The following is a 144,179-nucleotide window of genomic DNA, read 5'->3' as shown; positions in this document are numbered from 1 at the left end:
CGCACGCCTTTAATCCCAGCACTCGGGAGGCAGAGGCAGGCGGATTTCTGAGTTCGAGGCCAGCCTGGTCTACAAAGTGAGTTCCAGGACAGCCAAGGCTACACAGAGAAACCCTGTCTCGAAAAACCAAAAAAAAAAAAAAAAAAAAAAAAAAGAAAGATAACTAATACAATGTTACTCTATGAAAAATAAAACAAGGTAGGCATTGTTAGGGTTCTTGACTCTATTACCAAATACTTCCCAATGAGTTGGATGGGGTGGGGTAGAGCCCTGAGCACCGTCAGTGTGTCGCTGTCTCCATCACAACCAGTGAGATGTCTTACTGGGTTTGCTGGCATGTTTCTGTAAAAGGGACTGTCAGGGATCTTGGCTAGGAGATCTGATGATTGCTTTTCTTCTCTCTCCTCTCCCTCTCCCTCTCCCTCTCCCTCTCCCTCTCCCTCTCCCTCTCCCTCTCCCTCTCCCTCTCCCTCTCCCTCTCCCTCTCCCTCTCCCTCTCCCTCTCCCTCTCCCTCTCCCTCTCCCTCTCCCTCTCCCTCTCCCTCTCCCTCTCCCTCTCCCTCTCCCTCTCCACCTTTCTATTTTTTTTTTAAAAACAGGTCCTGTTTTTTTTGTTTGTTTGTTTTTTGTTTTTAAATATTGTGTAAGCCCTGGCTGGTTTGAAAATCACTATACAGATCAAGCTAACCTTGAACTCAGATATCTACCTATTTCTGTCTCCCTCTTAAATTTTTGGATTAAAGATATGCACCACCATATCTGCCTGGCTGGCTTGTTTTCTTGAAAAAACAAAAGAGGAGGCAGGATAGGTAGCTTAGCCATTAAGACTACGTGTCGCTCTTCCAGAGGATCCAAGTTTGGTTCCTGGTACACATGTCAGGCTGCTCATAAGTGTCTGTTGCCCCAGGAGTGGGCTTACTTTCAAAATGCCTGGCCAGAGGGTGCTTGGGAGGGGCCTAGACAACTGGGGACTTCCATCAGCATGACAGGGCACTTATCAAGTCTCTGAGCATGTCATGGGGTTCAGACTAGAGGTTTATTTACTGTAATCTATAGTATCTTCTGGGACCACTGCACACAGATACTAGCAATTAACTCAATCTAAGACTCACCATTTTTTTGCAATTAATAGAAAAACAGTCCAACACTCTAATTATAAACACAGCCCAAAAGGTCAGTCCAACAGGGAGCAGGGAGCCTCCTAATTAGGGAGGACTCTCAACACAGACTCAGAATTGAGATGTGTAGGGTCAGATAGGAAAATGCACTCATCTGTACCGCATCACCCAGGCCTGGAGCTTGACCCAGACAAAGGGCACTCACTTGTGCCCGGCAGCCAGCCTCATTTGCTCTGTTCACAAGAGCTGTGGGAAATCTCAAGTGGGGAAGGGGGACAGTAGAATATGTGGTATGAAAAGCAGAGGAGAAGGCTGGAGATGGCTCAGTGATTAGCAGCATTTCCTGCTCTGGCAGAAAACCCAAGATATTGGTCCTCAGCTAGGAGTGGGTCCATATGAGACCCTTCCAATCCACGCTGGACTCTGGGTGGCTTCATCTTGCACAGGTCTTGTGCAGGTAGCTGGAGCTGCTGTGAGTTCCGGTGCAATAGCCATGTCCTGGCCAGAAAGCATCCATTCATAGTATCCTCTGGCTTTAAGCATCCATTCATAGCATCCTCTGGCTTATCAGGGTGTCAGATCCCCTGGAACTGGAGTTACAGACAGTTGTGAGCTGCCATGTGGATGCTGAGGACTGAACCCAGGTCCTCTGGAAGAGCAGTCAGTGCTCTTAACCACTGAGCCACCTCGTCCTCCAGCCCCGTCTTCCAGCTCTTAGATTCTTTCTGTCCCTCCAGGTGCTAGTATTACTAGTGTTTGTCTCCATGCCTGGCTTGACTGAACTCAACTGCTCATGCTGGCAAGGCAAAGTTTTCATGCACAGAACTCCCCGGGCTTTCTTAAGTGGCTGGCCTTGTTTTGCAATTGAACCCCTCCTTGAAACTCATTAAAACGTCTCAAAGTTCTGAAGCTTCCAAAGAGAAACCCAGCTGGTGCTTTGCCCCGAAGTGACTTCCCCTGACTTCCCAGGGGCTTCTAGATGCTCAGGACCGCACACCCACACCAGAAGACAATGGGGTGACATTCTGAGGAACTGCCAAGAAGAAAACCAATAAAGGAATGCAGACTTCTAACGCGAGACCCAGGGCACATGTTTATGGCCCCAAGGGTGTCTGTCTGTCTTCCAGAAACAACAGGACAAAAAAAGCAGGATCATGCGTCTAGCTGGGTGAAATGGCACTTGTCTGTCGCTTCTTTGGGCAGAGAAAATGCCATTCTGGGCTGACCACATTTTCATCTGTATTTGCTGGCACCAAATATTGATTGGCCTTGGGGTAGATAGTGAAGGAATCTGCCTGAGGTGAGGACAGGGCAGTCATGTAGTAACCAAGGGCTCCAAGATGCCCTCTCTGGGGCTGGTTCCTAGTGGTATAATGCATTTTCCTGGCAGAAAATACCCAAGCTATGGTATTAGAGTGAATTTTGGAAGGGTTGATAGGGTTGCAGAGCATAATAAGAGCACACCTAGAATGCCAAGTACTTACTGGTCCCTAGTAGACACAGTCCAAGTTCTTTGATAGTGTTGAAGGCCTTCCTAGCCTGTGTTCCTCTCTGTTGGAATCTTCAGGGCCTTCCCAGTTCAGTTTTACCAGGCTGTGATAAAATCTCTCTCACACGTAGTAGAGGTCACACACAATATAATGACCTCCCCGAATCTGTTGCCATCTTTTGCTTTCTCCAGCTCCATACTAAAGACATTTTTTATTTTTATTTTTTTGGTTTTTCGAGACAGGGTTTCTCTGTGTAGCCCTGGCTGTCCTGGAACTCACTTTGTAGACCAGGCTGGCCTCGAACTCAGAAATCCGCCTGCCTCTGCCTCCCGAGTGCTGGGATTAAAGGCGTGCGCCACCACCACCCGGCTATTTTTATTTTTTATATATGTGGTGGTTTTGGCTGTATATATGTCTGTGTACTATATGCATGCCTGATGCCTTCAGAGGTCTGGAGAAGGTATCAGATCCCCTGGAACTGGAGTTGTAGATGGTTATGAGCTGTTATGTAGTGCTGGGAATCAAATCCAGGTCCTCTGGAAAAATATCCAGTGCTCATAACCACTGTCTCTTCATCTTCCAGCCCTGCCCTTTCTGTCTTCTGTCTTGGATGCTCACCTCCTGAATCGCATCCAGCGTTGGAGAGTGATGGCTGTGTCCTTCCTGTTGCCCTTGAAGACTCTTGGCACACAGCAAAGGATGCTGTTCCTGAAAGTTTGAGTTGTTCAGAGAAACTCCTCCAGCCTCAGAGCTGAAGGCAGGGGCTTCTCTCTTCTGAGAACCATGATCAGATCTCCTTCTAACTGGGAGGAGTGAACTAGTGTCTCCTTTGCTTTGTGCCTTCAGGAGGGCAGCTCCAGCAGGTGACTCCTGCCTTAGTGTTCCCTGCAATATGTTCTAGTGCAGGGGTTCTCAACCTTCCTAATGATGTGACCCTTTAACACAGTTCCTCATGCTGTAGTGACTCCCAACCATAAAATTATTTCCATTGCTACTTCACAACTGTAACTTTGCTACTGTTTCAAATTGTACTGTAATATCTATTTTCCAATGGTCTTAGGTGACCCCTGGGAAGGGTTGTTTGACCCCACAAAGGGGTTGAGACTCACAGGGTGAGAACTGCTGTTCTGGAGTTATTCTGCATGGGTTCTTCACAGGCACACAGATGCACAGTCCTTCCTTGTTCTCTTGTCATTTATGTCCCTAAACACATAAGGGACATTTGCTGTGTGCTGGGCACTGTGATGCTTCTTGGATACAAAGGAATGGTCTCAGACCCTGTCCTGAAGGGCTCCTAAACAGGAGGGGAGTCAGTCGGTCACAGGAAGACAGAGTCTGAGAGTGGCCCAGAGGAGAAAAAGAGTCTTAGCTGTGGGGAGAAGGAAACTAGGAAAAGCCTGCAGCCTTGGAAATATCGGTGTACCAACTGAGAAAAGAGGAAGTCACACATGTGACCAATGTGTGTATATTTGTGTGACTTCTATACTCAAGTGACCCTGTTGTTTTTACTTGTGTGCAAATGTCAGTATGGATGGCTAATACATATTTATGTATCTGTACATATGGGCATCAGGGCATGTATATATACACATATACATACACACACACATATATGTGTGTGTGTGTGTGTGTATATATGAATGGCTGAATACATACTTATGTATCTGCATATATGGGTACCAGAGTATCTGTGTGTGTATATGTTGTGTTTATACAGATATGCATTGTGAATGTATGTATGTGGGGGTTTGCACATATGATTATGAGCACATGTGTTTATAAATGTATATGATCATGCAGATGCATGTCTTATACATATGTGTGCACTGGCTTATACATATCTATTCATATGCATTTACATATGTTCTATGTTCAGTATATATGTGTGTACTATGAGAATATATATATGTGATGTTTTTTCATGTATATATATGAGCATACACTGTGTGATCATGCATGTATGCATATGCATATTATCTCAATCATATGCATCAGACATGTTTGTGCATATGAATTTATTTTTATTTATGTGTTCAATATATACATGTATGGCACTGTGAATGTGTACCCATGGTTGCTTATATGATTATGACATGTATGTTTATAAGTATGTATGAGCATGTACCTATATAAACATGTACTGTCTTAAATCAGTCTGTTCACATACCTCTGTGTGTGTGAGTTCAGTGTATACATGCATGCACTGAGTATGTGGAAGGGCATTGCTGGGCAGAGGAAACAGCAGGTGGTGGAGACATAAGGCTGGGAGTGGACATAGTGGGTACTGAACGAGAGGTGCTAAGTAACAGATGGTGAGAGGAGTCGAATGGCTTTTGCTCCTCGGAGACCACCTGAGGACTCAAGACCGTGTCTGTGAGTCCCAAGCATCACTGATAATCAAGAGAGTGGTGTGCCAAGGGCAGGTGAGGTGTCACTCCCACACCTTTTGTGTCAGGATGCTTGGAAGCAGTCACAGACAAGGGGTATTTCAGGTGAACAAGAAGCTGGTAACCAGTCTCCTGACTTGGGAGGGATTTGACTTTGGCTAAGAAGTCTGAAAGAACAAAGGAGAGGTTTGCCCTTAAATCTTGCTTTATCCTGCTCTGGTCTTTCCATAAGGTCTCATTAATTCCTTATGGATTTGTACAACGCTCTGCACTGCTGTGTGGCAGCCTGGGTTTCAGCCTCCTGGAGCCTTCTGCCCTCAGGTGACCCTGGCGCAGGGGAGGACGGCCCCCCACATAGGCCCTTAGCATCTTTCTGGATTTAGAGAACCAGCCACGGGGCCTCTTTTAAAAACCAAGGGCTGGATTTTGAACAAACTCTTTTTGTGGGAATAATTTTTATACTCCCAAGTATTTGTGGGTTCAATTTTGCACACAATTAGCTGTGCTTACAAGTGCTTCCTTGCGGGCACCATTAGTCACTGGCAACTCATTCTAAAGGCGCCAGAGGCTAATTGTACCCCCAAGTGAGAAGTTTCAGGTGTAATTAATTATTCTTTAATTATTAAATTTATTATTCATTGGTTGGATGCGCAGAGTTGTGCTCGGATGAACTCGACAGCAGGAGGCTGGCTGGGATGCGGAGGCCTGCACCGCCTTCAGAGCTAACCTCTGCCAAGGAGACGTGTGCAGAGCTATCTGGGGCTTGCCGGCTGCCTGGCTCAGCATGAGAAATCTCACAAGGGTCAGTAATGAGACAGCTCAGAAATCTTGTCGCCTTAAAGACCTCCTGGCTGAGGGAAAGAGCTAGGGTCAGGCGTCAGGCATGCCTGCATACTCAGCAGTGTGATACCTGCTTCTGAACCTCCCCTATATAACCGGATGGCAGTGCTGAGTGAGAATCTTTACTGCACGGATGGAGAAAGCCATGTCTGAGAGTACACAGCACACAGTCCTGCCACACACATTGGGTTTTCAACAGATTGCAGCCTCCTTGAGAAGCAGAATAGATGGGACCAGGATGGTCCAGTGTAGAAACCTGGACATCCATGTCAGCTGTGTGATCTCAGGCAGACTCTTAGATCCATGGGCCTCAGTTTCCACCTCTGGAAAGTGGGAATTTTAACAGCCAACTGCTTTACCGGGTGGGGTTGAAGGAGTTTATGCGCAGAAAGCATTTGTCGCAAGTACCTGCCGGTGGTGAAGTGGTGTTTCCTGTAGTCCCTTGTCTTCTCCTTGGCAGCCACCCTGAGAAACTAACCATCAAACTGTGCCCAGGGTGGTGGTGGCGCACACCTTTAATTGCAGCACTCAGAAGGCAGAGGCAGGCAGATCTCTGTGAGTTGGAGGCCAGCCTGGTCTACAGAGGGAGTTCTAGGACAGCCAGGGCTACACAGAGAAACCCTGTCTCTCCCCAAATTCAAAACCAAACCAGAGCACAACAATAACAACAACAACAACCCAGTGTGTCTGGTGTTAGGTCCAGACAAGCAGCTCAAGCGGGGAGGGTTTACGTTGGCTTCCTGTTTAAGGGTACCATCTATCATGGTGGAGAAGTCGAGGCAGCGGGAGTGTGAGATAGGTCACCCTGTGTCTGTGGTCAGGAAGCGGAGAGACAAATGTCTGTGCTCAGCTCACTTTCTCTCAAACCGTCTCTGATACAGTCTCGTCCCAAAGGATGATGCCACATCGATGAGCCTAATCTAGAACAGTCCTTCGTAGGTGTATGCAGAGTGATGCTTCCTTGCTGTCTACATCTAGTCAAGTTGACAATCAAGACTAACTATTAACCCTTCCCCGACCCCGTAGTAATTCCAGTTTATGCTAAGGCCTGGAAGAGAATTTGTTCTGTAGCCATTGTACAAAGAGTCAGATTAACTGTCCAGAGTGGGTATGCTCAGCTGGAGAGAGAGATCACAGGTAGTCATGTTTTCCTTAGACTTTGGCATCTGCTTCAGTTTAAGGTATTTTCTTATTTAAAATTTTAAATAAAAATTTCTTTAGACAGCTTCTCTTTATATAGCCCAGGCTGGTGGAACTAGGTAGACTAGGTTGGCCTCAAACTCATAGAGACCCACTCACCTCAGCCTCCCACGTGCTAGGACTAAATGTGTTTTGCCCCTTCACCTGGCTTGTATTTTTAAAAAACATTTATTTACTCTGGGTGTGGAAGGTACACTCCAAAGCATTCATATCACAGCCCAAGGACAACTTGTGGGAATCTGTTCTTTTTTTCCACCTTGAGGATGCTGGGGATTAAACTCAAGTCTGATAGGCTTGGTAGCAAGTGCCTTTACCCACTGAGACATTTCACCAGTCCATTGTTTAGTTGTTTCCCCCACGCCCGCACAAGACAGGGTTTCTCTGTGTAGCTCTGGCTGTCCTGGAACTCACTTTGTAGACCAGGCTGGCCTCGAACTCAGAAATCTGCCTGCCTCTGTCTCCCAAGTGCTGGGATTAAAGGTGTGTGCCACCACCTGTGCACAAGACAGGGTTTCTCTGTGTAGCTCTGGCTGTCCTGGAACTCACTTTGTAGACCAGGCTGGCCTCGAACTCAGAAATCTGCCTGCCTCTGTCTCCCAAGTGCTGGGATTAAAGGTGTGTGCCACCACTGCCCCTGCATTGTTTAGGTTTTGATTTATTTATGTGTGTGCATGGTCTTGTGTGTGCACACCTGTGCGGGTCCTAGTGGAGGTGACAGGATTCTGAAGTTTTGTGTTGGTGACTGAGTTATTTTTCTCTATGTGTTGGTCTGTGCAGGTGTGAGTGTTTGTCTGTGTGGGTGTGTGTATGCAAAGGCAGAGGACCTCAGCTGCTATGCCCTCCATTTTTCATCTCACCCAGTTCCTCATGAGTAGCCCCTCGATGCCCCTCCTGCTGCTTTGTTCTCTGGATGGCACATGTGTGAACTCTCTGCTTCTGTATTTACCCTGGCCTGACTGTCATTCCAAGTTGACTTCCCCTCCTCCCCTCCTCCTCCTTTTCAATTTATTTTTTATTTTGTTTTTGTTTTCAACTGTCATGTCTCTGCCTCCTGAGTGCTGGGATTAAAGCTTGCACTACCATGCCTGGAACTTATTCTATAGATCAAGCTAGCATTGAAGTCACAGATATCTATGCATCTCTGCCTGCAGAGTGTTGGGATTAAATGCATGAGCCACCACTGCCTGGCTCCAAATTGACCTCTAAAGACCAGGGTCAAAGCCATGATCAGGGTCTCCCTTTGCAGTACCCTCCACTCCCAGGGTCCAACCAACGTCTTAGCTGGTATCTCTGCACTTGAGAACTGGTTGTAGGGACTACGCTTGAGTTTTACAAGAAAACCTCACAGCCCATAAACTTTTTCTTCAGTTGTCTGTGTGTCAGTTCTGTCCTTGGTGATGTGTGTAGAGTTAGAACTACAGATAGAAGAGGTGACTGGGGTCTGTGTTGCCATGGTGACAGAGCCTAGAAACCCACCGATCACCCTGCACTATGTCAGCAAGCCTGAGCTGCGGGCACGGGAAGCTGTTATCCCAGTAACTCTAGTTGAAAATGCATCCTTTGATAGGCTACCGATGGCTCACATGATTATTAATTTTTTTAAAGATTTATTTATTTTAGGTGTTTTGAGTGTTTTGCCTGCAGGCATGTATGGGTGCCATATGTGTGTCTAGTACATGCCAAAGTCAGAAGAGGGTGTGAGTTCCCTGGAGCTGGTCTTATGGATGACTGTGAGACACCATATGGGTGCTAGGAACTAAACTATGGTCCTTTGTAAGAACAAGTTTTCTTTCTTTCTTCCTTTCTTTTTTCCTTCCTTCCTTCCTTCCTTCCTTCCTTCCTTCCTTCCTTCCTTCCTTCCTTCCTTCCTCTCTCTCTCTCTCTCTCTCTCTTTCTTTCTTTCCTTTTTAGCTTTTTTAGACAGAATTTCTTCATGTAGCCTTGGCTGTTCTGGAACTAGCTCTGTGGACCAGGCTGGTCTTGAACTCACAGCGATTGCCTGCCTTTGACTCCTGAGTGCTGGGATTAAAAGCATAAACTACCACCATCAGGCTAGAACAAGTGGTTCTTTTTTTTTTTAATTTATTATTATTTTTTATTAGATATTTTCTTTATATACATTTCAAATGCTATCCTGAAAGTTCCTATACCCTTCCCCCGCACTGCTCCCGAACAAGTGGGTCTTAACCAAGATAACTCTCCAGTGTTCAAATGATTTTTAAAAATCTTTAAAATTGCATTTATTTATTGACTGGGACACAGGTCGTATGTGTGCCATGGTGGATATGTGGAGGTCAGAGAACAACTTGGGAGAGTCAGCTCTCTCCTTCCCATGTGGGACCCGGGGCCTGAACTCAGGTCGTCAGGTTTGGCAGCAAGCATCTTTACACATTAAGCCATTTCATTGACCCTAAATGGCTTCTAGCTTAAAGACACACATTAAAAGACCATCTCATGAGTCACAAGGGCAGGGGTCAGCCCACAGCCTTGTCACGATGTCACTAGCAAAGGTTTCGTTATTTCACTCAAGATCTTGAAGAAAAACACTTCACTCAAAGTGACTTCAAAGTACAAACATGACTCATATGATGAAAAGTGTTCAGTGCTCAGAGTTAAAGCCAGCTTCAGGTATGACTAGACCAATGACCTAATTGGCATCACCCTTATCCCACTGTGTTGGCATGGTGGCTCATGAAGTTCCAGTTCCCCTGTCTATTAGCTGTGTCAGTGGAGGGCTTGTGGTCTTACGTTGGGTCTGATTACATCACGTGTCCATTTATTTTTTATTTTTATTTATGTGTACACTTATGTGTCTATATGTGTATGCACACATATGTACAGTTACTTGCTGAGGCCAGAAAAGGCTATTGGACCCTTGGGAGCTGGACTTACAGGTGGTTGTGAGCTGTCTGATAGGGGAACTTTACTCAGGTCCTCTGGAAGAGCAGCAAGTGCTTTTAACTGCTGAGCCGTCTCTCCAGATCCTGTGTATTTATTTCTGAGCTAAGCATGCAGTCATCTTAATGATTAATTCCTGGCTCCATGCTCTTTCTGAAAGAGTCCTATCTGAACTATAGAGCCAAACAGCTGGGAAAGATAGTCTCAAAGAGAGATCAGAAGAAGCGGATGCACTGTTGGCCTGAAAGCGTTGAATTTCCACACTGAGAAGCAAATGAGTGAAAAAGCAAAAGAAAAGATGAATAAACCAACCAACCAATCAACCAACCAAAACAAACAAACAAAAAAGCCAGAACAGCAACAGGCTAGCCACCTGTGGACCTGCAAAGTGGGGGATGGGGAAAAGAAGCCCTGAAAGTAAGCGTTTCTACATCTTCAGTGGGCCAGCAAGCGCCTGTTCCAACACCACATTCATCCTTCAGCCCCTACCGAAGCCTTCATTGTAGGTAGCCCGGCCGAGAGATGTACCCGTACCTGTCCCTCTGGCTGGATTGCCATCGATTATTGTCAAGTGACTAACTCCAGCCACGCACTACATTTTCCTGGGATTATCCCTTCAAATGAATTATATGAATAATAAAGTTTCAATATTTCTCATCCAGCTATTAATCTTAGTGAGCACTAAAGTTCATTGAAAGTGCCGGTACAGTGGTTGGCATCCATTAATCAGGCGTGGAGGAGCCAGCCTGGTGAGGGATCAGCCCTGCCAGTGAAATATGGGCACTTCTTAGAAACTTGGGCTTTTACCTAGCATTAAGAGCTCACATTAGGGGTACTAAAGTCCTGAGGCCTCAAGGCTGCCAGGCTGCCAGGCTGTAGACCTCTTACTGGGATTCTGCGTTGAAAAACAAAAAACAAAAAACCAAACCAAAACAAAAAACCCAATCCCCAGATCACACTTAACCTACCAGGAGCTTTGATTTTTCCTCAAAGAGTCAATCAGGAAAGAAAAAAAAAAAAAACAAAAAACAAAAAACAAAAAAACCCAAAAAACCCAAAACCAAAAAGCAAAGCCCCCAAAAATGAACTTCATAAACCCAAACCAGTCATTATTAGTGTGGCAAAAACACACTGCTTATGCACAGAATAGTTTACGTTAAATTAAAAACCATAACTTATCTCTGAGACACTCCATTTAGTACATGTGAGGTTAAATATGGTTCAGGGCGGCTCTTTCAATTAAATTGTTCTTCCTTAGCTCTAGTAAATGATATTAAACATAATTTCCTGAAAAGTAGCAGAGATCATTACTCTGTTTGCAAATTGATACTATGTTATTAAAAATAGGAAACATTTGCAGGGATATTGCAGATCTGGGTGCTTTTCACAGAGAACCTCCTATGGGCTTCAGGTTCTATCTGGCCTATGGATGTAAGGTATCAGGATGGGCTGAGGCTCTGTCTCCAACTTAGCCCTGGTTCCTGAAAGACCAGGAAGGAGTTCCCTAGGGCCCCTTTTGTCCTCCAAACATGACTTAAATGCTCCCTGAGTTAGAGAAGCTCCAGGCTGCTAGCTTCCCAATGGTTTTGAGTTGTTTATTTATGTTTGATTTTATAGGCTTGTCATTCCTTCTACATAAACTGGCTTTATGACTCCCATGGATTTTTTTTTTTAATCTTTGCCCGCCCTTTCGAAAAAGGTCTATCGCAGTTACGGGAAGCAAGGGCAGCCGTCATCTCTGCTTCCCAATCTTGGTCCCAGAATGCCTGCAAGTTCATAAACCAGCTTTTAAACAGCTGCTGCTGCTCCAGGGTGAAGTACGTGCCTGGTGAAACTGTCATGTGGTCTGGCCCGTGGTCCTGCTGTGATTCTCCCAGTGGTGATATAGGATACAGGGCATAGGACTGAGTACTGTGACTGCAGTCCTCTGCAAGGGCAGAATCTTAGAGCCAGTGTGGTGTTAAGTCAGAGACCCTGTGCAGAGTTTGGCCAGCTGGGGATGCTGCCACCAGCTTGAGCCCAGGGACCAGAAGGCATTCCTTGGGTAGAGCAGGATGGAGGATCCCCCCCTTTGAGGGAATTAGACAGGATATGTGCCTGCATGTCCTGACCTTAGTGAGTCACCTGAATGTTGTGACACAGAACAGAGACTCAAGTTGCATGGAGAACTCCCTAAATGAGCTTCATGTGTGGTCTCTTCAGAACCATCTGATATTCCCACAAAAGATCCTACCGTTCCAGAGGGATCAGTGTCCCCTGGGAACAAGGCCAGCTGATGGAAGGTCTAGGGCCAGGAGCTTATATAGACATTGGTGCTTGGCTGACTGGAGGGAATCCAGGTCACCCCAAGTCTGTGATTAAGTGCATGGTTCCTACTCTCTCCATACTACCCTCCCGAGCCTGACCACATCCTGGATGCCAGTCTCACTGCTAATGAACAATGTAAGCACAGAACACTGGTCTTTAAGGGAAGTGCCAAACAGAAACAGTGCTCAAAGTCACACCCCATTTGTACTCCAACAGTGTACCCACCTCCCCAGACTCTTGTCAATATCCCACATTGGTTTGAAATAGTTTGTAAAGCAAGTTATAAAATGTATGTGGAATCTGAAACCAGGGATGTGAAGCAGAAGCCAACAGAGCCCATGGTGCTTGTCTCTATCTGTGCCTTTATCTGCTTGTATCTATAAGTGTATAGAAATATTTGAAAATATGTACAAAAGACAAATGTCAATAATTCCCGGAGAAGATGGGGTGGCAGGTCAGGTCCTCATGGGACTTCACTGAAAGTTGTTGTTGTTGTTTATTACTATTTATTATTATTGTTAAGGCAAGGTCTGGGATATCTAATGAGATACAAATGGCTTTGACCTTACTGTGTAGATCAGGCAGACCTCAAACTTGCAATCCCTCTGCCTCAGCCTCTTGGGTAGCAGGGATTACAGGTGTGCACCATCCTGGCGCCTCAGTTGTACCATCACACTTGGTCTTAGCCAAAAGATCCAGAAGCGCTGCTGCAATCGGCAGTGTTTCAGGGTGAAGCTGTCTTCCTATTTCACATGTGTGGGTGGCACAGATGATGGACACAGAAAACTGACATTTAACTGGGGCCGCGACAAATCCTGTGACATCAGCTAGGAGGATTGGCCTTTGGACCTCTTGTTTCATCTTTGCTGAATCATGAGACAACCAGAAAGGAAGGGAATAAGGGGGAGAGAGCGAGGGGAGGGAGGAGCAGGAGGGACTTGGCGCTTACAGAGGAGTTGGAGCATGGAATCCAGTGATCCAGTCAGTCCCCGTGGGGATGTTCAGTTCAGAATCATCTGTGCTAAGTTCAAGTGTTGGTCCCGTTGACTCATCTCGATGACCTTGTATGGGACCTCTACCCACTCAGCACCTTTGGGTCTTCTTTTTTTTTTTTTATTTAAAAAAATTTTTTTTGGGTCATCTGTAAAATGAGGATGCAGTGCTCTGGAAAAATGTGTGGTGCTACTTGAACATCACAGCCTGTGGGGTTCCACAGATCTCTGTTACAAACTTCAAAGGGACACACAAATCCTGGATTGGGAGGGATGGCTTGTCTTGGTAGCACAGGCTTCTGGTTCCAGAAGTTTACTCAGAAAGATGAGGCAGAAAGATCGTAATTTCAAAGCCAGCTTGGACTCCATAGTGAGTTCAAAGCCAGACTGGGTAATGTAGGGGGCCCCTGTCTTAAGATAGCAGTAAAAGATGCTGGAAAGATAACTCAAAGGTAGAGTACTCATGTACTATTGTGAGGCCCTGGGTTTACTCTCCAGCACCCCACCCCCCCCCCCCCCACACACACACTCAAGTGGAGGCTGGGCTGGTATTGTTTCACGAGTACCTGGATACAGGTGAGAAGATGACAATATTTTCCTGGGAGACAGCTGATGAAAGTTTCTCTAGAAGAACAGAGCCAAAAGGATGAATATACATGTATGTGTATATGTATACGTATATGTATATCTCTCTCTATATATAATTTACTAGATCAGTTTTCATTGAAGTAATAACAGTAGCTGTTGTACACTGGGGCTGAGAACCTAATCACTGCTCAACCCTTGAGGGTGGGTGCCTCAGGACTCCCCATCTGGGAGGGATCCCCTGGAGGATTTCTGGAGAGCTGCTTGTCCTCCATCAACAACGAACATATGGAAACGCTGGTTCTGTGATCAGTGATCACAGGGAACCAGCAGCAGCAGCAGCAGCAGCAGCAGCAGCAGCAGCAGCAGCAGCAGCAGCAACAACAGCAGCAGCAGCAGCAGCAGCAGCAGCAGCAGCAGCAGCAGCAGCAGCAGCAGCAGCGTGAATCAACTCAGAGGCAAGGGGGAAAGCCAAGAGAACAAAAAGAGAATCTTTCTGCTGTGCCTCATTCCTCCTTTAAAATCTGGGGAGTTACCAGAAGCTGCCACCCACATTTGGGGTGGGTCTTTCCAAGTCAGCTAAGGCAATTTAGGATTATTCCCCAGTTGAGGATCCTTAATGAACTAATCCGAATTTGTGGCACATGGGTGTTCAAAGCGATCATCATGAAAAGCATGAAACCCTCAGTGGAGGGCCGAGGCTTGGCAAAGGCCTGGAAGTTCTTGGACCTTCACTGTTTTCCCAGTTCGTGTCTTGGGACCTTTGATCAGGTCTTTCGATGACAGAGGTAAAGGGAGTTTGGTCTTCAGAATGGCACTTACAGAGTTAAATCCACAAAGGAAACAAGGAAGTTCCAGATGGAGAAGACCCTCCTGGAGGGGAAATGGAAGTGGGAGGAGAGCCATCCATTAGGGGCTGCATCTGCCCTCTCTGAGAACATCTCCCTGGAGATCCGTCAGTGTGGAGGCCATGGAGAAAGACCCTCAGAGATCAATGCTCCTGTGTAAGACACATTGTTAAAAATAGCTGTGTGTATTTAAAGGGTTTGCTTTTTCCTAGTTGAAGAAAACACAGTCCTGAGTATTTCCAGGCAAGTGTTTTCTACCCCAAGCCAGAGAATTGGTGCGATCCTACAGATGGGTGAGGAGCTGGCACAGAGCCAAAAAGCTTAATCAAGCTACAAAGTTAATTATGAACAACCTCAAAGTGAGTGGCTTATTCTTTGTATGAACATTGTCCTGGCTTGTTTCTCTCTCTCTCACTCTCTCTCTCTCTCTCTCTCTCTCTCTCTCTCTCTCTCTCTCTCCATATCACTACATAGTGCCAGCAAGCCTAGAACTTACTCACTATATAGACCAGGCTGACCTCAAATTCACAGAGATCTGCCTGCCCTTGTCTTGTCTCCAGAACATTGGAATTAAAGGACTGTGCTATCATGCCGTCCCACTCTTTTTTATAAATTGACCTCTGACTCTCAATTTGTGTCCAAGAGACATTAAACATCAGTGTATTGTGGGGCTGGGGCTGGGGTTGGGGCTCAGTTGGTAGGGAGCTTATCCAGCATGCACGAAGCTCTGGGTTCTGTACACAGCACCCCATACTGCATGTAGTGGCTTATACATATAATCCTAGCACTTAGGAAGCAAAAGTGGGTGAACTTGAAGTTCAAAGCCATCCTTTACTATATATTGAGTTTGAGGCTATCCTGGGCTACATGAGACCCTAACTCAAAACAAAACATCCCAGCCAGCACACATAGCAGAATCTTTTATTTCCAAAGCAATCAAATGAAATTACTCTTGTTGACACTGGGTCAAGATCCTGTTTCCTGTTTTTAGCAGTGGCCCCAACAATAGTCCCTAAGGTATGTCCTTAAAACCCAAGGGACCAGGAGAATAGTTTGAAGGCCCAAATTTTACCAAGTTCTCTCATTTTGCAGGTTAGGAAGTGGAGGAACAGAAGGGGGTGACTTAACCAAGGTCACATGCAAGGCCAACGAGGCAGTCATGATTGGCTCCTGTTTTGGTACCTTTAGTGACCATGAGGGTCAGTTTGTTAGTGACTCAGGGATTCTGCCTATATTTTAGGGAGCTATATGGTAGGGACTTCTGAGTACTTCATCTCATATAAGAGTTGCTAAAAATCCTGGTCATTCCCTTCTGGATAGACCATGAACATTGACCTAGTTATGGGAAGGGTTTATCTCCCTGGTAAAAGAAGCAAGCAGGAAGAAATTATCTTTATTCTTGACTTTGAAATGTGGTTGTGATAAACATGTGATGACTGGATCTGTTGCAGCTATTCTGCCCTGTAGCTTCAGGAATAAAGCTTGAGCGGTTAGAGGGTTGGCTCAGTGGTCAAGAGCTATGGCTGCTCTTGCAGAGAGCCTGGGTTCGATTCCCAGCATTCATACAATGACACGTAGCTGCCTGTAACTCCTGTTCTGGGAGATCTGATGCCTTCTTCTGACCTCCACAGGGACCAAGCACACACATGGTGAACAGACAAAACATTCACATAATAAAATAAATAAAGATATTTTTTAAAAAGCGAACAAAGCACTCAGAATACATATTATATCTGGTAGGGTGCGGTTTCTCTATTCTAGAGAAAATGAGGGATTTGCTTGCATAGCTGATGAAGAGCTGACAGGCTGAGGTTCCCATTCCCCAGGAGTTTAGCCACTACAGAACACTGTTAACTGTTCAAGGGCTGGAGGGACAGAGGAGAAAGGGGGAGAGATCCCAGAAGCTGTCCCTGGGATAGAAACTCACACTCAAACGCCCCTCAGAAGGATCTGGAAGGGCAAGGGTGGGAGTGGGGAGGTTGTTTGGTGAGAAAAGGAACCACAGTATGTGTATGCTCAGGCACCATTGGGAACAGCACAGGAAGCCTGGAGTGAGGACAATGAGCTAGCTTTACCCCGTGTCTGCCCTCCTATTGGCCAACCTTTCCCCATCCCCAACTATGGTTGGTGGAACTTGCTGAAGTGTGGGCAGAGAAGGGAAGGTGCTAAGTCACCAGCAGCTTAGGTGCCAAGGCAGGAGGAGAGGAAGACCCTAAGCCTTTGATGATGAGTGCGGATTTGTGCACTTGTCCTGCTACCAGGGCACTTCCCTCTGTAGCAAAGAAGTTCTGGAATCCTAGGCCTCTTGGACTTGTGGTAGAGAAAGCCATTAGCTGGGAAGACCCTGGCCTTCCAGCTTCTATCTAGGCCTGGGCACTCGACCTGTGGGGAGCAGAAACCCAAGCTTTCTCTACTTTGAGCATGGAGAAAGATTGGGTTGCAGGGAAGACCACACCCTTCCCGGAGGTAGGGCAGTGAGTTGGTGGTCCCCAAGGAAAGAAGTTGCCCACAGGCTAAGCCCAAGGTGGTCACTGAGGCCTCTGTGTGAAAGCCAGGGTGTCAGCTGCTACCGCATTCTGAGTCTATGCCCATTGTTGAGATTAACGAAAGGTTTACCTAGAAGCCAAAGCAAGGACAGGAGGCCTGAGTGCTTCTCCCTCTGTACCAGGGCCCGTGAGGAGAGGATGAAACTAGAAGATACAGTTCCTAAGTCAGCTTACAAATAAGGAAACCGAGGCGTAGACTGCCATTACCTAGAATAGTGATGGAAAGCCTGGTGATCAGGGAAGGGATGGAGCTGGTCTCAGGTACACTGAGCTCTGAGAGCATCAGTAGGTTGGCTGCCCTGCCTTGCCCTGCCCTGCTCTGTTCTGCCCTCTCCTCCTTCTCGTCTCTCCCCTTCCACTTTTCCTCCACTTCATATATTCTTTCTCTTCCCCTGCCTTCACCCATTCCTTTTCCTTTCTTTCCATCTCTTCTTCCCGCTCTTTTCCCCAGGCTAGCCTGGAGCTCAGGATTCCCCACCACCACCACTTACTTTCCTAGTGTTAGAAGCCACACATGACTCTCTGTCACCATAGTTCATGATGCCCATCACTTGGTCTCTAGATACTGACTTTGTCGACTCTGCTGTCCTAGTTTTCATGGCCAAGATTATGGCTATCTGTATCTCTAGAAAAACCTTTTTTGCTCAGCTCAGGGATGGGATTTCTGGATGCCCCACTCTCAATTCTGGGATGGAGACTTCTGGGATCATATGTGGGTCCAAGCCATGGTTTGGTCCATACCCAGTGTCAGAAGTATGTGACAGCTGAGGGCCATCTTCTGTAATAAGCTCAGTTGGGGACTAAGCAGGCAACATAATCAGGGGCTCTGGGAAAGGATCGAGTGGGACAGTCCCAGGCTGTCTCTCTTCCAAGTCCCACAATGCATGAGTGGAGCCAGCTGTACACAGAGTGCCTGAGCTCCAGCAAGGCTGTGGCCTGAACTTCACTTTGGGCAGTCCTATAACCTCTGCTGCTGAGACCAGAATCACTTCCTGTGTCACAGGCCTTTTTCTTTCCTTTTCTTTCACTTTCTTTTCTTTCCTTTTTTTCTTTTCTTTTCTTTTCCTTTCCTTTCTTTTCTTTTTCTTTCTTTCTTTTCTTTTCTTCTTTTTTTTTAAGACAGGGTTTGTAGGTAACCCTGGTTGTCCTGGAACTTACTATGGAGACCAAGCTGGCCTTGAACTCATAGACATCTGTCTACCTCTGCCTCTCAAGCACTGGAATTAAAGATGCGTGCCACCATGCCTAGTGATCAAGCATGATAAGAACGGAATAACATTTAACAGCTAAAGCAAAGCAAAACACCCACAGCTATTTGTTGGATTTCAGAATGGATCTACTGACTCCCAGTCACCTTCCCCACCTTGGCACCAGACCCTGGTTCCTTTGGAGTTCCCTTTGAGAAGGGGAAGGAAGCGTCCAGGTGAGGACGCTCAAAGCCCGGGCTACCAGGCCTCATGGAAGCCCCTTTCGAGATTCATGCCTGCTTTCTAGGCTCTTCGTTTCTGGGGGCTGTGAGTCTGACTTGGTTAAATAACACATTTTTAAAAATTGTTGTGATTCCATACTGAAGCTTCCCATATGGTTAATTGGAAGTGTTCTCACCAATATTGCAGGCTGTAAAAACTAATGAGGTAAATGGAAAATTTATCAAGTGCCACAGTTAGACACTAACGTATTGCTTAATGCTACACTCTGGCAGACACTAATGTATTGCTTGATGCAACACTCAGGCTGAACCAAGTCAGAAGGGCTCTTTGTCCCCAGAGTGAGAATATAAGGGTCAGTCGGCAGGGCTAGGGGCTGTGGTGTTGAGCCAGAGTGTTCTTGACCCAGCTCCCACCTCCCCCTTGCAACATGGCAAATGAGAACAGCCAATGGTGTCCTGGCCATGGTTTTGGTTGCTGTTGTCATAGTACAACATTGCTGGGTAAGTAAAAAAAGAATGGGGTTGACTCTGTCTGTTCTTCTGAAGGTCAAGATTGGGACAGCTGGTGGCCTTCTTGCTGGCAGAGTTCCAAGGTGGCACAAGGTGTCATATGGTGAGAGACAAAGATTACACACTGGCACATCTCTCTTCTAGTCTTCCTTGTAGAAAGCCATCAGGAGCCAATCGTGGACACCCGGAGGACCTGAACCAAGTCTGATCATCCTCCCAAAGCCATTCCTTTAAACCCTGTAGCAAAGATTTCCAATCTTTTGGCTTCTCTGGGCCACACTGGATGAAGAAGAATTGTCTTGGGCAACCCACTAACTCTAGGTGTGTCCAACTCTAGAAGTGTCTGAAGGTTGCAAGAACACACATACATTTATTTTTGTGTGGCACCATGAGAGTAGGGCAATGGAAATTGTCCCTACCCATCATATTTCTCAATGGAGATTACATCTCAACACATAAAACACTGTGACCTCACTTCCAGCTGTGTGCGACCCTAGCAAATGCCAAGTCTACATCACCAGACATATTGCCAGCAGCACTCAGGAGTGACATCACCCGTGGAACACTGGACCATACTTAATGGTACTTTGCACATAGTTTCCTACTATCATCTCAGGGGAGGAAACTGAGGCTCAGGGATGGGGAAATCCGTTGTCCAAGGCCACACACTCTGCAGTGGGAAGGCTAGCATTTGAACTCAGGGTGGATTTCAGCATCTGAACCCATCTCACCGAGCCTATTTGTTAGTCAAGCACCTGTAGGCGTCAGAGCCATGAAGCTCTGGGTACCACGGTGCCATGAAGCCAAGGGGGGGGGATGCAGGACAGAGGTGAAGGTGTGGGCTGCCAACCCAGCTTCCTCTGACACTAATTAGGCGCAGGATGCTTCTGGGCCTCTGGTCAGTCTAGGTTTGTTCTTCCTCTCTGGACTCCACTTTGTGCTCTGGGAGGTAGGCTTGTGTCTGCACATCACTGATTTCCTTGCCCTGAAGCTTCTGTTTGGGTCAGCGGTAGGTGGAGTGTGTTTCCCTGGGCTCTGTTCTTATTGTTCCCATGGGATAACTTTACTTCCCCCTGAAATGCTGTTCTCATGTTTCATTCCTAAGTCCCAGAAATGGCCAGGGCTCCCTGCCATCATGGTCTTCAGAAACCTGTGTTCCCTCCTTGATTTTTAAAAATCTTGCTTCTACTTCTGTAAATTCTTTTTTTTTTTTTTTCTTTTTCCAAGACAGGGTTTCTCTGTGTAGCACTGGCTGTCCTGGAACTCACTCTGCCACTCACTAGGCTGGTCTTGAACTCAGAAATCTGCCTGCCTCTGCCTCCCAAGTGCTGGGATTAAAGGCGTGCACCACCACGCCCAGCTAAATTCCTTTTTTAAAAGAGACCCCTCTCAGGCCTGGGGATGTAGCTCAGTTGGCAGAGTGCTTGTCTAGCATGCACAGGACCCCGGACTTCGTCAGAAGCATCATCAACCGAGCATGATGGGACATGGCTGGAATTGTAGCATTTGTGATATGGAGGCTGGTGTGGAAGACAAGGGAGGTCTTGACTTTGCATTTCTGTGTGTTAAGCGCTGCAGAGAGCTTTGGAGAGATGTGGGGTGGGGGTGAGGGTGGGGGAGGTCTGTGTATTGAGTCACTGTTCCAGGATATGTGTGGTGACAGTGTGACCAGTTGTGGAAGTTCCTCTGTAGCCAGAGTTCAGCCAGCATCTTGGGGTAAGGGGCAGTGAGTATCTTAAGTAATTCACGGAGTCTGCCTTGGGTCCCTACGGCCTCTCTAGGGACTTCAATCTCATCCCAGACTGGGTTTAGCACGTTCAGGCTTTCTGTCTGTGGCTCCCTCCATCCTGTGCTGACCTGTCGTCTTCCAGAATATCATCTCCACCCCTCACCAAAGGTGGACTGAGTGTCCCTCATTCACCTCCTTTGATTTTTAGCCCATCCTGACTTGTCACCTTCACTTACTCCACACAGGAGGCTCCTAGGTCCGCTCACCGCTACCACTCCAGTTTAGTCAGGTTCGTCTCGAGACCTCTAATTTCAAGGACAATTTTTAGTCTCCCTAGGACAATGAACACTAATCTAGACCTCTCTGCTCTTAGACTCTTTGAGTTGAAGCTTCCATCAGACCATGTCCCTCTCCCCCAAGAGAAAGGAAATGTCAATGGCCAATGGCTTTGGTCACCCTGACAAGGCTCAGCCAGCTCTTTGCAGAGAGGCTGAGTCCAGGCCTTGGGCAGCTGTCTCTCCTGTGGGCTGCTCAGGCAAAGCCTGCAACTGTGTCTTTAGGACGCTAGCAGCTAAATCAGTTTCATGTGTGTTTTTCACACATTTCTTGAATGAGTGAAATCAGATGGAGTCTTCAGGACTGGCTAAGCGCAACCCTCATGTACTATGCTGACAGCTCTGGATAGAAGAGAGGAAGCCTCTGCCTGTCCTGATGTGTCAAGGACTTCATGGCGAGGATATGCCACATGCTTCTCTATGGCTTTTTTTTCTGTGCACATGAGCACTTGAGGCCCGGGCTTCTTCCCATCACTGAGGGCTGCTGACATCTCCTCCCCCTGGACCACAGTGGCAGCCTCCCAACTGGACTCTGTGCAGTTGACTCCTCCCTGTTCCATCTTCTCTTTGTATTCAGGCAGTGAATGTTCTAGAAGGCCATAGCATGACCCTCCTAAGTTTCAGTGTTCCCCCCGCCCCCCTGTGTGTTGTGTGTGTGTTGGCCCACTCTACTGGCATCTGGGTCCATTTTGCTCCTGCCTTTCCTCTCAGTCCCTCACACCACTGCTTTCCTTACACAACGTGTTCTTTGCTTTTGGGTTGCTGTAATAATACCTGACAGAAGCAGGTTAATGGAAGAAGAGGTGATCACTCATGTCTTTATCTGTCTCTCTGTCCATCTGTCTGTCTGTCTACCTATCTATTATTTTGAGACATGGTCTTACTATGTAGCCATGGCTAGACTGGACCCACTCTATAGATCAGGCTTGCCTCAAACTTGAACTCACAGAGATCTGCCTACCCTCTGTCTCCTGAGTTCCTAGGATTAAAGGTGATACCACCAGTCTTGACTTTTCATTATTTTTTGCACAGAGAATATCCTTATGTAGTCCTGGTTGGCCTGTACTCACTGTGTAAACTGGGCCCTGTAACTTCCAATGAACCTCTTGCTTCAGCTTTCTGAAAATAGAGTTTATGGGTGTGTGCTACCATGTCTGGCTTGGTTCATGGTTTTAGGGAGTTTTCTTCCTTCAATGGTGGGAGGTATGGCCAGGGGAGCTTTGTCCATGGTATTGAGAGTGTGTGTGGAAAACAGGTATTCATATCACAGCAGACAGGAAGCAGTGGGACAGGAAATGGGCAGGGGTAACAGAACCATGGGGACCTGACCCCAGTGATGTTCTTCCTCCAGCCAGGCCTTGCCTTCCAAGGTGGCACTACCCAACAGGTGAACCAGGGTTTAAACATTAGCCTGTGGGGAGCACTGAAATTCTAACCATAGCACAAAGTCAAGTGAGACACTGACTGTCCCTGTGGTATGTGTAACTGTTTCTGGTCCCTCACTTAGAGAATTCTCCCACCATTTTGAGCTCCACCCACTCTATGATAGAACCCCACTCTTTAGGTGTTATAGCAAATCCAACTTCTTTCAGGGAAAGTCCCGATTAAATGTTGGGAAGACTTAGTGTGATGGTTTGTATATCCTTGGACCAGGGAGTGGCACCATCTGAAGGTGTGGCCTTGTTGGAATAGGTGTGTCCTGGTTGGAATGGGTGTGTCACTGTGGGTGTGGGTATAAGATCCTCACCCTAGTTGCCTGGAAGTCAGTCTTCCACTAGCAGCCTTTGGATGAAGACATAGACCTCTCAGCTCCTTCTGGCCATGTCTGCCTGGGCTCCCACCTTGATGATAATGGACTGAACCTCTGAACCTGTAAGCCAGCCCCAATTAAATGTTGTTTTTTTATAAAGACTTGCCTTGGTCATGGTGTCTGTTCACAGCAGTAAAACCCTAACTAAGACACCTAGTCTACTTTTTGTTTGTTTGTTTGTTTGTTTGTTTGTTTTGGTTTTTTGAGACAGAGTTTCTCTGTAGAGCCCCGGCTGTCTTGGAACTCACTCTGTTGACCAGACTGGCCTTGAACTCAGAAATCTGTCTGTCTCTTGCCTCCCGAGTGCTGGGATTAAAGGCGTGCGCCACCACGCCCGGTTTACTATAGGATTTTTGAAGTAGGGCTACACAGCCAGGGCTACACAGAGAAACTGTCTTGAAAAACCAAACCCAACCCAAACAAAAACAAAAACAAAAACAAAAAACAAACATATAAACAAACAAACAAAAAAACCCAAACCCCAAAACCAAAACAAAAAACCACCCCCACTAAAAAAAATCCTATAGTACAAGCAACATTATATATATAGCACTCAATGTGAATCAGCAGACAGGAAGCATATACCCTCTCCTATCACTTGATTCAATCACTCCTCAGTCCACTGTGACATATGTATCTGGGCATCTTAGCATCCGCTTCTTAAGCTTGTAAGTCCACTTCCATGACTTCTAGTATGAAAATGACTTCACCTGCTCTCAGATGTTTCTCCATGAGAGGATTTGCTATCGTAGTATCTTGTGTCTCCTCACTGGAGACAGTCTGGAATCTAGACTCAAGATGTCCATCAATAGGGCCACGAAAGCTGCAATACAGACATTAGAGAGATATCTCACGGCTTGGGCATTGTACTTTCAGAGTGTTTGCTGATGTAACACACTCCTTGTGGTATTGTCTTAGTTAGGGCTCCTGTTGCTGTGACAGAACACTGACCAAAAGCAACTCAGGAAGGAAAGGATTATTTCAGTTTACAGTTGCACATTACAATCCATCATTGAAAAGTCAGGATGGGAATTCGAGGCAAGAACATACAGTCAGGAACTGAACCAGAAGCCACAGAGGAGTGCTGCTTACTCGCTCTCTCCTCCTAGCTTGCTCGGTTTGCTTTCCTATACTGCTCAGGACCCATGGTTGTCAGTCACCAATCAAGAGAATGCCTCATAGGCTTGTCCAGAGGCAAATCTCTCTCTCTCTCTCTCTCTCTCTCTCTCTCTCTCTCTCTCTCTCTCTCTCTCTCTGTGTGTGTGTAACACTTTTCTCAGTTGAGGTTCCCTCTTTCCAAATGACTCTAGCCTTTGTGATGTTGTCATAACACTAGCCAGCACAGATACAATATGTGAATATCTCAGGCTACTTGTAGCATATATATGTTTACTAGACAATGATAATCTCTAACTGGTAGTTTATGGAATATTTAAATTTTATATTTTTAATTTTATCTTAAGTAATTTTAATATGATGTGCATGCATGTGTGTCTGGATGGAGGAAGTGCATATGAATGCAGGTACTTGTGGAGGCCAAGGCATCATTTCCCATGGTCCTGGAGTTATATGTGGTTGTGAGCCAACTAATATGGTTGCTGGGAGCATAGCTTGGGTCATCTGAAAGAACAGTAGATACAGGTCTCAGGGCTTACAGGCACTGTTCTGGGAGATGGATGAGGCTGGAAGGGTGGAAGGGACTGGTTTGGTTGGAGTTATATTCTGACTGCCTTACTGACTTGTCTGCAACTAGCTCTATAAATTGAGTTGTTGATTACTGTAGAGAATCCTTTTGTTCTTTAAGAGCCTACTCTTGCTTTTGCGTAACCATTGATTCTCACTAAGTTAGGAGGTTTATTTATAGACTCCATTCTAGAGATTAAGTTTCTGGGTTTTTTTGTGGGTGGGTAGCTGATGCAAACTGCCTGCCTTTTCATTCTCTTTTCAGGGCTGGAACACTTGCTATGTTCAGGCTGGCCTTGAACTCCCAATCTTGCAGCCTCAGTCTTCTGAGTGCTGAGTTAAGGGTGTGTGCCACCATGCCTAGCTCATTTTTCTTTTCTTACTAACCTGATGGAGTGGGTTTCGATATGTCAAAATCAGCTGAAATCTGAAACTGTCATTGTACCAGTAATCCCTACTTGATATCCTTCTGCATATGCTTCTGAATCCTGAAGCAAGGAAGGAATCCTGAAGGAAGTTACCCTTCCATGCCTCTCCTTTCCAGCTCCCATCAGCAAAAGAACTAGCTAGATTCACATTGCCTCTGGAAGCAGAGATACACACTGGTTTCTGGGTATCATGCCATCTTAAGCAGGAAAAGACTTACCATGTTTCTTGGGAAGGTTTGCTACTTAGTGGGCCTCAGTCCCACACACAAATGAGATGCTCAGGCAATAGCAAGTGTGTTAAGATAGTTGCTCAGCAGTCAAGAATGTATACTGCTCTTGCAGAAGATGTTGGTTTAGTTCCCACAGCACCCGTATCAAGAGTCTCACAACCAGCTGTAACTCCAGTTCCAGGGAAACTGCTACTCTCTGGCCTCAGTGGGAACTGCATGCATGTGGTGCACATAAACTCACACAGACGCAAACACCTAAATAAGAATTATGCTTAAACCCCAAACAATAAAAGCCAGGAGTGGTGACACATGCTCTGGAGAGGCAGACAGGAGGATTTGTGAGGCTCTCTGGCCAGCCAGTCTCGCTTAATCAGTAAATTCCAGACCCATGAGAAACTCGGTCTCACAAAGATAAAGTGGAGCAGACAGAGAGATGGTTCAGTGGTCGGAAGTTTGTGCCAAACAGCTTGATGGCTTGCGTTTGATCCTGGAACCCATGTCAAGGTGGAAAAAAAGAGCCAATGCCACAGAGGTGTCCTCTGACTTGCACACATGTGCAGCGGCATGCACACACGCATATACACACACACCAAACAAAAACCCTGCTGTGGACAGTGCCTGTTGATGTTGTCCTCTGGCTTCCACATTTGCAGGTGTGCCACACAGACCCATGTACCCACAGACACATATTTATTGGGCAATTAAAAAATGTCACGGCAGCTTTACACTCCAAGAAAAGATGTGAACAAAGCTAGACTGACTCTTGCCCTGTGGGGTGCATAGTCCTTCAGGGGAGGTGGACATTCATTAAAGTCACAGGTCTACAACACTTTGTGAATCCAGGGTCAAGGGGTCTGAATTCAGCTCATGAGAGGGGCCTTCACCACTGGGAGTCTGCTTTCTGATGCCTGTGGGACTCTCTAAAGCTAGGAAAGGGGCATGCTTTCATGGTCTATTTTAGAGTATTCTAACAAAATACCACAGACTGGTAATTTATAATGAAAAAAATAATTTGGTGCCTAACTCCAAACACATAGTTCTGGCATCTGACAGAGCTTTTATGTTGTATTATCCTATAGTAGGAAGAAGGCTGTGTGTGTGTGTGTGTGTGTTGCCTGTGCACCACATGTGAACCGTGTGCCTGCGGAAGTCAGAAAAGGACATCAGATCTCCTGGAACTGGAGTTGTAGACAGTGGTTGTGAGCTACCATATGAGTACTGGGAATTCTGGGAATGGAATCTGGGTTCTTTGGAAGAACAGCTAGTGCTCTTAAGCACAAAGCCATCTCTTCAGCCCCACCCCATCCCCTGCCATTACATGCTTTTATAACAAGTCCATTTCTGAGATACAGAGACATTACCAAGGCCATGTCATGAATTCATTTTCAAGGACAGAGCCTCATTGGCTCCACCCCAATGCTGTTGCACTACCGAGGGGATTTCTAGCACGGGACACTTTCAACCATGACACTTACATGAACAGCAGCAGTCTGCTGCCTTCTCTTCTGTACTCTGGGGGCATCTGTGTCCCTGGATGGCATTTGTTGCATGGGCTGCCAGGCAAGCTGCAATGGACCTGGGCTCTGAGCCCCAGCTCTGTGGGAGTGTGGCAGGGAAAGTGTCTGGTTCCAGTTAGATCAGCCTCCCTTGATGAAGCCTAGGAGCTGGGAGGAACCGCTGCAGATGAAGGAGGCTGCTTCTCACAACAGCCTTGGGAGTCCTCAGTACCCTGGGGGGTGGGGGAGAAGTCATCTGCTTAGGGCTCTTTCATCAGCAGGCATCCAGAAGGGGGCCTGGGGAGGTATAGAGGCTGGGGAGTGGTACCCACCAGAGGCCAGAGAGGGAGAAAGGAGGGGACACAGAGAGTCCCCGTCCAGTCCAGGCACATGGCCAATAGGAAACTGGAGCCAGATCTAAGATTAGAACGGGTAGGTTTGTGGCTCTCGAGCCCCTACCCGTGCTGTTTCTTGGCAAGGTTCTCCTTGTCCTGCTCTGACTCAGACCCTCCCTGGTTTGTCTCTGGAGTTATTGTTGCCGTCATTATGGTTGTTCTAATAAAATACTCATCTGACGACCTATTAGTAAGGCACATTGTTGACAGGAAATGTGTATTCTCCGCATTTCCTATTACACTGTCTATTTCCTGCCTCATTTTTCTTGGGAGGACAGGAGCCACTGGAGATAATAGCATATTGACAGGAAAGAGAAAGTGGGAGAGTGTTGTTAGAGGTGGGGGATTTAGATCTACTTCACGGCAGGGTTTCCTGACGGTCTGCTTCACAGTGTATGTATACCTCTCCCCTCAAACAGATTGTCCCCACCACCTTCAGGGTTCATGTCTGGATCCTGTATGGATGCCAGGCCCACCATGTCTGGGAGCTGCAGTTGGAAAGAGTCCCTGAGAGTCTGGAAAGTGTGTGGAACTAACCTTCCTCATCAGCCACCAGGACTTGAGGATGGCGGGAGAAGAGAAGAACCATCTCACCTTCTGGGACTGGAAAGATGGCCCAGTGGGTAGCAGTGTTTGCTCCACAAGTGTGAAGACTTGAGTTCGGATCTCCAGTACACACATTAAAAAAAAAATGTATACAAACCTGAAAACAGCCATGTTAGGGTGGCAGGCAAGAGGATCCCTGGGGATTGCTGGCTGCCAGCCTAGCCCCAAGCTCCCAGTGAAAGGCTAACAGAGTGATGAAGCAGGATGTCCTAATTTTACGTCTACACCACATACACACACACACACACACAGAGACACACACAGACACACGCACACAGACACACACCCCTTACTTTATAGAAACGTCTTCCCTGTCTGCACTGTTTTTCTTTCTTTTACTTTTTGATACTGACTTACACATAGTTCAGTGCCAGAGGGAGAAACCACGGGATGCTTTTGTGGAAGGCATGCTTCAGCTCAGAGCACTCGAAGAGAGATCGTTTTGGAGGCCAGCAGCTGTGGAGTAGCGTTTAGGCTTGGCATTCTCTTTGATGACCCTGCCCAGTATGGACTGTGAAGCACTGGCTAGGCAGAGTTCTGCACATGGCCAATTGTGATGGGGCTAGCCCTTTCCTGGAGGCCTTCCAGTCTCCCACTGCTCTCTCCCAGGAAGTACAGATATGTTTACAGCTAAGTGAGGGAATGACAGAGGAAGATAAGAAACAAACATAGCAGGGTCAACTGTCCCTGTGTGCCTGATTACCCCTTTCTGCACTTAAACATCTGTCCCCAGAAGACTGCGTGATTGGTCACCCACAAAATGAACATCTTTTTTTTGGTTGTTGATTTTTTGGCTTTTTCCAGACAGGGTTTTTTCTGTGTAGTCCTGGCTGTCCTGGAACTCACTCTGTAGACTAGACTGACTTTGAATTCAGAAATCTGCCTGCCTTTGCCTCCCAAGTGCTGGGATCAAAGGTGTGTGCCACCACTGCCCGGGTGCAAGTCGAACATCTTTTGTTTAGCAGTTATGCCCAGATTTGGAGCTGGTGACTGAGAGCTGAACAAGACACCTTCAGGATAAGAGAGAGATTGATGCCAGTTTAGGGAATTATTCAAATTGCCTTAGGCCAGAGGTTACTGAGTCAGGGTAGCCCAAAGCAGAGAGACCTCTCTTTTTTTCCCATTAACTTCCTTATTTATTCACTTTATATTCCGATCTCAGCCCCACTCCCTGTTCTCCTCCCCGCTCCACCCTCTTACTCCCTTCTCCTTTTCCTTTCCCTTTCCCACAGAGAAGGGTAGTCCCTGCCCCCAATCTGGGTACCAACCAGGCCTGGCACATCAAGTCTCAGCAGGACTAAGTACACCAGGACTAAGCACATCCTCTCCCACTGAGGCCTGACAAGGGAGCCTAGCTAGAGGAAACAGATCCAAAGGGAGGCAGCAGAGTCCCAGTCAGAGATGGCACCCCTTCTAATTGTTGGGGGGGGGCACACAAGAACCAAGCTGCACATCTGCTACATATATGTAGGGGGCCTAGGTCCAGTCCAAGGATGCTCTTTGGTTGGTGGTTTAGTCTCTGTTAGCCCCCATGGGCCCAGGTTAGTTGTCTCTGTAGGTCATCTTGTGGTGTCTTTGACATTTCTGGCTCCCCTGAACCCTTCCCTAGACTCTTCCACAAGATTTCCAGAGCTCTGCCTACTGTTTGGCTGTGGGTCTCTGCATCTGTTTTCTTTAGCCACTAGATGAAGCCTCTCAGAAGACAGTTATGCTAGGCTCCGGTCTGCAAGCAGAGCAGAGCACCATTAATAGTGTCACTCCCATTGGGTGGGTCTCAAATTGGATTAGTCATTGGTGCTCCGCTCCATCTTTATCCTTGGACATCTTATAAGCAGGACAAGTTTTGGGTCAAAGATTTTGTGGGTGGGTTGGTGTCACCTTCCTTTCACTGAAAGTCCTGCCAGCTGCAGAATGTGGCCATATCCTCCATGGTTAGGAGTTGCAGCCCTAGGGTTGTTGTGGATAGCCCTGGGGCTAATTATATTTGACATTAATTTCGTTCTCTTGTGAGTGGTTGTGAAGGAGGAATGAGTCAGTACTCAGGTGGTTTCCTGTAAACCTGCTTCCCACCTTAATTTGTAAAATAAAGGAGTGCTGATGATTGGGCAGATAAAAGGGAAGGTGGAGCAGAAGGAGGGGGAGAAGAAGGAGAAAATGATAGAGGGAGAGGATGCAGAGGAGGAGGAAGAAGAAGAAAAGCTGAGCAGAAGCACATGGCCCGGAGAAACTGCAAGTTCTAAGGGGTCTCCTAGATGTGGAGGATTGTAGTGTAGCGGTAGATCTGCCCAGTCTAGGAGCACAACATGTCATCATATTAGCTGTGTTGTGTTTTCATTGCCGGGAATAATTGGAAGGAGATTTACTGCAACATAGGGTCACTTCCATATCTCCCCTGGAGCCCCCTAAATCCCAGGTCTTCAGCTTGACCCAGAAAGGCCCAGCCCCCATGGATTTCCCTTCTCTCTTCCAGCTCTCTTGCTCTTACTCCCAACCCTGCTCTCCCCTTACCTGATTCCCTTTTCCAACTCCTCTCTCACCCAGTTCCCTCTCTTCATTCACCTCCAATGACTGTTTCCCCCTCTGAGTGGATTCAAGCATCCTCCCTTGGGTCCTCCTTATTACTTAGCTTCTTTGAGTCTGTGGATTGTAGCACGGTTCTCTACCCAGGATAAAAAAAACAATCCTGTACAATAAAAGAACTTCTAAGGCATTACCACTCTCCTGATTTCAAGTCATACTACAGAGCAATAGTAATAAAAAATGCATAGTATTGACATAAAAACAGATAGGTGGGTCAATGGTATTGAATTGAAGACCCAGAAATAAACCCACATACCTATATGGACACCTGATTTTTGACAAAGAAACCAAAACCATACAATGGAAAACAGAAAGCATCTTTAACAAACGATGCTGGTCTAACTGAATGTCTGCATGCAGAGAATGAGAATAGATCATACTTATCACCCTGCACACAACTCAAATCCATGTGGATTAAAGACTTCAACTTAAAACCGGATAACTAAATCTAATAGAAGAGAAGGTGGGGGAATAGAACACATTGGTCCAGGAGACAACTTCATGAACAGAACATCAACAGCACAGTCACTAAGATCAACCATTAATGAATGGGACCTCATGAAACTGAAAATTTCTGTAAGGCAAAGGACACCATCAATAGGACAAAAACAGCACCCTACAGAATGGGAAAAGATCTTTCCCAACCCTACATCTGACAATCTGACAGAGGGATAATATCCAAAATATATAAAGAACTTAAGATTTTAAACACTAACAATCCAAATAACCCAATTAAAAATGGGGTACAAAACTAAACAGAGAATTCTCGACAGAGGAATCTTGAATGACCAAGAAACACCAAAGGAAATGTTCAACGTCCTTAGTCACCAGGGAACTGCAAATCAAAATGACTCTGAGATTCCTCTGAGATTGCATCAGAATGGCTAAGATCAAAAACTCAAGTGATAGCACATGCTGGCGAGGATGTGGAGCAAGGGGAAAACCCCTCTATTGCTGGTGGGAGTGCAAACTCATACAACCGCTTTGGAAATCAATCTGGCAGTTTCTCGGAAAAATTGGAAACAATTCTACCTCAAGACCCAGCTATTCTACTCCTGGGCATATACCCAAAAGATGCACTACCATACAAGGACACTTGCTCAGCTATTCATAGAAACAATATTTGTGATAGCCAGAAACTGAAAAAAAAAAAAACAAAACCCAAATGTCCTTCCACTGAAGAATGGATAAAAAAAATGTGGTACATCTATACAGTGGAATATTACTCAGCTATTAAAACCAAAGATATCATGAAATTTTGCAGAGAGGCTTCTTGATTCTTGCTGCCTGACAAGGGGATTGTTATATTTCTGTGGGGACAGTGCCTCCTGTGAAATGGTGTGGAATGACACCTAAGTTGCTTGGGGTCCAGGGAGCTCAGGTAGACTGAGGCTGGGCAGGGGAGCACCAATATTCTCAGAGGTGCTGAATAAGAATAGAGAGCAGAGGGTCTGTTTCATCCATTTGTCAGAACTCTGCCTTTCCCTACCCTTCCTTGGCCATCCAGGATGGGCTGGACTCTTCTGGAGCCCTTACAGTTTGTTTTTCCATTGAGGCATTCCCACAGAATTGGAACTGTATCTTCCTGCTGCTTGCGGGTCCTGGACAGCCATGTCTGGTTTCTTCATCAGGCTTCCAATATCTGTCTAGGTCTCTATACTTCTGCCAGAGGGGCTCTGAGTTGTGAATCAGGACATGGTTTGCTGTGGACGGCCCATGTCTTTGGACATCTTGATATTTGTCTAGTTTTTCCTTCCAAACCTGGGTCTTGAAAATAAAAGTTTTGCCTTTAAGAAACCCTAAGATATCAAAGGAGAAAATGAGACTTAAGCTTATGGGTGTGGTCTTGGGCCAATGCTTGGGGACATCTAAGCCTGGGGACATAAGAAGCCTTTGCTGCCTCCTAATGTTGCTGGTGAATTCCTGTGAGCATCTCAGCCCTTGGCTCTTGATTGCTTCTGTTAGAGTGAGCCTTGCTCACTGACCTACCTGGCTTCCTTTTTCTCTTTTCACTGTGGAGTCCCAGAACCAGCATGGCACATAGTTTGCGCTTAACACATAGTAGGCACTTACCCAGTGTGGGGATTTTGCTGTCATACTTTGTGCTGGGCACTTTATGTACATCATTTGCTTTACTCTTCCAGTGGCCTGCTAGGGTCCAGCTTTTCTTTTATTTAAAATTTTGATTGGTAAAACATGCATTGTGCAAAGCTTACCATGCTAACTCTTTTTAAAAAAAATCACATTTTAATCTAATTGTTTGACAATGTTATATATGTATGTAATGTTTCCTGATCATAGTCATTCTCTCAACTCCCCTTTCCAACTCCACCTGGACTCCCCCTTCCAAAATATTCCCCTCACATTTCATATTTCCTTCTTGTCTTGGTTAGTTTCCATTGCTGTGTCACTTGGTTCATGACCAAGGCAATTCTTATAAGGGCAAACATTTAATTGGACTGGCTTACAGTTTCAGAGGCCATTATCATCATGCTGGGAATCATGGCAGAATGCAGACAGACATGGTGTTGGAGGATCCCAGAGTTTTACATCTTTATCCACAGGCAGTAGAAGGGGACTGTCATCAGCAGGCAGTCAGGAGGTGGCCCACCCCCACAGTGAGATGCCTACAAAGTCACACCTCTTCCCATGGGCCAAGCATATTCAAATCACCACACTTCTTCACCATTTTTAATAACCCACTCAATCTGATTCGTCCTGCTTGAATATGTGTGGGACCATTAACTCAAGCACAGACAACCTATCAGCAGCCTTGACCTGAAGAAAAAGGTCTTGGTCTTCCTCATCAGCCATCAGTGTCACTACTTCCTCATGAGGTGTGGAGCTACATGAACCTCTCAATTTACGCTAGACTCTTTTTTTTTCTTCTTAATGATTTATTTATTTGATGTACACTGTCACTGTCTTCAGACACACCAGAGGAGGCCATCAGATTCCCCATTACAGATGGTTGTGAGCCACCATGTGGCTGCTGGGACTTGAACTCAGGACCTCTGGAAGAGCAGTTAGTGTTCTTAACTGCTGAGCCATCTCTCTAGCCCTATGCTGGACTCTTGACTGGCTTGATGTTGTACACATCTTGTGCAGCTTGCCACAGCTGTGGTGAGCCCGTGAGTGCAATACTGTCCTGTCCAGAAGACAGTGTCTCACAGCCCTCCTTCCCTCCTGGTGTCTCCTTTCTGCTTTCTCTTTTGCAATGGAGTAGCGGTCAGCTTGATAGAAATGCCCCATCTAGGGATGAGTGCTCACCTATTCTCAGTGCCTTGACCAGCAGAGAGTCTCTGCATTAACCTCTGCTCAATGCAAAATGAAGCTCTTCTGAGACAGTCGAGAGCTGCATTAATCCATGGCTGTGAACATAAATATTTAGAAGGCAGTTGGACAACATGGCCACAGGTCCCACCCATCCCTCAGGGCCTGTGACCTTCCAAGCTGAGAGCTTTACTAGGGCTAGGTTAACAGTACTAGGCATAAGTGGACTCCCTCTTGTGGGAAGGGCCTCAAATTGGAGCAGAGAGCAGTTGGTTACCCCCACAACAACCAAGCTACTGTTGCACTACTGGGTGGGTGCATCTCTTCATCTCTGAAACCCCGTCCTCATTAAACGGTACAGCCAGCTTCCTCTACCTCCTGTCTGTCCCAGAAACTTAATCATTTTACATTTTGTCTCTATGATTTGTGAACCTTGGGAATCCTTTAAATGTGGAATCCTAACAATATCTGTCCTCCATGACTGGCTTATCCCAGCCCACATCACATGTTCTTTCCCTTTTAATGAGGAATAATATGTCACTACATGAATATCCCACAGTCAGGTTTTTAAATTTTTGTTTATTTGTTTGTTTGTTTTTGAGGCGGGGTTTCTCTCTGTAGCCCTGGCTGTCATGGAACTTCCTTTGTAGACCAGGCTGGCCTCAAACTCATAGAGATCCACCCGTCTCTGTCTTCCAGGTGTTGGGGTTAAAGGTGTGTGCCTCCAGCCGGGCGTGGTGGTGCACGCCTTTAATCCCAGCACTTGGGAGGCAGAGGCAGGCGGATTTCTGAGTTCGAGGCCAGCCTGGTCTACAAAGTGAGTTCTAGGACAGCCAGGACTATACAGAGAAACCCTGTCTCGAAAAAACCAAAAAAAAAAAAAAAAAAAAAAAAGAAAAAAGGTGTATGCCTCCACCGCCTGACTTTTAACTTTTGTAAAAGTTATTTTAATTTTTAGAGATGGTCTTACTCTGGTTGACTTGGAACTCATTGTACAGATCAGGCTGGCTTCAAACTCACATAGCTCTGCCTGTGTCAGCCTCCTGAGTGCTGGGCTTAAAGGTATGTGCCTCCATTCCTGGCCTTATCTCACACATAAAAAAAAATCTATCTTATATTTTAAGTGTGTGTGTGTATGTGTGTGTGTGTGTGTGCGAATGAACTTGTGAGTTTGATGCCCTTGAAGGCCAGAGGCATCAGATCCTCTGGAGCTGGAGTTAATGTCAGTGATGGCCTGACTGGTGTGGGTATTGAGAACTGAACTTGGGTCCTTTGCAAGAGCAGAAAATGATATTAACCATTCTCCCTGCCGCCCCCTCCCCCCACCCCACCCCTGTTTATTTGTTGACTGGTTGCTCCCACCTTCTGGCTGTTGTGACTATGGTTCAGGAGTTTTAAAATCTTCAAGTTACCGGAATGAAGATGAAAGCTGAAAGAGAAGAAGTGCTTTTCCAGAGACACCCAAGTGACAGACCACATAAGGATAGGGGTAACTCATAAGTCCATGCCTTTAGGTTTCTACTTCACATTTCTTCATGTGATGGAACAGATGGACAGACAACTGAGTGAGTGATGTAGAGGGCCAGTGCTAATTGTACTAGTCAACCCAAGACTGGCTGCGGTAATATAGGCTGCAATTTGACTGGTTCAGTAGTGTACATATATACATTAACACACAGTGCGACTACTGGTTGGTGCTGAGTTGGGAGCTGTTATTCTGTGGGGTCATTCAGAAGATTCAGGTCCTTTCATGCTCAGCTCCACTATCCGCTAGGACCTGGGACTCCTCTATCTTCAGCTACTAGAAAGGGAGAGAAACCAGGGAAGATGCCCCACTTGCCACTCAAAAGTACGGATCTCACCAGATTCACCTAATTGGTGTAAACGTGTCCAGGACCACACTGGAGGCAAGGGTGTCTGGGAGATGTAGACCCCACCTGGCAGCTATTCCTAGAAGCCTCATTACATTCTGGAAGGTGGAACAAGCATTCCTGGTTGGATCAGTTGTGAATGATACACCAGCCGCTGCTGTCAATGCCAGGATGGGGTTTTCCTGGAGGATGCTGGGAGAAAGGCCCAGGAGGCTCACCAGTGTGAGCATCAGTATTGTCTGGACACAGTCCTTCCTGCACTGTCTAATCTCACTTTCCAGCTCCCTCACTGTCACAGGCTATTTCACGAGTGCGTCAGCGTGGAAGCACGTTTCCACAGACAGCAGATAAAGATCTTCTAACCTTGTATTTCCTCTCGTATTGTCATAAATAGCTCAGGCAATGCCGTTCCAGTGAGCCTGACAGTGCCTACATTGAGATCTGGATGCAGCGGCATATCTTCCTGTTATATATAAAAAAGAGTGACAGCATTCATCGTTTATGGTGACATCAATGAAGTCTGCTTGTAGAGGTTCACACTCTATCCATTCATAATGCCTTCTATGACTCCAGGCTTTTAAACGTGGCATTCAGGCCTATTTTTCAAATGTACCGCTATTATCAGCTCAGGAAGCCATTCTTCAACATTTCATTTTTCTAAGAATATCTGGAATATCTTAATTCCTATGAGGCTTCTCCGTGGGGCAGGCTGTCAGGGAGAACTTTAATGCGAAAAGGAAGGAAATGAAGAGGCTGCTGGATCCCTGCCTTGGGATATTGCTCATTCCATCCCGGGCCCCCTTTTTAGTTGTTGGTCCCCCAGATGAAGACTCTGTAAGACAAGCCTGTCTATTTTGTGTGGGGACGATAGGGGGAGCTGTAGTGTGGGGCCAATCCTGACCTGGAAATATTGCCAGATCTGCTATGAGGAGGGCGGGGCTCTTTGAAGTTGGAACAGATTTCCCAGCAGGGCTCACGGTTGTGAATTGAAACGAAAGTTTCTTCTCCCTGCTTCCCAAGAGACTCCACAGCTGATCAGTGATGCCCTCATGGTTCTGACCCAGATGGAGAATCACATCTGATATCCTTCTGGATGTCTTCTGTCTTTGGAAGAGGCATCTCCTTTGATCTTCTGTGTCCTGGCTTATTCCTCATCTGAAGATCCTGCTAGAGCTGCGCCAGACCAGTGTGGCTGCAGAGGGCTGGGAGCAATCTCTCTTAGTACAGTTCCCCGAGACAGTCTGAAGACAGCAGAGGCAGTTCCTGGAGAAACTCAGACAGGGCACGTGTAGTGGTTTACATAAGCTTGGCTCTCGGGAAGTGGGACTATTGGGAGGTGTGGCCTTGTTGGAGTGGGTGTGGCCTTGTTGGAGGGAGTGTGTCACTGTGTAGGCGGGGCTTTGAGATCTCCTAGTGCTTGAGCTCTGCCCACCCCAGAAGAAAATCTCCTCCTGTGTGCCTGCAGAAGACAGTCTCCTGGCTGCCTTTGGATCAAGATGTAGAACTCTCAGTTCCTTCTCCAGCACCATGCCTGCCTGCATGCTGCCATGCTTCTGATGATGATAGACTAAACCTCTGAAATAATAATAGACTAAACCTGGGAAACCGTAAGCCAGCCCCAATTAAGTGTTGCCCTTTATTAAAAGGTACCTTGGTCATAGTGTCCCTTCACAGCAATAAAAGCCTAAGACAGGAGGATTTGACTATTGATTTAAGGGAAGGAACTTACTGAGTGCCTGGAGTTGCCCCTGGACACGTCTGGGCCATGTTGTGGACAGAGCAGACCTTCCAAGGATGGGAACGTTTGCCTGGTTTTAGGCAGCAGCAAACCCTTCCCTAGTTACAAATGGGTTCTGTGGGCCTAGCCACGGTAAATAACATTGATTCTCCCCACGTAGAAGGGGACATGATGAATTGTGTTCAAGCGAGGGCTTTAAGAGCCTGTGTGCTGATTAGAAAAGGCAAAAATAATTGTGAGATAGTGACTAATAGATGGAAGGAATTGTGATAGAACTGGTCCCCTTGGACAAATGTCATCTGCCTTATCTATCAGAGACAATTACTGTCTGATGGCTGCGTGCTTCATATTCCACCCTTGGGTCAGCTGGGGAGTTTGAAGGATCTCCCACTGCCCAAATGATCCCAAATTCGGCTCTGCCTCCATGGCAGTTGAGATCTCTCGTTGAAGCCTGTTAGAGACTCTGTATTTCCTGAATGGTTATGGTCCATTGCCTATTCGCTTGTTCCCTGGGCCTGGCATGACTCCTGACACCGGGTACTATGCTGTGCTTGTCTCAGAGCACGAATAAGAACCTAAGAATCGGTGTCATGAGTTCAGGTCTCTGACATTGCACATGTTGGGGTGGGGTGTCATGTAACCTCTGAGAGCCCATTTTCACACATCTGGAGTGAAGCTAAGTAGTACATAGCTTAGGCCTGGAGATGTAGCTCAGTGGTAGATTGTGTTAGCTTAGGATGTCTCAGGTCCTGAGTTAAAGCCCCAGTGTTATGAGAGCAATCACATTAGAGCTGCCTGGATAAAGAGGGAGCGACTAGGTTAAAGAGTTTAGATTGACTCCTAAGAAGTTGCTGATATTTAACTTTTGTTGACTTAATGAAGAGCAATGTCATAGGCCTCCACTAATAGTATTGTTTATTGCTACACAACGAATTACCTTTAACTACAGAGGATGAAACAAGTTCTTCTTATACTTTCTGGTCATAGGGATCTCCGGTGGGGCTGAGCTGTAGACCCTCCCCCACTTCTTGGCTTCTGCAGGGCTGAGTCAGGTTGTGGGTCAGAACTATTGCTACATCTGAAAGCCAAGCCATGGAGAATCCCCACTAGATGCTGTGTGTTCACTATAAACCTGTGAGCTGAGGGAAGGACACCTAAGTTGTCCTTGCTACTCATTGGTAGAGGGTGACCCTGGTTTCCTGCCACACAGGTCTTACCACAGGTTGCCACTGATGTCAAATTGTACACACTTCACATACACCATGTCATCAGAGGACAGCCCTTGGGAGGAGGTTCTTGTCTTCAACTATGTGGGTCCCAGGGACTGAACTCAAGTTGTTAGTCCATCTTTGCAAACACCTTTATCCACAGAGCAATGGACCAGCCCAAGGTTAAAGCCTTTTTGGAATCTAATCTGGGAAGTGACGTTTTATCACCCCTGCCCACACTCCAGGCAAAGGTGCCAAACCATGAGGCAAGATCACATCTTAGCAGTTTCCTGCTACAGCATGTGACACTCAGCCCAAAGCAGTCTGCAGGAGATGGCAAAGGACATGAACAAGGGGAGAGGATTGCAGCTGTGGAGACAGTTCCATCTTCATCTTAATTAGAACAGGAGGTTTTTCTCCGATGAGATGACATGGATGGAACATGTTGGAAGAAAACCTACCAGTGAGAGCAGGTCTAGCATGCTTTCTTTATGTAGTACCTTTGGCCTACTGTACCCTGTGCTCTTAAGATGTTCTTGCCAGCTTATTATGACCACCTTGCCTCTAAGATCACACACGTGATTAGGAGGCCCTTTGAAGTCTGGGAGGCAAAGTCCTGAAGGTAGGTCAGTGCCAACTGCGAACAAGTGTGGACAGTTTGAAAGGGTCCAACCAAGGTTGAGTTACTTGACCTTGGCATGTTGAAGTGTAGGCAGGGCTCAGGTCTCAGAGACAGGTTCTCAGGGAGAAGACGTACCTGCTGTACCCTTGATTGGTTAATATTAGGTAAAAAGTGTTTAGGGCGGAGCCATGGAGTTCATGGGCTGGAAAAACACCAGAACTGGTGGGTTGCATTTCTAAGCCATTGGTTTCAAGCTCTCTTCTGAGCAGCACCCCAGTTGGAGGACATGAGAGCTGCTGTTTTCCCAGCCCAGAGAAGATTGAGAGGGCCAAGTATACTGGCCATCATCCTCTGGAGTGAAATTTAAGCTCATGTCCATTTGGGATGCATGAGAGGGAAGAGAGTCCTAGGGATGCTGAAGAGGCACCCTGGTTGTGTTGGAGTCTGAATGCTTCTACCTGGAGAAGCTTTTTTTTTTTTTTTTTTTTTTTTCTGGGTCCTTAAGTCTGAGTTATCATCCATAAACATTCTTTCTAATCACTCAGACATCTACGTAGGTGCATAGGTGTATCTGTGCAAAGAGGGAGTGATGCCCTGGAAGGTGCAGAAATGGAGAGGATTGGCTAGTAGCTGAAGGATCTAGACTTGAATCTCAATTTCACTTCTCTGTGAGGGGACCTAATCTTTCTGAGTAGGCCTTTCTGGGTTTCTCTGCTAGAAACAGTTGTACTGGATATCTATCGAGTCTCATATCTTGTGTGAAGTCTTGAGTTGCCATCTGTGAGTTTTAATACAAGCTGAACGGAGTTCTGGCATTGATTAGTCATCCCTGCCATGGGGTGAGGAAGGATAGCAAAGGTGTATGCATTTTTTGTTTGTTTGTTTCCTTTGTCTGAACGCTTCTGTTTGTGACAATACACATGAAAGTTCTTCATATCTGGTTGCTATCAATACCTCTTTGTGTATTTCTTTCAGTTCACTCCAACTCAATTAATGATCAAGTAGACTCCTCAGAAGACATCGAGTTAGTCATCACAGGTGCCCAGCAAGGATCCCTGAAGTATTGTCAGCAGAACCTGCTCTTTCTGAGTCATGCTGACCCCACTTACCAGGGACCTTTGTATCCAATATCATCATCAGAAGGAAACATGTCAGAGCTCCAGGGCTGTGGAAACAAAGTGAGGGAGAAGCCAGCAAGCCAGCAAAGGTATTAACTTGGTGTTTTTACACCCGGAATGCCTCGCTGTCATCAGAAGCAGCCCCTTCATGAGATATAAGTAATTTGTGCGGGCTGATCCTGGTTTTCTCATTAATATGCAAATGAGGCATGCCAGTTGTTAGGTTAGAAGAAAGCTGTCATGTTTATTGTGACAGATTTAATGGATGTGTTTGGATTGTGCATTCAATGTGTTTTCAAGAGCATGTCTTATCTTTGTTTAGGCAGTAAATCAAAAATGTAAACAACAATTCATTAGCATCTGTCAGAAGCTCAAAGCCACATTGTTTCACTTGACAATCTTCCCAGAGGTGGGGAAAAAAACCCTCTATATCTGACTTATTCATGATTAGTTAGAAATCGCACTGACTCTCTCCTGCTTTCTTCACCAAACGTGTAAGCAATAGTTTAATAACAGTGGCTTTGTGTCTAGAGCTGGGAGGGGCTCAGGCCATAAATAGGGACCTCGTGTCTTGATGCATCTTGCATGTGCTGCAGAACTTTGACACCCCGGTATCCCCGATGGTGACCAGGCCTGAGGTAGGTCCTGTCAAAACAAAGTAGTTATACCAGGCTTCTGTCAGCAAGCACTTGTTGGCATCCACAATAGTGTCTGGGGTTTGGTGACTGTATTTGGGATGGATCCCCAGGTGGGGTAGTCTCTGGATGGTCTTTCCTTCAATCTCTGCTCCATACTTTGTCCCTGTATCTCCTCCCATGGGTATTTTGTTTCCCCTTCTAAGACAGACCAAAGTATGTCTTCTTCCTTCTTCTTGAGTTCATTTGGTCTGTGAATTGCATCTTGGGTATTCTGAGCTTCTGGGCTAATATCCACTTATCACTGAGTGTATACCATGTGTGCTTTTTTGTGATTGGGTTACCCACTCAGAATGATACTTTCTAGTTCCATCCATTTGCTTATAGCTGTCTCTTGAGAGGCTCTGCCAGTGCATGACAAATACAGAGGTGGATGCTCTCAGTCAATCATTGGACTGAGCATAAGGTCCTCAATGGAGGAGCTAGAGAAAGGACCCAAGGAGATGAAGGAGTTTGCAGCCCCATAGGAGGAACAACAATATGAACCAACCAGTACCCCCAGAGCTCCCAGAGACTAAATCACCAACCAAAGAGTACATATGGAGGGACCCATGCTTCAGCTGCATATGTAGCAGAGGATGGCCTTGTTGGTCATCAATGAGAGGAGAGGCCCTTGGTCCTGAGAATGCTTGATGCCCCAGTGTAGGGGAATGCCAGGACAGGGAAGCAGGAGTGGGTGGGTTGGTGAGCAGGGGGAGGGGGGATGGGACAGGGGGTTTTCAGAGGGGAAACCAGGAAAGGGGATAACATTTGAAATGTATATAAAGAAAATATTTAAACAACAACAACAACAACAACATAGTTGATAGAAATGTTGCCTCACCCCACAGCGGATTTTGGATGAGCCACTGGGAGAAGACTGTGAAGTGTAGTCACAAAAAGTGAAAAATAGGGTTGAGATCCAAGGGATTAGGGAGATGGCTCGGTTGGGAAAGTGTCCGTGTTGACATTGTTGATGCTAAAGATTCCACAAACAGCGTGAAAGATTCCATAAATGGACTTGCAGTGTGGTTTACTGGGTAAAGGTACCTGTCACCAAGTCAGAGGACCCAAGCTCAGACTCCCAGCCCCCACACAAAAACCTGGCTTGTGGTATGAATCTGTAAACCCCAGAACCAAGGATTCCTCAGAACTCACTGAGAAAGCACTGCAGATGGACTGATGAGCCCCACCTTCAGCACCAGCTCGGCCTCTAAAACTAAGGTGGAGAGTGGCAGAGGGTGATGTCTGATGTTCACATCCTGCCTCCATCTAAACCTAAGTGTGTACACACGCATGCACACACACATGTACACACATGCAAACATGCACATACACACACACACACACACATACACATAAACACACATACACACAGATGTACGCATGTGTCACCCACCATGTACTCACATATGCACCCATGCACATACACACCACATACACACATATGTACACATGTGTCACTCAGCATGCACTCATCCATGCATGAGTGCACACACAGATATGTACACAAACATGTACACACATACATACACACATACCCATGCACATACACATACACACATACACATATACACACATGCACCTACACACATACACACAATGCACATACAACAACACCCACAAATACACACAAACACATACATATGCTTATGCGGGTGCCACCCACACATGCACCCACGCACACGTGCACGCATAGATTCAGGGAACTGTAAACGGAGGAAAGGTGGGAGAAGAAGACTAAGGAAAGCTAATTCTGCTCTCTACACTCGGTTGAGGGACAAATAGAAGGCTTGGTTCTAGCAGTCAAGTTTGTACAGGTCAGGTCTTGCATAAAGTTGTGTTCTCTTTTTTAAAAAAAACATTTTTTATTGATTTGTGTGTGTGTAGAACTTGGGTGTCACAGTGCTCTCATGAGGATCAGAAGATAACTTCGCTCCTTCCCTATGTGCATCTTGGGGGGATCTGAACTCAGGTCATCAGGCTTGGCAGCAGGCACCTTTACCTGCTGAACCGACTCATAGGCCCATTTGTGGGATTTTTAGCATCAAAAACATGCAAAACGACTCCACCTTCATTCTCCGTTCTCTCTTGGTTTCTAACCAGAGTTCCCATTGCTCCACAGCTCCGTCCCAGTCTTTCTTTTCCCTCCCAGACAAGCTTCTGGGAAAGGCTCTCTGCCCTGTTCTGCCCTGTGTCTCCTCCTTACTCTGGCTCTCCTGTTACATCTCCTACTTCTGCCTCCACCCGATGACAGCTTTGACTGCCCTTTCCTACAGAGTCCTCATCTCAGTAGCACTGGCCTTCCCACTGGGTAGAATTGTCTTGGGTGCTCTGTTCTGGCTTTTCTCATACTCTCAGGATGTCCTTGGTTAGCTCTTTCTTAGCTCCTTCCTCTTTTCTGCCAGCAATCTTCCATTCCATGTTTTCTCTCTAGTAGACCCTGTGGGATCAACTCTTTGTGAGTCATCTATTAGGCCTCTTGTGCTCAGTTATTGATGCTAAATTATAGTACAGTATCCTTGAAGGCAACAGGGATGCCTGAGTATCACCCTAAACTCCAGAACTCCCATAAAGGCAAGGCACACACCTACCTTCTCCCATCTCAGGAACCCACATCTGTCTCTTTTGCACCGCCCCCCCCCTCCCCCCTTCTAATCAAGTCCAAACCTCTCGGTTCCTTCTCTGCCCTGGAGCTGAAAGATCTTTCAAATGCCTGCTTTTGTCCTCTGCCAGGCCTGTGACAGGTGGCAAGCTCCTCTTTGGGGAGCTCTGGGCCCCACATTCTCCATGAGCTCTGCAGCACCAGCTTGTCCCCAGGATACCTGGTCCTGTGGCTGGGATGGTCAGCTGTGGCTGTAGGGTATTGTGTCCTTCCCTCTGCCTGGTTCTGTACTATCCTTGGGTCCCGCCTCCTCCAAGTCTTCCTTGGAGCTTCCCCTAGATTTTCTCCCTCCCAAGGATTGGACTCTTTCTCCAGTCTCTAGACTAGTTACTTTTCTGTCACTGTGAGAAAGCACCATGATAGAAGAAAGAGTTTATGGTCCCTAAAAGTTAGCAGCAAGGCTAGCAGCAGACAGCTGGCCGCAGGCATGATGGTCGGAGCAGGAAGCTGAGAGCTCACATCTTGAAATACAAGCGCAAAGCAGAGAGAGTGGACTCGAAATGGCTTCTGAGTTTTATTCTCAAAGCTTCCCTTCAGCAAGACTGCTCCTTCCAAATATCACCAAACAATGCCACCAAGTGGGCACCAAGGTTATAGGGGGGGCATTTCTCATGCAAACAAACCATCCCATCCACTCCCTGCACCCACAGGCTCATGGTGTTATCATAATGCAAAATGCATTCAGCCCAACCTCTAGTTTGCCTTGAGCTGCACATGCTTAGGCTAGGGTCACCAGTTTGGGAACAGGCCTCGAAATAAGAGTGACGTTTGTAGACTGAATACTGACAATTCACAGGTCACGAGGGAACATTAACACGATCCTCACTGATCCCAAAGTTCCATCCTTCCTACAAGGGGTCCTATCCTTCTGAGCTTATACTGGTGTTACAGAAACACATTAGGAGTTCCATTGATCAACTTCATTGATCAATACAAATTTGTGAAAAGTCTAAAATATTTACTAGCCGGTTCCTTTGCACTTCCTATGCAGCAAGGTCATCTACTGAATGGGGGATTGTGAGCGTGCACTGCCGCAGTCTGCTTACACAGTGCTAGAGGAGAAACCGAAGGCTTCACGCACACTGGACAGATGCTATACTAGCCGAGCCACACTCGCTGCCCTTCTATCAGTGTCTTCATAGAGAAAGGCCAGAACCACCCCCACCTCTCCCTCTGCCCCCCATCCAGGCCCCACCTTTCTCAGGGATAATGGACACCACTTCTGCCAAACCTGACAACTTGAGCTTGAGCTCTTGGACCCATTCAGGAGTAAGAGTGAATCAATTTCTGACCTCCACAGTTGTTCTCTGACTTCCACACACATATTGAAGGATCGCACTTGTGTGGTGCGTGCATACATGCACATGCACATGCACACGCACACACATTTAAAAAATATTTTAAAAAGATTTACACCAAGAACTAAAAGGGCGCATGAACCTTCTAGCAGCAATCACCATTCTGTGCCACACTGAGTGAGCACTAAAGTAATGGATGAACTTGTCCTGGAGATTCAGGCTCACGTGAATAGAGAGCCATGAGCCTTAACAATAACACTCTATTCTGGATTGTGCCCTCTCTTTTTCTCCTTCCTTCTGTCCCTCCCTCCCTCCCTCCCTCCCTCCCTCCCTCCCTCCCTCCCTCCCTCCCTCCCTCCCTCCCTCTCCCTGTCCCTCCTCCCTTTCTTTCCCCCTCTCCTCTCCTTTCTTCTCCTCCTCCTCCCTCTCCTCCTCTTCCTTCCTTCCTTCCTTCCTTCCTTCCTTCCTTCCTTCCTTCCTTCCTTCCTTCTTCCCCTCCTCCTCCTCCTTCATCTTTCTTCTTCCTTCGGTGTAGCAAAAATCAACATGCATCTCACCCCAGGAGACTCTATGTCAAGCAATTAGGAAATGGGCCGATGGAAACGTTTATTCAAAAATCAATAACTTTATCCTAAGAGGGGTTAAAAAAAACCCACATGAGTAGAACTCCTCCCTCCCCACCCCCCACCCTACCCCCACCCAGTGCAGCCTTCAGAGTCACCATGGCCCAGGGAGGCTTCAGACAGTAAAAGGGGTTAAGATATGGATTTTTTTTTAACTCTAGATTTGAAGGAGGACCCCTGGGTGAGCTTTTCATTGTGTCGACTAAAAATGTTTTAAAAATCAATATCACAGTATATAAAAGGATCTTCTAAAGACCGTGTCAGCCCCGTCCACAGCCAAGTGGACCACAGTGACTGATGGAAGAGGAGGACATTAGTTCTCCCAGGCTCGCAGCTAAGGGGAGGGGAGTAGACGCGTCATTTTTCATGCAGGTGGAGAGGCTTTCTAAAGAGCACTGATTGCAAGCAAGCTGGGTGTGGTAGAGCCTAACTGTAGCCCCGACACTTGGAAGATGGAGGCAGGAGGATTAGGAATTCAAGGTCATCTTGGGTGACATAGTGAGCTGTAGGCCAGTTGGACTGTATGATAGCCTGTCTTGAACAAACAATAACTAAAAGTCCAAACCAGATAGGATGCTAGTGGTTACTGGAGGAGGTAATGGGGTCCTGACTTTTCCCATCAGCTTTCAGCCAGAGACAAAAGATATGCTTTCCCTTAGTGTCCTCAGGTTGAAGCTGGAAGCTGTGCAGTCGTATAATAACTATGGTGATAACTAAGATTCATTCAGCAAACACTAAATTCCCGCTGTAAGTCAAGGGCTGAGTTCTGTGCTCTAAGGGTCAGGCATAAAACTTGTCATTGAAGCTTTGTTCCTAGGGAGTTTAGATCCAGGTAAGCATTCCAACTTGCAAAAAAAAAAAAAAAATTTTTTTTTGTTATTGTGGGCCTGTGTGTATACAGTCATGTCTGTAGGCACTTTTGCACCACAGCATGCATGTGGAGGGTAGCTGGCCAGCTCAGGTGTCAGTCTCACCTTGGTTGAGAGGGTCTCTGCTTTTTGTAACTGCCTACATATATGACCTAGCTGACCCACAGGCTTCGGGGGTTGGGGGTTCCTGCTGTTTCTGGCCCAATACTGCTTGTAGGAGCATCAGGATGAGAAATACACTACTGTGCCTGGCTTTGATGTGGGCTCTAGGGATTTGAACTCACATCTTCATGCTTGTTCAGCAGTCCCTTTATCCACTAGCCATCTCCCTACCCTGAAAAGTATTGCCAAGGCTCCCTCCACTCAATGGTTTCCCCTGTTTTTCGTTTGTTTGTTTGTTTGTTTGTTTGTTTGTTTTTTACAGTACTGGGGATTGAACCTTGGGTCTCATGCATGTTAGGAAAGGGCTCACCTCCTGAGCTACTGTCTCAGCCCTGGCTTTCCAACTTTTGAGTCTTGGTGCACTGGCAGAAAGTCCATCCTGTGCACGTTCCTGCGCTTCTTGACGAGAAGTACGCGCCACTGTCTGCTTCTGAGTTACGAAGTGGTGTTTCTACTGCAGTCTCTTGCATTGAAAGGAAAACAAAGTGCTATCTGCTACCCGAGAAGTTGATTTCCAGGCCTTCTATTCATATACGTATGTGTACAGATATGATTATATGCAATATAGATATCAAACTAGTTATATAATATGCAACTAATATATAGTGTCTTGAAGTTTGAAAAACATTCCTCTCTAGCTGAACAGCGCAAGGGGAAAGTGATACAGAAGAGCCTGTGATTGTCACAGCGGAGAGAGGCCATGGCTTTCTGGCTGCCCTGCGATGTCAGGGACACTGTTACAGAGGAAGTGACATCCAAGATGGGCCTGATGACAGAGAAATGCCTTCCAGGAGCTGGTCTGAGTGACAGAGGAGTCATGAAGTTTGTGACATAACTGAGGTTATTGTGTTTCGGGTTCTTTATAGTTTGAGTTAAAATTGTGATACTGTTTTTGTATTTATTTACTTTTATGTATATGTGTATGTACCTGTATGTATGTATGTATGCATGCATGCATGCATGTACACTGTGCATGCAGATGCCTACAGAGGCCATATGATGTTGTTGTATCTCTCAGAGCTGGACTTACAGACAGTTGTAAGCCATCATATAGGTGCAGGGAACCCTGCAGGAGTACTCTCAACTGCTGAGCCGTCTCTCCAGTCTCTAATTTTAACTGTCAACTGGACACAACCTAGAATCACTTGGGAAGTGAGTCTTCGTGAGGATTTCTCTGGCCTTTGGGCACGAGAGTGGAGCCTGTCAATAGAGGAGAGAAGGCCCACCCTGAATGTGGGTGGTTCCATTTCGTAGGCGGGGCCCTGAACTGTAGTGCAAAGGAGAGGAGGGGCTGAGCCAAGGAGGAGGAGGAGGCAGCAGGCAGGATCCACAGTTGGTTCTCTCTGCTAGTGACTGTGCGGGCAAAGCATCATGTTCACTTCCTTCACTTCCTTGCAGTGAATGTAACCTGGAACTTTAATTTAAAGCAAACCCCTTCATCCCATATGTCCCTTCTGGTCAGGGTGCTTCATCACAGTGACAGCAGCGAAGTCTCACTGTATAGCCAAGGCTGGACTTGAGTCTGTGAATCGTCTGCTGTAGCTTCCCCAGCACTGGAATAACCGCTGTGGTTTACCACCGCCAGCCCACTTCATATCATTTTATTAAGATATGAAACGATTCTTTCCTTTTAAAGGGACAGTCCCACCTATGGCTGTATTAACTTGTCCTTACAACACCTGTGAAGTAACCAAACAACGTATTTATTATACTGACAACATTCTATCAGCGGGGAAAACAGAGACTTTGTACTTTTATTTGTGTTGCTCCAAAACACCTGACAAAATACAACATAAGGAAGGAAGGGTTTATTTTACTGTGATCTGGAAGTGACAATACCTCCGGGGGACAGAGACAGCCCCTCTGGAGAACCATGAACCACCCAGCATTGCACCCCATCAGTGAGACTCCTCTCTGCCAGCTTTGAAAACCCTTAGCCCATCTTGAACCCCAAGACCACCTTCCTAGGGTCAGCTACAGCTCTGAATTTTCTAACTTCATCCTGTTCTTGCCCAAAGCTGTTACCTCCAGAAACACTGGCTGCATTGTCCCCTCCCCCATCACAGTGATGAGAGCTCTTGGGCCAGGTTCCTCCCATCCTCTCTTTTGATGCCAGGATTCACTGGACTAGAAGCAGCCAGACACACAGCATTCAAAAAACAAGATCTAAGATCACTCCAATTCTAGATACTGGCCACAGTGCCTGCTTCTCTGACAGAGGCATGCAGACCCAGCTGGCTTTCTTCTGGCTCCAGGTTCTCAGGACCCTGGGGTAACATGGGTTTCCTTAGCAAGTTAGGCTGTTTCTTCCCCATTGCCTTCCAGTGTTTTGACCTTGGTCAAGGACTTGGTTTGAAGATGGAGTCCATCATGATGGAAAGGCATGGTGGCAGAGATATAAGGCATCCAGTCACCTCGTGCCTGCCATCAGGGAGCTGAGAGAAGGATGCTGGTGCTCAGCTTGCTTTCTTCTTTTCGCTTAGCCCACGGGTTGGTGCCATGGACATTTAGGGTGGGTGTTCACACTCAACCCAATCTAAAACTTCCTCACAGACATATCCAGAGGTTGTTCTTTTAAGTGATTCTAGATGCTGTCAAGCTGACAATATTAACCATCACATAGAACAAGGAAGGACCTTGCCCACAGATCCATAGCTTGCCAGCTTTGTCAGGCTTTGGCTGAGTCAGGTATGAACTTCAGTCTGCTGATTTGCAACCTCTGAGTCACCTTGGCAATGGGAAGCAGAGGGCTGAATCTCTGAGTGGACTTCGTGGCGAAGGGAGGAGGGGAGGGTCCCAAATAATCGCTTTGAGCTCTCCAGAAACTCCTGTCTACCTTCCTCTCCTGCTCATACTGCAGCACAGGCTGATGTGTCTCTGAACCCTAGCCAGGCCAATTCTCTTCTGCCTTTCTCTAGGAGGAAGCCTGAACTTGGCAGCGTTGAGCCTCCACTCAGCCTGATAAATAACAACCTCTCTCCCCAGAAACTTTGTGACTCTGACCTCCCAGTGTGGAGCCCACAGCTCAAGGGGAAGCCTTCTGTTCACCATGTCTGAGATCTGCCCTCTCCGCACACTAGGCTGACTCTCCAGTCTCATCTGTTTGACTTCCGTTCTCTCAAGGAACTTACAATTTAATCAGGAGCCCCTAATAGTACACGCATTCTAAACTGCAATCATTCATTGTGGCTAGCCTGGGGCTTTTCTGTCTGTTAGAAATATCAGGGTTATTTCCTTCTTTTAAGAGTTTATGTTACTAAAAAAAATAAAAATAACTTTACAAATAATGTTTGCTGTTTAATGTTCTCTCCTGAAATATCAATCTGCGAAAAAATAGAAACTCTCTTTTTTTTTTTTTTTTAAACAATTCATCTTTAGGATGGAGTTCCAGTTTCTTATAATGTAATGAATGTACTGCAGATAATGGTCCGACGGTGCAAATGAAAGGCACGTATAATCAAAATGATAATGGAGCGTATTGTACTGCTTGTATAATAAAATCCATACCAATATGGAAATCATATCTCAAGGCAACATACCTCTCTTTGATTTTTGTAGTAATTGTATGTGTAGGAGCTGGGCAGTGAGAAGAGGGGGAACAAAGGTCTTTATTGCTTCATTAGGCAGCTGGCGCTCTGACGGTCCAGCTTGTCAACAGCCATCCCTTAATTTTCAAGGGAACTTACTCTCGGAAAAAAAAAAATGACTTACGGCTCATGGCCACTTTCTCCTCAGCTCTCTGTCTGTGAAGAGGCACATTGAGATGAAGTGGGATTGCAGGGGCCCTTTAGACCGGCACCTTCTGCCTGTCGTGTCACAGAAAATCTCTAGATTTGGGTTAAATGGGAGCTAGGCCCTTACTGAGACCCGAGAGAGCCTCAGGTTGGATGTAGGACCCTGATCAGTAGTGTGCAGAAATCTGAGTCTTGAAGTGTGGCTGGATGGTCAAGAATGGGAATTGCTCACTCTCCATATGATCCATGCACTTGCCTCAAGTATGACCTTGGATGTGACATCTCTAAACTGCTTAGGTCCAGGCCTTTAGAAGCCACCCCTACCCCCATTCTCTCACAACTACCTAGGGCTTGCTTTGCTGTATGGGCAGTCTAGTTGGGTAGAGGAAGGCCTGATGGTTATGGGGGTCAGGACTAAAGGACAACTGTCAGAAGCGGAGTATGATTTTGGGAGAGAGTGGGCTTGCTTGGTGTTTCCCCAGGCCCTGTCTTCCTCAGACCCACATTTTAGATAACTCTTAATAGGGTCCTGATCTCAGCCAGTCCTGGACTGATCAGCCAGGCTTCCACTTGATCCCTTTGTTGATGATCACATTTCCTCCAAATCTCTGGGTGTGAGCGTGGCAAACTTGCCTTGCAAGACCCACGTGGACCTTTGGCTTCTTCCTGGGCCAGCGTGGGGGTTCAGTTGATGGTAATAGCCATCTGTGCTTGCTGTTCAATGGGACTGCAATTGTAAGGGTCTGTAGATCCTTAACCAGCCCCTCCAGGGGGTGTTTTATTATCCCCTCCTCAAAGATAAGGACAGAGTCCTTGGACAAGGTTACAGAGCTGGTAGGCAATGGGAAGGACTGACCTAACTGATTAATGAGGTCTGTGTCACCTCAGGGTCCTGAGAACCTGGAGCCCGAAGAAAGCCAGCTGGGTCTGCATGCCCCTATCAGAGAAGCGGCCACTGTGGCCAGTACCTAGAATTGGAGTGATCTTAGACCTTGCTTCTTGCTGTGTGTCTGGCTGCTTCTGGTCCAGTGAGTCCTGGGACCACAGTAACTGGGATCAAGAGAGGGTGGGATGGGCCTGGCTCAGGAGCCCTCATCACTGTGATGGGGAGGGGACAGTGAAGTGTTTCTGGAGGTAACAGCTTTGGGCAAGGACAGGAAGAAACTAGGAAACTCAGAGTTGTAGCTGAGCCCAGGGAGGTGGAATGCACTATGGAGTCTAGGGTTTTTCAAAGCTGGCAGAGGGGAGCCTCACTGATGGGGTGCAATGATGGGCGGTTCATGGTTCTCCAGAGGGGGCTGTCTCTGTCCCCCGGAGGTATTGCTTCCTAACCTTTGTGTGACAGGAATCCCCTGGCCAGCTTGTCAAACAGTCAGATGTGTGTCTAGGCCTTCTATAGAATTAGCATCTCTGCGGGGTGGCCCAAGAATCTATACTGTTAATAAGCAAACTAACAGGAGGCCCCTGCACCTGTTATGGTATAGGAAAAGGTGGAAGAGATGTTGGAGAGTGTCCAAAGCTTTTGGGCAGTTCAGGAATGAGATTTTGAAAGGCAGGTGTTCTCGTCTGAGTTCACGAACGCATCAGGAATTGCTGGGTCTGAACTTGGATTCTCTCAGCTCCTAGGATTTTGTTGTTGGGGTTTGAATTTGAAATGTCTTCCATAGGTTCATGAGTTTGAGCACTCAGTCCACAGCTGGTGATGCTCTTTGGAAAGACTGTGGAACCTTTAAAAGGTGGGGTCTTGCTGGAAGAAGCGGGTCATTTATTTTTTTAAACTTCCTTTATTATTTTTGTGTATGTTTAGTGTGCAAGTGTGGAGAGGACACTGCGCCACAATGTGCTTTTGAAGGCCATCTCTCCTTCCCCCTTTATGTGGGATTGTGGGATCCAGGATTGAAGTCAGGCCGTTAGACTTGCATGCAAGGACCTTTGCTACTAAGCCATCCTGCCGGTCCAGGCCTTGAGGTTTTATAGGCATATCCCACTTCCTGTTCTCTTTGCTTCCTGATCGTTGCCTGTCCAGATGTGTTCACTCTTGCTGCTAAGCCTGCCACTAAAATTCCTCCCCTTGGGGAGGCATAAACAATATGCATCCTTCCTCCGAAGGTCCCCAGGACAATCTGAAGCACTGTTCCATTGACCTGGGCAATCAATGAGTTTATTACGGAGCAATGGGGGTTATAGGCAGGAGCACGGGTGGCCTTAAAACAGCCACACTAAGGTCTGCATCCAGTATGGGTGATGACTCCCCTATGGCTGTGCAGATGGAGTGCCCCACCCAGTCCTTCCCTGCCTATACATTTCTAGTCCCTCCTGGACTTCATGTGCAATTAGGGCAGACTTGCATACACCTGGTTTGGAGGAACAGCTGGATACTCCATTGAGGGTTTCATTACCATCTCTATTGCTCCTTCAATGAGGGAACATCAGCAGTCAACAAGCCCAGCTGTGGACATCATTTGCAAGTCCCTCCCCCCCCCCCCCCCCCCCCCGTGCACGTGCACGAATACAGAAGTTGAAAGTTTGGTTTGGAGGTCAGTCTTGTACAAACAAAACCTACTAAGAAGGGCTGTGACCTCTTGAACAGGGAACAAAATATACTCTTTCTCCCTTAAGTTGCTGCTTCTCGGCTAGTTCTCACAGCAATGAGAAAAGTATGTAATTTAGACAGGTAACTTTCCACACCACTGGGATGCTGTTTGCCTGCTGCTGCTACTGCTGCTGCGAGTGGCCAGGGTCACAGTGGAGAGTTAGAGCACTGTTCTCCTATTTTCAACAGCAGCATAGAAAGCAGGGCGGGTGGAGTGCTTGCCTATGATTTTTGAGGCTCTTGGCTCCATCTTTGTATTCTTCCCCTTCTTTTCCCCTGAGGCCAGTGGCTCCTCCTGCTTACACGTTCATCTTCTTGTTTTCCCTTCCTGAGTCTTGGCCTGTCTGCAAAGAGAAGAAACACATGGGAAAAATTTTGGTGTGTTGCTCAAGATATCCCCGGGCATGATGGTGAGACTAGGCTCTGTCCCCAGGTTGCTGCCTCCTTAGGGAGGGGTTGGGTCACCACAAGAATAGAGAGTTGGGCTCCAGGCAGAGGCAGTTCCTTTCTACTTAGCTGTCCTAATGGCGCCTGGCCACTGTTTCTGGGTTCCAGCCCTGTGGAGCAGCATCCTTCCAGCCTCCTATGTGGGCCATGTCCAAGGGGCAGGTGACTTGTTCAGCTTCTCCCGTGCCTGCCTTGCTACCTGTTGGACAGCGTCTCAGAGGCTGACTTGGGTCCCCACTTGGGTCACTTAGAACCTTGCCCCCACCCTCCCAGCTGCTGGGCCAGCAGGCAATCTCCAGATCTTACTACCAGTTTTGTGTGAAGTTACTCTTTGCCTGTTAGGGGACACAGCTTCCTCCTGCTGAGAGTGCCCACTGTGGCACAGAGGGCTATTTTGTGTGTAAAGTGTGAGTACTTTCACAGAGGTGCTGTTACTCTTGATCACTTTAGCTGCTCATTTATTCATCTTTCCGGGGGGGAAAAACAATAAAATATACTCCCCACCGTGGTCCTGGGAATCATCAGGACCATCAGGGTCCCTTTGGAAGTTGATTTCCTGTATCTTGCTTGCCAGTCCCTAGGGCTAGCCTAAACATCAAACATTGAAATGGCAGCTTTGAATTAAAAGTTAATTATTCTTCTTTATCGCACCAAAGGCACTTCATTTTTGTTAGTGATTTATTCTGCTCTGTAATTATAGATACGGTGATTAGAATGTCTTATGTTCTGTACCGCAGATTTTTAAAAATACGATCTATCCCCATCGCTGATTTATAACTCTTCCTTTAGAAGTTTTCATCCCTGTTTTGGTGATGGTGTTGAGGGACTCCGGCCAACCCCTGTGCCTCTGCTGGGGCTCCTTAGAGTTGCTACGTACATATATAATTAAGAAATTTCAAAACATGAATCACTGCCTTTGGGGCCAACAGCCAGCTGAATTACCATCTATCATGTCAGTATCTCCGTCTTCCCCCAAACGATGCTGTGCATTTGGTAAATTAAGTTAACATAAAATAGCATTGCTTCAAATAATGCTTAAAGGAGCTTAAAATAATGCCTCTTTTTGGGGGGTGGGGTGGGGATGGGGGGACACACAGGATCTTTTATAACCCAGGCTGCAAAACTTCTGATCCATTGCCTTCTTCAACCAAGTTCCATGTATTTATTTATTCTAAGTTTAAAATAATGGTCACATTTAAGAGATGATGAAAAGCAGCAAAAAGGAACAGAAGAGGAGTCCAGGGAGATAAAAGCCGCATTTAGAAGAGGTTCACACTCCTACCTGGCACCCTTCATCCTGGAGTTTCTTTCTGGCCAAACTTGAGTGAACCTTAGCCTTGGCAGACCCTCTGAGACCTCATGTGCACCCCAGTTTCATCCTTGGGAACCTCATTGTCATAGAGACAATCGTCTGCAAAAGCCAGGCAGTGGAAGGGAAGCTGTCTCTACTCAGCCCAGTGGGAGGCCTGCCTCGGGCTTTTATGTCTAGGCTGGGACTCTTGGCTTTCACAAACCTGCTTCTGGTTTTGAGACTTGGTCCCTTTCCCAACATTATAGCATTCAATTTTTTTTTTTTTTTTTGTTTGGTCACTAATAAAACCATGTTCAGGCCTAATATTCATGCTTTAAAAAATTCAATTGTCCTTCGGAGCCCAGTTAATGGAAGCATATTTCTTCAAAACAGATGTTGTGTTTTGGGACTGATTCAGACAAAACTCTTGCTGTGAGGACAGGTGTAGGGGTTTGCCATCTTACTAAGGATGTTGGCTTGTCATACACAAGAGTTCAAAGTCACTGGGTGTCACACTATCCAGCAGCAACCACAGCTAGAATTTCCCTGTGAATCAGTTTCTTGCATGAATTTACAAAACCAGTTACGCTTTAGAAGGTCAAATTGGAAACATCATTTTGGAGCCCTCTCTCCCATTTACATACTGCGGACACTTACCCAAGTTAGCCAGTGCGATCTTAAATGTTGCTAAAGGTCTTTCGCTCAGCAGAGGCCATCCTTCCCTCATTCTTTCTGCTGCCAATGGGGATGAGGGTCTTGCCTTTTTTATTGTTAAGAATGGTGCCTCAGTGAACAACACTTAGCCAGTACCTCTGCACATTGCTGGGATAACTTCCTTACTTAGAAATGGGAATGGTGTATCAAAGGCTATGTGCCCTGGCTCAAGGCACTTGGTGCTTATGGAAACTGACCAGTGAGTGTCACCCTAGAAAAAGCCTTGTGCGGGAGAGGCACTTGTCACCAAGAGCTGGGAAAGCAGTAATGGTGCCTTCCCCTAGGAGCAGAGACCAAAATATGACAAGGAGATGTGAAGCTACAGCTCTTTAGGGAGGAGCCAACAGGCACGGGGAATCTTTCTCAGGAGGAGCGGAAAGCCAAGAGTCTTTATCAGATGAAGGTAGAGCAACGGGCTTGAAGCTCTATGAGAAGCAGCTGCCACATTGTGAACGGAATCCCAGCCACTGAAGGTTCGAGAAGCTTCAGCAGTCAGGCAAGTTAGAGAGTCAGAGTTTCACCGGGAGGAGCTCTAAGGGATAATCAGTTGTGCTAGAGAATAAGCCTTAGGTAGTGGTGGTAGCTTTGGCGGAGAGCCATTGTGTTTTCTTTAGAGACAGCTGGGTCCCCGGGGGCAATTTGCTAGCTGGGTTAGATAACAGCCTTCCTGCTGGGCTGTCTCCTCAGTCAGGCAGCAAGGCTTCCGCCTTCCCCAGCGGGCAGCCGTCACTGTCTTCTGATAATAATTCCTTCACTTTCCTTGGGAGAACACTAATCTTTCCACTCCTTGGGGTCCTTGGGTTTGAGTAGGGTTGGCTCTGTTCATCTGGGCCACACTGTTAGAGCATTATTTCCCGGAATACTACCCTGGATCTAGGGAAGGACACGTAACCGAGACCATAGGATCAGAAAGTTCTACTAGACCACTCAAAAGGTGTCCTTTAATAAGCGGCACTGAATTCATATGGGAAGGAAAAGGAAGCCCCAAGTTCTATGCAAAGAGGTTTTCCAGGAAGATCACAGATTCAAGCGTGGGCAATAAATCAATAACGATTTTAAAAGAAATCACAGGGAATGCTTTCATGATTTAGGGATAAATTCTAAAGTGATACATAAAACACACACACATTATATCTACATCTCTATCTCTATCTCTATCTCATCTATATCTATATCTATATCTATATCTATATCTATATCTACATCTACATCTACATCTATATCTCATCTATATCTATATCTATATCTACATCTACATCTACATCTATATCAATATCTATATCTCATCTATATCTATATCTCATCTATATCTATATCTATATCTACATCTACATCTACATCTATATCTATATCTATATCTCATCTATATCTACATCTACATCTACATCTACATCTACATCTACATCTACATCTATATCTATATCTCATCTATATCTACATCTACATCTACATCTACATCTATATCTACATCTACATCTACATCTACATCTACATCTATATCTATATCTATATCTCATCTATATCTATATCTATATCTATATCTACATCTACATCTACATCTACATCTACATCTACATCTACATCTACATCTATATCTATATCTCATCTATATCTATATCTATATCTATATCTATATCTATATCTATATCTATATCTATATCTACATCTACATCTACATCTACATCTACATCTATATCTATATCTCATCTATATCTATATCTATATCTATATCTACATCTACATCTACATCTACATCTATATCTATATCTATATCTCATCTATATCTATATCTATATCTATATCTACATCTACATCTACATCTACATCTATATCTACATCTACATCTATATCTATATCTCATCTATATCTATATCTACATCTACATCTACATCTACATCTATATCTATATCTCATCTATATCTATATCTATATCTACATCTACATCTACATCTACATCTATATCTCATCTATATCTATATCTATATCTATATCTATATCTACATCTACATCTACATCTACATCTACATCTATATCTATATCTATATCTATATCTATCTATATCTCATCTATATCTATATCTACATCTACATCTACATCTACATCTATATCTATATCTATATCTATATCTATATCTATATCTATATCTATATCTATCTATATCTCATCTATATCTACATCTACATCTACATCTATATATCATCTATATCTACATCTACACCTACATCTATATCTATATATCTTAAGCTTCTTTAAAATTAACAGTTTTTGTTTGCAGACAGGCATAAGAAGACAAATCTTAATGTATAGACAGGGATGGCCTTGAGCGTCTCACCCTCCTGCACCATCTCACAAGCACTGAGATTATAGGTCTGCGTCACCATGGTAATGTTTTTCCCAGTGTTGGGGTTGAAACCCAGACATGTGCACAATAGACCGGCACTCTACCAACTAAGCTCCGCCTCCAGCCTCTCACTGTTTGAGTAAGGACTCGATGTACAGGACCCTCAAAGCCAGTAAGAAAAAGACGAAACATGACCCAACAGAAAGGCAAGGGCAGGCGGGTAGAAGAACTTGAATACATGTTTTAGAAGAATAGCAGGAGCTTGAGGGATGGCCTGGGGATTAGGAGTGTGTGCTCCTCTTGGACAGGACCTGGTTCAGCTCCCAGCCCATGTGTCAGCACACAACATCCTGTGGCTCCTGTTCTAGGGGAGCTGATACCCACTTCTGGCTAATGCAGGCTCCTGCATTTCCTGCATGCATGTAATACACAAACATACACTCAGGTGCACACACATATACATAAAATAAAAATGTTAAATATTGAAATATAAAAAAAGGTGTGAATCTCTCTCTCTCTCTCTCTCTCTCTCTCTCTCTCTCTCTCTCTCTCTCTCTCTCTCTCTCGACTTTGCTAAACCACCAGAGTTACCTAGATAGAGCGAAGGGAGCAAGTGTGGTCTGATAAATGGCTCCTTCTGCCTGGGAAAGCCCTTGGGTTTGCATACCAAACTGGAACAAAACACATTCTCCATGAACATGTGCGCACTTAAAGTTGTTGAGTGCATTTAACAACAAGAGATTCTTCATTGCAGTAAAAGTCCCCTAAATAAAAATAACACAAATATCCACAAGCAGTTAAACTGACTTAGTTAGGGCCAAAAAATGTCCCTCGCTCAGTATGTTCCTAATATTCGTGAGTCCCTGGCTTTAGTCCACAGCACCAAAACACAACACAGCAAATAAACCATCCCTCAAATCCACAAACAAAAACAACCAACTGACTGAGAAAACCTAAAACCCCAAACAAAAAACTTAGGCCCGCCATTTGTTTAAGAAACGTGAAGCTCATGGAGGATTATGGGGCAGGGGTGGGACTGGGTTGGGGGTGGGTGGGAAGCTGCAGTCAGCAGTCTTCCTCCTGTCTCCACTCCCTTCCACGGGAGCTGTCCTTTTCCACATCTCTCCCAACCATGGGGGAATCCTCAGCCTCACCAGTGTTTGGTCTTCTCAGGGTAGAGCTTTCTCGTTTTAGGGTCTGGAACCGACACAGATGGTTCTGGCTGGGGCCGCTCCAGCTTTGGCTGCCACGTTCTCTGGACTGTCCTTAATTCTCCGGAAGCTCAAGGTGGGTTAAAGTGGACTGTGGGTGACAGCGGGAGAACCTGGGAAGGAAAGGGGGGGCGCTCCTCTGTCCACAACGGTGGTTATGGGAGTATCACTGAACACAGAGAGACACACAGACATTCTCTGCTGGAGATGAGCCAGTCTCTAGTCTGTAACAGTGGTTCCAGACACGATCCTGTTTCTCACAGGACGCTCTCTTTCACCCTTTGCAGTGGGAATTCTTAGTTTCTCTAACCACAGCTTTGAGAGCAGCAGGACCATGTCATAAGGTATCAAGTCACCTGAGAGCATTAGAGACAACAGGGACTTCTAGATTCCATCCAAAACGGTGCCTTTTCTTTCAGAAAACAGTGCACACATGGCCAATTAATATTAGCTAACATCAGGAAAAAGTAACAGCAGGTTGTTCAGGCCAGAACTTGGCCTGAGGATGGTCTCAGACCTTTTTTTTCCTGCTTTTCACGTGAATTGATAAATTATGTCTGCGTGTGAGTGTGTGTGTGTGTGTTTGAGATTGTGTGTGTATAGATATGTGCACACAAGTGCAGATGCCTGTGGAAGGCAGAAGATAGCATTGGATTCTGGTGCCAGAGTTACTGGAGGCTGTGAACTGCCGGAGAAGGTTGTTGGGAACCTGACTTGATTCTCTGGAAGAGCATTAACTGCTGAGCTATCTTTGCAGTTTGTGGATATATATATATATATATATATATATATATATGTGTGTGTGTGTTACACACACACATATATATATTACACACACACACACGCACACATATATATATATATGTTACACACACACATATATATGTGTGTGTATATATATATATATATATATATATATATATATATATATTACACACACACACACATACATAAAATGGTTAAAGTCTAGAGGTAAGGGCTTGGATATAACTCAGTCTGTATATTTCTTACCTAGCATGTACGAAGCCAAAGCCCTGGGTTTGTTTAGAATTTACCACAAATTCCCAACATTGTATAAACCAGATGTGATAGTTATGTTCGTTGTTATCCTGGCTCTCAAGACATGGAGGCACAGGCTCCATGGACATGGACATTCACAGCCATTCTCAACTCTATAGCCCAGTTTGAGGCGCCTTGGGTTAAATGAGATCTGTCTTTCAAGACAGGGTTTCTCTGTGTAGCCCTGGCTGTCCTGGAACTCACTCTGTAGACCAGGCTGGCCTCGAACTCAGAAATCTGCATGCCTCTGCCTCCCAAGTGCTGGGATTAAAGGCGTGCACCACCACTGCCTAGCTGAGACCCTGTCTTTAGAAAAGAAAAAACCCTTGGGGGTACTGGTGGCTTGTGCCTTTAATCACAGCACTCAGGGTGTGGGTGGGAGTGGGTGTGGGTGTGGGTGTGGGTGTCAGAGGCAGGCAGATCTCTGTGAGTTTGAGGCCAGCCTGGTTTACAGAGCTAGTAGAAATCCTGTCTCACACAAAACAGAACAAAGCAACACTAACAAACCAAACCAACCAAACAAAAAAATCTTGTTGTACATGATGGATAAATACATTTATTAATATCAACTCCTGGCACCATTTTTAGAAGTTTTATAAGATTTAATATATGCATATTCTGTGTGGTAATTTTTGAATGAAAAATTAAAAAAAAAACATGGCTATGTGTGGATCTTGGGGTGTGGCCACCATTTATAGCGGTTGGAAGTGTTGATCCATGTGGTTCATAGAGGCACATTCAACTGTGGGCTCAATGACTCCTTCTTGCTGGCAAACCTGTCAAAACTGTTAGTCTCAGACTACCCAGGGGCTTGTCACTGAACTTGAGGCAGACAAAGGTTTCCTAAATTTGAGCCTAAGTTCAATCAGCCCTTCTGAATAATGGTGAACTTGAATTCTCTGAACTTCATCCTTCTCATCTATAAGGTAGCACAGGGCTGTATCCAAGCTTCATGCAGACACCAGGATGAGTGGTGATGGAGAGAAACCAGCATGTGATAGCCATTCACGCTATAGAAGAAAGGATGGATTAAGTACATCCAGAAGGATGGTGTGAGTCGGGAAGGAGGGAGCCATTTCCACAGGGGACTCTACAAAGATATCCAGGGAGAGATGCTCTAGGTGGACATTGAAGAACACATGAGACATTGGTGGAGGTAGAAGGTATCTGGTGGAAGGGAGGTCTTGAGAAGAAACAGGACCATATGAGCATCACCGAGCATCTGGGGAATAAGAAGTCACCTGGTATGGCTGGGGGTAGATGGAGGGGTGAAATGATGCTGGAGTGGGGTCAGACCCAAGGAGCCTGATTGGTGGGCTAGGCAGGCATTCCAGGTGCGGTCCCTTGGCCTCCATCCATATGTTTTGCTGATACCTAGAGATGGTGTAGGTTGACTCTTGGGGCACCCTGAGAGATCCTGTGTTACTCCTCAGTCCTGCTTGCTAAGTTTAGCATAATAATGAAGCAAAGACTAAATTAGACCCTGTAGGTAAATACACAGGGAAAAAAAAAAGCTACAAGATTAAAAATATAAAGGAGGGATTGAGTTGTTAATCATATCTCTGTGTTTCTAAAAGAATAGGCTGAGTTTTCCAATGAGCTGATGACTCCCGGCATATAAATTAATCTTTTGTATAGGAAGAAATGAAAGTCGTTAAATGTCATTGTCTTATTTTAAAAGCAGCAATATCCTGCCTGATTGCAAGTGCTCAGAGGGGGATGATTAAACAGAGACCTTATCTTCCCTGTTGCAAGGAGAAAATTGGAGCAAAGTTATCCAATTATGGATGGTAGAGCTGAGAGAAAATTCTGAGAAAGGCAGAGTTGGGTCAGCAGGTTGTGCAAGAACTCATTCACCTGGATATCATGATAGGCTCATGGTCAACACCGGAAACACGCAGCCACAAGGGTTACAGTCATATTCCTACTTACTGTTGAGTACCAACAGTATCCTCAGATTCTTGTTTTTTTTTGTTTTTGTTTTTCGAGACAGGGTTTCTCTGTGTATCCCTGGCTGTCCTGGAGCTCACCTGTAGACCAAGCTGGCCTCGAACTCAGAAATCTGCCTGCCTCTGCCTCCCGAGTGCTGGGATTATAGGCGTGTGCCAACCACGCCCAGCTCGTATCCTCAGATTCTTGATTTTTGTTTTCTGAGATACTGTCCCATATAGCCCAGGTTGCCCTCAAACCCACTATTGATGAACTTTTGTTCCTCCTGCCAGTAGTTTTTTTTTTTTTTTTTTTTTTTTTTTTTTTTTTTTGGTTTTTTTGAGACAGGGTTTCTCTGTGTAGCCCTGGCTGTCCTGGCACTCACTTTGTAGACCAGGCTGGCCTCGAACTCAGAAATCCGCCTGCCTCTGCCTCCCGAGTGCTGGGATTAAAGGCGTGCGCCACCACGCCCGGCCCCAGTAGTTTTTTAACCCAGTGCTTCATGCATGCTAGGCCAGCACTCTAGCCACTGAACTGCTATCTCAGCTCCGAATTCTTGCTGTCTTGAATCCTCTCTCTAATTTCTGTTTCTAGTTGGCTGATGACTGCTGTTTTGTTTTTATTCCCATAGAAACATCTAAGGATTGGCAAGTTAGTTATAGAAAGGCAGATGTCGTCTTCTTAATTCCTGGATTCAGCCTTCTTACCTATAGGCTGGGTCTGTGAGCGCCCTACAGCGCACATGCCTGGGAGATTAAGAGACACTCACGCTGGGCTGCTCCCTCTTCAAATGCTGGCATCCTGGTTTTTGTAGTGGGAGCTTGTGCTGTTCATCTATAAGGAACAAACCACTCACTGGCAGCCCACGCCCCTTTCCCACATGTGACAACCACAGCAGCAGCAGCAGCAGCAGCAGCAGCAACAACAACAACAAATTACCCTTAGTTGAGAGCTACTTTTATGTTAGATCATCTGGCCTTGAACTTTTTGAGTCCACATTCAATCAATTGTGGCTGTAACTCTTCCTTCCCTCCTTCCTACCAGTCTGCCTTCTGCCTCTTCCTTTCTTTCTTTCTTTCTTTCTTTCTTTCTTTCTTTCTTTCTTTCTTTCTTTCTTTCTTTCTTTCTTTCTTCCTTTCTTTTCCCTTCCCTTCCCTTCCCTTCCCTTCCCTTCCCTTCCCTTCCCTTCCCTTCCCTTCCCTTCCCTTCCCTTCCCTTCCCTTCCCTTCCCTTCCCTTCCCTTCCCTCTTTCTTTCTTTCTTTCTTTCTTTCTTTCTTTCTTTCTTTCTTTCTTTCTTTCTTTCTTTCTTTCTTTCTTTTTTTGAGACAGGGTTTCTCTGTGTAGCCTTGGTTGTCCTGGAACTCACTCTGTAGACCAGGCTGGCCTTGAACTCAGAGAGATCCACCTGCCTCTGCCTCCTGAGAGCTGGGATTAAAGGCGTGCAGTGCAACCACCTGGCAAGAATTCTTACAGTTATTATTGTGTACCAGTCTAACAGGTGCTTTTAAGCTTGTCACTCTGGCTAACTATATGAAGTACCAGAATTTTTGAATGTCTTTTTTTCCTTTAAGAAAATACAGGGAAGTATTTAATTTTGAACTTGAAAAACCATGACTATGATAATTTTTTCTCTAAAGGCATAAATATTTTTCAGAGGTCTAAAATTAAAATTTTTGATGCTATATTTTTCTTTCTTCCTTTCTCCCTCCCTCCTTCTCTCTCTTCCTTCCTTTCTTTTTTCCCTCCTCCACCACTCCCTCCTCTCCCTTTCCTTTCTTTTTTTCTTGATATGGTCTCACTGTGGTAGCTCTGGCTCTTAGAGCTCACTATGTAGAACAGGTTGGCTGTGAACTCACAGATTTCCTCCTGTCTCTACCTTCCAAGTGCTAGATTAAATTTAGGTGTGTACCACTATGCATGGTTTCTAGTCTATATTTTTCTGGTGATTTAAATAATGGAGCAGGTAGCACTTCAGATGCCAGTCTAAAGATTCATACCTAGCATTGTAGAGGATTACCAAGCCATCACTACGCACAGGGCACCGTGTGTGATGATTCCAGGAATGTTTCACGGGACCCTGTACTACAGATGGCATGTTTTAAGTAATTCAGCCTGCACATATTAGTTATGTTTCTATTGTGATAAAACACCATGACTAGGGCAACTCAGAGAATGAAAGGTTTACTTGGCTTTTGATCCCAGAGGGGAGAGAGAGCCGGCTGCCTGGGGGGTGGGGTGGGGTGGGGCATAGCAGCAAGCATCAGATAGAGCAGCTGGAGGAGACACTGAGGGTCACAATTTGAGCAACAGTTGGGAAGCAGAGAGTGAACTAGAAATGGCCTGAACCATTGAACCACCTCCAGTGACGTACCCAAAACAGTGCTACCAACTGTGAACCAAGTATTCAAATAGTGAACATCTCATTCAAACCACCACAGTCCACTCTTTGGCTCCCATTGCCTAGTGGTCATAACATAATGTAAAATGCGTTTAGCCCAACATCAAAAGTCCCCGTAGTCTCTCAGAGTCTTAACAGCTTTTAAAATGAGAAGTTTATTTAAAGTTCAGTGCTCTGACTGTCCTGGAGCTTACTCTGTAGACCAGGCTGGCCTTGAATTCAGAGAGATCTACCCGCCTCTCCCTCCAAGTGCTGGCAAGGCAATCTCTTAACTGTAACTCTCTGTAAAATTAAAAACCAAATCACAGCCGGGCGTGGTGGCGCACGCCTTTAATCCCAGCACTCGGGAGGCAGAGGCAGGCGGATTTCTGAGTTCGAGGCCAGCCTGGTCTACAAAGTGAGTGCCAGGACAGCCAGGGCTACACAGAGAAACCCTGTCTCGAAAAAAACAAAAACAAAAAAAAAACAAAAAAACAAAAAAACAAAAAACCAAATCACACACTTCCAGCACACAATAGCAAAGGATATAGATATCACCATTCTAAAAGGGAGGAAATGGGGAATAGTGAGGGAAAACACAGATGAAAATCCAGACTGAAACCCAGCAAGACAAACGCCAGATTCTCTACCTCCACCTCTCCCTGTCTGATGTCAAAGGGTTTTAATAGTTTTGCCGCTCCAGCTTTGCTACCCGCAACACAGATCTTTCTCCTCGCCTGAATTCACTCCTTGTGTGCAGCTCTTCTACAGATCCTTTATGGCTCTGACATCACCAACATCTTGAGGCTTCCAATGCAACTCAGGCTTGCATGAGAGAGGCCAGTGCCTCTCAGGGCCTCTTACCCCCTCAGAACCTTCTCACAGGGAATCCCCTGGCACACATTGCTTCTTCTCATCAGCTCTCTTGAAACAGCAGAGAAAGATTCCACAGCCTCTTCTTTTGCATGATTTTAAAGTCAGCAAATGTGGGGGAAATGCCAAGTTTGACCACCAGCATAGGAGAGACCCTACCCCCTTGAATCATACTGGCAGCTTTTGATTGCCATTGTTTTCCAGGAGCAGAAAACACCTTATGTCCTCTTTCATCTGTTTTCCCCCCCCTCACTATACCCCTTTTATCTTTGTATATCTAGAAGCTTAGCTTAGCTAAATGGGGTCTTTCCCTGAGGACAGCCCTCCCTTTGTTCCAGTGCAAATCAGGCCTCTCTTTTTTATTTTTCCTCCTTCCGTTTTTTTTTTTTTTTTTTTTTTTTGAGGCAGTGTTTCTCTGTATAGCCCTGGCTGTCCTAGACCTTACTCTGTAGACCAGGTTGGCCTAGAACTCAGAAATCTGCCTGCCTCTGCCTCCCAAGTGCTGGGATTAAAGGCGTGCACCACCATTGCCTGGCCCAGGCCTCTCCTTAGTGGTGCTAATGTTCTTACCAATTGCAGCCTCTCTTCCAACACCAGCCTCGCCTGTAGCATTAAGCTTGTCAGTGCCCTTTTTCTCTTTAAACTGTATGTTTGTATTTCTTTCTGCTCTTGCTTGATGTTTTGTTTTAGTGAAGACCTGCATAAATGATTATTAATAACCACAAGACAGGGTCAATATTAGGCTGTCTGGACAAAGATATTAATTTTAACTCTTAGGCAAGTTCTTAGCACGTGGGCAGAAAACAGCCACATTTTTTTCCTAACAAAAGATTACAGGAATAGTCCTTACCCCAGTTGCTAATATTGTTCCTCTTTGAGACCTCTTAACCTGGGCCTCCACAGTCCATATGATGTCTTTTGGCACTATGGTTTCTAAGCGTCTACTAGGATCAGTCATTAAATCCCACGTACAGTATTCAATCACTTTTCTGGTCCAAAGATCCAAGGTGTTCCATATTCCTCCAAAACCCTGCAGGTCTGTGTTTGTCATGGGAATGGTTTACTCTTTGGTACCAATTTCTGTATTAATTAGTTTTCTATTCCTGTAACGAAACACTGTGACCAAGCAAGCCAAGTTCTAGAAGAAAGAGTTTATTTGGGCTTATGATTCAAGAAGGTTAGAGCCCATAATATCAGAATGAAGGCATGGTAGCAGGGCCAGAAAGCTGAGGGCTGGCATCTTGAACTGTAAGTGAGAAATTGTACAAGTCTTCAAACTCTCTCTCTTTTTTTAAAGATTTATTTATTTATTATATGTAAGTACATTGTAGCTGTCCTCACACACTCCAGAAAAGTGAGTCAGATCTCATTAAGGATGGTTGTGAGCCACCATGTGGTTGCTGGGATTTGAACTCCAGACCTTCGGAAGAGCAGTCAGGTGCTCTTACCCACTGAGTCATCTCACCAGCCCGTCTTCAAACTCTCAAAGTCCTCCCCAGGTGACTGACTCATGCCAGCAAAGCCACACCTCCTAAACCTATCTAAACAGAACCAACTGGGGACCAAATGCCAAGGGTCCTAGACTTTGGGGGGAGACTTATCATTTATACTACTACACTATCCATCTACTCATTCAAGCACCATCCCTCCCTCCCTCCCTCCCTCCCTCCCTCCATTCTTCCATTCATCCATCCATTCCTCCCTCCCTCCTTCCATCCCTCCATGCCCCACCCATTTTTTATCCACCAGTATATCTTCTATCTTCAGTCCAGTCACTCTTTGTTATTCTTTCTTCTTTCATTCACTCCCCTTTTTTTAAGTATTATTTTTTTTGTTTTTTGTGTATGAGTGTTTGTCCACATGTATGTGTACCACATATATGCCTGGTGCCCATGGAGTTCAGAAGAGGGCATCAGATACCATGGAACTGGAGTTATGAATGGTTGTGAGCCATCACATTGGTACTAGGAACTGAGCCTTGCTCCTCTGCAGGCTCAACAAGTGTTGGGCCATCTCTCCAGCTCCCTTTTCCTCCTTATCTGTTTATATATCCCTCTATTCATTTATTTATTTTCCTATGTGCTATCAACTGTTCATTTGCCTCTTCTTTCTAAGCAGCTATCTATCTATTCATGCTTTTTCCTTCTGTCCATCTGTACACCTATATAGTATACAATGTTTAGGATCAACTTCCAGGCACAGTTTTGGTACATTCTAAGAATGAGGTGGCGAATAAGGCTGACTTTGGTATTTTGTGACCCAAATGTAATGTAACTTGGTGGGCCATCTTTCAAACAACAAAGCCACACTTACAAATTGATCGGCTTTCCCATTGTCTCAGAATGGGCCCGTACAAGGGAGGAGCCCTGAAATACAAGCTTTGTTGACTTCTTAGCAAATCCTCCTTTGTAGGTGTGGCTTCTTTTCTCTTGGGGGTTCATACCTTGCATGATGAGGTTTGGGCCTCCACCAGGCAAGAGAATCCTAGAAGAAATCCATAAGACTATGGCCCATGAGAGTGTGGAGTACCTCAGCTTTCATCTTTGTGCCCTGCCCAAATCTGCATACAACCCTTCATGTCTTCCCTTACCACCTGTGCACAGAGCTCCACCTATCTGCTGATGTCATAGGAGGTGCCAGGTGGTTCCCAAGAATGGTGATGTCATTGCCTTGTGTCTCACAGAACTCCTGTCTTGTCTTCTCATCTAGCTTCTCCCTTTTTGCCCAACTTCACAGTGCTCAGATCCTCTCGGGTCTTTGTTTCTGATGCAAGTGAGTTTGTCAATCAAATCAACCTTTCTTAGTAAAAGTCTCCCTGAGAGAAAGCCCATGTGTGATGCAGGAGAATGCTATGTTTATCTTGTTTCATAGGATGAGACTGGACCAAGAACTCTATTTCAAGGGCCCCTTAATGTTTCCAGCTACAGAACTCGATCAGCACAGGGGGAGCCCCTCACAATCAGGCTCATGGGCAGGGCTCCTTCTCTTTTTCTTGTCCTGATGCCCAGGAAGCTGATGCTTTCTGATTTTGGTTCTTGATTTCCTGAAACTCTGCCATGCCCAGTCATTTGCTGATTTCTGGTCAGGATGCTCACTAGGATCTGACTCATGTGTATATCACATTATTGGTGTTTTATTTTGTTTTTTTTTTTTTTGTTAGAATCTTCCAATTCTTCGGGGGCAGGATTTTTTTTTTTTTTTTTTTTTTTTTTTTTTGGTTTTTCGAGACAGGGTTTCTCTGTGTAGCCCTGGCTGTCCTGGCACTCACTTTGTAGACCAGGCTGGCCTCGAACTCAGAAATCCGCCTGCCTCTGCCTCCCGAGTGCTGGGATTAAAGGCGTGCGCCACCACGCCCGGCCGGGGGCAGGATTTTATTCTTTGTTTAAAGCTCACCATTGTCTGCAAGGCTGTGTAATAATGTCAAGGTGACATTGTATAAATAGTAGCAGAAATAGCTGTAGACATTTTGCTCCTAAATAACACTTTTCATCCTCAAAGTATTTTGAAAATATTAGCTAATTAATAAACAAGACAGAGCACCGGAGGCAACACGTCTATTTTGAGCAAAGCAGCCACAGTGCTTCCGGGTGGGAATTTTTGTTCAGTTTGCTGATGCTGTCCTACTGGTTTGTTCTGATAACTACTTCATGTGTTCCAGAGCCACTTGGCAGTAAGCCCCATCCACCACTGGGCAAGATGTAAGTGTGCCCTGGGTGGGATCCCTATTGGGTAAAGACACTCATTCCATTCTCTGCAGCAACAATTTGGAGAGTCAAATGGATCTCAAACACTGGCTGAATGTCATAGGGTCCAGATAGCCTCCTCCAAGTGATGTAGGTGCCGTGAAACTCAACTTTGCTCCAGATGGGCGGAGATTCTGAATTATCTGGCATCCACCTAATCCCATGATCTTTCTGATGTGCAGTCTAGATAGGGCTCAAATATCTTCTAAGCCAGATGTGTTGATGCATGCCTCTAACCCCAGCATTCAGGAGAAGAGGCATGGGAGTCACTGTGAGTTGGAGGCCAGTCTGGTCTACATAGCAAGTTCAAGGCCCGGTAAGGCTACAGAGTAAGCAACTGAAAATCAACCCAAAATAAGTTAAGATAAAACAAAACCAAACCTCAAACAACAACAACAACATACCAAACAATTAAAGATCTTCCAGTTACCCTGGAATGGCAAGCACATATGTGACTTTGGAGCTGAAAGTAGGGGCCATTTGAGCCCATCTCTGATTCATTACTAAGGAGGGACTGGGTGGCTGGTGGTTGCATAGCCAGGACTCCGGTGATAACAAAGCCTAGGGATCCTCTTTCTATAACCAGCTCATTATTCTGAAATGATACTTGGCTTACCCAAACCTGGACTTGTAATATAATTTCATTACAAAATTAAAAAGAAAAAACACACTGAGCATACATCATAACAATTTGCTATTGATGCTAATTAAGATTTTTCCATGCTATCCAGCATATCCATCAAGAGCTGAATCATTATAAGAGACACCAGAAGCTGTCAGACCTGGCTGCACACACTAGCTCTTCAGAGGGCTACTACCTGCACCCTTAATTTTATTTCTGTATGTATGTATGTATGTATGTATGTATGTATGTATGTATGTATGTACTTAGCTTGGAACTCACTATGTAGTTCATTTAGGCTGGCCCCAAACCAGAAATCCTTGTCTCAGTCTCTTGGCACCTGGGATTGTAAATGTGTACTGCCACATCTACTTACACTCTGTGTTTTTAAAAAGTTATTTAAGGGTCTGGGGAAAAGGCTCAGCAGTACAGCACTGGTTCTTCTTCCAGAGGATCTTGGTTCAATTCCCAGCACTCACAGGGCAAATGATTTCTGTAACGCCATTTCCAGGAGATCTGATGTCTTCTTTTGGCCTCTATGTGCACAAGGTACATACAAATATGCAAGCAAAACACCCATACACATAAAAAGTACTTTAAAACTCTGTCAGTAATCTTTTGTTCCTTTTATTGAAAATAGATTTTTTTCTGCCCCTAGTTGAATGTCACTGGGGTCATTCGTGCTACCTTTCTCTCCCTTTTTGGTAAACAATAGTTTTACCCTAGGTCCCTGTGCTATCTAATCTCAGGATCCTGGTCCCCCAAGCAGTACTGAGTATGGGTTCCATATTGTGGAGTGGGCCTTAAGTAAAATCAGATGTGGAGTGGCTACTCCACAAGCTTTGCCCACCATTGCACTAGCGGATCCTGCAGGCAGGACACCATTGCAGCTCAATAGGTTTGTAGTTGGATTGCTGCTTGTGTTTCTCCCTTGGCAGCTTCTGTACCAAAGGCACTAGAGGCAGCGAGGACGGCTCTATGTAGGCACCAGCTTGACTTTTCCATGCTCAGTGGGTTGTGTAGGTGTTGCTGTCAGCAATGCACAGGGCCTTGCTACCAGGTTGTGCAGAGAAACCTGTAGCCTTGAACAGCCTGGGTTGTTTGGGGCTTCTTATGAGAGCCCCTTGGCTCTCAGACTCAGTTTGATATAACCCGATCCTGCAATTGAAAGCTTTATTTGGTGACAAAAGATTGCCAGTTGGGGCTCTGTTGCCCCCACTACTTGACAATTTCATTTTGATGGCCTACATATATGTATAGATGTTAGCAAGCTTCTATTTTACTAGGTTTCCATATGACCCCTCAAGTGACCCTTAATTTTAGCTGACTCTCCCCCCCATATTGTCTCCATCATTCCCCTCTCCCCACTCCCCACTAGGTCTTCCCATTCCAGCTCCACTTCATCTCTGTCTAGTCTATTTTGCTCTTCTAGGGAGCCCTATCTATGCCCCCTCTAGACCCTTGCTCTACACCTATCTTCTGTGGATCTACAGATTGTAGCTTAGTTATCATTGACTCAATAGCTATTGTCCACATATAAGAGTGGTCTAGCTGAATCTTCAGGTAGACAGATTCCTGTCTTCCTGAAGAACTACCACACCGATTTCCGTAGCGACTGCACACGTTTGTCCTCCCACCAGCAATGGAGGAGTGTTCTCCTTGCTCCACATCCTTGCCTGCATGAGTCGTCACTTGTTTTTATTGATCTTAGCCATTCTGGTGGATGGAAGGTGAAATCTCAGAGTGGTTTTGATTCTGCAAATAATCTCATCAGCCACACAAAAATCAGCACCATTTTTTCATACTGAGGCTATCTGGTGATCTTGTTCTCTCTCCATTCCTCCCTCTCCCCCTCCTCTTTCACTCACTATTGCAGCTAAACAAAATCCTGAAGTTGAGCCCCACTGCCTTGAGCTGTTGGCTCATTTCCTCAGCATCCAGGCAGAGTGTTTTCTTTCTGGACTGGGAACCTCTGGAGGGTTTAGGATGGCCCAGAAAATGTGTGCCCTGGTGGGCACTATGTGCTGTCCTCTCCCCACCTAGTTGCTACCTCTCTTGGTTTTTACCCACCCAGCTGGTGGCTCAGATGCCTGGGACCATTTTGTCTTACAGGTCCAGAGGGTGAGCTGTTGTTTCCATGACAACCACCCACACATGGATATCTGAGGTCATGTGTGCACAAAGGAAGGAGCAAGCCGGCCACGATGGCATACATGTTTCCTGCGTCTGTAACACTGCGGGTACGTTCCCATAACATCGGAAAGTCTGCTGGGCTCCAGCTAATGCAGCTTCTGCAGCTTGCTGACCTCTTGATGCGATTTTAGTCTATTTATAACAATGTCTTACATTTTTCTTTCCATAAAACTGATGATCGGCCCTTAAAATACTTTTAAAAATGTTTTTAAGGAATCAGAAAAAGCAAAAATAGGTTGATGCTTCTGTGTCATAGTAAGTGAGGGACAGATTGGTGTTCTATGTTCTCAGTCACATCCAGGAACTTTCGCAGCAACTACCTGTGACCGTGCAGGGCTGGGATGAGACAGAACTCCACTGTCGTGGGAGGAAGACTCAGTTTCTGCTTTCATCTACAACCCTGATCCCACTCCTAGCCCTTCCCATGCCTTTCTTTTTCATCTCTGTCTGGCTGACTGTTGGCAGTGATGAGCTGCATGGCTTTAGAAGTGTCAACGGTCATAGCTGTGGTGGTGGTGATTAAACACACACAGTTCATGCGCAGGACATTGTCCTTCTTGACTTTGAGTTTGGGGGTTAGCAATTTCTGCCTATTGGTTTTCTTCAGAAGAGAAAAATTCATGGCTGTGTTTATAAATGTTGAAGATGGCTTGCAAGAGGAAACACATTATGCAAATCTTCTGAAAGTCCTCTGATTCAAAAGTCAGCTTGGACTTCCCTTCCCCCACTCACTCATTCTCCATCTCTCCAAGATCTTGATTCAACTCGGCTCCCTCTGAACACGCAGGCTTACTCCTGCCTTCGAGGTTCTTCTTCCCGCTCCGTGCATGGTATGGAATAAGATATTCAGGAGCTGCTTGAGGATTTCAGAGATGTGCCATGGTGCACAGGTAAGCAAATACCCTTAGAGTTCGAAGGCCCTTCTCCGTCCTAGTTGTCCTAGCCTATTGCTTGTGAGATTCATTCAGGAACATCTGCTTCCCTGTTTGGAAAGTGGAGATCTGAGCACTGCCACTGGGTGTGTCTGCCCCTGCCTGTCCTGTTATTCTGACTGGTGCTGTGTGGGTCACTCATGTGGTATGCTGCCCTTAGTCAGGCAATGCCATCTCTGTGTGCATTGTGTTCCCGTAGTGTTTAAGGCTCAGTGGGAAAGGAGAGTATGGTAGACTCTCAGAATAGAACATACACCCAGAATGGTGCAAGGCCCTCTAAAGGCAACACAGTAAGAGAAAACCACACAATGACTGCCAGCCAGTGTGTAAGGGGGAAGTCATAATAAAATGTCAGTTAAATGATAGTGGTGCATTCCTTTAATCTCAGCCCTTGGAAGGTAGAGGCAGATGAATCTTTATGGGTTAGAGACTAGCCAAGTTCTGGCCAAGCCAGAGCTATATAGTGAGGGAAGCATATGTGTCTTAAAACATGTTTATATAACGTGACACTTCATTCATTCATCTGTGCATTCATTCATCCATTTATTTGTCCAGCCAGCAAACATTAGCTGAGGATCTGTTGTGTGCTGGGTACCATGCTCGACACTGGCATCCAGGCAGACCAGACTACCTCACTCTTGGGGCTTAGCACACACTGCTGATACTATGATCTTAATGAAAATGCTCCATAGGCTTCAGAGCTTGGGGAGACTGCACCTTTGGCAAGTGCAAAGTAGGGGTCAGGGAGGTCTCTTTGATGAGGACATGGAAGGGCAGAAACTAGGAAGGTGTTAGATGGTAAGGGAGGAGGGCATGTGTGAGCAACAGTAGGTAGTAGGATTTCATTGATATGTTTGGGGACTGCAGGAGAGCAGGGTTTTCCTGGGGAGCAGACTGTTGGGGTACCAGTAGAGGAGGACTGTGTATCAGCAGGCTTACATACTGTGACAGACCAGAGATATGATTCCACCAAGACTATATTGAGCTTGTTGGAGTTACTTACAGGAGTATGAGTGAGAGGCATGGTATCCATATCACACAAATGCTACCTCCACATAGGTGACAGCTCATAAAAACTACATTCATAGAGCTTTCTGCCCAGCGCACAGGCAGCTCTATAGAAGAGTACCCTCTCCCCAGCAATTGTCTCTTTTGTTCTTAAGAACAAAAATTGTCTCAATTGTTCTTAAGAATCTTGTAGGTTTCATGACCCTCCTGAGCCTTGTAAGTTTCCTAAGTTTTTTTTTTTTTTCTTTCCTCCATTATTATGAACTGCCCTTCTCTCTCAAGGAGGAAGTAACCACACAAGGCCTGGGCTGGCTCTTCTTGTTTGTTATTTTGACTACACCCGGAAATAACTCAACTCCAAGCATCTGGGTACATTTGTGAGTTTTCTTTAAAAAAAAAATTCTTTGAAGGGGGAGAGCCCCCAAAATATGGATCTTTTGAGTTGGGAAGATCCATTTTAAATGTGGGCCACACCTTCTGGTGGCAGCCTGTGCCAAGGGCATGGGAGAAGGAAGCGCTTGCTCTTTGCTAACTCTCTCCCTCTCGCCGTCAAGTCCATTCCTTCACAGGCATTACAAAGTCTACTTCCTTGGGATTCTGGTATATATTGAAGACCAGCTGAGACATCCAGCCTCATGGGACTGAATAACTACTGGATTTTTGGGCTGGCTGGACCACAGTCTGTCAGCTACTGTAATAAATCTGCCTCACCCCTCTGCCCCACCGCCACTAACACAGCCACTGTTTTAATCCTTCCTATATATACCACACCTTATTCGCTCTGCAGTCCTAGAAGGGAAGCGTCTCCTCTTTGTCCTTGAGTATTGAGGAAATGCCACAATGAGGTCAGCCAGCAGGTGAAATGCTAGCTCTGGTTTCAGACCCAGGTGTGTCTAGACCCACGTAGTCCTCTTAGACCATCTAAGGCTACCCTAGATGGGACCCCAACAGTCCCCAAACTCCTTCACAGGTGACTTTCCCACAGGAGACATCATTTATCTTTTCTGGGAGAGGCATTTGGCTTTGGGGTCCCTCTTGGAGCTCCCCCAGCTACAGCCGAGTATTATTTCAGGCAGAGCTTAGAGGCCAAGCCCAGCCTGCTGAGCTCAGCCCCTCCCGGTGAGCACCCAGCTCTCAGAAGGCTCCCTTTCTCCTTGCTGCCTTTACACCAAGGTTATCTCTTCAAGTATGTACGAGTAAATGAGGTTGTTTGGCTTATGGATACAAATAGATACTGCTTTTTTGACTTGCAAAATGAATTTCCCCACGACTGGCTCAAACGTACGTATTCAAATGCTCGCTGAACCAGTTGTCTATTTATTTCTGTTTATGCCTGCAGACCCATTAGCAACTTTTTCTTGTTTTCTCTTAGAATATTAAACGATTCCAACATATTCTAAAAATTAGTTGATTAGCTTGTTAGGGCACATTTTAACTGCTAGCTCCGCTGAGCCAAAGGAGAAAATGAAGGTAATTTTGTTGGCAAGGGCTGTACGGCACGAAGCTGACTGTTGAAAGATGCGCCCGTCAACGTAATGAGGGAGTGTAATATCTTAGTTTGCATCAATATGGAAATAACCGTGCGCTCTGACAGACCTGATGCTGAAGGCACCACCAGCCTCCTCATTATACATGCCGGCTCTGATTATGAAAAATAGTGTGTTTTCTTTTAAAGAGGAATCCACATTATCAATCAAGCCACACCAATTATTTCAGAAAGAGATCATGGTGCAACAGACAGGGGGCTTTTCAATGAGAACAGCGCCCGAGAGGCAGGCTGATCTTAAGGGGTGTGATATTTTTATTTCGTGACAGTTGTTAGTATTAATTAGGAGCGCTAACGAAGTATTTTGTGCGGTGGCACCCAGACAACCTCCTTCCCCCGCTATCATCTGGATCTTTATTATTTGTTTTAATGAGCCCTGTCTCCAGTCGTACCAATGCTCTTCTAATGATAAGTCTCATCTTGCTCCACTCTTCTAGAGCTTTCTCATGTGAGCTGTCACACAGGGAGATGTAGGAAGGAAGGGAGGTGAACAGGAAGACGATAGGGAAAATATGGCCTGTGACATGCAGAAACCAAATAGAGGGGTGAAAACAGCCCCCCTCCCGTGTGTGTGTGTGTGTGTGTGATAGCTCTCCTGACAACTCACTTGTTTCTATTCCATCCTTGCACACAGGTGGATAGAAAAGTCCAGGATCTCCACTGGAGGCCCAAGGGATAGCCTTGGGCACAGTCACTTCAGATTGCTTATTGCTCTTCATGATTGGTCCTCACCAGTCAGTGAACTTCACGAGGAGGTGACTGACTAGTCTAGCACTGGTTGAAGGTAGCCTGGGAAGTGACTCTTAGGAACTGCAAGTGAACATAGGACCAAAAATGAAGGCTTCCTGGCTCACTGCTTAAAGCCACACACTTGGAACTGTCTTACTTGCTTTTCTGTTGCCGTGATAAAAATATCTGCAGTAGACTTAAAGGGGAAGGGGCTTGTCCTTTCTTACAGTTTAAGGTACCGTTTGTCATGGTGGAAAAGTCAGGGCAGAAGGAGCTTGAAGCAGGTGGCCACTTTGCAGCCACAGTCAGGAAGCAGAGCGCAATGGATCCATGATAGACCTTGGCTCACGGTCTCCATTTGATCCTACAGTCCAGCATCCCCTGCCCAAGAATAATTATGTCCACAATTAAGATGGGCCTTCCCACATTAATTAATGTAATTAAGATAATCAACCCCAAACATGCCCAGAGGCCTATCTTTCAGGTGATTCCAGAGTCTGTCAAATTGGCAACACCAATCACCACGAAGGATCTACAGGCACACTCATTGTTATTCAGTATGTAGCCATGGCTGGTCTGAAACTTGAAATGTAGTCTAGGCTGGCTTTGAACTCATAGAGATCCACCTGCTTTTGCCTTCTGAGTGCTAGGATTAAAAGCGTGTGCCACCACTCCGGGAAGACACGTACTTTTTTTTTTTTTGAAAGAAACACAATAGAAGCTAATGATACAGAACAGGGGATACAGCTCTGTAGTCGAGCAGTTACCTAATCTTTACAATGCTCTGGGTTGATCCCTAGCTGCAAAAATAAAGAATTCAGATGCTATTAGATATACAAGAGTCAATGATTAAACATGCAGGATTTGGGCGGATCTGCACACTCATCGTGTGGCACACTACTTCATATCTACAGACCTCGACTTTCTGTCATATGAATCGAGAGATGCTCAAGTGAGCATCTACAGACGACTCCTGGCACGCAGAGGCATCCCATTCCCGGTGGGTCATCTTGCAGGGGATCCTTGCTTGGATAAAAAACAATCGTAGAGAGAATGCTGCATTTCTTGGAGGTTTTCCATTTCAGTCCTCAGAGGCCAAGTACACTGACTGAGCAGAGGCGGTGGCCATGTGGCTGGGACAGTAGCACTATGGTGACCTGTGGATTGGGTGTGTATCTCCTTGGTGCTCCAGAATAGAGTCAGAGAAAGCCTGGTCATCCCTCTAATACCTTCCCATGAGAAATGCTGCCCACCTTGTTCATTGACCCAATCACCTTCATGTTCTAAGCCCCAAAAAGGACCCAGGGGATCTATCAATGAATGGTGGCATGCCCCCTTTACTGCTCTGACTGGATCATTCGAGGGTTGGTGTTGCCTGTTCCTAGCAGCATGGTTGCTGTCTATAGCTGGAACCCAGGGAAGCTATAGCAACACTAGGGGACAAAGCCAGGGCTGCAGCCCAGCCTGGAGGGAGAGCTAGGGGCTTATTCTAAAGCTCAAAGGCGAACGTGGGGCACCTTGATGTTCTCAGTTTCCTGCCAGCTGGGGACACAGTCCAGTACTCTGCACCTGCTCACGCATTCACAGATGTCTTCATTCAAGACACGGGCTTCAGGCAATGTATCTTGGTGTGTACGAGGCCAGAGGTTTGAGCCCCACACTGCAAAATGAAGCATTCGTTTGATTTACACGGAAGGCTCTAAATGAGGTCCTGTAGAAACCTGCAGTCTAGTGGTAGTGCAGCGCCCACGGGTTCCTGGGCCCCTGAAAGGAAAGCTGGGAATGGATGGGAAGGACGTCGAGAGAAAATAGCGAGCCAAGACAAAGTTCTCTGATCAAGGTTCAATGTCTTAATTCTAGGGTCTGAATTTAAAGCGGGGGGGGGGGGGGGGGACACCCATCCCCCACTTTGCCAGGATCTCATAAGGAAGAGAAGCTCAGCTGCTCAGCAGGTAGTGGCTTCTTGCAGGAAGCTGCAGATGTGGCAGGACAAAAGACTTCATCTAGGTCAGAAGACTCCACCCTAGGTGGGCTAGGCGACTGTGGCAAACAAGGTCTGATTCAGCCAGCTCAAGGCTGGGGGGAGGGCAATACCCTGATTCATGAGAAGTGACCAGTCCAGGGAGTAGCCAGCTGTACTGGCTAGTTTTGTGTCAACTTGACACAGCTGGAGTTATCACAGAGAAAGGAGCTTCAGTTGAGGAAATGCCTCCATGAGATCCAGCTGTAAGGCATTTTCTCAATTAGTGATCAAGGGGGAAAGGCCCCTTGTGGGTGGGACCATCTCTAGGCTGGTAGTCTTGGGTTCTATAAGAGAGCAGGCTGAGCAAGCCAGGGGAGGCAAGCCAGTAAAGAACATCCCTCCATGGCCTCTGCATCAGCTCCTGCTTCCTGACCTGCTTGAGTTCCAGTCCTGACTTCCTTGGTGATGAACAGCAGTATGGAAGTGTAAGTAAGCCGAATAAACCCTTTCCTCCCCAACTTGCTTCTTGGTCATGATGTTTGTGCAGGAATAGAAACCCTGACTAAGACACCAGCTGTGCTGTACAGGTTCTCAACATGGATCATGGCAGCTGTGGGGGAAATCTGGTTTCCTAGAAGATTTGGTTTTGTGTTCATTTGACAGCATTTCTGGAGCACGGGTCTTGCAGCTCTTTACTTGCAACAGGCCATAAGCTACAAGGTCCTCTCTTGTTCTGCTGTTTTGCAGTCATGGGGGTAAGGTACAGAGGCAGACTGAGCCAGTCAATGAGTACACAGAAGGGACACTCTGTAGAGAGGAGTAAGTGCAGGGAAGGATGGATGTATGAAGCTGGGTCCACGCAGAGGAGGAGGGTATGTACGCCCAAGTGGAAAGAGGGCACAGCTCTGAGGCTGTTGAGGGGTGAGAGCAGGAGAGAAAAGTCAGAAGGGATGCATAGTAGGAGGTAGAAAGGACATGAGCCAAGGAACAAGCATTGAGTCCTTGGGCAGCAGGGAGCCAGGGCAAGTTGCTCAGGGAAGCAGTAGATTGAAAGTGGGAAGACACCATTAGGATGTGTAGCCTTAGTAGATTGGAGGTGGGGAGACCTCCTATTAGGATGTAACAGTGTAACATCATCTGAAATGGGTGATATGGACCAGGAAACAGGGAGAGAGTGAGGAGTTCATGGCAGAGATGAGGATGACAGAGGGAGAGAGAGAGAGAGAGAGACATCTGGATATGGCACTTAGCAACAGGTCGCTTACCAGTGACACCATCTATTCAGTTGTTCCCAGGATGGCCACGTAGCAAATGAATGGGAGGCAGGGACTTCTCAGAAGGCCTCTGAGGGAGCCACGCCCTGATGTGTAGCATCCCCACCCTGCACAGAAATCTTGGTTCTTTGTGTGCATGGCAATGTATGGTAGAGCCAGAAGGCCTGTATATCAGGTTTTAAACATAGAAACAAATAAGCAAACCAATGAGAACAAGTCATGTTCGAAGCTATCTTGTTAGAATGGACTGAGCCACTTTTCCCATGGTGGCTTGGCAGGTAGGGGTTGGATGGCGGGTTGGACAGTTGTGTCTGCTTACAGCCAGGAGATTGTGGCATCCCTAGGTGTCAAGTTCTCTCTTTCCCAAGGTTAGTGGGAGTCACACCTCAGGATTGAGTCTGATGTGATTTTAAAACCTAGCTGTGCTCACATTTGCAAGCAGGAGGCTCCCAATGGGAACAGAGGTCTGATGCTCCCTCCCGCCTATTTGTCCAGTGTCTGTGAAGGCAAGGGTCTGTGAACAGGAGGGGACCGAGTCTTTAGTGTCAAGTTGTCTGTCATTTGTCCTGAAAGGAAGCAGGATCCCTCTGGGATGTCAGGATGTGTCAAGATGCTCACCAGAGCTGACCGAGAGTACTAATGCATTCTCTGCTTGGGTCCATGTGAGATGCGTGAGAAAGATAGCTTCTCATGACTTTGAAGAAACCTGTCGGCCATGTTGTCTCCTGGGAAAGGAAGAAAAAGGCCAGTCTAATAACAGATCTTGTGGGCTTTTGACCTTGTGTAGACTGGGAATCCCTGGCGGTAGATGTTGAGGGAGATCAACTCCTAGACTTAGGGCACCTAAGGGGCATTCTTTGGGGAAGGCCTCCAAGTTACAGAGAAAGGACCCCTGCTGCAGAGAAAATCTCTCAAGCCTGGCCCCCAGAATGCATTTTCCCATGAACCAAACAGATCTTTTCTTCCTGTCTGATAACCACTATTGTCTGGCACCCACACCTGTCAGTTGTGAGGAGTTCTAGGTGGAATCAGACAGGACCAGCCCATGCAGGGTTCTTCTAGGAATGTGTGATTCCCCCCCTTGATATGGTAAGGCCAGGCTCTGGGAGGGTCCAGGGCAGCTTTCTCTGGGTAGTAAATGGGATTGAAAGATTAGGGATTTTACTGCCAGGCTTGGGTATGTGTCTCCTGCCTCTACTCAGTGGCTTGTTGCCTTTAGGGCAAGCTCTCGATCTCAGCATGCCTCAGTTTCCCACCTGTGAAGGTAATTAATATCTGAAGAGAACTGAAGGAGAGCATGCAGGGGAGGTGTGTGGGTGGCACACACCCTGAGCCAGGGTGCTGCCTTGAGGAGATGTCCTGTGAGAACTCACTCAGGCTGCCGACCCCCATTCTGTTGCCATTCTGTAGATGAGGCACCTTTTTATTTATTTACTTTTTATTTTCACTTTCCTATTTCTTTTTTATACTTTTTTTTTAATTGAAAAGAGTCTTTTTTTTTTTTTTCAAAAAAAAACTTCATACAATGTATTCTGATTATGGATTTCCCTCCCCCGACTCCTCCCAGATCCTTTCCACCGCCTGATCCACCCAATTCCACTCCCTTTTTTTTCTCTTTAGAAAGCAAGCAAGCAAGCAAACAAATAAAATCAATATTTAAAACAGAAAAAAACCACAAGAAACATACACTGCAGGGCAGAGGTGGGAAGGAAGCTTTAAGGAGTGCAGAGTATGGAGAACAAGATGGTTGGGAGGAGCTGTGGGTCCTGCTGTGCTGCAGCTGGAGGCAGGCAGAGAGAGAGAGAGAGAGAGAGAGAGAGGGAGAGAGAGAGAGAGAGAGAGAGAGAGAGAGAGAGAGAGAGAGAGAGAGAGAGAGAGATCGAGCGCACTGGGAAGAGGGGAAGAGCTGAGGGTCAGGCAGTCCCTGAGCTGGCCACAAGGTGGGATGGTCATTCTAGTCGGTGAAGCAGCTTGAGTGGCACTTGCCAGCCACATGTAAGCAGGCAGTGATGGGACAAGTTTGGTCGGTAGTAAGTGGCCATCTGAGCGCTGTTCACATGCTCATGGGCACTGGGCCATGGGCATGAGGCTATCTTGGAGGAGGTTAGCACCATAGCTTCCAGACATTGGGCTCCCTAGATGCCTCTGAGGACCCTGGGCTAAGAAGGGAGCAGGGGTGAGCAAGGTTGGCTGTAAGCAATGGAGGTGCATCCTGCACTGAATTCACAAGGGAGTTTGTTGGCAAAGTATCTAGTCTTGGCCCGAGGAGCTGACTTCTGAGTGAGCAGAGTCCAGGAGTCTTGCTGGACAAAGGAGTCAGCTAGAGGTAGAAATAGTGGAGTAGAGGATGATGGGATTGGCATTATTCCTTGGTACTCAGGCCCTCTTTTTGAGGCTTGTGCTCAGCAAGGGCACAACCTAAGAGCTTTTGGCTTGGGGAAGGCAGGGCCTGTCTTGTGATCCTTCAGGGAGAGTAATTTTGAACTGAAAACACTGTAATGCCATGTTAATGATCTTTCCAGTGGCTGTGAGAAAATACTGATAGCAACTTAAGGAAGGCAGAGTTTCTTTTAGCTCCCAGTTAGAAGGGTCCGTCATGATGAGGCAGTCCTGGTGACAGGAGAATGGGGCAGCTGGTCCGATTACATCCACAGCCAGCAAACCTGGAGAAGGATGGAAAGGCAAGGTTCAGCTCTGCTTTCTTTGTCATTCATTCTGGGTCCTGTCGTGTAACAGTTTCCCCAGAGATTGAAACAAAGTAGAAACATCTATTCTGCAGAGAGGCTCCCGAGGCAGGAAGGTAAACAACTCAAAATAGCTGAAGCGCACAAGATTCACTAGGTCCCTCCCTGCCAGAGTGAGTCCCTCCATTCCTCTCCTGAGGGCCGAGCCAAGTTGCGAAGAAGATTCTCAGGCCAGGCAAGCTGCTTGGAAGACACAGAAATCTGTCGAACTGCCTGGAAGAGCTTTAGACCAACAGAGTCTCTTGGAAAGGACAATGTCTTACCTGTTGAGCTGCCTGCAGGCTGTGCAGCTTCAGGTTCCCGGCTTCTGTAAACTGTCATCCCTGCTGGGGTGGGCTTTGGTGATGCATCTGTCTTTGAGTCATTTCTGCTCCTGTAAGTAACCCCTCACCTATATTCCTGTAAGTAGCCACAGTAAAACTCATGGTTTACCATGTTGGACTTTAGTGTTGTTCATACTTTGGTCTGTGGTTGGCTCCCTGTCCCACAACAGTGATGGGAGCCCATGGAATGGTGCCACACACATTTAAGGTGTGTCTTCCCAATCTGGAAACTCCTCCGCAGACATTCTCAGAGGCTTGTCTCCTTAGTGATTCTAGAGCAGTGGTTCTCAACCTTCCTTATGTTGTGGGGAGCCCCAAGGGTAAAGCCGTTTTCCTTGCTACTTCCTAACTGTAATTTTGCAAATGTTACAAATTGTAATGTAAACATCTCAATTTTCTGATGGTCTTAAGTGACCCCTGTGAACGGGTGATTCAACCCCATGAAAGGGTCATGACTCACGGGTTGAGAGACACTGTTTTAAATCCTGTCAGGCTGACAGTCAATATATCCTCAGGGACAAGTTTCCCTTTGCCCTAGACAGTGACTTTCAGAGCATCTCTGTACCTCACACAAGGCAGATGGGATCAGGCTCCTGGGCAGGGTTGTCCAAGAGTCCCTTATTTTCTACAGAAAGTTCATATCAGGGCAGCTGCTGAATCTTGTCCAACAGGAGAGAGCATTCCCCACTACTGGGAAGAAGCTATGCTGGGATACAGTCACAACAGGTTTAAGAACGAATCCTCCACACAGGTCTTTCCCCACCAAGGCACATATTTTGTGGGAACTGAAACAAAGCAGAGGAAAGATGACAAGTTATGATAGACTGAGCTCCTTTGAGATGGCAAGCCATGCGACAAGATGGTATTTTGGGTTTGGGGCTGGAGTTAGACATAATTACCGCTACCGAGCTCAGCCTTCCCACCCCTCACTGTGCTACTAGGGTCTTGCACGCGTGGATGGTAGAGAAGGGGATTGTTTGACTCTAATTTCCAGCCTTGTTCCACTAATGGCTCCTTGTGGGATGATGTTAAGTAATGATAATTATCACAGAGCCTGTGCTCCCAGCCAGTCTTGCCATCTGCAGCTGTGGCCTGCGGGCTCTGCCATTTCTCTGGAGATGGGTAGGGAAGGCTGGTCTACAGATGTTTGCTGATTGCTTCCTCTTGCCCTTTGTCACTGTAATTTGGGTCAGTGTCACCAGATGAACGCGGGTGTCTTGAGCTTGGCATTGGGGGGTCCGATAGTTTAGGCATCTCATTGTCACCCCTACTAACAAACAGGCAGAGGATCTTGTGTGTCTCATAGAGGCATCAAAGCAGATTGCAGCTTTAGGGAGTGGTAATGGTGATGCTATGGGTGAATGAAGGCAAGGCCATATTTAAAATTCTGAAACAGGTGCGTGTGTCCCATTGTCTGAGGGCTGGGAGTAACCATCGGGAAGTTAAATTTAGGGCAAGCACAACATTAGCTGAGCGACGTTCTCAGCTCCCGGTTACAGTTTTCAAAGATTTATTTTTATTTTTAGTTAGGGGTATGTATATATATGTGTGTGTGTGTGTGTACACGTGCTTGTGCATATATATACAGGTCCCCATAGAAGTCAAAAGAGTGTGTCCGATCCCCTGGATCTGGAGGTAAAGCAGGTGTGAGCTGCCCAGTGTGGGGGCTGGAAACTGAGCTCAGGTGCTCTGCACTGTGAGGCATCCATCTCTCCAGCTCCTAGGTATATTCTGATACTTGCAAAGAAAATGAGAGCGCTAAGGCAACTGTGCTGACAGTTTTGTTTTTCCTTGGTAGCCTACACCCCACATCTTCTTTCTTCTCCCTCTTCCTCTTCCCTGGGTGTGTGGCTTCCTCCCTTCATCTCTTTCACCCCATCTCTGGCTGGGATGAAACTCACTCAGCCTATAGATCTATTTCCTTGTGGTACTCTGTCTGGTCACAATTAGATCATCTCCCCTGTCATAAAATCTCACTTGTATCTATTATTGTTACCGGCTCAGGATTTTGCCAGATGTTTATACCATTGTTTCCTAAATTATCCCTTTACTACTGAGCATTTAAGTGTGTTTTCAATTTTTTGCCTTATAGATAACCTGACCACAGATGTGGGAAAAAATTCACAGGAGTTAAAGGATGAGATTGAAATGCCAGCATTTCTTGAAACAATGTTAATTACTCTGTCTTAAAAATTCTACTTATAGAAAAGGAAGCCTGTCCCTGTGACTTCCAGGTAATGATGGCAGATTGAACATTCTAATTTTGTTCTTCTACCCTCCCAGCCCCCCGCCACCTCACTACAGCAAGCTGGGCTTAAAAAGACATAGACTTTCCAGAACATTTGAGGAGAAGAGCAGTGCCGTGTGGAAGTCTGGGAACAGATGGGCGAGTGGCGACTGCTTCAGCAGATTTGAGAGGGCTGAGTCCCCAGCCGGAGGCTGAGAAAATGGAAAATCAACTTAATGTACACAGTTGAATTTCCAAAGCAGGCAGGAGTGGGTGGTAGCAGGTGAGTCTCAGAAGCAGAAGATTGCTTTTAGAAGCAGTCAGGTTAGGCGATCCCTTTCCTCTAGTGTTTGGTTCTTGGGTGGGAATGTCTCACTCTGTTGTAGCTGGACATTGTTCTCCAGAGAAGGGGAAATTGAGGCCCGTGAGCCTCAGCAGGCAATTGCTGAGATCCCAACTCCTCTACTCTCAGACTTCTGGAGACTGAAGGGATCGCTTAGAGAGGACAGACTAAAGGTAGACATATGGAGAGTTTCCAGATGAGCGTACAGGGACCTTCATGGGTGGCTTCTCACACCCACCCATGGGTGGCTCCTTTGTGTGTGTATGTGAGAGTGAGTGTGATACACATCTACAAGGGTGTGCATTTGCACACCTGCGCATGTGCAGAAACCAGAGGAAGACATTCAATGCCTTGCTTTGTTACTTTCTGTCTATTCCAGTTTCATTTCTGTTATTGTGAGAAAAAACAAATAAACAAAAAACAAAAAACAAAAACAAAAACAAAACCCAAAAACAACACCAAAAATCTCCTCTGACCAAAAGCAGTCTTGGGGAGGAAAGGGTTTAATTGGCTTACATATCTGACATCACATTACACTAAGGGAAGGCAAGGCAGGAACTTAAACAGCCTGGGGATCTGGGGTCAGGAGCTGATGCAGAAGCCATGGGGAAGTGCTGCTAAGTGGCTTGTTTCTCCTGGTTTGCTTAGCCTGCTTCCTTACAGAATTCAGGAACCATAGCCCTGGATGGTATCACCCACAACGGGCTGGGCCCTCTTATATCTGTCACGAATTCAGAAAATGGCCCACACACTTGTCTACTGGCCAATCTTACGGAGGCATTTTCTCAATTGAGGTTCCCTTCTCATGGTGATTCTAGCTTTGTCAAGGTGAAATGAAGCTAGCCAGCACCTCTGATGAACAGCAACCCGTAGTGATCCTCGGCCTCTGCCCTCACAGTATCTGAACTCAGGCTCTTCAGCTTATACAGTACCACTTACCCAGTGCGCTATCCCTCCAGGCCAACACTGTGATTTCTAGACAGATAAGTTTCTCACTTAAAAAAAATGGGGTGTGTGCCTGTGTGTCTCTGTGTGTGTGTGTCTGTGTGAATTTATGCACACTGTGTATAAGCAGGTGCTTGTGGAGGCCAGTGGTCACTGAGTCCTCTGGAACTGGAGTGACAGAGGGTTATGAGCTGCCTGATAGGAACCAAACTTGGGTCCTCTGCAAGAGCAGGAAGTGCTCTTACCTGCTGGGCATCGTCTAGTCTCTCCTGGCTGACTCATCTTAGAGTGTGAGAACACTGGGAGCTGTCAGCCACACGAAGACTAAAAAGCTTGACGGAAAGAGAACAAGAAGCCGGGCGTGGTGGCGCACGCCTTTGATCCCAGCACTCGGGAGGCAGAGGCAGGCGGATTTCTGAGTTCGAGGCCAGCCTGGTCTACAGGGTGAGTTCCAGGACAGCCAGGGCTGCACGGAGAGACCCTGTCTCGAAAAACCAAAAAAAAAAAAAAAAAAAAAAAAAAAAGAGAACAAGGCATGTTTCCAGAGAACATGGATCTCTCACACTGTACACAAAAACCAGTTTGAGACGGAGTACTGAGCTAACTGTAAAGGGGAAAACAAAAACACCATTGTTACCTCCAGGTAGGCAAAGATTTCTTTTTAGATGAGATTATTTTAGTATTAATTTGTGTGTGTGTGTGTGTGTGTGTGTGTATGTGTGTGTGTGTGTGTTTAGCTGCCTGCAGGGACCAGAGGTATTGGCTCCCCTTTGGAGCTACAGTTATAATAGTTGTGAACCACCCAGCATGGATGTTGGGAGCCAAAGCCAGATCCTCTACAAGAACGGTACTGGCTCTAAACTGCTGAGCCATCTCTTTGGCCCCCAGAGATTTCCTAAACAAGATACAAAAGGCACTTATTATAACATAAAAGATTAATTATTTGTGGCTCATTAAAATGTAGCATTTATGTTCCTTAAAAGATGTCGTTTAGAGAATAAAAAACCTAAGTCACTGAGTGGGGACTGGGTGTTTTCAGTTCATGCCTTAGGCAAATGCTTTATCCAGACCATTCAGGGAACCGTTTTACATCAGCAATCGGAAGCTGGCCCTCCCCCAACCCCAAAGATCACTGGGAGCTTTAAAAATCTTTTAGAGAACTTTTTTTTTTTTTTTTTTTTTGAGACAGGGTCTCTCTATGTAGCTCTGGTTGTCCTGGAACTCTGTAGACCACAGCCCTGGAAGGCACAGTTCAAACACCATAATCATGAATGTCAAAATCCTGAACATTTAAGATATTGGCAATAAATGCTGGAAGAAATAATTAATTTTTTTTGAAAAAGATAATTATTTACATTTTAAAAAAGAAATTTGAGAGGTATAGAAAAACAACATTTCATGAGCCGCTTAACAAACAGGTAAATAATGGCGTATATTTTTGCAGGCGTACTAACTTGCATGGGTACACCAGTTCTGAGCTGATGAGTCGTATTCACAAAGACAAAGGTTGGAAACCAAAGTCTAATTGCATGTCTGAGTATGTGCACCAGGTTTATAACTGCCATTATTTAAAATACAACATTAGATAACTTATGTCTTTTAAAGAGATGCCACAAAACCTGCCCCAGGTCAGCACTGCACACACAGGGGCCCAAAGAGCTGAGACCTTAGGAAAATTTCTCTTTCAGAAATGCAGGTGTACAGAAGGAAGCGCCTCCATTCACTGAGCAGAGGAACACTTATTATGCGTGTGCACAATACTTAGCCACAAAGTCGAAGTCTGTGGGGGCGATAATGCATTTCCTCAGAGTCTCATTTGCAAAGCATGCATAAAATGAATTTAGAACTCTCCAGAAGTCTTTACACAATTCATATTCCTCACATTGACGAGATGTTCAGCAATGAAAGATGAAATGCACAGCAGAGAGAGGTGTAAAGAAACGACGCTGACTGTCAGAGCCCAGCATTATACACCGCGTGTTTATAAAAACGATTTCAACTCATTTATAGCATATTTCTTGGAGAGCCTGCACAGGGGTCAAGGCTGATTATGGATGAAATGAAGAGAGCAGAGGTGAACCAGCTGCCCTTCCTGCTGATTGTCATCCAGAGGGAAGTGACAGGGTCAAGCTCTGCAGTCATAAAAAGAAATACATTGTTACAGCAGGGGATGGATACCATAAAGAGGAGTTTCCGGTTGAAAAAAGACTGTAAAACAAAAGAAGTGGCCTGCGCATTAATATTGTATTGGTAAAACATTTTAATAAAGTGTTGTTCACTCACTTCTAGTTTCCTTGACTCCAACAAACTGATATCAATGTGTCTTAGTTAGATTTACTATGGCTGTGATGAAACACAGTGACCTAAAGACAACCTGAGAAGGGAAGAGTTTATTTGTCTTATTCTTAAACATCACTGTTTATTGTTGAAGGGAGTCAGGACAAAGGCAGGAGCTGATGCAGAGGCCATGGGGGAGTGCTGCTTACTGGCTTGCTCCTCAAGGCTTATTCAGCCTGCTTTCTTGTAGCACCCATAGCCTGATCTTATGGAGAGTGTTCTCTTTCTATATAGCTCTCTGTCTCTCTCTGTTTTGCTGTCTCTCTGTCTCTGTTTCTCCGTCTCTATCTCTCTCTGTCTCTCTGTCTCTCTGTCTCTCTCTGTCTCTCTGTCTCTATCTTGTTTTCTCTCTCTCTGTCTCTCTTTCTTAAAGTTAAGGTTTTTCTGTGTAACTCTGTGGTTATCTTGGAACTCCCAGTCTGGCCTTAAATTTAGAGATTCACCTGCTATGCTTTCAAAGAGACAATTTTCTCCCTCCTCTCAGATGACTTTAGCACTAGCCAAGACACAATATATATGATAGATATGACTACTGATTAGAGAAGATGTCACAACCAACTTTATATTCTTTCTTTCCTCCCTCCTTCCCTTTCCCCTCCCTTCCCTCTTCCTTCCTCTCTTTATTTCTTACTTCTCCCTCCCTCTTTCCTCCCTCCCTCCTTTCCTTCTTTTTTTTTTCTTTTTTTTTTGAGCTGAGGACTGAACCCAGGCCCCTGCACTTGTTAGTCAAGTACTCTACCACTGAGCTAAATCTCGTCCCTATTTTTTATTTTTCTTGAGCTATGGTCTTATGTATCCCAGGCTGGCCCAGAAATCTATGCAGTTGAGGATGATTGTAAACTCCTGGTCTTCCTGCCTCTATTTTCTGAGTGCTGGGATTATAGGTATGCACCACCATGCCCTGCTGCAGAGGTGCTGAGGATAGAATTTATGGCTTTGTGGATGCCAGGCATGCACTTCAGACTGAACAGCATGCCCAGGCAGTGAACTAACTTCTTTTGCTTTATCTTTACGTCTGTGTATGAAATAAGATTTATTCACATCAACTGTAGTGCTGGTCATAGTTCTGAAAGACAGAATTGGAGCATAACTTTGGCACATTTCTGTAAATTAAAAAAGGTTTATTTAATTATGTGTGTGAGCATTTTGCCTGCCTGCATGTCTGTGCATCATATGTGAGGCTGGTGCCCATGGAGGCCAGAAGAGGGCACTGGAACTGGAGTTATAGACTGTTGTGAGATGCTATGTTGGTGCTGGGAATCGAACCTGGGTCCTCTGCAAGAGCAGTGCTCTTCACTGCTGAGCCGCCTCTCCACCCCCCTTTTGTTTGTTTGTTTGTTTAAAACTGAGTACACTGCAGGAGGCAGCTAGCTGGGCAGAATAAATCGCCATTTGCTGTTGACAGTGTTGTAATGTTTCTCTCTTTCAGGATTGTAATTTTTTGGAATTCAGAATTTAGGGTTTAAAGATTACATTTAATGTGTGTGTGTGTGTAAGGGTGCATATGTGTGCATGTCACAGTGCACATGTGGAGGTTAGAGAGCTACTTGTAGCTGTTAGTTCTCTCCTTTTACCACGCTGGTTTCTGGGAAATCAAACTCAGATCATCAGACTTCATGGCAAGCACCTTTACTCACTGAGCCTTATTGGTCACCCCAACTGTAGGTTTTAAAACCTCTTATATTTTGATCTTACAGACACCAACATCCAGGACTATATTTTTGGGGACTGAGACTTGATATATATATGTGTGTGTGTGTGTATCCCTGGCTGTCCTGGATGCACTTTTTTTTTTTTTTTTGAGACAGGGTTTCTCTGTGTATTCCTGGCTGTCCTGGAACTCACTTTGTAGACCAGGCTGGCCTTGAACTCAGAAATCTGCCTGCCTCTCCCTCCCAAGTGCTGGGATTAAAGGCATGAGCCACCACGCCTGACTTTAAGATGCTGATTACTTTTGCAATCTCATACACCATTGGCTAAGGCCACACTATCATGGCACCACACTAACCGCCATAGTCCATTTTCATCATCCTGAGAAGTACCTTTGTACCCCTTTAAGGAAAAGCTTACCATTTTCTTTCCCTTAGCTCTGATAATATGTATCTATCTATATATCTATCTGTGTACCTGTGTATGCATGTATAAATGTATGTATCTGTCTATTTATGTATATAAATGTTTGTATGTACTATCTATCTATCTATCTATCTATCTATCTATCTATCTATCTATCATCAGTAGGGTTTTGTTATGTAGCATAGGCTGGCCTTGTCATCCTTGTGCCTTAGCTTTCCAAAGGCTTTACACACTGTGATGTTTGTATATGCTTTGCTCAGGGAGCAGCACTACTAGGAGGTGTGGCCTTGTTGGAGTAGGTGTGTCACTGTGAGCTGCCTAGAAGTGAATCTTCCACTAGCAGCCTTCGGATGAAGACGTAGAACTCTCAACTCTGCCTGCACCATGCCTGCCTGGATGTTGCCATGCTCCCACCTTGATGATAATGGACTGGACCTCTGAACCTGTAAGTCAGCCCCAATTAAAAGTTGTCCTTTATAAGACTTGCCTTGGTCATGGTGTCTGTTCACAGCAGTAAAACCCTAACTAAGACACCTCCCCCCCCCCCGACACCTTCTCCTCCTCCTCTTTTGTAAGATTTGCATACTCTAGGAACCTTACAGGAATAAAATTATACAATATGTGTTCATTGTGATTCGTTGTGACTGGCTTATCTCACTCAGCACACTGTTTTCAAGTTTCATCTACGTAGGAGCATGTGTCAGAGCTTCATCCCTCTTATTGGCTGATTTATGTGCCACCCTATGAGTAGAACACATATTATAAATCCATCCATTTGTTTATTGCCCCTTTGTGAGCCCAAGTGTACCCAGGTGAGCCTTCTGTTGTGACAGGTCCCTGACAGCTAGGGCAATGCATAGCGAGCACAGGTAGAAAACCAGGAATGGCCCCTGTACTGGCTGGTTTTGTGTGTCAACTTGACACAGCTGGAGTTATCACAGAGAAAGGAGCTTCAGTTGAGGAAATGCCTCCATGAGATCCAACTGTAAGGCATTTTCTCAATTAGTGATCAAGGGAGAAAGGCCCCTTGTGGGTGGGACCATCCCTGGGCTGGTAGTCTTGGGTTCTATAAGAGAGTAGGCTGAGCAAGCCAGGGGAGGCAAGCCAGTAAAGAACATCCCTCCATGGCCTCTGTATCAGCTCCTGCTCCCTGACCTGTCTGAGTTCCAGTCCTGACTTCCTTTGGTGATGAACAGCAGCATGGAAGTGTAAGCCGAATAAACCCTTTCCTCCCCAACTTGCTTCTTGGTCATGGTGTTTGTGCAGGAATAGAAACCCTGACTAAGACAGCCCCATCTCTCAGACCTGCTCCGACAGTGTGCCCAGACAAGCCCACCCTGGGCCTTGCCTGTGCTGCCTTCCTGAGTGACCAGTGACTAAGACCTTCCTTGTTCCTTTCCACTTGTGAACCTAGACCTTAAGGGAGCTGGAGGCAGACCATGGCTAGTGACTCATTTATTTTCTTCTCTTGGGGTCTGCTCCTCACAGTGAAGTTCTTACAAGCTATGGAGCTCCAGGACTCTATAACCAGTGCCCGTTTCAGTCCCTCCTTGATTCATTTATAGAAAGGAAGTTGTTGGTAAAATAGTGAAAATACCCCCACTGAGAGGGTTTATTCCAGCCTTACTGGTTAGTATTGCCCAGGTTGATGTGAAAAAACCAAACCAAACCAACCAACCAACCAAAAAAGCCCAATGCGTTACTGTCTTAGTAGTTTTGCTTGGGTTGTCAGTAAGATTGACCACTTTTTCTTATGTCAATCTGCCTCTGCACTTTGTGTGTTTGTGTTTTGTATAGGTGTGTGCCTGTTTGTGCACATGTGGAGGCTAGAGGCCAATGTCTGGGTTTCCTTCAGTTGCCGTTCCCCTTAGTTTTTGAGACAGCATCCCTCACTGAACCTGAATCTCACTTTTGGTTAGACTGGTTGACCAGTAAGCTCCAGGAATCCACTTGTCTCCTCAGACCTGGGTGACAGATGTGGCCATGGTGCTCGGCTCTCGTGTGGGGCTGGGGAATCCAGGCTCAGACATGTACAGCAATCACTTGTCTGACTGAGTCAACTCTCCCAGTGCCTCAGCACCAACAATTTGAACTTTTTAGTCATGAAAAGCAATGGGTAGTGGCTGTGGTTATGCCTCAATTGGAAAAGTGTCTGCCTACGCAAGCATGAAGCCCTGGGTTCGATTCCCACTGTATAAACTGGGTGTCGGGTACACCCCTGTAGTTCCAGCACTCAGGAAGTAGAGGAGAATCATAAGTTCCAGGTCATCTGCGGTTACATGGTGAGTTTGTGAACACCCTCGAAGCCAAGGGAATTAGGAAAGGGCCTTTTATAGGAGCAACACCCCATCCCGCCCCGTGAGCTGTAGCCCTGTAGTGGGTACACTTGTAGAGGTGGCACAGATTGCAAACTGAGCATTCGACACTTGACCTCAAAGGCTGTCCTCACTAGTGAGGGGCTCGGAATTGAAAAGTCAAAATCGAGTGCTTTGGGTTTTCTTTTGACTCCCCCTGTCACATGGAAGCCACAGCCCCATCCTGCTGGTGGCCCCTGCCTTGCCAAGAGCACTAACTGCAGCATTAGACTTTGTACTTATGGAACTGTCCTGCTAAAATTGCCCAGATGCCAAGTTACTGCTTTGGCCAGAAGAGGTATAACTGTCCATGCGTGGCTTACGGTGGGAGGTGGGTGGAGATCATTGCCTGCACATGGACAATTGTCTTCTAAATCAACTCACCGGAATGACCACATGCAAAAGAACTAAAGGACATGCACTGACATTCTAGCATAATGTTGCTTATTGGCATATTAGTTTAAAGTAATTTATTTTTCAGTGCTGGGGATTGAGCCCAGTGCCTGTGCATGGTAGACGCATGCTTTACCACTGAGTATGTTCTCGGGTATGGTGTTTTGTTTTTTGTTTTTTTTTGTTTTTTTTGTTATGTTTTGTTTTTGGTTTTTTGAGACAGGGTCTCTCATTTCAAGGCAATTCTCTTGCCTCAGCCTCTCTTGTACTGGGAGTGCAGGCATGAGTCACCATGTCTGGTATCTCAATATATATTTTTTTTCAAGGCAGATATCTTCTCTATGTAGCCCTAGGTGTCCTGGAACTAGTTCTGTAGACCAGGCTGGTCTCGAACTCAGAGATCCACCTGCTTCTGCCTCCAGAGTGCTGGAATCAAATGCATGCGCCATCACCCCTGGCTCTGGCATTTTTTATTAATCACTGTTAATGTGGCATACTATTTTCTCAGGGATGTGGGTCGGCTGTGTTCCACCCACTTGAAGGAAGAGGAAACACTTGTTATAATTAAGTTTCCCAGGAGTTTGTAGCAGGATTTAAAAAATGCTTATAGTGTGTTGGCAAGTAACAGATTCCCATTGCTGCTGCCGTCACCGCCGCATCACTGTTACAACCACAGAAAAGAGGTCCATTCTCAGCATGGCGCACCCAAAGGCATTTATTTCCAGGAAATGGAATACTAGGCAGGCACCTTACTTTCATTCTTTCTACTCTCTCAATTTTGTTCATTGAAGAAACGCCTGATATCATGATGGATATCATTTATTAGAGCAAAGGCACATGCATTAGCCAACATATGGAACCAACTTAGGCTGTCCATGTGCACACGAATGTATGAATGGAATGCAGTCTACACACACAATAGAAACTCATGAAGCTGGGAGAATTGGAAGCCTGGCTCTCATGGGGACATGGAAGGAACAGAGGCTGTTATATTAAGTGACACAAAGAAGAATATTCTCTCATGGTAGAGCTTTTAAAAGCTGATTTCAAAGGAGATAATACAACATCGCTTACCAGATCCTGGGAGGGCTATGGGGGGAGGGAGGGTCGCAAAGAGGAGGGTTAATGGGGAGCAGGGTGAAGCTGGATAGGAGGGATTGCTTTTCTCAAGATTTATTTAGTTTTTTTCCCCCTCCCCACTTCTCTCTGTGTGTACACATAGATGCACATACAGGTGCCTTTCCACAAAGGCCAGAAGGCAGTGTCTGATTCCCCAGGAGCTGGAGTTAGACAGGATTGTGAGCTGTCTGATGTGGGTGCTCAGAACCAAATTCCAGTTCTCTGCAGAAGCAGCAAGTGCTCCTAGCCACTGAGCCATCTCTCCAGCTCCTAACCACTGAGCCATCCCTTCAGCTCCTAACCACTGAACCATCCCTCCAGCTCCTAACCACTGAGCCATCTCTCCAGCTCACTTCTGGGATCACAGGCACACATCACCACGCCACGCGTTTTAAGTGGAAAAGAGATCTTGTACACATGCTTGCCCGACAAGCATTTCAGTGTCAGGACGAATGAACCATTTGCCCAGCCTGCAACATTGTTCTTTGAAGCGATATTTATTTTTATTTATGTTGTTTACATGCATGCGCCTTTATGTCTGTACGTACACCATACATGTACACGTGCCACAGAGGCCAGGAGACAGTGTTGGATCCCTGGAACTGGAGTTGCAGGCTGCTGTGAGCTGTCTGATGGCGTTGAAAACCAAAGCCTCCGGAAGAGCAGAAAGAGCTCCAATCGACTGAGCCAGTGACTCAGCCTAGTCCCCACTGCGGTTCTGAACGAGGCAACAGGTTCTCTAGCATGCGATTCCGGCACTTTCTAAAAATGACCCCCACCCTCAGCCAGCAGTTCAGCAGCAGATTGGGTGGTGGGAACTGGGCAACTTGAAGGTGTCTGCACGGCATGAAAAAGAGCTGATCTCCCTCGGCAACCTGCTCCCATGTTTGTTTTAAAACCAGCGCAGGTTAGTGCGCCAGCTGCACAGGCTCTCACTCTGCCGCAGGAGTGTGAATTAGCACAGCTTTTCCTGAGGACAATCTGGCGACTCACAAGAAGAGCCTCGTGCTTCTGCACAGCCGTTTAATGGAGCTGTTTTACCACAGGGATTTCTTCTGAGGAAGTGACCCCATGTGTCTAAAAATAGAGCCAAAAAGTCCATCACAGCAGAGCTTTAACAATACGTATCAGAAATAATGCAAAGGATGATGGAATAAATCATGGTGTGTTCCTGTAATGGGACTCTGTATTTCTGAGGAATAGTAAGTAAAGAAATTATTATGCTGTCAAGAGGAAAAAGCTGATATAAAGGGATATATATATATATATATATATATATATTTATATATTTATATATATCAGTGTGATCTATTTTGTATTCAAAATATGTACTTGATAATTAAAAATAATGGGAAATTACATGTAAAATTGTTAACTCTTTCTACTGTTTCTGGATACTAGAATAGGAGTGATTTATTTTTTGTGTGTTGTTCAATCTTTTTATTTATCCAACAGGTAGGTCTTAACTGTCTTGCTACAGTAATGGATAGAGACCAGTGAGACATATTAGGCCAGCCTGGGCTGCTCAGGGCAGGGAACTGTCCCTGGGCACACCAGGTATTTTTTACAAACCCCATACAGTGGCCTATACCTTGGGGAAAGAAGTAACACAATAGGTTGGCCATGCCCTAGAAAGGTGCTGAAGTGGCTCACTGCTCTAATGGGATCAGGAAAGGAGGAAGTCCTTGTTCTGGCCTTCTTGGGTGTGGTGTGACTGGGGGACTCTTACTCACATTTTCAGTGAGTTATCTACTCACTCACCCATCCTTTAACCTATTTATTCACCCCCCATCCTCTTATTCAAATACCTACCAATTTATTTATTTGCTTACTCACTCTCCCATAAACAACCTCTCAATCTATCTATTATCATCTGTCTGTCCATCTATCGAAACACTTGTCTATCTCTCCAGCCATGCTCTTATCCTTCATTCCTTCAACCACTTACACATCCATCCTTGTACCAAACCACTCATTTATTTGCTTATATAATTGTTCATTCATTCATTCATCATCGACCCTCTTAGGTATACACACACACACACTTCATTTCCCACTCATCTGAATATCTGCCCATCTGTACACCCATCCATCGTTTATCTATCTACCGTCCAATCCACTTAGATATATCCACTTACCAGTCTATCTACCCATCTATCCATCCGTCTGTCTGTCCATCTATCCCTCTGTCTATCCATCCATCCATCCATCCATCCATCCATCCATCCATCCATCCGTTTGTTTCTCTATTCTCCAAACATTGACTGAGGATCTACAAGTTCCATACCTTGGGAGGTTGGACGTCTATATTGGGTGGTGTCAAAATAAAAGAACACATTTTAAACTCTCACTTGAACCAAGAAGTATTAGTGGCAGTTGTGGTGTGGTCTGAAAAATAGTGACAACCTGGGGTTCCCCCATCTGGACTTTAATAGAGAAATGAACTAAAGTTCAGTGTTTGTGGGGAAATAGAAGCAAAGTTCTTTTCTATTTTTCCCTCTCCTCTTCCCTTCTCTTCTTTTTTCTTTCTTTTAAAAAATCTTTTAAACAAGGCCTCATGTAGCCCAGCGTGGCCTTGAACTTGACAGGTAGCACGGGATGATCTTGGTCTCCTGATTCTCCTGTCTTCACCTCCAGTGCTGTTCCATCTCCTGACCACTCCAGCAACTTTCCTGCTCTTGGGGTGGGATCCAGATGAAACTGATGCTTAAGTTCTTAGAAACCTTTAAAGAGTCCAGGGCCTCCTGCTGGGATTTCTTCTCCTCTCCCCACCTTCCTCCTCTTTTTCCTTTCCCTTGACAAGGCTCCCCTTGGTAGACTAGAATGACCCTGGCATCATTAAACAGGCCCTTGACTCCTGGCATTCTTCCTGCTTCAGTCTCCAGGAGCTGAGTTACAGACATAGGCTGCCCCATCCTGTAGGGTTCCTTTTTAAAGATGTAAAAGTTCATGCTCTCTCCACAGTGCTCTACCCAAATATTCCGAAGGTTTGTTATTTTAAAGTGTATATGCCGGACTCATGAGGAGACAGAATCTTTTTTCTTCTTTCTCTAGTTTACTGCTCATTTGCCTCCTTTCCTTCTTGGTGCAATTGCTCTATTTTATGTGATGAGTCTTGTGTCCCTTTGTCAAAAATCTCAAAGTCTTTGAGAAAGAGGCGAGTTTATTCAGAAGGAGCACTGCAGAGGACTGTGTGTGCCACTGTGACCTATGTGTGCATTCAAGGAGGCGGAGGCAAGAGAGAGAGAGAGAGAGAGAGAGAGAGAGAGAGAGAGAGAGAGAGAGAGAGAGAGAGAGAGATCTTCAAGATTAAATGAGGAGTCAGATGTTATTCTTACTCTGTTATCCTGGACTGCAAGGATCAATGGCAAAGGCGGTGTCAGGCCAAGGTCAGAATGTTGTCAGGCAGATGGTCCTGTGGAAATATTTCTGTGGAAGGCCGTGGTTGCCTTTGTGGTTCTGGTAGAAGCCTTTGTGATAGTTCTTGTCATCCTTACAATGTATTCCTTCCTTAAAGCCTCCTTAAAGCCTTTTGGGTTGGCACAAGGAACCCCATTTGATTCTGACATCTTTCTCGCCCTTATCAAGTGTTGCATTTGGAATAAGGTGTTTGGTCCCTCGCTGGCTGCAGTTAGCTAGGAGGCCCTTTTTGCTTCTCTCCACAGGGGATGAGAGTGTTAAAGGCAGTGTTCTGCAGCCCTTACTGCAGGATCTCCATGATGGCTGAGACACATCAGACTCTATGCTAATCCTTTCTATCATTCAAACAAGACTTTGAATTGATATCTAAAGGTGTTTCCCTCTACGTTTAATTAACCTTATGGGCTTTTGAGAAATGTACCTTTGTACTGCAGTTTTTTGGCAGGCAGAGGCTTAGTTGAGTGGTACAGTTGAAGTTCCCCACAGGGGATGAGTCGACATGTATACCAGGAGCCAAGTGTTTGTGCTGCTGCTCTGCCCAAAATGTGGGGCCTTAGTCAAATGACTAACACAACAAATGCCAGCTCAGGGACATACTGAGAAATAACTAGCCTGTGCTCCTCAGAGCTGTCAGCGCTGGGGGAGACAGGCAGGCAGAAGATCCTGTTCGGATGGATGGAAATTGTAGCTCTGACAGCTAATGTGACATGCTCTTGCAGGCTGGGTCCTGAGACAGAAAAACGTTGCTCTGAAGGATGTTCTTGGGACAACAAGGAATCTTCAGGCTTGACAATAACAAAGTGAGGTTTTCTGAGCTTGGTGATTACAGTGTGGTCACACAAAAGACTGCCTTTGTTTTTATAAAATCAATGGCGAGGCATTTAGGAGTGATGGGTCACGATTCTTCAACTCACTCTCAACGAGTTCAGGAAAAAGCAAGCAAGCAGGTTGGGTCTAAGCCATGAGGTAGCTAGCCTGACAACCTGCTTTCAATGCCTGGGTCTCATGCAGTGGAAAAAGAGAATCACTTCTGTGAGTTCTCTTCTGACCTTCATGAATACACACACAAGTATGCACACACACACACACACACACACACACACACACACGCGCGCATGCGCACGCACACACACACACACACACACGTACATGCATGCACCCCCCCTGCATACAATAAATAATGTAATAAAAAAGAAGGTAGGGGCTAAATGTGATCTAATCGAGGAATATAAACGAAGGGTATTTTCACACTTTTTAAAAGCTAGACTGGCATTTTCCAAAACAAAATGTCATTTCTTGTGTTAGCTAAGAGGATGGGCATTGCTCAGGTTCTGTTGAGACTAAGGTCTTTTCTGGAATGGTCCAGGTTGGAGGACAACATTGGCATCTGATACAGCACATAAGCCATGGATTCCTGGGGACTCAGAGCATCTCTGTCAGCATCTACTACATGAGTTCTGTAGATGAGGAATGTATAGGTTGCACTGTGGCGTCTCATCCTCACCATTGCCACCTACCTATTATCTACGCGACTCAAACCACATTCAATCTCAAGACCATTGCTGCCATTTCCTTTAAAATGATACTGGCTCGTGGCCATTCCCTGACTTTGTCTCAGTTCTTGACTTTGTGTCAACACTGGTTGTAGTTTCAGTGACTCACAGTGGATGTTTATACCGATCAGACAGCTGGCGATCCCTCTTCCCTTTGCCTCCGGTTTGCAGATGTGCTGCAAAGAGTAGCCTTTGTTTGCCAGATGTGGAACTAGCATCAATGAATCCCAGTGCATGGAAGCAATGGGTACCTAACAGGCTACTGGTGTCACAGGGAGCAGGAAGTCTGCAATCTGTGTGTGTGTTACTTTAACACTGACAGGGATCACAGAGCATGTTCACTGCAGTGCTCTTGAATTGCAAGCACTGTGCATTGTGTGTGTAGGTGTTCATGTGTGTATGCATACATGAGTGCACACGTAGGTGTATGTGTTAATGTATGTATACACATATGAGTGTGCATTGTGTGTGTAGGTGTTCATGTGTGTATGCATACATGAGTGCACACGTAGGTGTATGTGTTAATGTATGTATACACATTTGAGTGTGTTAATGTACGTGTGCACACATAAATGCAGGTGCAGGTGTGTGTGTGTTAATGTGTGCATACACATGTGAGTGTTAATGTGTGTATGCACACATGAATGCAGGTTGCATGCATGTGTGTGTATTGTTGTGTATGTACTCATGTGAGTACAGGTGCATGTGCAGATGTGGAGGCCAGAGGTTGACATTGGGTGTCTTCCTCATCACTCCCCAGATGGAGTCTCTCACCGAACCTGGAGCTTACTTGTCTAGACTGGTGGGTCAGGAAGCTTCCAGGATCCTCTTACCCCTGTATCCTCAGTGTCCCATTACAGGTGTGTGCTACCATGCCCAGCCCCATAGTGGGTGCTAGTGATCTATTCATATAGCAAGCATTTAACCGAATCATCTCTTCAGTCTCCACTTGGCCTGTTTTAGAAACAGAGGCACCGTGTCTACACCAGCACTCTCAACTGCCCAGGAAGCAGGGTAGAACTGAAGTTGATTCTGTGTGGGATTTGGATGAGTGGGGGTGGGGGGACACTGGACTTGAAAGAATGGTGCAAACAAGGGGCAGGAGTGGGCAAGGAGCCAAATAGGAGCTGGACAGACAAAGGGTCTGGGATAGAGTTCGAGCAATGGCTGAGAAGCATTCCTGTCAGGCAGAGAAACTGGCCAGGGAGGATAATGAGGATACTCCCAACACGGGTACCCACCCCAGGCTCGGAGGATGGATATAAGCAAGGGCCTGCGTCTCAAGATGAAGATGCAGAGACTTGAGGTGGTGGGGAACAGAGAGTGAAAGTGGGGGAGGGGATGGAAAGTAAGGACTTCAGTTGTGGAAATGGATGGGTCTGATCTGGAGAAGGGCTGAGCATGGAACCAGCCCGTCGGTCAAGCTAATTTTGGTTGCAAAGGACTAAACATTCAGGGTCCAAGTCTTCCAGGAAACAGAGGCAGGGACACAGATGAGGTCTCCCTACAGCCCTGGAAGATCTGGTTGGTGGCTTTGGTGATGTGGGAGCAGAACCCAGAGTGCAGGGCACTGACATTGTTGCTAAACTTTCTTTATTCAAACAAAAAGGATGTTAGAACAAACTTACCTCCACTAATTACCCCTTTAGAAACACAGGCCTTTCTCCTCCTTGAGAGTGATTCTCTGGATGGAACTTGGTGCCCCACACTGAACTGGCTTGGCTTGGTGGGAGCATAATTCATTACTTTTTTTTTCTCTTTGCATTAAACGGAGGCAAGCTTCTTCTGATGTGGCAGAGACCTGGGCAGCAAGGCCACCTCTACTCAGAGCTCTAGAGCTGGTGACTTCCACAGAGCAATTAACCTGAGGGCTGCCTGACCCTCACCTGGTGTCTCCATTGTCACCATCTGCAGAGTTCTGGTGTTCTAATTAATGGAACAGGGATGGCTTTATCGTACTAACAAAGGGATGGGCGACTGGAGGCAGGTGAGTCTGGACTTAATGCGCTGATTTGATTTGATTCATGACCTTTACTCCTCATTTTAAGCAGACGAGTGAACAACTGTAATTTCGAGCTGTGTTATTTTGGCCTGTATTTAACCTTCGACATTACCTCGGAAGCCTCAGGAGAGGGCTACCATGCTTTACCCGTTGCATTCTTGGTCCCCCTCCCTTCCTCCCTGCCACAGCTGACATTTTCAGCTGAAATGGAACTCAGGGAAGGAAAGAAGGTAAAAAACAGAACAAAACCCTAAACCTTAAGATTCTCAATAAAAGAACCACCAGAAGGTTCCAGAAGGAGTTGCCACCTGGCTGGAATCATTTCACAGTTCTGGACCCAGTCCTCATCAGCGATTGGAGGGTGTGTTGAGGTTGACCTCTCCTTACCCCTGCCTCCCTTCTCTCCCTGGGGATCAGTAAATCCGACGAGGCAAATGCTCTGACCAAGACCTCAGTAGGCTAAGGTTCAGGGTTTGCCTTGCTCGCGCCCGAGGGCCCAGTTGTGGCAGATGACATGTGAGGTTTTCTAGACGTTTCTAAAAGTTCCTCCTCACTCTCCACACAGGCAGGATTTCTCTCTTCCTCTGAAAGTGAAGGAGGATGCCTGCTACCCCGAGCTGCCTTAAAACCAGGAGTAAAACTTAAGTATAAAGAAACCACATTTCTCTCTGTAGAACGAGGGAAGGGACTGTTGCAGGGTTTGGCAACATCGCTGAGCTTCCAAGTCAGATGTCCAAGATCTGTTGGTGTTCTAAAAGCCGGCTGCTTCTTTTGCTCATCTCATTAAATGCTGAAATCTACTTCTTGTAAGCAGAGGTGCCGAGCCTGGAGCCACACTCTCCTTCACTCTTCCTGAGTTGAGCTTCTTTCTGATTCCTAGGAATTCCTTCATCTCCCCACCCCCATTCCCCCCACACCCTGCTGAGGTCTTGTGTGTGTCTCTGTGTGTGCAAAAACTTTCTTTAATTTGTGTTGTCAGAGTCCTGATCTGCATCTTCTAAACCCCAGTTCACACGTGGCCTCTAAAGGGCCTTCCCCAGGGGAATGGTTCACACCCTCACTGTGAGTCCACTGTGCACTGATGAGGTGGGAGGCATAGCCAGGCAGCCTCTACTGGATCACTCTTAGGATGTGGTTTAGCTTCTGTGCGCAAGATTGAATGTTATGTGGCTTACCCAGGAAAAGGCATAGTTTCCGTTTGTGTGAAACATGGTTGTGCACCATAAGGTCATCAGGGTCCAAATCCTTTCTTTCTGGTGACTTCCCAGTCCCTTGTTCGTTCCTGTTACATGCATCATAAGATTGCTACTACCATGCCCTTGTTCTTGCCAGCAGGAGGGGACAAAGGCAAAGGAAGTACCTGCCTTTCTCTTCAAGGATAGAACTTGATTTGGAAACTTGATTTCGCCTTTTAGCTGCAAAGGAGTCCAGGAGATTTAGTCTTTAGATCCAGACCTCAGGGGTCTAGCTAGGCTTGTTTACAATGGAGGAGTATGAGTAGGGTCAGTAAGGGGGATTGTATTCCTTTTCTACATTGCCTTCAGTCACAGAAGGTGCCAGCTAAGGTAGCTTTCTGCACAGGTCTGCTCACCCATCAGGTAGCACGGAGCTTAGTTCATTTTTTAGTTCATTAGTTGTCCTATCAGGAGGAACCATGGTGATTCCATGTGTTATTCTTCCCATCACCTGAGAAAGCCAGTGCTTAGGAACGTTCCTTGCTGTTGCCAAGTTAGTGAGTGACTGCACCAGACACTGGCGAGGGACAAACCTCTTCACCATAATCTCTAGCCTAAGACTCGTCGGCAACGGCTACCTGGAGCTGGTATCTCAGGACACTAAACTCTGAAATCAAGGTAGTGTACGGTATAGTTCTATTTCCTATGAATAGAGTTTTTCTTTCATTATTTGTATTTATAGAGTTTACTGTAACTCCACTGTAAACAATACTTGCTCGGTTTGGTAACTCAGAACAAAACAATATTGAGAATATGATGAGAGACAAGACGTGGCTGCTGACAGCAAAACCAGAAACAGGAGCCTTCCAGTGCATTTTGATTTTAAAACTTACATATTCATTTTCTTAGTGAGTGTGTGCTCATGGACACCTATGCCATGGTGCCTGTGTGGAGATCAGAGTGTAACATTCTGGGGGCCTCTCCTCTCTTTCCACCATGCATATCTGGGGAACTAGACTCAGGTTTTTGATTTTGGTGGCTATCTCGCCTGCCTTCAGCTGCATTTTGAATGAAATGGGGCTGATTCTCTTCAGAACACCTCTGTTCTCAGTGTAGACAAGGGACTGATGCTCTCTGGGTTGGGTGTCAGAAGTTGTTGAGAAAAGACAATATTTAGCTCAATGCAACTGCGTATCCTCAGCAGTCATGACTTAGCATGAAATGTGTCCCCTTGGATTCCTGTGCTTCAATGTTTCATTTCAAGGTGGTGGTGGGGTTGGAAAGGTTGTTGAACCTGTAAGAGGTAGGATAAGGGAAGTGGGCCATTGGGAGGTAAGTCTTTGGAGTTATCTCCTGACCCCCTTTTTTGCCTGATTTTTCCCTCCCTCCCTCCCTCCCTCCGTCCCTCCCTCCCTCCCTCCCTCCCTCCCTCCCTCCCTCCCTTCCTTCTTTCCTTCCTACCTTCCCTCCCTCTCCTCTCTTTTCTTCCTCCTTCTCTTCATTTCCCTTCTCTCTTTCCCTCCTTCTCTTTCTCCCTCCCTCCCTCCCTCCCTCCCTCCCTTCCTTTCTTCCTTCGTTTCTTTCTTTTAAGAGGGTATCACTATATAGCCTTGGCCAGCCTAGCATGGAACTCACTATATAGACCTTGTCTGCTTCTGTGTCCTGATCTGCACTTGCTATGGTTGGGCGATGCCTCTCATGCCTGCTGCTGGGGACTGCTCCTTGCTTCCTGAATGCAAGCGTGCTTTCCCTCCATGAGACTCCAAGAGAACGCAACGCAACGCAACGCCTCCTCCTGCTCAGTTGTGTCTGGCAGGTATTTTTTTCCCAGCAGCAAGACAAGTGATGAATCCACATGTTATTATTTTTAATATGTATTTTTATTTTAATGTTTTCTTTAATAATGGGCAATGTTTCTAATGTGCATATATTTACATTTAAGAATAGTACCCAAATCCATACACCCTTAATGATATCATTTCAATATGTAATCAACATAAAAATTATTATTGAGCTATGTTACATTTGTTTCTTGTACTAAATCTTCCAAACCTAGTGTATATTTTACTTTTATACCATATGTTAATCTAGACTCTAAATTTTTGTCTGGAGTATTTAATAAGACTTAGATTTTACAAAATTCAAAATTTTACTATTGTGTGGCCCAATGCATTTAATTAGTGTTGCTTACAGGGCCATAGGTAGGGGGTTATAGGAGCAAAGATTTCCTGTGGCTAACCTCCTAAAGAAACTGTCTCTCTTCCCCATCTAGCAACCCATTAACTACCAATTGATTCTTGGGGTGGGGGTGAGGCCTCGCAAACCCCTCTCCCCTCCATGATGGACTGCAGATAGGCTCAATCTCTCACATGTCTTGTGCAGGAAGATACAGTTGCTGTGAATTCATGAATGAGATGATCGTGGTGTGCCAGAAGACAGCATTCTACCACAACTGAGATGTGATCTCAGGTATCCCAAGCTGACCTTAAAATCACTGTGTATCTGACAATGAATGTCATAACTTTTTGCCTCTACCTTCTGAGGGCCTGGTTGACAGCCATGATTTAATGTTGTTCTGGGGAATCTCAGGAAGGGGTTCATGTGTGTTGGGGATTTCATTTTGTGTGTGCTGGTGACCTCAAATGTTCTGCAGGCTGAGCTATAGTCCAAGGCCCCAAGTTGACAGATAAAAACATAGACTTACATTCTCAAATTTCACAATAACTGAATCAAATACCAACATTTCTTCCCCTTAATTATTACATGTCACTTGACAAACCTATTTCATTTATTTTGGGAAGACTGACTTTGCTTTGAAACACTTTCAAAGCTATACTGGTTCAAGCCAGGCATGGTGACATATGCCTGATATCTTAGCACTCAGGAGATTCAAGGACAACCTGGGCCACATGGTAAAATCCTGCCTCAAATTAGCCAACCAACAAAAAGTCAGCATCGTTAAAATGAAACTCCAAGGACTGTTGTATGAAATATATCTCCAAATTTATTAATAGCAACAAAACGTTTCTTGCCATTTTTTTTTTTTTTTGGTGTGGCCAACTTACATAGTGCTGTTGTTAAAATTAAAATCATGCACATTTGTATTAGAAAAACCATATGTGAAATTAATTAGTGCAACTTAAGATGTGTTTTATTCCACCACTCTAACCAAGCAAATATTTAAAATGTCCTTCTTTGATGGGTAGAGGGCCGGTAATTAATGATCCTAAATCCAGTTAGGTCAGATTTTGTTGACTGGTTTGGACATGAAATGCTTTTAATTTGCTAAATACTCTCTCTCCTTCAAGTGAATTCTAAGATCCTTGATGTCAGCAATATGCCTAACCTCAGTCCCCCAGATACTGGGGCCTTTTTTTGGTAAAGCTCTTTCTTAGTTTGGATTTTATTTCTGTGAAGAGACATGTGGTAGTTTAAATATTCTTGGTCTAGGGAGTGGCACTATTAGGAGGTGTGGCCTTGTTGGAGTAGGTGTGGCCTTGTTGGAGGAAGTGTGTCACTGTGGGCTTTGAGATCTTTCTCCTAGCTTTCTGGAAGTCAGTCTTCTCCCAGCTGCCTTCAGAACAAGAGGCAGAACTCTCAGCTCCTTCTCCAGCACCATGCCTGCCTGGATGCTGCCATGCTTCCCACCATAATGGTAAAGGAATGAACTTCTGAGCCTGTAAGCAAGCCCAAATTAAATGTTGTCCTTTATAAGAGCTACTGTGGTCATGGTGTCTCTTCCTAGCAATTGGAACCCTAAGACAAGACATCACAGGCAAGGTAAGTCTTATAAAGGAAAGCATTTAATTGAGGATGGCTTATAGTTTCTGTCCATTATCATCATGGCGGGAAGCATGGGAGTATCCAGGCAGACATGGTGCTTGAGAAAGCACTTAGAGTTCTCTCTCTCTCTTGATTTGAAGGCAGCAGAAGGAGACTGGTCTCCACATTGGGCAGTGCTTGAGCCTAGGAGACTTCAAAGCCTGCCAAGTGTGCTACAGTGACACACCTCCTCCCACCAGGCCACACTCCTAACAGTGCCACTTCCAATAGGCCAAGCATTTGAACACAGAAATCTATGGGTGCCATACCTATTCAAGCCACTACAAGCCACAAGAAGGCTTTCTTTGCAGTGTCCTTTAACCATGACTCTTATTGACCGTAGATTTCCACGTGGAAAAGTGATGTGGGTCCTGTCTATTCTCATCAGCAGGACCGACCACAATCCTGTTGCCCCAGTCTGCCCTCATAGACCATGTCCAAGCAGTGTTAGGATCTGGGTGAAGTTTTCTTCAGCCAAGTCAGTGGGAGAACTACTTACGGCCTTTGTGTTCTGGAGTTCACAGCATGTGCTTGAGCACTGGAGGCTCTGAGCAGACTTTACTGCGAATGACTTGGTGTGACTTTGGTAACTTTGGTGTGTCCCAAAGGTATACACAGTGGCACTTCTTCAGAATTACAGAGTGGCTTTCTTACGAAGTTACTGACACAATGTAGTTTACACATGCGTAATAATAATTGTGTAATCCCACAAATGTTATATTCAAGCTTAACATTTGGTCATATTTCTCAGAAATCCACTCCCCACCCCCCAGCAATACTTAGTGAGGTGGTTCCCCCCTCAACCTATGGCATAGCTCCTCCCCCCCAGCCCATGGCATAGCTCCACTCCCAGCCCATGCCATAGTTTCTCCCCTAGCCCAGAGCATAGTCTAGCTCCCACCCCCAACCCATGGGATAGTTCCCACCCCCAGGCTTTCACTGTTCCAAGCCCCATTTCAATAGGTCTGTTATGTCTGCCAATCATGCCTTCCCTAAAGCCTGTCCTCCTGTAGTCAGGGCTCTTAGATATTCCAGGTCCACTTTAAGCCCAAAGGTTTGGAGAATGTCACAATAGTTTTGACATCTCCCTGTGACCACCCTGCTGGCCAGCAAATCCTGGCATCTGCGACTCCATTCTGTCCTGAACTAATTCAGTACTTAAGAACTCGATGCTTTCCAAAGACCATCTGTTTACGCTGTTGCTTAAGGAACCCGCTCTCCAGCAGCCTCCTAGCATCAGATTCAATAAATCCTGACATGGAGGGATGTTTTCTTCGTGGGTCCAGCAATTGAATGTTTTCCAAATGGCATATTATTGATATTAAAACTGATTTGTGCATCACTAGTCATCAAAGAAATGTACTAAATAATATCTCTGGGAATGAAGAGGGAACATAAAATTCTGTCCACACATGCTCGTCAGCAAAGACCTGAGGCCTGACTATACTGCAAAATTCAGTAAGTCTGTGAGTCTCAGCGAAGGGAAAAAGCTCAGGTCTACTTACTTATACTGAGGACACCCTCAAAATGAGACAAGCTTTCCTAAGTAACTGGGGCTTTTCTCCCATCTTGTAGCATGCAGCTATCATGTGCTCCATAAAGGAAATGGGGGGTGGGGAGAGGGGAAAGAAGGGAGGGGGAAGGGGAGGGGAGAGAAAAGAGAGGGAGAGAAAGAGGGTAAGGGGAGACAGAGGGAGGGGAGGGAGGGAGGAAGGGAAATGGGGAGAGAGAGAGAGAGAGAGAGAGAGAGAGAGAGAGAGAATATTTAGATTTGAGTCCCACCCTTCCAGCTCTGCATACATATTATGTGACCTTGCCCAGTGCTGTGGATTGAATATGAAGTGTCATCTGCAGTGTTGGGTCTCCAGATAATTGTGTCATTTTGGACAGCAATGGAAATGTTAGAAGGTAGGATCTAGCTGAAGGAAGTAAGTCACTTGGGAGGAGTGTCCTTGGGGGATGTCCCTAGTCCCTTTCTGTTGTCCTGTCCACCAGGAAGTGAAGGACATTGCCTGTCTGTCTACTGCTGTGATGTTCTACCCAGGTATGTGAGGCTCAACAACCAGATGGAAACCCTCTGGACTGTGAGCCCCAGCAAACCCTCCGTAGCCACTTCCATCTCTTCTGCCACTTCTGTCACTTCCATCGCTTCTGTTGCCCATTTCTTTACAGCAAAGGACAAGAAACTACTATAAGTTACTCAAACTTTCCTAAACCCACTTTTCATTATTGAGTAATACATTCTCATCAGATTGTGAGTGTGTATGCAAATGGCAGGGCACACAGTAGGTCTCTACATCTTGTTTTATGTTCCGTTTCCTAGCACCACCCTGTGCCCCCCAGCTCTTGTGTGGGTGCTAATCCCCGTGGTACTGGCTCTTCTTGTCTTCCCCACTTTTGCTTTACTCACTGTCTCTTTGCTGACTTGGAAAAAAAAATGTCATTTCCTAATGCAGAGTCCTAAACAGAGTGTTGTTGGCTATCTAATCAACACTTTGTAGACCGCAGAGGGATCATGTACAATACAACTCTTCGAGTGACTTAAATATTTAAAGACTCATGGAGGATGCAGCTGCAGCTGTATACTGACTATTGTAGCTTGTTTTACAGAGCGCTCTGAGTTTCCACCCATCAGCATAAGGAAGAGGGACAGCTCCTCAGGGTTTGAAGGTGGGTGTGGCCTCCATTGGCTGTCTTCTGCCTCCTCAGAACTAGGGTTTCCAGGCTGATCGAGGCACTTTGGGTCAGCTTCGCAGGATGGGCAACTTCCGGAAAGGTCTTCAAATTCTTCTAATATTATTTAAATATCAAGGGAACGGTGTTCATGCTGGAGTCAGCAGCGGCGCAGCAAATGTCTACCTTATATTTTCTCTTTAGATCTTATCTGTGAGAAATGTTTCAGTCCCATACTCCGCTCCCCATCCCTCCCCCCCCCACGTTTTGCTGTTTTGAATTACTGCCTATTCACAGTATAGAGTAACGGATTTCATTATGACATTTTCATGCAGTGTGCTAGTACGTTTTGATCATGCTCATTCTGTTTCGCTCTCTTGTTTCCCCCTCCTTCTCCTGTCCATGTCCTCCCTCTTCCTCAGGAAGCCCCACTTTCTATTTTTTTGTCTCTTCTTGTGTCATGAGAGCTGCTTTCCTGAGCGTGGGTGAAGGATTAGTTACAGCAGGAGTGAACAACTCACCAGAGGCCGCACCACTGAAGAAAGCAGAGAGCTTTTCATCAGTTAACCGTGTGCCGTGCTTATTCAAGTGTCTTACAGTTCACTTTAACTGCCCAAGCTACCAGCTCAGGCACCCGGCTTACGGACTGGACTAACATCCAACCAACACATAAGTATGAGCTTCCCTGAATGCAGTGCTGGGGGGAAAGAGTGTGGCTTTGTTCTGGCCTGTTTCCGGGTGTGAGTGTGTCTACTCTGTCATAGAATCTTCATGTCCAAGTTCAAGAGGATCTGTCTGGTGCCTGCTCCGATGATGCTGCTGTCTTGTGATGGAGCTCAAGTGTTTGTCTAGTGGCACATTTGATAAAACACGGAGTCCGTTGAAAAGGCAAAGCATTGTGTCATTAAGATATGGCTCAGGCAAAGGCAAGCTGAACAGGATACACACTCTGCTAAACTGTACTGACAAAAGTCACCAAATTTCACTTTGTGACAAATAAGAACCTCTGCTCGCTATTCACTAAGAGTAAAAAGACAACCCAGAGATGGGGGAGAGTCTGTATAACATATACACCCAACAAAAGATGTGTATCTAAATATATAAAGAGTTTATATAAGTCAATAAGGAAACCACAGACAATGAAAAACAAAATATGAGAAAACAAAACAAAACAAACCAGAAACAAACAAACCAGAAACAAGCAGAGGATTTGAGCAGGCACATTGCCAAGACAGAGATTGCCAAGTGGGAGATGAACACTAGGAGAGACATAATTACCATCAAAGTAACAGTTTCAGTAAGACACCATCACACACTCCCCAAGGTGGCCAAAGGAAAAGACAGTTACCACCAAATGGTCAAATTGTACAGCATCTAGAACTTTCCCATACTCCTGGGGGGAAAGGGAACTTGTAAGATTTCTTTAAAAAGTTGTTAATATCTACTAAAATTAGGAGGGTACAAAAATCTTATCAGCTTCGTGCAGAAGCTAGTGAGAAGCTGGTGAGATAGCTCAGTGGGTAAAGATGCTTGTTGCCAACTGATCAAACGTCACCCCCCTCCCCCCGCCAAGGGAAAATCCAACTCCTAAAGGTGGTCTTCTGACCTCCACACCTTCCCTGTGTGCACATGTGCACCTCCTCCCACAAGTACAGGTCGAAAGATTACAAATGTGTATCAAGAGTAGAAGGGACAAAGTCATTGTGGTATGTCCATACCAGGGAATACCCCACAGGAAGGAGTCAGCGGAGAATAAATGAAAGTCAAGAACATGAATGAATCTCACAGACATAATGGAATGAAGAAGCCAGACACAGAAGAGAGTGCACTGTGTGTAGATACTAGAGAGCAGACGAGAGTGTCAATGGAAGAGGTTAGTGTGTGACTATGTGCTCATGTGCCCTTGTGTGTGAGCTGTGACTAGCCAGCTAGAATACGTGGACGTGCTTAAGGGCTCCCTGTTTCTACCCTCCCTGTTTCTTTTATTTCCCTTAAAAATAATAATCAAAAAATTGAAAATCTCATACATATATACAATATATTTTGATCCTACCTACCCACCTCTGTCACTCCATCTCCATCCTGTCTACCTCAGGGCTTTGTGTCCCCTTTATAAAGTTGTTGTTATTATTATAGTCCCCTGAGTCCAATTAGTGTGACCATATGGTATGCACACCTTATTTCTTGATTAGAGTGATATATATGTATATCGTGAAGAAATCAACTGGGAGAACACTTGAGAATTATCAGGTCATCACTGTAGTATTTTAGTGACTGTGGGAGTATGCATAGTATTCAATGTGTAGTGTGTTTTAAAGTCTTCAACAAAAAGCCGTTCGTTGTCTTGGTAAATTCCATGCCTGCATGCACATCTTTCAGCATGTGTCTGAGTAAATCTGTAGGATCAGTCCATACAGACAGAGTGCTAAGTGAGGGATCATACACACTTAGACTTTTAGGCATTGTCACCGACAGTCTATACTCCATCATCGACATAGAACAGTTCCTCCTCAAGCAGAGGGGGCTGTGCTCCAAGGCTCCTAGTGGATAGCAGACCCCAAATTCTATATACACCATTTCCTCCTACAGGTGTGATAAAGCTCACCATGGTAAGAAATGACAAATAACAACCAAGGACATGAGAGGGAAATCTGAAGAGAGTTACTTAAAAGGTCTAAACTGCTTATTTCCTGACTTTTCCATTCAATCTTTCAGTTTGCAGAAAGTGACACAGTGAGCGACGGCATGGTCAGGAGGCATCATGATCAACAGGGATGCATGTGAAAGGCTTTGCATTTTGAAAATTGATGGGAATCAAACAAATTTGGCATTGGCTTTGAGTCTCAGGTACTGCAGATGGTCCTGTTAGAATGAGGTATGTCTGCTTTTAACACTGACCAGCGCTGACAGGCAGGGCGTTGTTCAGGAAAACATTATGGGTGATTATAAATTTCAGTTTTATGTGGCTTCACTCTTCAAGAAGTATCCCATCACTAACATCTTAGGCATTTAAAATTTGCTTTGTGTGGCACAGATTGGGTACCTTATAACTAGACCGGTCCATTTAAAAGATACTTCTTTCTACTGGATATAGCGGTTCATGCCTTAAATTGTAGTAGTAAGGAGGTGGGGGATGGAAGATCTCTGTGAGTTTGAGGCCAACCTGGTCTATATAGGGATTTGCAGGCCAGCCAGCACTACATAGAGATTCTGTCTCAAACAAGACAAGACAAGACAAATCAAGACAAAACAAAAAAACTCATTTAGTATCATTCTCTTTAAATGCAAGATCTAACTAAAGGATAAAGCTGTAGTATACATCCCACATACGAGTTCCTAAAAGCATGTGTTTCTGCTCCATCCCAAGCTCTGCCCTTGTTTAAATGCATGGATTTTAATTTTAACTGGTTGTGATTCCAGGGTGTGACAGTAATGTGTAAGATGATCTTGGCAGTTGACCAACAGCAAACAATGAGCTCAGCTTTTCTCAGAGTGCAGATGACAGTCACACATGGCCTCTAGCCACTCAGTCTGGGCTGGGTCTGGTACCAAAATGAGCTACTGAAACTGCTTGCTAGCACTTTCTTCAAAAGAAAAAAAAGTCTTCCGGCTCCCTCACACTTTCCCTCTCCGCCCTCTGCCCCCCCCTTCTCTTTCCTCCTCCTCCTTCCCCACTTCTTGTTCCTCCTCCCCCTGCCAAGGTGAAAGGATGCAAGGAAAAGAAAAAAAAATAAGATCCTAATTTGAATGAGGACAAGTCACTACTTTGAATGGACATCAAAACCCAAGCAAAATATTTTGGCGAGGTTTTAATACAGAGACAAAAGGTCCAGAGCATTTAACTGGATATCAGAGGAGAAGGGAGTTGAGGAACTGACGTCACCTGGCTTCAAAACTCTGCATAGTTAGAATTGTCAAGATGGCTGGTGTTGGTCAAAGAGACAAAGACCAGTGGAGCAGAGTAGACACCCTCTATGTAGAAATGTGAGTGCATCTTCGACAAAAGCACAAAGGCAGTCAATGGTGGAGATACAGTATCTTCTTCACAGAGGGTGCCAGAACAACTGGAGGGGGGAAAGTCAAAGATGGCAGAGCTGAGGCAAACACAAGCAACGTCTTAGTTGGAATGTTTAGCTGGGAAGCCAGAAGAGCTGGACTAAGGAGCCTGAGGACCACCTTCCTGAAGTCTATGCATAAGACCTCTCGCCTGTATTGGGAAGGCCAGCCTAGTCTCAAGGTTACAGGAGTGCTGGCTTCCCGCAGTCTTCTCTGCCTCTGATAAGGCTTTGCTTTCTGTCCTTTCTCTATGGGACCCAGGGGTGCTGCAGAACAATCAGAATACGCCAAGGCTTATTAAAGGCAACCAGGTCGTCCACTCCAAGAAAATAGAACTGAGAAATAATACTCGTTGGCTTTGTCTGGGCTTATCTAAGCAGGCACATTAATGGTTGCTTCCCCGAATATATTTCACTTCTTGGAGTAAAGGAAAATCAATAATAATATCAGGTTTATGTGAAGGTCAGTGGTCGCTGCATTTAGCGTCTCTCCCGACCCGGCTTTAAAGGAAGCTACAAGGCAGTGTTATTTCTCACAATTGTATGGGAAGTGTCTTGACTGAGATTTTTGGACTTAATAAAAGATTTATGGGGGAAATTCTGCAAGTAATATCTTGTTAAAATAACTTCTGTGCTAACCTCAAGTGACAAGTGATTGCTCAAACTTGTTCCTACAGCTCGTGGACTTTCTTTAATCTTTCATTAGCTCCATTCTCTAGACTTGAAGTACAAGGAACGGCAATTGCTCTGGTCCATTATCTACGACACGAGTGTCTCTTTGTTGTACTGGACCTGTGTTTTCTTTTTCTGAATTACAAATGAAGTAAATGTCACCATTTGATGGTAATGGATGGCATTTAGATGTACCCGGAATGTCACATTGCTCCAAAGTCAAGACCTTTGTAAGCAATATTAAGTGCTAGGCTCTTAGAGAGCATTTTCTGGGATGGAGAAGACAGTGGGAAGATTCACAGCTTGGATGTTGTGAGCCAGCAGCTCTGCCAGCTGTCAGCTCTTTGCAAATCAAGGCACCAGGCTCTCTGGTGTTACAGACTGTTGGGTTGAGAGACTTTTACTGGGGAGACAACACACACACACACACACACACACACACACACACACACACACACACACAGTCCTACTCACTCTGGAATAGGCATGAACAACAGACCAAAGAAATGGCTGCTCCAAAGTTCACTTGGTGAACCAATGGATTTTACTGTGGTTGTGAACAGGACTATGGGTGAGGGATTTCTTACAAAGATGACCCAAGAGCCACTGCATCACTGAGAAGCCCACCCCAACACAGGTGACAACTCATTAGATTGTCATACTTGGAGTTCTCTGCACAGCTAACAGGCAGCACAACTAGTCCAAGAGGCTTCTCTAGGCAGCAGGCAGGGCTGGCTGGAGTCTCCTTATTCAGTAGTCTTTACTGCTTCTCTAAGCTTGTGGAGGGGCCTTCTTCAATCTTGTAAGTTTTAGCTTTGTTAGACACATGAAGCTTACTTGCCTCCCGAATCTCACCAGTCACCCCCACCTCTCTCCTGGAAGGAACATGCCAGTCCAGAGGAAACGTAAAGTTAGCAAACGTCTGCCTATAGGAGGCCTGGCTGGGAGAGAGGCCCACACTATCTTACTTGTTCTTAAGGAACTTGACTGATCCTGATTGCCTCCAGTCACAGAAAGGATGAAGAACTTCCCCAAAGCCTTGTACAGAAGTCCTGGCTACTCAGTGTGATAGGATTCAGAAGTATCTTTAAGGAGGTAAAATTCAGAACAGCTACTGTTATAACGGTGGGGGTCCTGATGGCTTATAAGAAGAAGAGAAAGGATGGAATGGGTTAATGGAGGAGTTGAGTGCTTGCCTCTCTGTCAGCTCAAGCATGTGACCCAGGTTCAGCCAGTGAGACAGAGTGAGGTCTCTTGGGCCCTCTGGGTAGGAAAGTCAGGAGAGGAAGCTTCTGAAGTGGGCCCCTCAATTTCCTTCTGTGTACGAGGAGGTGAGGTCTGGAGCTGCTTCTTTGAGCAAGACCCAGAAAAGTGGGAGGCATTGTTCTGGGGCCCAAACACTATGGGACCTGTGAGAACTATGCCAGAAACAGCTTCCTCTGCACGCCTTGGTTTGTGAGAAGACCAAGTCTCACGTTAGCACTCTGTTCAGTTACATGTGCATTGCTTTGTTGAGGATATGTCAAACAACATAGAGCTTTGCTTTTTAGAGGAAAATTTGGATGTTCTGCCATTCTCTGTGATATCCTGCCATCCATCCATCCATCCATCCATCCATCCATCCATCCATCCATCCAGAGCATTGTCACTAACACAGGGCACTGGAGAGTGCGACACAGGGTTTTCAGTAGTGATGTGGCTCATGGCCCATGAGCAGTTACAATAGAGGGCTTCTAATGTAAAGGCCATACCATGCAGTGACACGGGGCCCAGGCTTTCAGATAGTCCTGAAAATCACTTGTATTTGCTCTCATCTTTAATGTGAGCAGCCTAGTATGCCCTCAATGTCCGGATCAGCCTCCAGCTTCCCTCCGGAGACTGGATGTGTCACATATGTGTCTACAGGCTGACGATAGAGTCAAGTGCGAGTGGATCTGCTGCCTGCCTGAGCTCCCCCCGCCCCCCAGCCTTGCTCTGCAAAGGTTGATCACTATCAGAGCACAGGTTCTAGCATCATGCTCCTGCCTCTCCTCCCCATCGAATCATTACTAATTACTATTTTTAGTTGTTTTTGTCGCTGTTTTAAAGAATCTGTATCTTTAAAAGTATATGGAATGGGGGTGGTGAAAACATAGCTCAGTGGTTAGGGCACTTGCTTTTGCAGAGGACTGGAGTTGTTTCTTCACCCACGTCAGGTTACTTGCAACCATCTGTAACTCCAGCTCTAGGGAATCTGATTCCCTCTACTGGCCTCTAAGAAAGAGCGCATACACACACGCGCGCGCGCGCGCGCACACACAAACACACTCACACACACACACACTTAGTGATCCACACATTAGCACTTTCTTTTTCTAGTCTTCTCCTATTGTGCGGTATGTGCATATACTCATGTGTATGCATGTGTGCACATGTGTGGGTATATGTGTATGGGTGCTGGGAACTGCACTTGGATCCTCTGCAAGGAGTACAGCTAATGAATATGTTAACATAACATTAACATAAGATGTAAAATGAAAACACGTAACAGTTCTTAGTCACTTGTACCTGTTGTGATCATAAAAAGATAAAGATATAAGATTATGTTCTAAGATGGTGTGGTGAGGTATGGGGGAAGGGGGCGACTCAGCGGGCCCATACCAAGGCATCCCTTCCCCCTGAGGGACCAGCCACACGATGGTATACCAGGAAATAGAGTTTATTCAGGGCATGGGGAGGGGAGTTAAGAGGGCAGTAGAGGCAGAGAAAGGCAGAGAGAAGGAGAGAGTAGAGAAGTAGTGGCCGGCCATGACTACATGGAGAGAGGGGGGAAGGGAATGGGGAGAGAGGGGGAGCAAGCAGCCCCTTTTATAGTGGCCCAGGCCTACCAGGTGGTTGCCAGGTAGCTGTGGGGAGGAGCATACCAGGCGGTTGCCAGGTAACTGTGGGGGTGGAGTCCAGACAGAATACCAACAAAACCTAAACTAAAAGTTTAAACTAAAGGGAAGGAAAGCCATGTTAAATTGCAGTCATAGCAGGAGACTTAACATGTTTATCTCAGAACTAGATCTACCTGGTGGATAAATATAAGAAGGAAATAGAGGAATAAAGTGCAGAAAAAAGAAAGCTGATGTAGTCCACACATATCCACAGCTCTGAAGGGTGGATACACTCCCTCGACTTCTACAGAACACTTGCAGGAACTGGTGATGTTTAAGTTGCCTGTAAAGGAAACCATACATACTCCAATAGAAGAAAAATTAGAAATGTCGAAGTTGCAAAGAGGTAATAGAAGAATTTTAACTTATGAGAAATTAAGTGATATATTGCTAATTAGGTGTTGGAGCAGTACAGTAAAAAAGTTACATACTATCTAAACTACAACAGAAAAGAACATTCTAGGATAAAATGGATCCATTTGTAGAATGGAAGTTGGGAAGGGTCAAGTTGGAAGTGAGAGGAGGGGAGTATCAAGGGTTAGGGTGGATGGTGGATAACGGGAGAAGGGGAAACAGGTACCCAGGCTCAGATAGAAGGAATGGGTTCTTGTGCTCTGTATCACATTAAAGAAATAGAAGTAGTGGGAATGCTAATTTTCCTGGGTGGCTCCATGCTGTGCTAAGGTTCCCACACCAAACTTTGCTTATACATAGCAAAACTGAAGCTCCCAGAAACTAGGCACACCTACATTAGGTAGTCTTCAGGATGAGTGGCTGATTAGAATCCAGTGACTGTAAAGAGTTGGAATATTGCAGTCCTAGGGTCACATAACCTTGGGCTATCTAAATAACCACTCATTGCCTACCTCTGGGTGGGATGCAGCATCCTGGTGACTATTAGGGATGTGACCTTTGGAAAAAGTAACATTGTGAAATCACTTAGTGCCCACTGCAATGTTTAATACAATACTGTGCTTACAAAAGAAGGTGTCAGTCTCAATCAATTTGTATATGAATGCAAATGTGTGTTCTTAGGCAGGAATGCACTCCTGAATGCTGGAGAGGCATCCTGAGAAATGTGTTATGAGGTGATTTAGTTGTGAACGTCACACACTGTGTTAGTCACATGACTTTTTGCATGCAGACACAGCCTGTAGAAGAAATAAGCAGTTCCAGCTGGTATAACATGACATACTGTTTTATGGTAAGTTTTAAAAAATAAATAGGACTATAAAATAACAATAAAAGTATAGTATATGCATAAATGACTCACCGTTGTTAGTTTTCATTATCAAATGTTATAAACAATGTGCAGTTGTGTGTATCATTCTTCAACATGCCTGGCAGCATGGTGGATGCTTTTCATGAGGATCATCTTGCATGTAGATAATGTGTTGAGCTATCATGTCATGATGATATGGTTCAAATATGACCTTCTCCATTTGACTGCTTGGTTCCCAGCTGGTGGTACTGGTTTGGGAGGCTGTGGAATCTCTGAGATGACTCTAAGAATCTGAGGGAGGGGCTGGAGAGATGGCTCAGTGGTTAACAGAGCTTGCTTGGCTGACAGAGGACCAGGGTTCACTCACATGGTGGCTCACAACCATCTGTAACTCCAGTTCCAGGAGATCTGATGTCCACTTCTGGCCTCTGCTGGCTCCTGCATGCACATGATAACAACCTAGGCATAAACACGTATGCATAAAGTAGATAATACTTTCCAAGGAACCTAAGGGAAGTGTTTCCTATGTAAAAGGTGCCTATAGATGTATTCCTAGGTGAAATATGCACACACACACACACACACACACACACACACTCTTCTCTCTCTCTCTCTCACACGCATACACACACACACACACATGCACACACACATATACACACTCACTGTCACAGACTATACACACACACACACACACACACATATACATTCTCTCACATATATAACTTCACATATGTGCATAAAGGTATCAAGATCTGACTGGTGTATGGCAGTAATGGTCATCTTTGAGGGTTATGGCCTCTCCCTGCTTCTGGCCTGAGTTCTCTGCTTCCTGTTGCTTTGAGATGTGAAGAGGACATGCTCTAAGATCTCACCACCATGGATGAAAGCTTCCCTGGCCACCATGCCTGCCTTGCTGAGATAGACTCTGCCCTGTAGACTGTGAGTCAAGAGAAACATCTTCCTTGAGCTGCTTCTGTCTGATGTTCTGTAACAACAGGGTACTGAAATAAAGGACTACGCATTGAGAAAGGGTGGTAATTTCAGCTCCATTGTAAGTTTAAGAGCTCATCATTGTAGTATGCTCCATAATTGACTGAAATGCCAAGCAAATGTGGTTGTGTGTATAATTTTTTTTAAAACTTATTTATTTTATTGATGTGTGTGTCTCTTGTCTGCTCGTGTCAGTAGGGGGGTGAGAAGAGGGCACTAGGTTCCCTGAAGCTGTAGCTGCATGTAGTTATGAGCGCCTGATGGGGTGCTGGGATTTGAACTTGCACCCTTTGGAAGAGCAATATGTGCTCTTAACAAATGAGCCATCTCCACAGTCCTGTGTGTGTATGATTCTTTTGAATGTGACTCATGAGATTGAGATTGCTGGTCTTGGATAAAAGTTGATAAAAGTGGGAAGGAAAAGGAAATGGATAAAGTGAATCATAAAACAGAAGAGATTATACAAAAATAGATTATTCTTTAAAAAGTATCAGTTATCTGTAAGCCTTTGAGTCATTTCTCCAGTCCCTCCCTCAGATTCTGAAAGTCACTATTCTATCATCTTCCATCCACTGTATTTATAAGCATAGGGGAATTGGAGTAGTAGTGTGATATCCCATGGAGATCTTTTACCTGCCTTTAAACACTGGCGACAGACTGAGTCATTTGCTCTACTTATAGGCATGTGTGCCTGTGCATATTGTAGATCTGTCTCGATGCACGGACACATTTTTCTTCCTAAACAATTTGAAAGTAAGTTGCTGGCAAAATGGTCTTTTATCTCTAAATACGGCAATATGTATCTCCTGAAAATAAGGACATTTCCCTAATATAGCTAAAACACTATTAATATACTTAAGAAATTCAATACAGATCCTTTTCCCCTCCTTCCCTCCCTCCCTCCTTCTGCCCTTTACTCTTCTTATGTGCTCCAGGCTAGTCTTGAACTCATTGTACAGCTGAGGATGACTTTGAACTTCTGGCTCTCATGCCTCCACCTCCCAGTGCTCAGATTACAGGCGTGCATCACCTCACCTGGTATACATAGCACTGCAATCTAACACGGGGCTGTGTGCATTCTAGACATGCTGCCCCAGCTCACCCCTTCAACAGTGACTGCATACTGCACATGCATCCATCCACTGTGCATCCCGTACTCAGGTTCCCGCAGTTAGTCCAATGTCAAAGTTCATTGTTTTCCCCTTTTGGGGATTAGATCCAGCCAGGATGTCCACATCACGAGCACGTGTGTGTGTGCATATGCGTGTGCATGTGTATGTGCGTGTGTATGTTTATGCGTTTGTGAGGGGGCACACATTCCATGATGCCTGTGTCTAAGTCAGCAGACAACTTCAGGTGTTAGTCCTCAGTTTTCATCTTGTTGGAGACGGGGTTCGTCATTGTGCATATGTACCAAGGAATCTGGCCCACACTTCTGAGGAATGTCTTCATGTCCCTGCCTTTCATCTTCTTGTAGAAGCTATGGATTTTCAGTGTTCTGGGTTTGTAAGTACTCTCACCATGGCCAGTGTTGTGGCGATATGGAAAGAGATGTACAGAAATGTTTCTGTGAACTGATCCAAGCTAACTCCAGCGTGTCCTCTTGTGAACAGAAAGAAAGGGCAAGAGGCACAATCGTCCAGCCATGTTGGGAGAACCAAGAAAAAAAAAAAAAAAGCAATCAAGGCAGACACATATAATCAAGCCCCAAACAAAAGAGCAAACTGACCCACACTAACCAACTCACTGGCCAAATCATGGGAAACAGCATGTCCTGGGGTCCGGCCCTACTGCTGATGTTTCCCAACCATGCCTGACTTTTTACAGAGTTTCCCCCCAGATCTAAATAAAACATCAATGGCAGGCACAGTAATAGACTAGAGGCAGGCAGAAGAGGATGCAAAGAAGGCCACATTGTTGAATCCTGGCACTCAAAACCAGACCGAGCCAGGATCTGACCTGCACATGGGCCTAGGTCACTACAGGAATTTAGAAAGACCCACTGTGCTGAGTAACGAAGGCTTCGCAGCATAGCTATAACCCACACCATCTATTTCCCGGCAAAAGTGTCTTCATTTTTTAGATACACCAGCATCACCTGGAGAGCTGTTAATAAAGGCACCTGCCAGGTCCCAATCTCTATTAATTAAAAAAAAAAGCCCCAATGTACCCCCCCCAGGACCAAGAACCAACTGTGTTCACCTGGACTCATTTGGTAGCTATGATGTCATGCATTCCTAAAGGTTTGGTGCCTCCTCAAGGGGATGTCACTGGGTGGGTGGGACTCCAACCCACCTGTGTAAGAAAGTTCTTCTGATAGCTTGAGCTGCACCAGAAATACCTTCAGTGAAGTAGCTTTGGGGTGATCTACATGTTGACACATGGGAATACTCAGGAGTCTGGTCTAGTGGCAGTGGTCTGGCACCTGTCCATCTCTTTCCAGATCTGCAGGTCCTGAGGAGTTGTTCTGGTGAGGTGAGAGTGTGTGGAGAATGTCAGTCGGGTGCCTATGGTGCAGAGTGCATGGAATCTTCTGGTTGCCCTTGGAAGCTGTGGATGGATGGGAGTGAGGAGAGGTCCCGAGAGGTCTCTGTTTGACAGTGGGCTACTTTCTCAAGCCAAGGCGATAGGCATTTGTGCACAGCCCACGCCCACAGCAGGCTCCTGTTCTACACAGGTGTTTCTGCTTCTCCAGCAGTTCATTGGCTGCAGGAAAGTCTACATTCATTTCCTCCATGCTTCTTTCTCAACTGATTTTTAACTCTGTTCGCATGAATATCTGGACTTTCTAGACAGAAGAAGCCTAAAGCTCAAGCCCACCTCCCTTCAAAGTCCTGGAGCCTCTTCACCCGCTTTCTTGTGTGTGTGTCTTGTGTGTGTGTGTGTTTCCTAAATTCACCATGCATGCACATGCAAAGGCCAGAGAGAATGTCTTGTGTTTTGCTCTATTGCACTTCATGTTGCCTTGCATCAGGGTCTCTCACTGAGCCGGAGGCTTGCTGTTTAGTCTTAGCTGGCTGGTAAATGAGCTCCCTGGACTGGTTTACATCTGCCTCCCGGTGCCGGGGCCTCCCATTGCTGGGGTTACAGGCATAAGCAGCCATACCCAGGTTCTTGTCTGCATGTTGGGAATTCCTCATGTTGCAGAGCATGTGCTCTTTCCCCTGAGCCATCTCCCAAGGGCCCCACTGTCACTTTCATGTCCCTTCTTCAACCTGATTTGGTTTCAGAGACATAGCCCTACAATTATGTAGATGCAAATCTTTTCAGTTTTAAAAAAAGAATTTTCTTTGTCTCTGCCTCTCTGTCTGTCTGTCTCTGTTTCTCTCTGTCTCTATCTCTCTGTGTCTCTGTCTCTGTCTCTCTCTCTCCCTGTGTGTGTGTTGCATGCATGTACCCACTGAGACCATAAGAGGGAGCTGGGTTCACCTGGAGTTACAGGTGGTTGTGGGCTGCCAGTAGTGGAACCAAACTTGGGTCATCTAGAAGAGCAGCGAGCTATCTTCCTGAGCCATCTTTCCACCCCTGTTCAGTCTTACTTCATTCCTGGCGTTGATTGAGTGCTCTTTGTTGGAAACAACAGAAAACCCAACCAAGGGAGACTCAAGCAAAGGGGATCTGCGTACTATCTCATGCAGCAGGAATCCTGGAGGCAGGCTGGTTCAGAGGCAGGTTAATGGGGAGTTTCAGATGGTATCACAGACCAGCTGCTCTGGTTTTCCACTCCGTCACAACCTGCACACTGCCAGTTGTTCTTGAGTTCTTCTCCAATGCTGTAGGCGGGGTGACCCGGTTCCTGGCTTCTTGGGATTTGGGGATGGTGTTAATGTGAACAGGAGAGAACCCTTTTTTTTTCTCGTGCATTTCTTTTATCATCAAGGGAAATCTTTCTTAAGCAACTTGTACGACTTTCATCTAGCAGTTTGCCAGTGGGTCTCATCATGTGCCCACCCCTCACTGGCAAAGAAATTGGGTGAATGGTTTAGATTAATTAATACTTAGCCTTCTGCATTGCCTTTCTGAAACAGTCTCTTCTTGTAGTGAAGAGAATTGGCTTGATGGCATAGTGAGTCGGGTGAGATGTTTGTGCGCAAGCTCTGCCTGCAGTCTTATGCCTTTTCATCAAGGCAGGGGTGCAGAAAACAGCTCATCTTGGTCCTGGGGAAGCTTTCTCAGGCTCTTCCTGGGATATTCAAAGGTGTCTCCTGTGTGCCTGCTCATCGCTCCAGGGGTTTATTTCTGCCAGGATTAGTTGAGTCAAGGCACATCTGTGAAGAACCCAAGGCGCTCTCTGGGCTTTCTCATATGGGGGTGTCCAAGGAGATGTTAGAGTCAAGCTTGGCTCTCCAGCCTACCCTTGTAAAGTGGCTTTGTTCTCCTGAGAACAGTTAGGAACTCCTGATTTGTCTCTGGAACTTTATAATGCCAGCAGAGAGAGCTTTGTGTGGGCTTGCTTTCATTCATTTCTGGGTACCTGTCGGGTGTCTGAATCTTCAGGTCTTGGCTCAGCATCCAGTGACTCTACCTGCTGCTGTATTCCAGTTGCTGCTTCGTCACCTTCTGCTCATGTCATGCATGACCCTTCACCTCCTCTGACTTTTTTCACTACTTGTCTCCACTACAAAGGATGCAGGTGTCTTGTGCTAGGTCTTCTAGACCCAGACAGCTGGTCCACAGGCTATGGATTATGGCTTACGGCCTATTTTTTGTATAGCCCTTGAGCCATGAATTAGATTTTATATTTTTCCCTGATTGAAAAAAAGATAAAGCAAACAATGTTTCATGTCAGCTGAGTACTTCATAAACAAAGTTTAGTGTTCATGAATGAATTTTTAATTATAATTTCTTGAGATTATAATTACCTTATATATGAGATTATAATCTCCTACCTTCTCCTTCCTTTATCTAATCATTCCTATGTGTCCCCCACTCTCTTTCAAATTCATGGTCTCTTTTTCCTTAATTATTGTTGCATACACATACCTCCCTGTATATGTAAGTATAACCTGTTTAGTCCATATAATGTTACTTGTATGTATGTTTTTGGGGCTGATCATTTGATATTGAATAACCAGTTGGTGATCTCTTCCCTGGGAAGACAATTTCTTCAGCTCTCAGCATTTTTAGGGGTCTGTAGTTCTTTGTCTGTGGCTGAGGCCTTATGGGCTTCCCTCTTTCACGTTAGCATGTTCATTGGTGCTGTTTTTGTTCAGGCCATGGCTAGGCAGCCACGTTGGCGAGGCTTCCACAAAAAAAGTTTTTTTGAAACTCAGCCATGCCTGTCCATGTTCATATTGCTGTGGCTGCCTTGTGTTACAATCAACAGTGACTAGAAAGTCTGAGGGGCCTCTAATGAAGCTGTTGAATCCTCTGGTCCTGAGCTAATGACATTTGTTGATCTGTTCTAGACCACCAGGGCAGGCCGCTGCTACTGATGATCAGGCAGTTCAGCAGCTCATTTTCAGTGATATTGCTTTTACTCTCTAAGAATGTTTGTCCTCTAGTTTTTCTTTTGTCTCATAAACTACTTATTGTGTTATGGGATTAATATTAATGGTTATGTACTTAGTTTATGTTTACTGTGTGGACAGCAATCTTTTAATATCTGCATTTCTGAGTCCTATTACATTATGGCAATTTGCATAATTTGTTTAATGGTCTTACTACCAAAGTCATTTTCAGTTTGGGCTATTAGAATATCACTGCCATACAGCACAGTAGAACTGATCCTGGTGGCAGGGTGAGATGGCTCAAGAGCGTCAGCACTGGAGAGCTGGCCCCCACCACTTGCCACTGTCTGCTGTGAGGTAGCATGGACTCTTGGGAGATACCCTCCATACCCTTGCCATCTGAGGTAGTCCAGAAATCTGGCTCCACCTCTTGATGACCACAGCACAGTAGAGCTGGCTCTGGTGGCCTAGTGGTCCTGAGGACATGAGAGCAGGAGAGCTGCCCTGCCCCTTGCTGGCTGCAGCATTGGGTGAGCTAGCTGGGGCAGTGCTGGAGAGCTTGCCCTGGTGGTACAGGTGCAGGATAGCTGACAGACTGACTGACCAACTCAGGTACAAAGTCCAGGCCCAGATCCAGGGGTTTGAGGTACCCTCTTCACTCCAACATCTACCCCATCTATCAGCTGCTGAAGTACATAAAAGGGCCCATCCTACAGATCCGAAGTTGCAGGATCTCCATGACACAGGGCAATCATAGGATACCTGAGAGAAGTTACTGATGGTGTAGCAGAAGCCTGAGGTCTTGAACCAGACCAATACCTCATTGCAATTACATTTGCAAATAAAGATATGTGGACAAAAGGGTATACTGTGGGACACACTGTGATGTTACACACTGAAGTTTCCACGATGGAACTTTTTTTAAATCCTTTGTTTTGTTTATTTTTGCTTTTTATTTTGTTTTGCAGGGGAGGTGGCAAGAGCAGAGGGTGGATACACAGGGATGGGGAGATGAGTGGAACTGGGGTGGATGATGCGGAACTCACAAAAAAATCAATAGAAAGTTAAAAAACTCTCTGCCATAAACATTTGCATATATTTTAAGGAACACACTGTATGCACTTCCACTAAGGAGAAGAGGCGGCAGAGCCCTAGAGTGTGGATATGTTCTGGTACAGATGGTATTTTCAAGGCCCTTCCAGCAGGAGATGGGAGATCCATTTGCTCCATGTCTTCAGTTGCCCTTGGTCACACCAGTCTTGATTTTAGTTATTTAGTCACGATGTGCAGCCATGCATCACTTAACACAGGGACATGCACTGAGAATGTCATGTTCACACGATGTGATCGCAGGTGAACGTCCTGGAGTGCACAGACACAAACTGAGACGATGATGATGTCATTCATAAGTGACGCCATCTTATGGTTGATGATGATGTCATTCACTAAGTGATGTCATCTTATGGTTGCAAAGTCTCCTGTGTGGTCCATGACTGAAACAGGATGAACGTAACATAGGTGGGGAGGAGGCTGGACTCCCGTTCTGTCAGAGTGGAAATGAGGCAACATTGCCTTCTGTTGCTTTTACTCAGCATTGAAGACGAAGTCTGACACTAGGGCAGTAAAGTGAGGGAAAAGCTTAATAGAGAAAATAAAAACAAAATTGATGTTCACAGTCTTTGTTTTGGTTGATACTCATTAAGGAAATTCTCTGCTATGCCTATTTTTGCAGATGGGTATTGAATTTTATTAAATGCCTTTTCTGCCCCTGTTGAGATGATGATATAATTTGATAATGTGGTACATTATCCTGATTGAATTTAGAACATTAAACCAACTTTGCATTCTTAGAATAAACTCTGCTTCACAATAATGTTTTCTTCTTTATATCTATTACTGGATCTGATTTGTGCCTATTTAGACCCCTTGCATGTATCTTCTTCTTCTTCTTCTTCTTCTTCTTCTTCTTCTTCTTCTTCTTCTTCTTCTTCTTCTTCTTCTTCTTCTTCTTCTTCCTCTTCTTCTTCCTCTTCCTCCTCCTCCTCCTCCTCCTCCTCTTCCTCCTCCTCTTCCTCCTCCTCTTCTTCTTCTTCCTCTTCTTCTTCCTCCTCCTCCTCCTTCTCCATTTTTTTTTTTTGAGACAGGGTTTCTCTGTGTAGCCCTGGCTATCCTGGAACTCACTCTGTAGACCAGGCTGGCCTCGAACTCAGAAATCCACCTGCCTCTGCCTCCCAAATGCTGGGATTAAAGGCCACCACCACCCAGCTGCATGTATCTTCTTGCAGAGTTTTGAACCACAGTTTTCCTTTCTGGCTAACTGGATTCTGACATAGCCTGTTTCACATATATACTTTCTATAGAAAGAACTGGTAATTTAGAAAACCTGTATTTTAGAATCTGGAAAAACTCAAGGAGAGTGCCTTACAAGCACTGACAGGTTGGGTGGTCAAGCCTGCTCAAGTCTCGAGCGTGTCTGGATCAATTCATGCATTGATCCAGCTGTGTTGCACTTGCTGGCCCTCCTCTCTTCTCATGTTTTTCATTCAGTAAATTAGAAATTCTTATTCTTGGTACCACCTCACACATATCCAAAATCCAGACTATATCCTACATGCTGACTGCTCTGGGCTTAACACGGCCATTGTTTTTGTTTGGATCACTGAAACTGTCCTCACTCCCCTCTCTGTACTCTCCACTCTTGCGCTATTCCTGAAGTCCAACCCATATTCATAAGCCAGAGGGATATTAAAAAATCTAGGTCTCCAGAGTCATCCATGTTAATGGACAATCAAGACAGACAGAAGTCAATGGGTCAGAGAAAGGAAAGGAACAACGAGGAGGAAATTGGACAGAGCGATGAAGGTAGTGAAGGCACCTAGCACACAGGTGATGTCTGTCATGGAGAGGAAGATGAACAAAGGGTTAACTCTGGATGGATGTGGGATGCACCTGGAAGATGGAAGTAGACACTGTATAGATATCAGTAGGAGCCTGAGGAGTGGGTCACAGGAAGCTAAGAGGGGTGGCATTGGGATGTCACTCTATTTTCCCTGTCTCCAGGGTTGTTGACTCATGGGGAACTGACATTTCCAAGAGCTCAGGGTTCTGGGATAGAACAAGACTGCTGCTTTATTACTCGCCAAGATACCAAGGGGATGATTTCTGTTCCGTTGTTCAAGCTTTCCTTTCCTAAAATGAATCAATATCCCAACCCAGCCAGCCCCAGATATGCTACTGCCTGGCATTCTGTGCTCACGATGTGCTTCCAGGCAGATGGAAGAAGGTTCTGCTTTACCTAACTCTTCAGGGTTAGTGGTAACCCAACAGTAAACATATCCTTTCCACAAAACCTCTAAAACACAGAGCCTGACTCCACTTTGCCTCACCTCTTTTGGACTTGGCTTCTTACAGTGTTGAGCTTTCCTCAGCCCTCCTCAGGATCCAGGACTTGGCTTCAGGGGCCTTACCTGCCAGGCTCTGCTTCACTTCCATACCAGAACTGGTTTCTCCTTCTCTAGCCCCTTCTTCGGAAAACTCATCGTGACATAGAATCCACTTGTTAAAATGGTCCTCTGCAGTCGATGTCTTGCTCACTAGAATACGCTCTAACTTGATCAGTACTGTCTGTCTTCTCACAATCTGATTCCCACAGTGCTTGGCACCTGTCACACATTCATTAAGTGTTGGCTAGGCAGCCCATAGATGGAACATGCTAGCACAACATGCTAGCACAACATGCTAGCACAACATGCTAGCACAACATGCTAACACAGAGTGTGGAAAGATGAGCAGAGACAGGGCTCAGGGAGAAAAAACAGCCATGGTCCTGCTTGTTTTCAGTTTGCTCATGAGGGTTCCTCGATTACTCTTTTCTCATCTCTGGAAGGATCAACATGGAGATTGTTTATAAAGGTCTCTCCACTTCCTTCCCTAAAAAGCCTTTCAGATTTGGTCCATAGGCAGGGCAGTGATATTTTCCCCTGTTAATGGCTAGTTAATGAAGGCTCCTATCACCCACAAGTCCAGCTTCATTGTCCTTAAATAAAATGTCCTGAGGAGTTGTGCCCCATCACCTCTCATTTGAGGACGTCTATAAAAGCTGGACTTGTTCAAAGTCAATATGAGGTCAGCTCAGCTGAGTTAGAGACACACTTGTGTTTAAAGCTTCTTGCGTGACCTTGCTGTCAAGTGCTCAGGGTCTCAGGAAGGGAACCAGGTGGACACTCAGGCTAAACCCCCTTCAATCTAATTCTATAAAGTTGTCTGTAGAAAAGATGGCTGGACATTTTCAGATGCTACGGCCTTCAGTCCTAGGTTAAACATTAGCTTCTCTTTCTGTTCACACCGTCAATCTGGTGCGTGCATCCCCTTTTCCCACGTAGAGTGTGGAGGTAAATTCCTGTTTAAACTTCTCTTTCTTTCTTTCTTATTAGATATTTTCTTTATATACATTTCAAATGCTATCCCGAAAGTTCCCCATACCCTCCCTCCACCCTGCTCCCCTACCCACCCACTCTCATTTCTTGGCCCTGGTGTTTCCCCTGTCCTGAGGCATATAAAGTTTGCAATACCAAGGGGCCTCTCTTCACAGTGACGGCCGACTAGGCCATCTTCTGCTACACATGCAGCTAGAGACAAGAGCTCTGAGGGTACTGGTTAGTTCATATTGTTGTTCCACCTATAGGGTTGCAGAAAAGGCAATGCAAACCTCAAGGCTTTGTCTATGATCGAATTTCTCTGTTGGAGAATATGGGGGGGGGGTTGCAGTAAAATTGGGTCAGAATCTAGGAGATGAGATAACTGGTCCCTCGTGGCCAGGTTGATGGGAAGCAGGTATGTCCTCTGTGTGGTCACTTGCATATGTCAGCTGTAGAGCCACTTCAGGCTCCTACCCCGGGGATCCAAGAGACAGCTGTCTTCTGGTTTCTCTCCTTCACTTTATAAGTGAGCATCTGTGGCCTGCAGAGATCTGTGGCTTCACTGAGGTTGAGAGAAAACCAGTCAGACAATTGACTGTGTTTTCCATGTCTAAGGTGGTATCCTAGAGTCCTCTGTAACACATCCAGTTCTTGGTGACATAGGCCATCCCGAGTACCAGAGATGGAAATATAGCCCTGATCCTTGTTCATAGTGCCCTTAACCCCAGGAGTCACTCCAATTTATACAAAACTACAGCTACTTCTCAGAAGAAGCCTCTGGGAGTTGGTACCCATTGCTTAGAACCCGAGTCCTCGAGGCCAGTGATCGAGGTGTATGAGTCCTTGTCATAGGATCCCTTCATATCCCCAAAGCCCTGGGTTTTCTCTCTAACTCTTGGGGTGCTGGATTTCCTGGCACTGTCAAACCTGTGGTTGAGAAACTTCACTCAGGACCACACCGAGAGTGACCCAGTTCCGAGCTGCCAGCTTCTCCACCCTCTGCACCTGCCGTAGCCTTGCTGCGAGCTTCAGTCACCAGCCTGCCTGGCCTCAGATTATTTCAACCTGGTGGGTCTCCCTGCTGCTGACCACCTGTCTCCTGAGAGGACCCACAGCCAAGCCCTCCCACAGCAGATGGCTGCCCCCTCCCGATATTCTGAGGCACTCTAGCTAAGGCCAGACCCAGCGTGGACAAAAAGAGGTCCTGGGCATCTCTGGCCAAGGTCAAAGTGTCCATCTGCACACAGGTACCAGAAGTGCCAGGGGGCTGCCACAGAACTGCTTTGGCAGGAGAGATGCTTCTCAGACGATTGCTCTTGGTTCCTATTGAGTCTTGCTTCAAAATCAACTCTGAGCTCAGATGCACAGTTCCTTGGGTAGGTGGGCACATCACCTTATAAATACTTTCAAAGCCCCTCCTTGGCCAGTGAGGGGGCTTCCCCAGGAACCACAGTGGGAAACAATCCTATGGTGATGTTGGAGAGAAAAAGATGGACCAGAAAAAGATGGACCTGCCTCACACCTTCCACTTCAGCCTGAATACTGACCTCCCTATAATGCCACCACTCCTATACACTTCCTCAGAAGCATTGAAATGGACCTTGTACTGCAAGCGAGTCAAATTTGAACAGTATTATGGCACCAAACTATCTAAGAACTAGAACGCTGACGAAGCCGTGTTTTTTGTTTGCTGTGCAATATGAAACTGAAACGAACTCCCCTTAAATCCTCCTGGTTTTCTACATAAAAAGGCACCAAGGCCAGGGGATATGCTTGCTTTACAAGCATGGGGACCTGAATGATGTGCAGAATCCATGGAAGAAAGCTGTGGGTAGAAGAATGCACTACATGCCATCCTAGTGCTGGAGGGGCAGACACCGGTGGATCTGTGTGACCCTCGAGCCAGCCAGTTTAGCCAGCTTGCTAAACCAAACCAAGACAAAACAAAGCCCAAACCAAACCAAAACCAAAGCAGATAGATCCTGAAGTGACTGGCATCCAAAGTAACCTTCCAGTTTTCACACACAGGTGCAGACATCCTTGCATTAGTACGCCGCATATGTGTGTGCACACATGCGTATGTAAACCCAAGCCTCCCAGGCTGACAAGGACTGTATGGACTATAATTATAATGTCCATGCTTTTTCCTTATGTTCTTTATTTCATGATCCTACACTGCCATGGTAACTTCCAGGAGGCATTTTTGCTTACATTCCAACAAGGCCTTCATTAGCTAAATGTCTTTTTCCAAGATGGCACCAGAGTTATCCTACCAGTTTCCTCAGTGACTGCCGAAATGGAATCCAGAAACACCTGACCATGTTCTCCTATGAGAAATGCAGTTGAGTAGTGCTGTCTATTTGCTTACACTTGAGGGAGATGCTGGGTGGAGCTGGTGGGTGGCTGGAAATGAACACTGACTTGCGGTCCGTGGCCTTCTCATAAGCATGTGTGTGCCAGCTGAACTCTGATTGACTGGCGTTTCTCCAATCACAGTCCCAGCATCTCAGCTCTTGCTTTCCTAAGGATGGGTGAACCACCTGACCAGGGTGCCTGAAAGGAGGCTGCCACTGCAGTTTCTCCAGTTTTACTTGGCTGTGGGGTGGTGCAAGCCTCATTTACATGCTGCCAATTCTATGGGGGGGGGGAAGTCGGATCTAATTTAAGCACCACTGTATCTGCTTATTTTACCTACAGACATGAGTAGATCTCTTTATTATGTAAGCATTTTAGCTTCAGTACAACTGTCTCCTACCACAGCAGACAACCCCACAGTGCTGGAGACATCTTTTATACACTTTATTATTCTGAGGCAACCAAAAGGAGGATGCAGGCAAGGATTGCTGAGGTCATGGGAAAGCCAACGAAATTTACCCAAATGTCTTTTTGAGCCAGTTCATTTGTTTCACCTCTGTGCTGAAAATGAGTCCTTTACATTCACGACTTTGCCTCCTCCAAATGAAATATTAATAATGTTACTTCTGCTACATTTGGCAATGTGAAGAAACACCCCGTAATAAGCTGAGCATACAAAATGTTTTTATTCACTTCAGGCTAGCAGTAATACAATGTACACAGTACAGTATGTGTGATTCCCCGGTCCATGAATTGAGCAGAGCATTATGGAAACTCAAGGGAATATTCCATTCACCCTAATGAAGAGTTACCAGGAGGACAGAATAAAGTGTGAGGCCAGAGCAAAGCCTGGTTCTGGAGTCAGGACTCAATTCCTCACCCTGGTTATAGGATTCCAGGTACAACTGACTTCTTGTAGGTGTCCATGATGTCAGCCTGGAGGTACAAGATTGTGTCTCCAGGTGCATACAGGTTTACCCTGACGCGTGGCTGTGGTTGTTCTGGTAGGTCCTGTGGAGTGAGTTTAGAGCAGGAAGAAATCCCTGGAAGTGAGAGAGTGGGAAGGACACCCAACAGGGAGACTGATTAGGGGCTAGTTGGGAAGTGAGGTCTCTAGAAGCAGATATAGCCCAAGAGGCTTCAGTGGTTTGGAACTGTAGGCAGGATCCCATTTCTTCCTGCTTGGGTGAGGACATCTGGGGAATATGAACTGCATGCCTTCCATGTTCCCCAAAGGTTAGGGGCTTATTGTGAGTCTGTGGTTCCAAGTGGAACATGAAAGAAAAGGGGGTTCAGGGTAGAGTCAAACCAAGACAGAGCAGGACTTGGCGGCACAAGCCTTTGATCATAGCTACTTGGGAGGGGTTATGTTTTGTGTATGCTTGGCCCAGGGAGTGGCACTATTAGAAGGTGTGGTCCTGTTGAAGTAGGTGTGGCTTTGTTGGAATAGGTGTGTCACTGTGGGTGTGGGCCCTCATCCTAGCTGCCTGGAAGCCAGTATTCTGCTTGCATTCTTCAGATGAAGATGTTGAACTCTCAGCTCCCCATGCCTGCTTGGATGCTGACATGCTCCTGCCTTGATGATAATGGACTGAACCTCTGAACCTGTAAGTCAGTCCCAATTAAATGTTGTCTTTATAAGAGTTGCTTTGGTCATGGTGTCTCTTCACAGCAGTAAAAGTCCTAAGATAGGAGGAGAAAGGCCGAGGGCATATATGAGTCCCTGGGTTCTATAAAATCACTGCAGAAAATCCCAAACCTCAAGACCCCAAACTTAGAAGGATTCTCTAAGGAGAAGGTCCTGATGAGCGAGAGGCATACAGAACATGCCTGCCCCCTCATTAGTCTACGTGTCTTAGAAAGTCTGGAAAATGAAAACTTTTTGGCAGAACTGTGCTGTGGCTCTTGACATCTTCTTACCTTGTGAAGTCACCATGATCAATGCGCTGTGACCTCTGAGAGCAACTTGGGCAAAGCTTTAGGCCAGAGTACCACTGTTTGCAGCTATGGATGCAGTATACGGGTGCTGAGTTTCCTTCAACATCTGAAGACATCCAAAGAGGGTCCTTTGGGTTGAGTGTCGAGGCCACTCACTCAGCGGAATCCTGGGATCAGAAACAGTCTCTCACCATAGTCCACTCAGCTCTTGTGATTGGCTAGTTTCTGGTGGTCCTCAGATCTCTCTGGCTCCCTGACTGCCCAACAATCTGAGTGATGTATAATCTGTCTGTCTCTCTACAGCAGTGCATGGCAGCATTATTCAGGAAAGGACCCAAGAGTAAATATTTGCAGCTTTGTCTCCCAAGCACTTACGCAATAGCTGTGATTGAAAGCAGCAGCAGAGGAGAGATGACCAAGTGAACAGAGGCAGGTTTTGCTACCTGCTGACGTTTGCTGGCCGGAGATGACATTTGTCCATCGTCCAGCTCAGGCAAAAAGCCATTTCTGCATTTGACAAATGTTTTACTGCATCTACCCCTACTGTACACAGATCTGGGTCTTCAATCAACAAACATAGACAAAAGTTCCTACACCTCTGTGTTCTGACTTAACAGTTCAGCTGGAAGACAGACCACAGCAGTGTGATGACTGTCTTATCTCCATTTTCTGTCCATCTTCCATCCTTTCTGTCTTGGTGTCCCATAAAGACAGCACTGGGGAACTTTCTTGCTTCCATCATCACCCTGTTGGGCCCAGCCAATAAAAAGCATGGGCAGGTTGCTGGGAGGTAAAGGCTCATGCTTTTGATCACAGTGCTTGAGAGGCAGAAGCAGGTAGATCTCCAGGTTTGAGGCCAGCCTGGTCTACAGAGCTAGTTCCAGGACAGCAAGGGCTACACAGAGAAACCCTGTCTTGAAAAGTCAACCAACCAACCAACCATGGGCAAGTATGCTCTAGTTTCTCTAGCTTGGATAAATCTGTGTGATTTTCATGATGCCCAAAAAGACAAGAAAGGTTTATCTTCCAGCCTTTCTATCTTTCCATGCCATTTCATCAAAGTCTAATTAAAAAAGGAGTCACAGCTAGGGGTTAGCTTGTCATCTTGTCTTGCAAGGTTATTATTATTTTTTTTTATACCTTCATTTGATAACATGTGTATGTTAGTATGGTGTTTACATGTATATGCATGTGTGTGTGCAGATATGGGCAGTATGCACAGTGTGTGTGTGTGTGTGTGGGGGTGCTGGAAAGATATGTCCCATGTCTTTCTCAGTCACTCTCCACTTTACTCATTGAGGCAAGGTCTCTTACTGAACCTGGAGCTTGCCAGTTCTGGCCAGTCTACCTAGGCAGCTTGCTCTGGGGAGCCCTGTCTCTGTCTCCCAAATGCTGGGATTACAGGTGGCCGCCATGTTTGTCTCACCTTTACATGAGGCTAGGAATCTGAATTCAGGTCCCCATGCTTGTGTGGCGAACAGTTTATAGACTGAGCCGTCTCCCCAGTCTCACTGATGGTTTTCAGTTGTAATTATGGTGTGAATCACAGAGGTTGATCCTCTTGGGTTTACCACTTTAAGGGTTCAGCTTAAAGCCATTAAGGCCCACCTCATTGCTGTGGAACTAATCTCTCCAGGACTCTATTTTACAAAATGTTAGCCTTAAGCTATTAAATAACTCCTCAATCTACCCTCAAACCACCCCCAACTAGTAAACATTACACTTTCTGTCTCTATGAGTTTGACTCTCCTATGAGACTCTTGCAAAGGAAATCACATGGCATTGTTGCCTTTGTGACTGGCTTATGTCACCGCATAAGGTCCTCAAGATTCTTCCATGTTGCAGCACACACCCTTTCTGTTTATTTTCCCAAGGCTGACTATTATTCTATTACGTGGCTATTCCACAGGTATCAGTTCCCACCATTTGGCTGTTGTAATGCTGTTGTGCATAGATATACCAACACTGTTGAGAAGTCTTAAAAGGCTTATGCAGGAGATCCTGGCCACTCAACCCTATAGATTCATTTACAAGTAATTCCTCATTGCACTGAAATTAAAATATCATTATAACCTTCACTATCATTACCTTTATAATCACTATGGCCATCACCATCACTACCACCATTTTAATCCCTATCATCACCATGACTACCATCATCATTATTATTACCATCGCCACCACCACCCATCATCCTCACCATCACCACCATTACTATCACCACCATCTCCATCTTTGTCATCACCGTGACTACCACCATCATTACCATCATCACCATCACCACCACCATTACATTATCTTCTGGAGAATACCCCAGTGCATTGAGTTTTACTTGGCACACAACTGTTTAGATCAATGATCACAATCTATTCCATAGCAGTAGGGATGGTGCCATTCATGCATGAGTGCATGAAGGCTGGGCTGGACTGCCAGAGGGAGGTTAATGGATATACCTAAAAGTACTGAGTAATTCGACCAGCCTGAAAGACAGTGCTGAAAGGCTATGTTTGCATAGACTCCATGGTGGATCGGTTGTGCAAACAGGGCTGAAAATTAATTATCTTTTAAACATAATTTTTTAAAAGAAAGGTTTATTTATTTTATATGTTCATGTGTTTTACTTTCATGTATATATGTGCACTACATGTGTACTGAGCCGTTGGAGATCACAAGAGGGGGTTGGATCCCTTGGAACATGAGTTATAGATGGTTGTGGGTCACCATGAGGGTGCTGGGAACCAAACCTGGGTCCTCTGCAAGAAACCAAGGGCTCTTAATTGCTATGCTATCTCTCCAACTCCCAAAGTGATTATCTTTAACCTGGTAAGTTTAATGAAGTTCTTCCTAATGGATGAGGCAGGCTGAACTGCAAATCTCACAAGGGAAGAAGTCTGCCTGAGCTTTGCCAGCTGAGAAAAGACAGAATGGTGGATGTGAATTAAGAGGCAACATTGCAGTGGCGTTCCTCGGTATTTTTCCACAGAGGGAAATCAGGTAGATGTCTGTGGATTGTTAGCACTCCTCCTTCTGAACCAACTACTATCAAGTTTAATGGCAGTTGATTATCAAATTGCAGATATTCACATTGGGTGTCATGGTTTATGAGTGGCAAGCATTGGCAGGAACATTTGTGGGCATTTGGAGATGGGCTCTACAGCTCCATCGCAATGGCTCTCTGGCCTGACAGCTTTCCATGGAACTCTGTGATACTTTGCGTTGTCAGCTGAATCATGAATGCACCTCCACCCATTATCACTATTATTGGAAAACAGATCTTTACAAAAAGGAAGAAAGGAAGCTTGGGAGATGGCTCAATCAGTAAATTGCTCGTTGCTTAAGCCATGAGGAACTGAGTTAGGTCCTCAGAACCTACGTAAAAAAGTCAGGTTCAGTGGGGACATTTGTAATCCCAGAGCTGGGCAGATGGAGGCAGGAGGATCCCTGGACCAGCCAGCCTAGCCTAAGCAGCAAGCTTCAGGTCCTAGTGAGAGACCATGACTCAAAAAAGGTGGACAGCTTTTGTGGAATGACACCCAAGGTTGACCTCTGGCCTCTACATGCATGCGCGCGCACACACACACACACACACACACACACACAAAACACCAAAAACAAAACCAGCAAAATAACCTACAGCTCTCCTGTGTAACCCCATTGCAGACATCACCTTTTTTCAATTTCTTTTAGGAAACATCAAATGTGATTTCTGAAGCCATTTATCCTCAGGTCATTTTACGAACATTAGCAAGTGTAGATGCCACAGCATTTTGTAACATATATTAGAGGAGATGATAGACAGGGGGGTGCTAACATTCAAATAAAGGGAACTTTATTATGCTACAGAGTCCCAAGGTGCTTATTTAAAATGAATAATAATAATAATAATAATTTGGCACCAGTGGTTTGCTCCTTCCATGATAATATGAGCATTCACCAGCTAGGCTATGAGTCAGAGCGCTTGTTCAAAGTTCACAGATAGGCTAATGTGCACCAGGGAGAGACACACCGTCTCCTAGTAGTGACCACGAGCTTGAGATGTCTTCATGTGGTTTTCAGAGATGGGTCAGTGAGTAAAGCACCCGCTGCACAGTCGAGAGGACCTGAGTTCAAATCCCTAGATCCCATGCAAAGCCCAGCGAGGTAGCTTCTGTAATGTGGGTGCTCCTATGGTGGTGAGATAGGGTTTGGAAATAGAGGCATCATTGGATTGCCAGGTTAACTGGCCTGCTGTATGCTGTGTTGGCCAATAAGGAAACCCTGTCTCAAGGTGGGAGGCAGGTACTGACATCCAAGGTTGTCTTCTGGCCTTCACATAGGGGTTGTGGCATGTACGTCACATATCTAAATGCACATGCATGCTTGTACACATAAATAAGATAAAATAAATCAAATGCCCTCATTCTTCCTTCCATCAAAAGAACAGTGAGTAAGCTTCTACCAGCTAGATCTATGCTTAGCTCTGGCAGACAGAAGTCTTTTGTCTAAGGCTTTCCAGGTTGGGCCTGTGGACAGGAGGCGCTGCAGAATGAATGTGACCTCTGTCCAGGGCATGGGTTTACAACCAGGAGTTCATGACTCCATTGGGGATGGAAATTCCTGTCCCAGAGATCTGTTGGGACAAGCGAGCAAGCGAGCAAGCGAGCAAGCGAGCAAGCAGATGGAGCTGCTGGTAGGCAATGTCTTGGCTTATTTGCATTTCTTTCGTCCTCTTGGCCCCTGCCACCCCCAATTCTATTCCAGAAGCTCCAAGAAGATCTTTGTCTTTCTTAATTTTGGCTGCATTGGTCCTGGGGCATCCTAAAATCTCCTCCCCGCCCCCTGCCCCCAGCTCACAGCCCCGTTCGAGCCTCCAAAGACTTGGCTTCCTCTCCTCCTGGAGACTTGGCTTCCTCTTCTTTCTCTCCAACGATGGATTTTCACAAAGTGCTCCATATTATTGTGTTCTGAGCATCAACATCTTTTCACAGTCTTGTTTCTTAGTCCATTACCTTTGGCTCTAACTATCATCCTTAATCTCATGTGGTCACAGAATAAAACACAAATCCTTGACATTGAGGGTTTTCTGAACTGATTGACACTGGCCTCTCACTCGCACCGACTTCTCCCTTCTTACTCCCCTGAGCCACAAGTGAATGGCTGTTTCCTCGCTGTGAACATGAGCTGTTTTGGTGAATTCTCTCCTCTTTCCATCCATGAACAGAACTCATCTATTTCCTTGGAAATGCTGGGCTGTCTTATGTCTGGGGAGTTTTCCCCAGCCCGTTCCTTTGTCTCGGCAGCTCTCCGTGTGTGTGTGTGTGTGTGTGTGTGTGTGTGTGTGTGTGGTCCTAGGATAGGACCCGTCAGCCTGCTTCGTAGTCATTGCTTTGGTTTTAAAACAAACCAAAGACTCTAAGCTTGCAAACGTCATTTGTCATTTGTAATCTTCCCCTGCTCTATTTGCCTTGTGTTTCTGAGCCTTGCTGTAGCCCCAAGGTTCTTGTCCCGAGTGGGCTCAGTAACAGCTGTTGAAACCTGTAAGTGAGTGAATGTATCATCTTATATTTCATGCTGTAATTTTACACTTTGTAGACATAAAACACACCATAAACCAAGTATATATAACAACTTAAATATGTGTGGAGGCATTCATATCATCCTCTCAATGCTCAGAAATCCTTCCTTGTATTCACAGCAAATCCCACTGTTTAAAAAAAATAAATAAATAAAACCAGGGAAACTCAACCTGTTGGTTAGATACCCAGCCTTGTTAAATGTGGTAACTTCCGTATTTCAGATTTGTTCACTAAACTTCTCGACCAAGAGGTTGGGGTGTGCCTCAGTTTCCACAGCAGTAAAAATAGGAACTGTAATAGGACTGGCATTTCAGGGCCCTCAGGATCATTTAGTGAGACAGTTTAATATAAAGGATCTGGACACAGTAGGTATACAAAAAATACGAGTGAATTTAACCAAGGTTTTGTTTGACTGAGTATGAAAAACGGAAGCTAAATAGTAGCACAGACTATGGCTCTCTGCAGGCTTGATAATCCAGCAGCTCCCTCCCCAGGAGTTCCGCCAATAGACACACGCGCAGAGCGCCATCGGAGACATGGGTGGGGATGACAAGCCTCAGTACTTGTCCCAGACCCACACTAGAAACCGCCAGAATGTCATTACAAGAATAGATGCATACACCATGCTATATAAATACAATAGACTAATCCTGTCTACACAGCAAGGAGGATGAATGAAGTTTGAGTAAATCTCATAAGTGCAACAGGAGGGGACTGAAGGATGCGTAGGGCATATTCAAGTCAGATCAACTTTAATAACAATGATACTCTCATCATTGCTGGAAGGAACCATGAGTCAGGGCAGAGAGAGGAGGGAGTATTGTCCAGGATATTAATGCCCTAGATTTCGAGTTTGGGGCTGGGTCATCTGCACAAGTTCTTTAATCCAACTTGTCGAGGCTATGAGGCTATGTATGAATTACGCGCTCTCACCGCACTTCAGGAGAAGGTTGACTGATAAGGGAAATGAACTGGCTGGATGCTGAGAGCACAGCCATGATAAACCAACGAAGAAACACTGCCCATGGGGAACAGATTGTAGAGGGATGAAGTAGAGAGGCTGCTTTAAGAACAGAGATGTTAATGATTAAGGACACATACTGCTCTTGCAGAGGACCTGAGTTCAGTTGCCAGCACCCATGCCAGGAGGCTCACAATTGCCTGAAACTCCAGCTCAATAACATGAGTCCATGGCTCATCCCATGGATCCCCTTGCTCCCTTCTTGTAACAAATAATAGAGCCTAGGACCTTGCATATGTAAAGCAAGTGACCATGTCCCCATTCTACAAACTCTTCCTCAAGGTTAGGGACAGAGGGTATTCATTCAACCTGTACTTCCTGAGTGAAGCATGATAGAAGCAATCCCTGCTGCCTCGCCCATCCAGCCAAGCCTCAGAGCACACAGCCGGGGAATTAAGATGCAAGGTGCACAGGATGGGGGGGGGGGCTGGAGGATCATTGCCACGAGTGGCTGTCCATTAATTAAAGAGAACATGAGGTGAAGTCACCGTCGTCTGCAAGTTCCAGACTTTGAGAAATTGTCTCAATAAAAGAGAACTTCATTTGGCTTTCGGGGAGAATCAATCAATAAATTAGTTGGCCAAAGGCAGAGATGAGATGGAAGGGAAAGGGTCAGGTGCTATGCCAAAACAGGGAGGTAGCAAAGAGTCAGTGTGGGGAATGGGGTGGGATGGGATGGGATGTTGGGGTGGGATGGAATTGGGGATTGTGGGGGTGAGGGTGGGGATGAGAGAGGCAATTTACAAAGGTTAAAAAAAAACCCCACCATTTCCCTGTGTTGTATAAACTAGCTTGTTAGCCTTGGGAGAGACAGAGTGGATGAAAGAATGAGAGCACTCGTCACAGATCAGTGGCCATCTATTTTCCCTGTTATTGTTCCCATTAGGGTAGAGAGAGGGGAAATACATCAGAGAGTCACTGTCACAAAGATGTCCTTCCTGTACCTGAGCTTCTACTCCACATATAGCTAAGGATGCTAAACTCCTCGGAAAAACATCCTTGCCTAGCTCCCAACCTGCCAGTGTTGAGCTGAGGTATTCCATCATCAGGAGGTGGGTAGGGTGGGGACGGCCCTGGGCTCCCAGCTGGCCTTGTAAAAGTTGAGTCATGGTGACAGAATTCTTTCCATCCCTTGCGCTTCATCTTCGTGGTGACATTACTGCTATTTAGCATACTGCTGTTGTCCATCCATAAGGCACCTCTTTGCCGTCAGTCTCCTGGGGGTGCTTGTCCTCACACCGTGTTGAGAAGGGGAAGGAGTGCTGCAAGCTTGGGGTCCCAGGGCCTGGTGGTGTCTCCCCCCCAACTCTTCTGCTTTATGATCCTGGGACAAATCTTTTCATTTCTTTTATGTGTCCTGTACCATAAAAAGGACAAATTATAGTGGCTCCCTTTTCCTCAAAGGACTGTCAGGCCAGATGTTGCTTTCCCTTATTGTAATAAATGGGAAAGGCCACATGTAAACACCAACAAAGGGAACGCACTGAATTTCTTAGCAGGGTGGCATCTCTAGATGTGTCCAGCCCAGAGTCCTCACACAAGGATGACTACTGAATGTGGCTCAGTACAAAAACCATAAACTTACTAAAAAAAAAAAAAAATAGAGAGCGCGGTTTTGTGTTATAATTCCACCATGCCATCCTCACATATGAAATTTTTGGTGGCAGTGTTGTATTGAGAAGCCAAAACCCCTGTCTTAATCTTTGCCAATAAACCTCCTGGACACCCTTCCCCCCTACACCCCAAGTCCTTCCCCTGCCCAGACCTTCCAGTGCTCTACATCTCACCTTGAGTCTAGGAAGGTCTTTGGAATGGCCCAGGCTCGTACTGTGTCAGTCTCTCACTCTGCTATAGCCAAGCAGTCACCGGATGGCCCTTGTGCACAGCTGGGGAGCACCTTTGACACCTGGAGTTTTGCTGTTTCATAGAGCTGCATGGCCGTTCTAGCACTTTCTGATGCTTCCTCCTAATGTGAAATGTGGGATTGTGGTGTGGGAGTGAGGGGCTTCCCAGACCCGATGTTCTCTGCAGGATATCCTCTAAAGTGATATCCTAGAACCCCGAGACATCCCCTATAGCTGTCAAGACTGCACTGGAAGCTGAAGGGTAACGTTCTCTGCTTTGATCCCCGCTGTGTCTCCACTACCTTCCTCAGCACCCGACTTATGGTAGTGAAGATGCATCTACTAAGCACATCAACATTATCGCTTTAGATTGGAGATCAACAACACTGGCAATAATTATTCATACTAAAGGTTGCAAAGCACTTGGAATGCAAGCCCAGTGGCACTCATGTGCTGTAGGTACATTTACCAGTCAGGAACATGGACATTCAAAGATGGTCAATTTATAGACACTGGGAGTTAACTAATTTCCAAATCCTTAATTTCACTCAAGACCAGAATATTTCACCTTATCAATACAAAGACATTGTTTCATGGGTCCTTTGTCTCCAGATCAAATCCAAGGTGTCAACTTCTGGTTGTGTTACATCCTTCAACTGGTCTGCTTTCACTTGCGCTGCTGCTGAGGGTGGAGAATAGATCTCAGTCTACCCTAACAGCAGGACCCTGCCCTTTTGCTAGACTTGTCCGCCCCTCACAGCCTCACACTGGAGTTTTGCTGTGTACTAAGTGCCACACAGGATCTTGGCTCCTCAGCTACCCTCTGTAGCCCACACAGGACAACCGGAAGTCGCTTTTCACAACTACATGTGTGGAAAGTTATCTGTTTTCTCTACCTATGGCTGCTTCCCAGCTTCCTCTGCTTCTCTTCAAGGTTCCTTTTTCTCAAAGTTTCACTAGGGAACAATTTTGAACTCTTCATCTTTAGGCCTCCAGATGCCACCCTGGTGACATAGATAGAAGAAGACCCTCAACTTTCCTCTCTGTTTCTCTAGCCTTTTCCTCTGCCTTGTTCCTCTCCTTCTCTAGTTTCCTGCACCCCCTTCCTCCCATTCCCCCATTTCAGCTATGCTGGTTAACTAAGTTTTGAGACCCTGTGGGTCTTTTCCCCAGGCTCTTGGCACCACAAGGCTGGCCAGGAATGATGGCTTGGGTATGAGTTTTTAGAATGTATATTTTGAAATTCAAAGAGAAAATCAGGAACCACTCAGAAGGGCAAATATGTCAAAAAGTATTCAAATGCTGGGGCCTAGGGAGACAGGTTAGCTGGTCAGACCCCTGCTGCACAAATGTGAGGACCTGGATTTAGGTCCCTAGCACCCATGTTAAAAAGCCAACACTTGTAATCTCAGCAGACAAGGAGATCCCTGGGGCTCAGTGGCCAGCCAACCTTGCTGAATTGGTGAGATTCAGGTTCAATGAGAAACCTTTCTCAAAAAATAAGGTAAAGAACAACTGAGGAAGACTCCCAACATTGTTTTTTGGTTTTCACATGTGCATATACACAGAGAAATATGAGCGTATATATCACACATACAATATTTCAAAATGTTATCTGAATACAAATTCACTGCTGACTCATTATTTAACAAAATATTTCACCTACATGAGAGCATTTGACCCGCATGAGTGAGTCTGTTTAGAGAAAAAACAGGGGTCACGATCACAAGAGGCATGGCAGGGGCTTCCACACCAAAACACCAGTCTTTTGATTCCAAAATTTGTCCTTTCTTCCTCCCTCCTTTTCCTTCCCCTTCCTTCCTTTTCTTCCTTCCCCGAATCCTTTCTTCTTTCCCCCTTTCTTCTTTCTTTCCTTTCTCCTTTCCCCTTTCTCCTTGTCTATGCTCAGAGGCTCCAAGTAGGCACTATGGTGAATGTATGGTGACCATCTCACCAATTAGCCTAGACTCCATTATTGTATTGAGTCCTAGTGAATCAACTGAAGCTGAAGTGTGAGTGGATAGATGAGTTTTGGTTCCAAAGTTCAGGTCTAGGGACATGTTCTTGGAATGGCTTACCTTTGTTTCTGTCTCTTCCATTACCTTGACATCTGAGATTCTTGCCTGTCTGTCTGTCTGCCTGCCTGTTTGGGGTGTGTCTTAGAACTGTATCTTGGTGGATCTTTAAATTTCCTTGCCCTATTCCAGACAAATAAAGATCTCTCTCTCTCTCTCTCTCTCTCCCTCTCCCTCCCCCTCTCCCTCTCCCTCTCCCTCTCCCTCTCCCTCTCTCTCTCTCTCTCTCTCTCTCTTCCCCCCTCCATTCCTTCCTACTTTCTATTTAGACAGGGTCTTACTCTGTGGACTAGGTTGGACTTGAACTCACAGAAATTCGCCTGCTTCTGCTTCTCAAGTGCTGGAAATATTTTTCTTCTTTAACAACTACAGAGTACAGTAAATTGCTGTCTTACCAATGAAGCATGCTACAAACAAATAAAATTACAAGGCCCCTTTGTTCAGGTTTAGCAGCTGAAGGAAGAGTACCTTGGTAGATCAGGGCCAAGGAATGTTACAGAAATTATACAATGTCACAGATCTCACACAAAAGAATTATTGGAGGTGCAGAGGGAAAGACCACCATAGATAGGGGAGGGCTTGAGGGAAGAGAGAGACAGAGACAGAGGAGACACACAGAGAGACAGATAGAGAGGCAGAGAAGAAGAGGCAGAGAACTAGAGAGCCAGCCCTGATAGCAGGAAAACTCGTTGCTTGTCGCATTTGGTGGCTGCTGCTGCTGCTGCTGCTGTGGCTGCTGACACTGAGTCTCTGAAGGTAGGCTGGGGGAGCACCTGGTTCCTAACACCTTTGGTCCTCAAAGTGGATTGTCGGAGCTGTTAAAAACGCATAGTTATCTGTTTTTCACAGAGGCTAGCAGCCTTTACGGTGCTGGAATGACTTGTCTGTGTGGAAAGGGACATGTGTCTCTTTTTAAGGTTTCCTTCTCCTGTTGAACAAATTTCCTTGACTTGTCTCGACACCACTGCTGCTTCCCAGACCACCCCTTGGTGAGAGGTGGGGTTGAGACCCCTG

The sequence above is a fragment of the Mus caroli genome, unplaced genomic scaffold (assembly GCF_978045245.1).
Source record: "Mus caroli unplaced genomic scaffold, Mus_caroli_1 scaffold_8, whole genome shotgun sequence".
NCBI lineage: Eukaryota > Metazoa > Chordata > Mammalia > Rodentia > Muridae > Mus > Mus caroli.
This window is presented reverse-complemented; position numbering follows the sequence as displayed.